Source organism: Antechinus flavipes, chromosome 1 (assembly GCF_016432865.1).
Source record: "Antechinus flavipes isolate AdamAnt ecotype Samford, QLD, Australia chromosome 1, AdamAnt_v2, whole genome shotgun sequence".
Classification (NCBI taxonomy): domain Eukaryota; kingdom Metazoa; phylum Chordata; class Mammalia; order Dasyuromorphia; family Dasyuridae; genus Antechinus; species Antechinus flavipes.
In genome coordinates, this window is record NC_067398.1 from 672,923,227 (window position 1) to 673,067,405 (window position 144,179).

Here is a 144,179-nt window from a genome sequence, read left to right on the forward strand (position 1 = left end):
AAAAACCACTTGTCTAGCCTCTCCTGTCCTTATTGAGTCCAGAGCACTTTGGATCTGGAAGTATACTGACAGAGCTCACAAATGCTGATCTGAGGATTCTGAGAATTGGGAGGACTCAGACTCTTATGTTAAGCTGTTACTAGATAATTTGTCTTATGAAATCTTAACCCCAAATGATTAGAAATCCAAAGCTAGAACAGTTGTGGCTTTCGGAGTTTCATGAATTATGTAGGATTCAAGCCCAACGCAATAGGCAAACAGGAGCTATTGGACAAATCACTTTTGACCAACTAACTGGTGAAGGTCAATATGCAGAGAGTTCAGAACAGATTTATTATCCCATACCAGTGTATGAGCAAATTTTTAAGGCTACAATAAAAGCTTGGAATTCTCTCCCTGGACAGAAAAATGGAAGTAAAGCTTTTACAAAAATAGAGCAAGGTCCCAATGAACCTTTTGCAGATTTTGTGGGACGTTTGCAAACAGCTGTAATAAGAACCATTGGAGATAATGCTGCCACAGAAATAATGACCAGACATCTGGCTAAGGAAAATGCCCAATGAGGTTTGCAAAAGAATTATATGGGGACTAGACAAAGATGCTCCTTTAGAGGAAATCATAAGGTGCTGTGCCACAGTGGGCACAAATGCTTATTATACCCAAACTATGATGAACATGGAAAGACAGGGTCCCTCTTGGCAAGGAACTTCTAGAGCTAGAACTCGTAGATGCTTTCAGTGTGGAAAAGTTGGACATTTGAGAGCCCAATGTAGATACGGAGATAGAGTGAGAAGACAGGGTGAGAGAATAAAAACCCAAACCCCATGTCCAAAATGTAACCGAGGCTTTCACTGGGCCTCAGAATGCAGATTGACCCAGAGAAATGAGAGGCAGGGCCCAGCTCCAAGATAGCAATCAAAAGACAGATGGGGCACGATAGCAGCCGAGGTTACACTCAGAGAATCTTTAGAAATTCAGGGTTTTGATGTCATCAACCACAGAAAAGCAATCAGGATTAAAGTTGGGGAGAATATAGGTTATTTAACCCAACAGGGCAGTGTCCAGTGCAAACAGCTCCAATGTAATTGCCAGATGATGAGGAAAAATCCCAAAAGTGGTAAATAGAAGGGACCAGATAGATTAATTGCTTGGGGAAGAGGGTTTTCTTGTATTTCTACAGATGGAGAAGGAATCAGATGGGTGCCAACAAGCCGTATTCTCCTTGTCCATCAGAGAGAAACAGAAAGAGAAAAACCTCAAAACAAAGGAGAAGATTTAAGAAACATCTAACACTGAAAGAGCATGGCTGACAATGAGACTGTTAAAAGAACTTTTTAAATCTTCAGGAATCACTGGATTCCCTGAGATGAAAAATTGCTGATGAGACTATTGCAGTACTTCAGAGCTTACAGGAATTATTGGATTCCTGGCACATGAACTAATGGACAATAGATTCCTTTTGGACTATTTCTAGGATTTATGGACATGTACAAATTCTCATGTTGATTCATGTTAATTGCTACATTATTACTAGCCTGTGTTATATTGCTATGTGCTTATGTAATTATGTGTAATGCCTCTCATATTGATGGATTTATGTACACCTTGTTTCATACCTGTTTCAAGTGAGCCCTTTAGAAACTCGCTAATCTGATTTGATTTTCTATTTCCTTTGGTGTTTTCACCTCCCTTGCTGAGATGTCAAGAAGGGCGTGACCACCTTATTTTTATGGTGTTTTCACTCCTTTTTTGAGCAGTCAGGGAAGGCGTGATCACCTTTTTGAGGTTCTCACCTCCTTGAGAAGTCAGGGAGGTCATGAACACCTATGGTCTAAATCAAAAGAAAAGGGGAGATGTTGGAATCTTTACAAACTGTTAAATCACTAGAGTTGATAGACAATAATTATCTAATTTAGCATGGTTCATTCAGTATGATTGATCTCATCCTACAAGGAGATGTTATGGGCCAGAAGAAACAAGGTACTAAGTAGAACTGATAGACAATAATGCTTGTGTTCATACCTTTAGAGAGCTCATATAAGCAAGAAGCTCTTAGGGCCAGAGAGCACTCTGGGAAGAAACCCATAATCCTACTCTCTCGGAGAAAGAGCATACATAGAGCTTCAGTGAGCCAGTCAAGGGAGTTCAGCTGAATTAGATTGAGAGGGGAATGTCAAGTGAGTTCAGCCAGAAGCCCTCCCTCAGAGGCAAGAAGATTCATTACAACTTTTACCTTGGTGCTGGCTGGAGGCTGAAGAAAGCAGAGGCAAAGGACAACTGCAAGAGCTCTTGGAACCAAGCAGAAAGATAGGTCTCTAAGAAAACTAACTGGGCTATATATTGGAGACAACAAAAGATCAGAACTTTTATCATCTGGCTGCATTAGGGTGATTATTACTTTTAACTGAAACTAAGGCTGCCTCCAGAAAACCTCCCCGAGAAACCTGCTCCCAGAGAGAACCATTATTTTAAAGAAAAACACCACACTTTATAATCTGGGTTCACCAATTATTCCTGTTATTTTGTAACCATAAATAGCGTTCAGGGGCCATCTGAGGAGCCTCGATGGCATTTTAATCTCTACTTGAATACTGACAGTATCTCTTCACTCTGTGAAACCCTCAGTCGTGGGCCGCTCATTACCACCAAAGCAGGTCAGACCCATTTCTACTGCCCTGAAGAAGCCAATGGAGCTGCCAGAAGGGCCTCATAGAGAACTTCCTCTGGGCCCATTTCCCCTCTCTGAACCACAGAAGTTGGATTAGATCATTTCTCAAGCCCCTTGTGGATTCCCAAGTTCTATCTCCAGGGCCAAGCAAGACAAAGCCAACTCCCCTCAGGACGAGTCTCCTGTCTCCTTCTTGGTCTTTTGTTCCTTTACCTGGTCTCTCCAGGGCCTGTCTCCAGCCTTCCTCTTTTCATTTTCCTTTGAACAAGCAAGTGTTAAATAACATGACCACAACCACAGCCGACTCCATCCAGTCTGATGCAGAAAAAAAGATTTATTTTAAGGATGATTTCACTTAACAAAAACCACCACAATGTAACATGATGCAAATAGGGGAGAGGAAACAAACCTGTTGGCTAACTCCAAAAATTATTTTCCCCTCACCCAGGGTTAATTCCATACAAGTCTAATAGAAATATATATTAAAAAAATAATTACAAAAATAAGCCACGATGGTTTACACAGTGCATCCTTCAAGCCAGGATTCTGCAAGCCAGTTCTCGGCCTGGAGATGGGTCTGGAAGGTCAGTGGGAGCTCTGGGCTTGGCTCCTGCTGCTGGCAGGTGGACTCCTCCCGGCCTACCGCAGGCCCCTTTGGAAAGAGAGGCAGCAGTGCCCTGTGACATTCGTTCAGTGCACATCACAGACAAGCCGGGGAGGGAAGAAGGGGGAACATGATTCTGCTGCGTCGGGGACCTTGGCGCCAAGCAGCAGTCTCTGTATTTACAAAGGAGCAAATGAGAAAAGCAGTCATCATCTTTTAGGAACGGAGAGGAAATCAGACATCAAGGAGATGACTACTTTTGGGGAGCTCCAGACATCTCAAGAACAAAAATCTCAGGGAGTTTTTGTCACTGTGTGGAAAAAACTTTGGTTTTTGGCCACAGATCCGAATGACTACATATCAATTTCAGTTCTGTAAATATTTACAAAATCCTTTAGGAAAATGTGAGAATGACCAAAAGGAGGGGAAAAAAACTTGTCACCTAAAATCTTAAAAAAATTTTTCCCTAGTTCTTTCTTAAGGCACATAAGACTTGTAGTAATTATTTTCCACTGAAAGCTCCCTCGAAGGTCAATGTGTGAGAGCAGGGAGGTGTCCTCAGAGGTTCTGCCCTGCTATGAGAGGCTCTAGGTGATGATGGGGCACCTAAAAACCAGAGAGCTCAGCTACTGGGGCAGTCTGGCACCTCTGGGCTATGGCCAAAGAGCTGGTTCTGAGAACTGGGGAGAAGCCCCTGGCCCTGCTGCTTCCTTCCATCGGTGGCTCTTCTGCAGGAAAACTGTTGTAGAGTGTTGTTATGATTGTGTGAGAACCCTACTGTAGAAAACCTTGCCTGTGCTTCTAGCTTGGGTGTCTGAGAACCTGTTAGTGTCCCGGGGCCTGTGATGAAAGAAGTCACAAAGCAGCCCAGTTCCTTATTCTGGCCCCAAACCTGAGCCAATAACTGGAAGGAAAAATCAAAGGGAGATAACAAGATTATATCGTGTACCTGAGAACCCTTCAGCAGCCCCACACATATTACTGGGTAAGAGAAAGGAAACCGCAATGCAAACTTGTGAGCGAAAAAGGAAGACCGCCATACTTCCTGAAAGGCCTCCAAGGGCGAGGACTCTGTTTTCTGGTTTTAAGCCAGTATTGGTCAAGATTCGGGCTGTAGATGTGCACCAATGAGCAATGTCCCTACTCTGATGTCAGTAAAAGAACTGTTTTCCCTTTATCTTTTTATTTTTGCTCAAATGTAGAGGGAAGACGATCATACTCCCTTCACAATCCTGAGAAAATGCTCCATTTTCACCACTTCATGCAATGAAGGGATTTGAATTTATCTGTCTTTGTGGAAGGTTCCTGGTCATGGCAAACTGCTCTCCTGCAATCAAATTCTCACCAGTTCAACACAAAAAACCACAAGCTTCCTATGTTATCTGTTTAGGGTGAAGTTAGAGAGCCTTATGAGAGAAGGCGGGTGGTTACAAAAAGTAGCCCAGGAGAGTGACTCAGTCTGGCCAAGGCTGACCGAAGGCCCAATCTGGGGAGGCGCCCCCACCCCGAACGGGACCCTCCTCCCAGCAAATCTAGGGCTGGACTCTTCACCTTGGAAGGGGGAAGATGGGAGATGGTGGAATTCCAAATAATCTTTATGGTTTTTAATGTGGAGTAATTGAAAATCAGGCTCTTCTGCCAACAAGGCTGCTTCTGGCTGACTCAGTCTTGCTTAGGTAATCCCAGCTCTCTCCCTTCTTTCCAAATTCAAAGTCATTCTAGGACTCCTGGGGGTGCTGCTGGGTGACAAAGGGGGAGCCCAAGGTGAGGGACCCAACCCCCACTTCCTGGAGGAGCCTTCTTTGGAGTCTGTGCCAGGAGAGGAAGGGGAAGGGACCGGTCTCAGGGAAGAAGCAGAAGCAAAGGAGAAAGTGAGCCTTCCCGGGGCAACCAGGCTGTCAGCGGGCAGAGGGCTCCCTGGCCAGTGACAGCAAAGTGACGGAGTGAGATGAACGAATACTGGCAGCCAGGCACAAACGTCAGGTGCCGAATGCTAAGGGATGCTCCAAAGGAACCTAGTTGGTGGGGGAGCCTGGTTTCTTCCCCCCACCCTCAGATGCTGGGGGAGGGCTGGGGAAAACAACCACAAACAAACTTTCAAATCAAAATGAGTAGAAGGCAGGGGCATCCTGGCTGGGCCTGGCGGGTGGGGGCCGCGAGCCACCCTAAGGCCAGTGGCTCCCAGAGGGGTAGCTGGGCACCGTGGGGTACTCGGGCAGGCTGCTGCCCGAGAAGTTGCTGAATTGCGCCTCTCGGCTGGGCGGGTTCTTCCAAGTCCCGGCGCTCCACTCGTCCTGGGCCTTCTGAAAGCTGCCACCGGAACCGCGGTAGAACCTGTGCACCTGCAGGAAAATGGGACACAGAAAACTGCTCAGTGCTGAGAAGCTCTCAACCGCATCCTCAGGGGCACCAACCCCTGAGGCATGAGGGTGAATTTGGGTGATTTTGTACAAGAAAAAGAGTTATCCCACTACATAGAATTCCCAATCCCTCTGTTTTTGTCCGCCTGAATTTTTGATTTCCTTCATAGGCTAATTGTCACTATTTCAAAGTCCGATTCTTTTTGTACAGCAAAATAACTGTATGGATATGTATACATATATTGTATTTAACTTATACATTAACATATTTAACATGTATTGGTCAACCTGCCATCTGGGGGAAGAGGTGGAGGGAAGGAGGGGAAAAGTTGGAACAAAAGATTTTGCAACTGCCAATGCTGAAAAATTACTCATGCATATAACTTGTAAATAAAAAAGCTATAATAATAAAAATAATAATAAATAAATAAATAAGAAAAGAAGTTACCCCAAGACAGACTCAATGTGTACTTCTTGTACGCAGAGCTCCGGGCTGCTTGTGTGTGAATGTGCAAGTGTGTGTGGGGTGGGATGGGGGTGGGGGTATTACGGAGAGAGCCATGTGTGTCCAGAAAGAGAACTATGGAGACTAACTGGGGATCAAAGTATAACATTTTCATTTTTGTTGTTGTTTGCTTGCTTGTTATTCTTTCTCATTTTTCTCCCTTTTGATATGATTTTTCTTGTGCAGAATGATAAATGTAGAAATACGTTTAGAAGAATTGCATCTATATTGGATTTCTTGGAGAGAGAAAAGTTTGGAACAAAAAGTTTTGCAAGGATGTTAAAAACTATCTTTGTATTTATTTTGAAAAATAAAGAGCTATTATTTTAAAAAACTCAAGTCTTCCTACTACAAAAAAAAAGAGATATACAGAAAAATGAAAGGAAATGCAGCTAACAGAGAATAGAATATTAAATAATATAATTGCCCTGAAAGACTATCAGTGATAAAGCTCAGGATAAGCTTTTTAGAAGCTGGACTAGAAACAAAAGAACAAAAAAAAGTTAGGAGCAATGATAATAGGGGATGAAGAGGAGACAGAACTGAATAATTCCTTTTTTGCTTCTGTTTTTCCCTAACAAGGAGAATTATCTTCAGGACCAAAAGTGGTTAACAAAAAACTGAGAGTCAAGACAAGTGAGGAGAGCTGGTTATCAGGTCCAAATAAACCATATTTCAGAGCAAGGGAACACATGGGGCCTACAGATAGTCTGGTAGGAGACCCAACATCATCCCAAGAGTGCTCAGAGATAAAACTGCCAAGAGGACAAAGAACAGGTGGCAAATGGAGAAAATACATCAATGCCAGAGGAAGTATCACAGCAGGACCCTGACAGCTCAGGCCCTCACAAAAACAAAAGCCATCTTGGGGAGAAGAAAATCTCAAAAGCTAGGGAAAGAGATCTCAAATTACCTTAATGCCTACAAAGACAGGTGAGTGAACTTTAATGGATATTGTTGAACCATAACCCCTTCTCATCTTTGGCCATTCTTTAAAGAATAGTCTCCACCAAAATTGCGGGCATTCCTGGACAGAAGCATTTTGACAGACCAGACAAGCCAGCCCCTCTTCTGTCCAGATAAGGACAGTCCATGTCCAGTCGCTGCAAAGCCACATGAGGGCCCAGTATCTGTGGCTCAGAACACAAAACCCTCGCACCCTGGGCTCGGCAACTAAAGACACCACTTTAGAGTCAATGGGGCTCTTCCATGCAAGAGTCTTTCCTAAGTAGAGCCCTAGGAAGAATTTTCCTCAATAATTCCCAAGTCAGTGTCCAGGGAATCCTGTATCAGGGAAGCAGAACCGCTTGTATAGGGCCAATGGGAAATGGCGAGATCCTCCTGCTGGAGGCCAGTTCGACCCATGATGTCTTCAGACATCTTGGGACTTCCTTGATGGGAACATGATTATGTGAAAGAGACTGACTGACTCGCAATCTCCAGAAGGCAGCCTCCAACACAAATCTGGACAGCCTGTCTAGGAAAGACTGGATGATGATGTGGGTAGAGGAAAAAAGGAAGAAGACCCAGTAGAAAGGACTTGTGGTGCTTTTATGAAAGCCAGGCTGCTCCCTAGCCCAGCAACCTGCCATTTTCAGATAAATGTTGTCTGGAAAGTACTCTGTGGCTGTAAATCTTGGAACACATCTCCAAGGAATCCAAGCTGCTAGTGACCCAAAGGGCGATGCAGAGAGTGAGGTGGCTCAACTGGGGAATGGCTAAACAAACAGTGGAATATGACTGTGCTACAGTACTACTGAGCTGTGAGAAATGATGAGGGAGGTAGTTCCAGAAAAACCAGTAAGGTTTACATGAACGATGCCGAGTGAAGGGAGCAGAACCAGATCACTGCACATTCTAACAGCAACAGTGAAACAATGATCAAATGTGAAAGACTTGGCTGCTCTGATCAATACAATGATTCAAGACAATTCCAAAGGGCTCCTGATGACAAATGCTATCCACTTCCAGAGAGAAATGAGGAACCCTGAGTGGCAATAGAAATATACTTTTTTAAACTTTCTTTCTTTTCATTTATTTTTTGGCAGCACAGTTAGCAGGGAAATATGTTTTGCGTGATTTCACATGTATAATCGACATTGTAGTGCTTGCTTTCTCAATGGATAGGGCAGAAGAGAAGAAGGGAGAGAGAGAATCTGAAACTCCAAATTTTAAAAAATATTAAAAATCACTAATATGTTTTAAAAATAAAAGAGATTCACAGTAAGCACAAGGAAACTGAAGATGCTGTCCACACCAGGCTCCTTATCCTCTCCGTGTCTCAGTTTCCTCATCTGTAAAATGAGAGGCTGGACGAGATGGTCCCTGTGGTCCCTTCCAGATCTAAATCTATGAGGACACACGGCATACTCATGGTCCCCTGCTCTTCTCCACTTTGGGGAAGGCCTCTGGCAGGGAGGAACACCAAAGGACCCGAGCGAGAATCTGGCAGGGGCAGAAGCTGTGCCTCTGATGGGGCCTGAAAGCCTCAGGGACCACCGGAGACTTACCTTCACGAGGAGCACGCACATGATGGCTGCTGAGAGGGTGAACATGATGGCTGGGAAGAGCATGAACACAGCAGCCGCAGCATTGGTCTGGAAGAAGAAGATTGCTGACCACCAACCGCTGAAAGGAAGAATAGGAGATGGAGGCATGAGCAGGGAGTCGGGTCTGGGGGCTCCCACAGTGCACGGGACCCCCAGAGCTGGAACCAGGCCTTCTGCCCCTACACAAGCACAGGGAAAGCAATGGGGAGGGGGCCGGCCCGGCCTGCAGCTGCTATGCCAAACTGGGCGCCATGGGCGCAGTGCCAAAGGGGACACATGTGAGGCTCTGCCCCCAGCCCGATGCCGCACCATCACAGTGGGTACTGGGGATGGAGGCCTCTAAGGCTATGTCCAGCTGCCCACAGTCATACCTGCAGAGGCAGAGGGAGAGACTATCCACTCCTGTGGAGGTTCCGTAAAGAGACAGAACAGGCACAACAGGAAGGAAGGAAACAAGCTTTTAAGAGCTGGCTCCGTGCTATACACGTACAAATGCTGTCTTCCCTGATCCTCATAACAGCCCCCATTTTATGGCTGGGGAAACGGAGACAAACAAAGGTTAAGTACTTCTCCAGGGTTGCACAGATATTAAGTGTCTGAGGCTGGATTTGAACTCAGATCTTCTGACTCCAGGCCCAATATTCTACCCAATGTGCCACCTCGCTGTCTCCAGGATGGTATTTGCTCTAGAGCTGTACTACAGGCTTGAATGAGGCACATGAAAGCAACACAATACTATTTGGGGCTGTAAGAAATGATAAAAGGGAATGTTTCAGAGAAATGTGAGATTTATGTGAAATGATGTAGACTGAAGTGAGCGGAACCATGAAAACAATTTATACAGCATAATACTATAAAGATAAATAATTGTGAAAACTTTAAGCACTTTAATCAATGCTATAATCAGCAATGATTCTAGGATGGATGTTGAATCTGGCTGTCTTCCTGATAGGGGGAATATGGGCTTTTTGGAAGGATAGGGCCAATGGGGAATTTATTTGGCTTGAGTACACGTATTTGTTACAAGAGTTTGTTCCTTCTTTCCAAAGAGAAATGAGAAGGTGAGAAGACCAAAAAAATTAGATTTCAAATTAAAATGTTGAATTGTAGAAATGACCCAAGGTAATTCACCTCTTCTCTCTAAGGCCTGATTTTGCCATCTCTAAAACTTAGGCCAGTGGTTCTCAAAGTCTGGTCCAGAGCATCTTGGGAATCTCTGAAAGAATTTCAGAGAGTCTAAAAATTCATAATTAGTTTTTATTTTTAATGTGATCAATATCTATAACTATAAACCACACAAACAAAAACTCTTTGGACAGATCCTTAATCATTTTTAATAGGATAAAGATATTGAGAACAAAAGTTTGAGGACCACTGATGTAGGCTCTAATGGTAAGCCACCTGCCTCAGTATTATTATGAAGCAAGTGCTTTGTTCTGTTTTAGAATTTTTTTATTCTTAACTTAATACCAATCTCCATTCTCCCCCTGCACTTCATATATGTAACAGAAGAGGAGGAAGGTGCATAAAATAAGGGATCTGTCATGTACAGCTTGCTTCTCTTTTAAAATACAAAATAAATTCGATATGTGTAACTTTTCAAGCTGAAACAAGTACTTTGTAAACTGCAAAGTGCTCTGAGAATCTGAGTTATGATGATGACAGTAGAGTGACAGTGGGAGGAGAAGGAGCAGAGAGAGCTGGGGGGCTGCCATTCCTGCTCACCGAGGCCTCTATCTCTAAGCCTAGGACTGCTGGTGGCCATGCTGGCCGCACAGGCCTGGGACTGGTGGGGGGCACTAAGCCACAGAAGGGCAGCAGTGACTGGCACCTCACTAAGTCCGTACCCAAGTGGGGAGCACCTGCAGGCCACCTGAGGAGGGCCCAACAAAGTAGGTCAAAGCTTCCGTGCTTGTCAGTCGTGGGATCGGCCCCCAAGAGGTTGCTGCCCTCCTACCTGGGAAGACAGGGAGGCTCAGTCTCCAAAAAGGAGCCTCTGGCTGCTGGCCAGTGGCTAGCTGATGTTGGCTACTTGGCCCCAGTTCCATCCACAGTCCCAAACTCCACTGGCATCTACACTGCCAGCAATAACAGGAACTACTGATTCATCTTCATTTGAAAATTTTACATTTGGCAAAAGGTTTGGGTTCCCACTCAATAAAAGCTACCTATTAAGTGAATCCCATAAATGAGCAGCCGGCCTCCTGAGTCCTAATAAGACAGATTTCATTTATTACTTTAATTCAGGCTCAAAAGATGACTTCATTCAGTCTCTGAATAGGCGTGCAACAAAGGCCAACTGAATCAGCTGCAAACTGTCACTGAAATGAATGATGACGGCCCGGCTTTAATCAGGGTTGGGGCTGCAGACTCTCTTCTGGAAGCCGGCTGCTTCCACTACCCCGGGAGAACAGGCGGAGACGGAATCCGCAGCCCGCTCCTCTGATCACAGGAGATAGCCTGGGCTAGCCTGTCCGGCAGTCCGACTTCATTTGCTTGTTTTTCACCCAAGGGCGAGCCCTCACCCACTGCTTAAAGGCAAATGAGCCACAGAAACCTGCTCCCAGTGGAGGCCCGGCCACTGCCCACCAGCACACTGAAGAGCCGGCTCTCCCTTCTGAGCTCCTGAGGTCTTGATGCCCACAAAGCTTACAAGCCCAGGGGGCCGCCTGCCTTGGTCCTGTAGGGTAATGACCCCTCCTCCTTCTGCGATGCCGGCACGGGCCCTCCCTTCCCTTCCCCCCCTAGCTTTAACAGGCTCCTCCCACACACAACCCCCCACCCTCATCCTTTCTCTAGGTCCCCTTTACTTCCATGGGATTGATCCCCCCTAAGCCCGGGGCTCCCCACTCCCCGCCAGCCTGGCACAACGCAGTGGAGGCGGGGGGTGGGGGAGGTGGCCCTCAGTGACAGGGAAGTGACGGCCTGCAGGTCTGCCCTCCCAGAGCCAGGATGGAGGGTGCCCCACCCCAGCTGAGCCACCTCTCAGGACTTTCGGGATCCCGCCTGTTCTTCAGGAAGACTCTCATCACCCTGCAAACACAGCCCGCTCCCTTCTGCCTGGCTGCCTTTGTCATCCTGCTGGCTCCCAGCCAGCCCTGACCCCTCTTTGCCTGGCCAAGTTCTACCATCTTCTGTCAAAGCCCAGTGTAAGCAGGGCCTGGGAGCAGCAGGGAGACCCTGGACAATCGCTTTCCTCACTTAAAAGGGCCTGGCTCTTCCTCTCCCCCTGGGGCCCTGGGCTCTTCCTGCTACTCCCCCAGTTCTATCTCGGAGGACAGGAATTCCAGGTAAGGTCCTGGCTAGGACTCCAATCTTTATCAACCTGACTTCTCTGGCTGAGCTCCCCTATACAACACGTATGTTTAACAGAGCGGAAGCTCTTTGAGGACAGAGCTGTCTTGCTTGCTGGTGCTTATATCCTCAGTGTTTCACTGTAGCTCACCCTTGGTCACATTCACAATCTAAAAGTTGAGACTCAGGACACTATTTTTCTTCCTCATAGCTGGATCTCAATGCTACATTTGTGGAATAAAATGGAAGGACCCCTCCGTAGAAAATAGCTCTCTGGACATAGATTTTTAGAACCTTTTGTTTTGATTTTTTGCCCTTGTTTTCTTTTCTCTAAATAAAATGTGAGCCTCTTAAAAGCAGGAACTAGATTTTTTAAAAGTGCAATTTAACAGGATAAATGTAAAACCTTAAACTTGGGGTGAGAACACCCCCTACTTCAGTACACAATAGAGAAGGAATGGCTAGATGACAGATGCAGGGACTTCAGTGAATTGTAAGCCCAAGCTTGGTGCTCCAAAGCAGCAATCTGAGGCTGTAATTAGGGGGTGGGGAGAGGGATGAGTGAAGGTGCAGCCAGAGCTGGGAAGGGCGGCTGTGTCATCAGGAGGGAATGGAAGGAAGAGAAAGAAAAGGGGTGGGTACTGATGGAACAAGCACCCCAAAGACATGTGACATCCCCACTGGGGTTTGCCCTAATAAGACTGTGCCTGGAATTGTGGGTTTAATTCTAAACACATTAGGAAGAATAGCACTAAACCAAAGTATATCCAGGCAGACAAGTCAAGACCTTGCCATACAAAGTTGGGCTGGAGGAATGGAGGAGAGTTCATCTGGAGAAGACTAATGTGTGTGGCAGGGAGATGAGAATGGGAGTCAGTTGTCTCTGGGCAGTTGGGAAGGTTGTCTTGGAGAAGACTTTCTCTGTTTGGCCACAATGGGCAGAACAGGAACAAGGAAAAAATCAGACAGGACTTCCTCTCAGCGCAAGGGAAAATATCCAGAGAGCTTTCTCAAATGAAACATGGTTCCCATAAACAGGAAGACTTCAAGGAAAGGCTGGTAATGACCACCTGCCCAGAGAAACGATACATTTTAGAATAAAAGACTTTTGAGGCTTCTTCCTCTAGGTTTCTTGTTCTCATTTCCATTAAGAAATCTAAGCAGTGTCTTGTACACAGTGTGTCTACTGAATGAACAAAACAAAGTGTTGTTATATTCCAAATGGTCGAGAATAAGGTAATGAGGAACAGCAATTTGAGCTCTAAATTTGAGGTGCCTCTGGCACTGGGCTTCATTCGGACACCCACCTAACTTAGCACCCTGACTGCTCAGAAAACTCCTGAATTCACATAATCCACCCACCTCAGCCTCTTTAGGAGAAGGGTTCAATGGCTTGTGCCATCATGTCCAGTGCCCATGTACTTCTTTAAGTCTCCAAGTTATATATTTAGTTGACCAATTATAGAGATAAAAGGTGCATATTGGTGAAATTACAAATCTAGTGTTCCCCCTCCCTCCAAGAACTTTTACCTGGGAAACCAAGCTGATATGCTTTTGGAGTCACTGCTGTGTGATAAATATCACTTGTTGGCAAAGTGACAAATGCCAGAGTAATTTAACATTTTAGCCTTCAACAGTCTTAAATTAAGTGCCTACTATATGTCAGGAGCTGAGGGTACAAGGACAAAAATTAAAATCCCCTTCCCTCTTGGAGCTTACATTCTGATGGGGAGACAACATATACCCGTGTAAACACATATCAAATAAATGAAGTAATCTGGGGTGGGGGAGGTACTGGTCAGGACCTCTGTTTCTTCTTCTATTAACAGGAGGGGAGGTGGACTAGCTATGTTCTGAGGTCCCATCCATCCCTATGATCCTATGACCAAACCCAAGAGTCTTTTAAAGGTATCCAGTTATAGGCAAGAGGAATCCTGGGAGCAGTCCGGGTCACTGTGGATCACAGGTCTTCTAAGGCTATTTTCTCTAATAAGATCAGCAGAGTCCCGGCAGAAAGCATGGCTCAATGCAGGGCTCCATGGCCTCAAGGTCATTAGGATATGGCAAGTCAGCACTGTTCTGGAAAAACAGTGGAGACATTCAAAGTGTAGAATCTGTTAATGGCAGGTTAATATCACCAGCTTTATGTACCAAGAAGAGCGTGAATACTAACATTTAAGTAACTAGTCAATGAAAGGGATAATTAACAACTGTATTTTTTTTAGCCATATAGGATTGGAAATAACTCCTACCGGCAAGCTGCAGGTATAAGGTGTCAGATTCTCAGACAAAGATAAATCAATCAAGGGCCTCACAGTATTGGAGAATTTGGCAAGTACTGACATTTCAGTAAATGGTCAGAGCTATCCCGTGGGATGCCCAAGGAAAGGGGGTGCTGAAATTTTAATCTATTTTACCTTACAAGTCATAAAAAGCAACAAACCCCCAAACCCTGGAGGCGACTTGTGGGGCTGCTTGCCAGACCAAGACAACATACAGGACAACTCCCTCCTGGCTGGGTAAGTTTCCCCTCTGATTTCCCTTCCATTCTCCTTGTACATTTAACTGCACTCTCATCTGAGTTCCTCTTACTTCACAAGTCTCACTGCCCTGAGCAGAAGTAGCGAAGCTGGAAGCTGGCGCAGACCTTGAAATCATCCAGTCCCCTGGGTAACACAACCGAAAAAAGGGCCGCCCTCGCACCAGCCATGGCGACTCAAATTCAGGACAGATTCCGAGGCCGGCAGGCAAGAAGGCTCCTCCCCTCCCCCTAGTGGCCTCTTCCTCAATAGCCAGTCTTCTGAGCAAGGCCCTTCAGTGGGAATCAAGCCTTCTTCCCTGGCCAAGTGGGTTGGGGGGCAGAGGGCACTGCAGAGATGCCCACTGTGTCCCCTCATTGGACAGAGACCCAGAGGGTGCCAGCAGCTCAGCAGCCCTTGCACAGGCCCGCTGGAGCTCCCCAGGAGGAACCCCCAGACGTCCTGGGCTCTCCAGGACACCTGGCAGTCCCTCTGGGCACCCTGAACCCAGCATATATTATTTGGATATTAAATTCCTATTCAAATTTCCAAAAATTTGAGCCTTTCCCCCTTGACAAAAACAGAAGCTCCCAAGGGAGAGGGACTATCCTAAACACCCATGCATCTCCTTGTGAGGTCTGGGAGGTCTGACCCTGCAGTCCTGGCCATCTTCTCCAGCACTGACCAAGCACCGCTCCCCCTTCTCTCCAAACACAAACACTCTGATCCTGGAGAGGAGGCTGGAATATTCCCAGTTAGCCAAGAGCCAATTCCAGACTCTTTTTGCTGAGACCAACTTCTCCTTAGAAGTTAATGCCATTAAAATTTTGCACCTTATTCAGGCTCTGATGGCCATTAGATACTTCCTTTAATCTTTAACTCCTTCCTGACCCACTGGTTCCTTTGCTCTTGTCCATTTTCATGCCTATTTCTTCATCTAAACCCTCCCTAGACCTTTGTCTCTTCAGCTCTCACCTCATGTCTTTCCCTCTTTCTCAGCCAAACTCTTTCCTTCCCTCCTGGATCCTTTCTCCTCTCTGGGACTTTGTGATATTCCCCTCTGCAGACAGGGCAGGGAGGCTGCTAGGTCTAGAATCAGGAAGACCCTTCTTCCCGAGTTCAAATCACCTCACTGCTTGCCTCAGTTTCTTTTCCATAGAATGGGCTGAAGAAGGAAATGGAGAGCCCCCGCAGCATCCTTTCCAGGAGACCCCAGATGGGGTCAGGAGGAGTTGGAAAGACAGAAAGACTACGGGCTAACGAGACACTGGCTTCTGGTTCTAGTGTGGGCATTCCCCACGGCTCTCTTCCCCATGTGCCCTCTCTCATTTAGTGACCTTCAGGCTGACCTATCCCCGTAGTGTCTCCCCCTGCTTCCGTCACCGTGCCGCTCTGGCTCCCACCAAGGAGACGTCCCCCGTGACAGCGCAGCCTCCGCGGTTCTGCCAAAGGCACCGCCCCCGGGCCTCCTTGCAGCCCCCGACGCCCACCTGCTGAACCTTCCCATTTCTCTGGCCCCACATCGCTCCCCTCCCACTTCAGCACAGGTCCCACCACCTCTGCTCTAATGACCGCGTCGCTCTCCTTCCTCGCGTCCCTGTTTCCAGTCTCTCCCGACTCCTGTCAGCAAAGTCATTTTTCTTTCAGTGAAGATCTGATGTCACTCCTCGACTTAATAAACTCCAATGACTTCCCATTGTCCATAGGATTAACCATAAACTTGTTTTCCCTTTAAAACCAAAGACAACTGGGTCTTCACCAAGCTTTCCAGCTTCTCCAGCTTCCTTCCTATTACGACTCCTCCCATATTCGGGGATGCAGCCACAAGAGCCTCCGTTCCTCCCTCAGAACTTCAACTCTCTTCTTCACGCCTTGGCCACGGCCGTTCCTCACACCACAGTCACCTCTCTCACAGAATCCCTTCTTCCTTCACGGCACGGCCCAAGCACCACCTTTTATTGGAAGCTTTTCTCCCTCCAAACTAGCGACCCTATAACTAGGTATAAGACATCTAAAAGAATAACGCTAAAGCGTATGTATTTTTGGTGGGCTATCTCCCCCATTACAAAGATAGCTCTTGAGGAAGACATTGCTTCTTCCCTGGCAGATGCTTAATAAATGTAGACTGGCTGCCTGTCTGCCTCTCAGAATTAATGTGAAGCACGTACCTTGTTCTAACAGGATGTGAAGAGCACAAAGAAAAATAAATCTGTCTATCCCTAGATATATGAGGCCTGTTTCTGTCTCTGGTCTAACCATATTGTACCACCCTTACTATTACTGGAATAATAACTACAAAATTCACACTACCACAGCTACTTTCTAAAATTGTTTTGGTGAAGTTTTTTCCAAACATTATTTATAAATATAAACATTTATGGAAAATTATAAAAAAAAAAGTCCCTTCCTTAAATTCTCCTACGAGCAATAATACACCAGGCACTGGGCCAAATAATTTTTGATTATTATCTCTCTTCAACCTTACAACGACCCTGGAAAGTAGATGCTATTATACTTTCCATTTTATAGAGGGGCAAACTGAGGCAGGCAGAAGGGAAGCGATCAGTGTGGGAGGCCAGAGTGAACTCAAGATTTTCCTGACTAGGCCCAGCACCAGGTGCCTCTAGGACTCCCCGTCTATTTACTGCAGTGTCTCAAAAGCTCCTAAGCAGACAAGAAGCCCGAAGCTTGCCAAACCTGCTGTGCATGGAGGCCGGGCCCCGCCAGCATGGTGCAGACAGAGGCCCAGAGAGCAGGGACGTGTCCACAGCGACCGGGGCGGCACAAGGGGCGGTGCTGGGCTGGCCTCCTCACCAGCCTCTGCCAGGCCCCCGCACTTGGGGTGATGCTCCTCTGGCTCGGCCCTCTGCCCTCGATATCCTGCAGCACTGCACTTCTGCACAAGCATGTGGCGGGCTTGCCCTCCCAGCTCTCAGAAGCAGCCCATGAAGACGGGCACAAAGTCACGATCCAGGCCGCCAGCCTGACCTACTCGGAGCACGCTGTCTCAGGCCCTCAGCTAGAAGCAGCCCAGAGGGATGGGGCGTAAATCTCAACGCCTGGATGTTGTCTCCTTTGCCAAGGAGCCGGGGCTGCCTCCCTGTGCCAGCTGCCTCTCCTGTGGTGAGCCCAAGGCTCAGGCCTTTTCATCACTCGGGTGGTCGGACATTGGCTTCCCAACGCCCACCCAGAACTCAGCACATCAATGCCAAGGACAGCTCTGATGAGGCTGGGTGGGGAACTAACCTTTACTTCTTTGATCCTGCAAGCTTAATGCTGCCCAGGACTGACCGACTAGCTCCACTGAACTTAAAATTGTCAACGTTTATCAGTTGCTATCTCAAAAGAATTTTTTAAAATTCTAAATTTAACAAACACCAAATAAGGGGGTACTTTCTTACAGAACAGAGAAAGGACGAGACAAGAAACCACGGACACAGCTCACTCTGCCACAATGTCCACCTCAGAGGCAATTCACCCACCCTTCCCTTCAAAGCAAAACATCTTCAACGTCTCTCTTTCCTTTCTTTTAGCCCCCAACTCGCCTCTCCCTCTCCCCTCTTCAGTCTCTCAGTTTGGGGAAGGGGAAAACTCTTGTAATAGTGCGGGGCACAGGTGCGCAAATGAGAAAACATGAAAAACACAGCAGGGGAGGAGGCCAAGAGAAAGCTTTAAATGATTATATTTGTAATTGTGGGGAAAATAGAGCAGAGATGGAAGAACCTCAAAGTGGGGAGACAATTAGTAGGCTAATATGGCAAGATTGCAAATGGGAGAAGGCTGCAGATTCAAGAGATGCTAAAAGGATCCATCAGTGGAGGGATAAAGATAATGCCCGGATTAGGAGATGAATGAGGGACCGTCAGGCAAGCAGAGGAAAAGGAGAAGGCCCCACCGGAGTATCCAGGGTTTAAAACTGCTGGGGTCAAGGAAGATGAGCCCTGGGAAAGGTTTACTGGTAAGCTGATTGTTCAATGCCTTCTGCTTTGGAGGAAAAAAGACATTGATGAGGGAGTAGCTGGGGAAGATGTTGAAACATCGAGAGCAGGGGCGACATTTTCTGGCAGTCTGGCAGTAGAATGGCTAGATTCAGGATCATGGCTTGAGGAGATTGCAGGTTATAGGTTATAGCATAGGGGAGACATGGACCTGCTTGTGGGCAGGAGGACGAGTGCTACTAGAAAGCAAGACCTGAGGTCAAAGAGAAGGAAGAAATTATTGCTGGGTTAAATTCCAAGAAATCAGAAGGTTGAGAGCAGATCAAAGCTTGGATCTGACTAGCAGGCCCGTTTCTTTGTCAGAGTCAAAGAAGGAAGAAAAGGACAGGCGAAGGAAGAGAGTTTCTGAGATGGGAAGAAGTGGGGACGAGGGAGCCCTGATGGCAGCCTCGGTTTTCTCCTGGGAGGAGCTAAGGTCACCTGTGTGCAGAAAAGAGGGAAGAATAAAGAGAATGCCCTGAGGTACAGGGGACGCACCAATACCAGTGACACTGGAGACACTAGAGACCCAGCTTTACGTGGCACCCAGCAACTCAGGAGGAAGAGCAGAGGAGGCAGCTGTTAGGGACTGGGCAGGGAAGGGATTCCGAGAACTGGCGAATTACAAGGTTAGAGTCAGAGAGATCTCTGGACGGAGGGCCAGAGAGGCGGACGGATTCAGAGATCAGAGAGAAGCTGGAGGGCAGGGAAGAAGGAAATAGACCTAGGACGAATCCTGAGGCTCCAAGAGGGAGGGCAAAGGTGATCTGAATAAGACAATGGAGATGCACTTTATGAAATCAGGAAAGTGGTCTGTACTCTGGCAGATCTCAGCCCGATCATCTGCACAAGGAGACAGACTGACAAGGCAAAGCTCAAAGACGGAGGTTTCCTAGCAACCATGGTGGAGGAAGGGTCTGGGGCAAGGAGAGAGAGCCCAGCACTAGGGGAGGCGTTAGGAGGGCAGAGGATCTTCTGGGAAGACTCATGGAAGGAGAGCAGAGCAGCAGCAGGGAAGGTGGCCCGGGCGGGGGTCAGTGCTCCTACCCCACTAACAAGGACAACCAGCGGCCCTCACTGAGGGCCCGCCACCTGACGGGAGCTGTACTAAACAGTGTGCTCTCCCTTGATGCTCACCAAGCCCTGTGAAGGAGCTGCCACCACCTTCCTCATTTCTGCAGAGGAGGAAACTGAGACAGACAGAGGCTAAGGGAGCCCTGCTGAGGCTTAAAGACATCCCTGCCACTGACAATTAAAGCCCTTCCTTCAGCAGGTTGGAGGATCAGGTCTGACCAGGCAGAATGAACGGCAAACCCAAGTACCCAACACAGCCCACAACCAGGTGGTTCCCAGAACCGTAACGGGATGCTCCCGGCTTCTGGCCCGGGCTCGCTCCTGGGGGGCTGCAGCTCCTGGGGAGGGAGGGAGGGCCCTGCGTGCATTCCTGGACCTCTGGGTCCTAGAGCAGTCGGCCACAACTACCTGTTGGAGAGTAAGGCATTTAATGGATCCCTGTCTTCTCCATGTTGCCCCTGACGCCACAAGAGAGGAAAGGATCTGGAGCCACAGAACAAGGCTCCCCCTTCTCCCAGGCAACCTTTCCATTTCTGGGAGGCAGTTCTCTTTTCTGGGCCTGGTATCCCCACTCCTTTTAATCACTCTAATTTCAAGACTCCTCAGTCTCTCGGAAGGAACACCATAATTCCATTCAAAAAGAACACTTTGGAAGAGTCTGGCTTACCACGCTCCCCACTTGGGGAAACCAATTGCTTGAAAGATGGTCAGGATAAACTGTGCGCCAAAGATGAAGAAGAACGCCATAAAATTAAAAGAGCTGTCAGCCCTGCAAGAGAACACAAAACAAACAATAGCTTTACTATCAAGTCGGTCATTTAAAACTTCAGTTTTTTTATCTACAAAATGGGAAGGATCCAGATGACCAGGGTAGGGGGCCTCAGAGGTCAATGGTGAAAGAGCAGCAAGGGGTAGGGAATGGAGCTCTAGCCTCCAAGCCAGATCTGCTGCTGATTGAACTGAAGGACCCCGAGGCTGCACAGGAGAGGATTCTGGGCCTGGAGTTCAAATCTGACCTCAGACACTCACTAGTCATGGGACCCTGGATAACTCACTTAACAATTTGTTTGCTTCAACTATAAAATGGGGATGACATTACCTACCTTCTAGGGCTGTTGTGAAGATCAAATGCAGTAATATTTGGAAAGCGCTTAGCATAGTCTCTGGTGTATGTGTGTGTGTATATATATATATATATATATATAAGCTCAAGTCCATGAACTTAATTTTTAAAAAATATTTTACTTACTCTATCTCAATATAACTGGCTTCCTTTGTAATTATATGTTATTTTAAATCATTACTCTGAGAAGTGGTCTATACACTTCACTATAGTGCCAAAGGGCCTCGATGGCACAAAAAAGGTTAAAAAACCCAATTTCCTTATCTATAAAACAGAAATACCATTTCATTGTTAATATGAGAAAAATGCCATGAACCACAGCTGCAGTATCCAACCCTGAATTCCAATTTTTGGAAGTAACAGGTAATTGATGATTGTTAAGTGAATAACAGTCTTTGTGTAGACCTATCCTAAATGTCAATTCAGTTTAGAAAGATGAAGTAATTTTTAAAAAAATGTTCTTTTTAACTAAATATATACAGGCTTTCTTTACAGAAACCCAGGTGTAGCTCTCTCCAGAGTCCCTCCCATGGAGACACACCCAGGTCAGTAATAAAAGCTTAAGAGAATAAACAATTGTCTAAATCCAAATAGTTCCCTCCCTTCTGGATGCAGCTTACACAATTTCCCAGATTTCTATGACTAACAGATAGGCAGGCCTTTTAAATCAGTAAGGTCTTGCAGCTTCATCAGTTCTTTATGGTCCAAGGCTTTGACAGAACATATATTGCCCAAGACATTCATCAAATAGGGACAGGAATGATTTTAGAGGCCACATTCTGTACAAGGACTAGAGAGTACATATAAAATACACACATAAAAACATACTAGCAAAGTTTTAGTAGTTTTAGAGAAAGCAATTTCAGTTGAGTGATTTGTCCTGAAGCGAGAATATCAAGGGTCAAGAAGAATCAGAGGAAAGGAAGTTGCTGTCATTTTCTCAAGGAGTTTAATCACAAAAGAGCTCAATAACTACCATGGATTGAAGGAGGGTTTTATGAGAAAGGGAGATGTGGCTGTCTTTGTAGGCATTAAAACAGTAGCCAGGGAGGAGAAATGGGAGAGTATTGAGAAAGGGGATTGACACCGGAGTAATCTGCTGGAGAAGGTGCATTTGCACAGGGAGGAGAGAAGCCAGATGAATGGGATCTTTGTGAAGCAAGGATGCTTTTCATTTTTGTTTTCACATCTCCAGCTACTAGCACAGTATCTCACACCCAATAAGTACTTAATAAATATTTGCTCAATTGCATCAAGGATAACATTAGTGATAAAGATGAAAAACTACTGTTACAGTTACAGATTTTGAGTCAGTAGCAATTGAAGTCTCCTTCTCTAAAGAATACTTTCCAGTGCATGCATATATCTATTCAACACTTATTAAGCATCTATTCATGTCCAAATTCTGGTCCATGGCATTGAGGATTATATGATAGTTTTCCTTTCTAAAATAGACTTTTATTGATATTTTTATGTTTTTTTCATGGTCTAAATTTTTCCCCGTATTCCTCCTTTGCCCAGAAAGCCCTCCCTTTCTAAGAAGAATAAAAAAAAACCCAGCAAAATGGGCCCAAACATCAAAGAAAACCCCTAACATTATATTCAACATTATATACTCATGCCTCCCTACAAACGAATGGGGGGGTGAGGGAGTGAGGCATATGCACAAAATGGTGCTAATGGAAGCTTTGCCTTCAAGAACCTTAACTACATTTAGAGGTATTTAAACTTGTTATTTTTTAAATAAATATTTTGAAAACTATTTTAACAGAAGTGGCTTCCTTTGTTACCCTCAGCATTTTATGTTATGATTTCACACCACGACTCTGAGAAGGACTGAAGACGGCTGAAGGGTCATAAATGCCTGTGGCAGTGGAAGGAAGGCCCCAGGTACCTGCAGCCAAGGGCCAGGGGAGCAAGAGCACCCTTCGGCTCTGGAAACCAATCCACCCGTAAGCCACTTCCGACCTTCCCGCCCAGTGTCTTTCTCTGCACAAGGCTGACGCCGGAATAAATGCCCCCCCTGCCATATTCGTGTCTGCCTTTGGCTCAGTGGGGAAGCTGGGATCTCCTCCTCTCCGAGCAGCGCAATCCTGCTAAGCTACACCAGGACAGCCACAAATGACCGGACCAGGAAAGGGTCCTCGATTCTGTCTGAGAATCCTCCCCGATTCCCCACTGCCCTGGGCCTCCCTGCACATCACTTGGTGCCCCCTCAGCCATTTCCGTCCTGCTTGGACCCAAGCGCTCGGTGCTCCCCGGGAGGGAGGCCCCCCCGGCCCCTGTACCCACACACTCCTCAGGCTGAGATCCCGGTGGTCCTCTCCTCCCCGAAGCCTTCCCTGACCCCCCAGACTAATAATAACCCTTCCCCGAAAGATCTTTCAGCACTGCTTGCATTCCTAGTGTCCTGCTCTGTCTCGCCGCTCTCTGGGGCGTTTCCCCCACAGGATGGGGAGCTCCAGGAGGGCAGGAAGCAGCACCACCACGGCCCACTGCTCTTTATGAAGAGACCTCCAGACAGAGGTGCCGTGGACCTGTCCAGAGCCGAGCTCTTCATCTTTCCTCCAAAGCCCCCCACCCCCCTCCTGCCCCCTGGGATGCAGGCAAACTCTAAGGGTCCCCTCCCCTCCCCTCCTCTCCCTCCCCCACCCCGCCTCCGCCTCCGCGCCCCTGCAGGCCCGTGCCATCCCCTCCGGCAGAGGGAGTGCTCTCCACCCTCCTGGCTCCCATCCTGTAACTCCAGGGGACATTACCTGAAGGCCTTGTAGGCCGGCCGGAACCAGCACACGTAGCTGCAAGGGCTGAAGAGCAGCAGCCAGAGCATGGCCAAGCCAAAGTTCACTCCGTCGCCGCCAGCAATCCACCAAGCGAGGCAGGCCACGAGATTCACCACCAGGGTCACACAGTAGACTGGAGGAAGACAGAGAGCACAGGGATGAGACTCTTGGGGAGCCTGGCTGCTGGCTGGGCCCCCCTGCCCCCACACAACCTGCTGACCCCTAACTGCTTCCCCCCTCCCCCCTCCAGGCAAGGCCTCCCTCCCCACCCGTCTTCTGAGTGGGACTTCCCAGCTGAGAGGCTTCAGGGGCCCCCAAAGGCAGCTGCAAGAACCCCTCAGCTTCAGGGTTTGGCATCTCAGAGCCTGGACAGGTGGCCCGGGCAGCCTTTGGGACCTCCCTTCCCGCGTCTGCCGACTCCCCGCTCCATGCTTCTGCCCTGGCTCCCTCCTCCCCTCCAGCTCTACTTTCTACATGGAGCCTTTTCTGTCCCCTCTCCCCAGGTCCTGCTGAGCCCCCCTCCCCCCCAAGCTACCTCATGGTGGTTTCCTATATATGCATTATAGACCCAATCCGCCTCAGACCCTTCTTAGCTAGGTGACCCCACGTCAGTCACGTAACCTCTCAGCCTCAGCTTCCTCGTCTGTAAAATGAGTCTAATGGCATCTGGGGGCGTCGCGAGGAGTCCGTGAGATTCCCATTACAGCGCCCTGTTGTTGGCCACTGTCCCCCTCAATGGAAGGTAAGCCCCCTGGAGGCAGGGTCTCCTTTGGCTTTGCACTCACAGTGCCCGGCACAGGGCAGGTATGACATGAATGCTTTCTGGTTATTTAAAAATAAGCTCTCTTCAATATGGAAAATTAACCAGGGTCAAATTTCGTGAGCTGTCTCTTTTCAGATATGTCTCAATGGAGGACCCTCACCTGGGCGGAGTGAAAGCTCAGTAAGTGGTCATGAGATAGTAAGCAAAAAGAGAATTAACAAGATTTCTTAAATGAACAGAAGGAAAAAAAGCAGAGGGCTGAGGGCCGAGCTGCAGGAGGGCTGCTGCCCACCCGGTGAGCCCCCAGGGAGCCTGGCCCAGGTCACAGAAACAGGCGGTTTGAGCTTCGGCGCTCATCAGTGCTGGGAGCGGGCCTGGCTGAGACAGGAAAACCCAGTCTCAACAACACTGCAGGGGGAAAACTGTCCCCCTAGAGATCTCCGTGTGGGCGGAATGTTCCCCCAACAGGAGACTATAATAAGAAATGCCCTGCTTTTAAAATTATCCCCAAATGCAGCCGTCCCAGATTGTGAATAGCTACCAAAGCTGCTGCCACAGCCTGGGCTGGAGGTGCCATCTCTCCTCCCACCACCACCAGCCCCCAGCCCTTTCCGCTCACTCCCAGACTGCTCTTGGCAACTCTGTGCAGCTTCCCCGACTGACCCACGGCAGCCTGGCAGGGACGGCTGCACTCCCCCCCACCCCCAACCTTTCCACAGACTCGGCTTCTTGCTGGCTCTGTCGGGAGACGGATGTGCCCCTGCTGTCCCCTCCCCTGGCCGTGACTGGGCAGCTCGGGGATCTCGATGCCCTGAGTAGTCGGGCACCCAGGAAGAAGTCACACTGGGACCCTACGACTGCCTGGAGGTCCGGCTCCCTTGCCCCACACTCTCATTAAAGCACTGGACCAACTGCAGAGACCAAAGCGATGAGAAGCTGCAGCGTGGGACAAGGGGGGTGGGGGTGGGAAGGGGCAGCAGAGCCCAGGGGAGAGAAGCCTGGCTCTGGGCTCAAACCACACGCTTGTGACCTCTGACTGGGCCCAGCCCTCTGGGGCCCAGCTGGCCAAGACGGCCTCTCCGGTGCTTGGGCTTTAAGAGGGAGGCCGACCCGGCTCTGGCCCAGGCCTTCCCATCCGGGCCTGTCTGCTCCTTGCCCAGACCCCCACGGCCCCCAATTTCCAGTGGCCACACAGCACACCAGCACAACTTCGGGCAGCCCGCCGCCCTGCCCGCCGCAGAGAGAGCCGGCCTCCCACCGCGTCTCGCCCCCCGCCGTGGCTGGCTGAGCCTCCTCTCCGGGCCCTAGGCCACCTCCGGGAGGCTCATCTGTGGAAGCTGTCGCCTCTGTACCATGAATTTCTCTATCAGTGAAGCCGCAGCTCCTTCTTTCTCTCACATTCTAGGAAAAGGGAATTATTTTCTCAAAAGCTGTCTCCTGGTGAGATCTTTGGGGCTAATTTGGTTAGAGATGCAAATTATTAAAGGAACGTACACAAAAACCTGCCATGTGGAACAAAGGTTCTGCCACCTGGATGTCAGGGGGCGTCAGTTTGTAAACTGTTAACTCCTGCCCTCTGAGACCTGCACTGACATCCGAACGTCCCTCAGGGTATTCAAAGATGAACCAGCCAGGCCGTGACAAAGGCCAATGGCCCAACCCCTGCCGCAAACCCCTGGGAGAGCCCGTGTGTGTGTCCCCACTGGGGTGAGGGGGGAGCTTTAGAGAGGAAAGGGCTCTTGAACAAGGCGGAACAGCAGAGAATAGGAGAACTCCAGAGGACGCAGAAAGTGGCAGGAGAACTTGAGGGTGCTGGGACTGTGCAGGGGCTCGGTGTGGCCGAGGACAGCCTTTTGTGAGCTCCAAAGCACAATTGGGGAGAAAATCCAATGCCAAGCAAAAGGCAAAGCTGCAGTAGGATTAGGAAGGGCCAGACATTTTTCCTGACCTGAGAGAAGTGTTATTTAGTAATATTCCCTCAGTGATGACAGGAATAACAGGGATCTCAGAATCAGAATCACGGTGATTTAGGGGACGGGGGTCTCAGGGGAGCCACAGAGAATCCGGCCTCAAAGAGACTGTCTACCAGTCTACCTCACTCTTTCCCTTGAGTTCTTTTATGAAACTGCTCTAGCTTCCAGCTTCTTAAACTGTGAGAGCAAGCCCACGTGGGGTCACGTAACTGAATGTGGGGGATTGCAATTTATTATCAGTAAAAATTTGATTTGCATATTTGTTTTATTCTTATATGCCCAAGGTCACATAAAAATTTCTTGGGCAAAAAGGGGTCATGAGTGGAAGAAGCTGAAGCAGCCCTGGACTAGGGACCCCTCCGTTCTCGCCTCCTCACATCCACCTTCAGACAAACACGTAGGACTCCCCCTTTTCTTTGCCAAGGCTGAGCTGCTCTACTTGTGGCCTGGCTCGTACCTGCCTCCCGTCTCCTTGTCTCTCTCACTCACTCCTATTCTCAGGCTCCATCCCTGCTGTTCTTGCTCCATTCTGCAACCTTCCATTCTGCTCTGGAAAATGAACTGACTTCTTTTGTTCCTCCCCTCCCCCCCCCCCCGCCCCATTTTGATAAAACCTGCAATGTTCTCTAGCCACAGCCCTTTACTTCTGTGACCAAGGAGGGGAGGTGCCTTCTGGGCCACTGGACCCTACGACACACTGTGCTTCTTTCTGCGATGGGCTTGCTTCTGCGCAGCTTCCTTTTACACAAGTACAGACACTTGGGAACACTTTTTCTGGAACTTCACTTTGCATTGGTTCATATAAATCTTTTCCCATTAAAAACATCTTCATTGGCCCACAAGTGATCATCCTCATTTGGGCTCCTCCCATAGCCTCCATTCCTGATCTCCCCTTCTCATCCTATCAGCCTTCTTTGTTTTGCTTGTATCCCCAGGACCGAGGCATAATCTATCTAAAGCTCCTGAATGTGTACTTTGGGTCCACTGCTCTGTAATGAATATCCTTTCTCTTTCTTTCCCCCGTCCCTCCCTCCAGTAGGATCTGGTTTTTGGATTTTTTTGCTGAGGCAGTCGGGGTTAAGTGACTTGCCCAGGATCACATAGCCAGATTTGAACTCGGGTCCTCCTGACTTGAGGGCTGGTGCTCTATCCACTAGACCACCTGGCTGCCTCTGGAACAATAATTCTTAAAACACACTGAACAAATGGTCCTCTGGCTTCTGCTTGAGGGGATGGGAACTCACTACCTCCCATGGCAGCACATTGCTCATTTGGACTTCAGATAACCTAGAACTGTCTTCTGCTGCTACTTCTGCCCTCCAGGCCCTAAATAAGGGAATGAATGAGTAATCTTTTTCTAGGAGACAGTCCTATTCACTCCTGTATCAAGTTCTCTCTCAGGGCCCTCCTGGCGGAGGCAACCCTGAAACTGTCCTTTGACTTTGGGGGGAGAAACTCTCCTCTGGGAGAGGCCCGCCTCAGGGAATCAAGGTCAAGTGGCTTGTTCTGTTATCTTGGTGGGACTGGCCGCACCTTCTAATGAGCTGAAAATTAGTCCAGGACCACTCCTCCTTATTGGCTCAAACTTAAGTGGTCTCATTCTATTGGAAATCTAGGCCTGGGGCAGGAATCTCATTCAATTGATCTCTTATTTAAAAAAGGCAGTTTTAAACTCATAATTTGCAGAGGTCCAAAAGCAGGACCACACCTTGTCAAGGAACCTCTCTCCTTGGCTTTGCTGCCTGCCAGGACCCCTGCCCGTTCTTCTCAGTGTTAACATCTCTGTTTATCTCTCTGCCAGGACGTTGTCACTCGGAAGTCAGTCTTCCTAGCAAAAGCTGACTTCTCAGTGCCAACAATAAACTTCCTTTTGCCAGTCTGATATTTTGGGTTCGCGAATTCTTTTTCGTTGGACTTGCGCTGACCAAAGAGGGGCTCCCACAACTCTCTGCACTGCCACTACCTGCATCACTCCCAGTTTAAATAGTCAATGCTCTGTTCTTGAGCTCTAAGATTGCCCCTCCCCCCCTTTTTCCTTCACCCCCTATCTGATATTCTATATTCTGAGGTCTCTTCCTGCTCTGAGGTTAGGTAATATTCCTAAGCCTTAATTGTGTCATTTCACATAGTTTAAAACAGTTCTTTGGAACCAAACAGATGTAGTTCATTCATTATTCTTTCTACTTATCCCACCAGGGTTTCCTTGGAATGACTCCAGTAAGTGCTTACAGATCCATAAATGGTAAATCCTTTTCACGATAAATTGGTGGTCTATTGGAATCTCATCAGAAAAGTTCTGGTAGAAGCAGGGCTTCAGAGGGATAAACTTTGGCAGTGGAGGGAAGTTGTTAGCTTTTTCTGTGAAGACAAAAACAATTACACAGCATTAGAATTAAGATACTGAACTCTGAGTGTTTCATTGACAGCAATCTAAGTCTTGGAAGACATTTACATGGCCAGGAATGACATCTGCACAGCAAAAAACTGGAAACTGAGTGGATGCCCATCAGTGGGCATGGATGAATAAATTAGCATATGAATGTAACGGAACATTATTGTTCTATAAAAAATGATCAGTAGGAGGGTTTCAGAAATGCCTGGAGATTCATATGAACTAGTGCTAAGTAAAGTGAGTAAAACCAAGAGAACATTGTACACGGTAACAAGATTATGTGATGATCAACGTGATAGACTAAGCTCTTGGGATGGAAAATGCCACCCACATCCAGAGAGAAAAATCTATGGAGACTGAATGTAGATTGAAGCATAGTATTTTCACCTTTTTTGTTTGCTTTTTCTATTTTTTCCCCCTTTGAATGGGACTGATTGGATGAAGTATTTCTCAAGTATTGAGTCACATGATCCCTGTTCCCAGAGCTGGGACCCTGGGGGGGAGTCACATGATCTCTGGAGGGATGAACTTTGAACCCTGGGATACATGAAATTGCAGGAAGTGATGTGATCTGTGGGAGGCAGCCAACGTTGGTGACCATTGGTCAAAGATGGTTACATCCTTTTAATCTATCCAATGAGAAGACTCGGGTCTTTTACTTTTAGGTCCTGGACAAGCCAGAAGCTGGCCAGGTTCCAGGAGCACATGGCAGGACTTGGGATGGCTCCCAGGTGAGTCTGGGCCTCTCCCTCCAGGGTTTCTCTTTGTACCTGAAGATGTCTCTGGTTAGTTAACTGGGAAAGGGGGTCTTGCACCATCCCTCACACATATCTTTTGGTCTGATTTTCTTGCACAGCATGACAAATGCATAAATGTCTAAAAGGATCAGACATATTTAACCTATATCAGATTGCTTGCTATCTTGGGGAAGGGGGAGGTAAGGAGAAAAATATGGAACACAAAGTCTTACAAAAATGGATGTTGAAAACTATCTTTACCTGTATTTGGAAAAATAAAATACTATCGAGGGAAAAAAAAAAAAAAAAAAGAAACTATATATCAGGTCTAAAAAACTCCTTGGTCCTTACTATTTTTTCCCATTTCCTTTTATTCCAAGGCATCATTCTCATATTTAAGGCAAAATTTGATGGTGGTATTCACATATGACATAAGAGAATAACTTCATAGTTCTCAAGAGCTTCCCAGAGGAAATCTCGGGCTGCTGCCAATGCCAGTCATCATTAGAAGGCTATTGGATGCTTTGGTTCCAGCCTCAGTGCCTATTACTGTCCCCATTCTTCCTGGTGCCCGCCCTGGTCCTGTGCCCTGAAGCTGCTTACAGACCAGGGACCAGGGCCCCACACTCAGCAACAGCAAAGTTATACCCCAGACCTCTGGCTGGCTGCGGGGTGGGGAGGGGCGGGGGGCCCCTGCACAGCCTGGGCTGGTCGGTGTTTCACTCATCCCCCAGTGAGAGGGATCTTTCCTACAAATCTCCCGAGTTGTCCTGGGCTGGAAAATTGTTTTGCCCCAACCTTCGTGGCCCCTTCCGTGCCATAATTCAATTTGAGGCATTTTAAGAGTGGGAGACATCTGAAGTGGGGCCCAGATGTCCTGAAGAGACAGGGAGGCCCCATGCTGCAGACCCCTCAGGCTTACGCTCAGAAGTCTTCCCCACAGCCACAACACGGGGCAGGCCCTCATCCACCTCAACTCTGGCTATGGTACGGCTTGCCCGTCTCCAGCCTGGGCCTACGCTAGTTCCCTCTACGCGATTCTCAAACTGGTTTTCCTGAAGTCGACAGGCGCCCTGGCCCCAAGCCAAGCCACCCCAGATTCTGTGGGGCCCTCATTTGGCTTATAAAGCCCTCCAGGGCAGGGCCCCTGGGAGGCTCCCCCCAACTGCTGCTCCCACAAGATGCTCCCCTGGCTGACTCTAACCACATGCCTGGCACTCCCCCCCTCTGCAGCTTCACCTTCTGGCTTCCCTGGCTTTCTCCAAGCCTCAGCTAATGTCTCACTTTCTACAAGAAGCCTTTCTCAGCCCTCCCCATCCTCTGAGAATATCTCCAGCTCCCCGCTGAGGGATCTTGCTTGTTCACAGTCGTTTTAACATGGTCCCCCAAATTAGGAAGCGACTGCCTTTGAGAGCAAAGACTAATTTGTTTTTGTCCTTTCTTTGCACCCCTAGGGCTTAGCAAAGCGCCTGGCACACAGTAGGTATTTAGTGAACACCATGTTTTGGAGTAAGAACTGAAAACAACAAAAAGATAAAACACATCCTGGGAAAACCTCCAAACAGTGAGAAACATGTAGAGACAAATTTCTAACTTGTATCATATTAAAAATATGTGGGGTTTTTTAAAGCACTTTTAGCTTTCATATTTATCATGCTTGTAATTTAGCAGAGAACTACTACTAACAATAACAAAAGCTGACACTTTATATAGCACTTCAAAGCTTAGAAAGTGATTTACATACTTTACATCATTTGAGCCTCACTCAGTTATACCAAGTGCTCTTCCCACTGCACCACCTGGCTGCTCCTGAGCTTCTCACCCTCATGTTCAAAGCAGATAGCTACCATCCTGGTCCACATTCTGGCCCACTGTAAAAGGCTTTTTTCTCTTTGCCTCCAGATCCAGCTCGAAGGGACTGATTTCCCTAAGCCCTGCGTGGCACTTAGGTTAGCCCTGGCCTCTCCACTTCCTGCATTTGCCCTCCTGTTGGTTATTTGGGCCCATCTCTTTCCCAGCTCTCCCTCCTCCCACAAAAAATCCTGGAAGCAATAACATCTCCATCTTGGCATGCCCCGAGCTCCTCACAAAGTGTCAAGTCCTTAAGGAGGCTCCCTCTCACCTTATCAAGAAGTCCCATGTTTGGAATGGCCTCCCTCTCACTTGATCTCTTGGAATCCTTGGATGTTTGCCCCAAGCCAGCTCAAGGGCTCCTCTAACACGAGACTCTCCTCCAGATGACCTACTATTTATCTTGTGTGTACTTTATATCTGCTTCCATGTGGATGGGCTGCCTTCCCCTACAGAAGGGATGACCCATGATGGGTAAGAATTGTTTCTGTTTTGTCTCTGAACTCCATGCTTGCCACCCTCCTACTGGGAGTCCCTCCAATCTGGCTGAAACCTCACTTTCTGGGTTTTCTTTCTATTACTTTCCAACCCTTAGTCCTCATTTCAGTCAAGTGGAATGGATGGATGGTTTGCTGCTCTTCGTCCTGGAGACTTCCTCTCCGGGTCTTGGGCCTTGTACATGCTGCCCCTCACCCCCTTGCCCTGAATGCACTTTTCCTTCTTTTCCAAATTGTGAAAGTCCCTTGCTTTTTCCACAGCTCATTTCAAGAGCTAATTCCATAAAGGAGGCCTTTCTTGATTCCTAAACAGCTAATATTCTCTCCTCTAAAATGACTTTGTTTACATTTTCTATTTAAATGCTGTTTTCCTCATAGTGTCTAATCTCCTTAAAGATGGGGCCTCAACTTGACACATAGTAAGAGCTCAATAAATGCTTGTTGATCAAATAAATGCTAAGAAAATAATTAATATTAAGTTAATAGAATTAAAATTGAATAGAATTAAGTTAATGCCGAGAAAGGAGACAATAGTTCCCATATAAGCTGCCTTAGTCAGACTACATCTGTCGCACTGTGTGAATCTCACAAATTTCTTATATCAGGACATCTTGAAAGAAGGGTGACCAGGGTAATGGGAAAGTTTTTAAACCTCTAGGCAATCAAAAGGGAATAGGAATATTCATATGAGGGGCTGAGAGTTCTTTGGCTACTCATTAATGCCCTTTGTTAGATAAGAACACTTCTTGATGGAACAGCCCACTCAGAACCAGGTATGAGCAAGACAAGGACACTTCCCTAGACAGTCTCTTCAGACTGGATGGGGAAAGTCTACAGAAAACCAGGGCTGGTTTGTGGGATCTGCACTTTGGGCAGGGGAGAGGAGCCTGAGCAGACCTTTGGTGAGGGAGGGGAGGAGGCAAGTGCCCCTCTCAGCCCGGTCTCAACCCACTTCCCCACGTCCCTGCCACTGGGCCGGGGGACAGGGGCTGGCAGCAGAATCAGGAGCCAAGAACAAACCGGGCCCTGAGGAGCAAGCGCTTCAGAACCTTGAGAGGAAAGCCCCACGCACCCCACAGGGAGCGTCTTGAGGACTCCTTCCAGGAGCCGGAGAGACCCCTCTCCCACACGTGCTCTCGGTGGCAGAGGCGGTCACAGACCTTGGGGGAGGGAGACCGTTTATAGCCACTGTTCTTCCTGGGAAATACTCCTTTTCAAACGCTAACTGAAAGCCCTCCTGAAGGGCGTGAGGACTCAGACACAGCACGGAGAGCCAACCCCTCCCTGGCCCTCAGGAGTAATCTCGGCCGGGGGATGTGAGGGGCAGCTGGGACAGCCACCCCAGAACATGCGTGTCAGTGGAGAAAACGCGGGGCGTCTCTTCCAGAAGGAAAACGCTCCCATGTGGTAGGGAGAGAAAACTTGTTTTCTGAGGCTCCAGAGGATAACGAGGATCAGGGGGCCAATCTGTGTTTGATATAAGTGAGACTTTTCTCACAATGAGATGTCTGTCAACGCAGAAGCCCTCTCTGTGAGGCAGTGACTCCTCGTTACTGATGCAGCGGGGGTTGTTCAGAGACGCGCACCGCTAGCAGAAACGGGCCCGACACGCAGAGTCACTCCAGTTTTAAGATTCTGATTATTGCTAATTATGCACCCGATCATATAAAGTGATCATACAAGCTATGGATGCCTGTCTGTGCCATTGTGCTATCATGCAGACTGTAAAACAAAAAAAAAAAACTAAAACTCTGAGCTTATAAAAAGCAACAAGATCCCGAACTCAGACAGTCCTATTATTTTAATGAAGGAGACACAACAAGTGTTCAGTCATATTTCTGAAGTTTCTAACTATTGCTGGCCCAATTCCAACTTCTAGAAACTTTCCTTGCTTTGGTCTAGACCTGGGATTGCACTAGTGTTTCACTAGCACAGAACAGCTGGGTCAGCAGGTGGCCACCCCGCCACAGCGCTCGCCAAAGGGCAGCCAGAGGGCCCGGGGATGACACTCACACCTACTAGCTGTGGGGCCCCAGCCCCAAACACAGCTGCCCCCCACCTTCGGTAGCTGCCCACCCAGCCCCAACCGGGCTTGGTCACATGTGGGGCCTGGGGGGGAGCCCGGCCGTATGGTTCTCAATGGGCCTGACCTGGAGTGGGTGAGAAGGCCAGGGGCTCTCAGCTTTGGGTCTCTGGGGAGAGCCCAGGGCAGAGGGTCCCAGACCCACAAAAAACCTCGCCTCTAAAACAGGGATCATAGCAGCACCTCCTGCTGGAGCTGTTGGAGGATCCGATGAGAGCTGCCGCTCCTTGTGCCCCGTATCCCGGGCCTCTGTGGGGGCTGCCCTCTCCGCCTCAGGGTCTGTGGGCCGGGAGCCCTTCCCAGCTGCCAGGACCCGTGGGAGCCTGTGCTCAATGCCCCGGCCTCTGGGAACCCATTCCCTGCCCAGGGCACACAGCTCCCAGGCAGGCCCGATTTTCTGGGCCCCAGGCCCTGCTGGGGAGGGAAGCACAAGCACTTGTGCAGGGAGTCCGGCCTGCGGGTGCTTTCGTCCCAGCGGCCACCGGGGGGAGCAAAGGCTCAGAGCCCGGGCGACTGAGAGAGCAGCTGGCAATGACCGACCCGGGTCAGGCACCGGCCAGCCGGCCACCGGCCCACGCCTCTCCTCCGGGGGCTTCTGGTCCTTCCTTCACCCCCACAGAACACCTGTTCAGGGACCAGACAGTACTGCCATTTTACGGATGAGGAAACTGAGGTCAACAGCCAGAAAAGTGCTGCGAGTGAATGGGGCTATTCTTAGCTCGACAAGGATCCAAAACAATAGAGAAGAGCTTAGGGTGAAGAATGCTAGCCAGCTGCAGAGAAGGGGCTGATGGAGTCTGAATGGAGGGCCCAACATGCTCTTCAAACCTCCCTGATTATTCTTGGTCTCTAAGTTTGCATTTTCTTTGCATATTGGCCATATGGAAATATCTGCATGGCTGCGCATGTGTCAGCCACAGCAACCGGCGGCCTTCTCAAGGCTGGGGGAGGGGAAGGAGGGGAGAGAGAGTTTGAATGCAAAATTGTAAAGAAATGTTAGATTTGTTTGTTGCCATGTAATTGAGAAAACTTTTTTTAAAAAAGTAAGTAGACTAATGTTGAACCTTTAAGATACAGAGAACAATCCCGGAGAGTTGTTGGTCACCAGGAAGGAAACAGACACAGGGGAGATCAAAGTGCCCGATCAGCCCAGAAACAGTCAGAACCCAAGGAGGAAGCCCCCAAGGCAGGGAGGGACCACAGTTCCAAGCATGGCTTAACTTTGAGGAAGGAAGAGTCCAGGAAGGCAGCAGCCAGGCCCAGGAAAGCTTCCTTTGCACACTGACCATTAGAGTGGGCTGAGCCCACCTGCGATATGGTCCAGTGACTTCGAAGGCGGGGGCGGCTTGGGGCAACAATCTCTGGCCCGGCTAAGGGGACAAGACCCACTTATGCTCAGTTTACTCATCTATAAAATGAGGAGTTGGAATCTAAGGTCCCTTTTCTTTTTAAGTCTAAATTTCCCTCAAGTGAAAGTAATTTTTCTCTTGTCATTTTCCTAGATGGTTGGGTCTGATCTGCCCTTTGCCCCGCCAAATGCTCCCACAAACAGCTCCAAGTCTGTGGACCTGGAAGCTTGTTGAGGAGACTGTATATCCCCATCACTTGCACACAGTCAGGCCCGGTAAGCTTTGCTGAATTAACGCATGAATTGCCAGCTGGGCCAGCAGAACATGAGTTTCTTCCTGCTACTCAGTGTGGACCGGGAGCCCAGACAGGGAATTCCAAGCTAGGCCATCCACCTTCTCAGGGCACCGGCAGACTTAAAGTCAGTAACAAATCCTGGCACTGCTGCCCGGCTTCTTAAACGGCAGGCGGAGAGCACATATGGGGCTGTGTGAGTGAAGGAGTCCTGGAACACTGATCTATTACTTATTTTATATTTCTCTATATCGAGGGTCACACAAAAATTTCTCAGGTGAAAAACGGTTGCGAGTGGAAACAGCGGAAGAAGCCCTGCTGTGCGTGATCATGTTCTTTACCTGACATAGCTGTTCCGGGTGCTCCCACGAGTCAGCGGGCAGGTGAGGAGGGCGACCCTAGGAGACAAAAACCAAACAGGTCACGCCTGGCCACGAGCTGCGCAGGGGTCCTGCTCACACAAGCACGCACTCAGCCACCTCCCCATGCACATGGAGAATCTCAGACTCTTTCTGCTGAAGGCTTTTGTTTCCAACCCCCCAGAGAGCTAACCCTGGCCTCCCAGCACCTCCGGTCCTCTCATACATGTCACGGACCAAAGCCGGGCCCCCAAGCCCTGCCCCTCCCCTGCCACCATACACATCAGGACACTCAGAGAAGCTGTGGTCTGTCACCCAAACCCCACAGGGCAGCTGTGACGGGCGCAGGATTTGAAGCAAACGTCACTGACTCTAAAGCAGGCTTCCCTCTCATTGTTCCACACTGTCTCTGGGCCGGCCGGCGATTCCACCCAGGGCACTCAGAAAATGCTTGGCCCCTGCTTTCCCAACGAGACCCCAAGCAAGGGACTTGGCCTAGCTGCCCGATAGGCCTTAAACCTTTTAGTCTCTGCACCGTTCCCTCACCCACAAAGGCTGCCCTGACCAAACCCCAAAGCCGGCCTCATCTCCTCCCAGGACAGCTGGAGAAAGACCGTTTGTGACCCCATCTGATACTCAGAATTTGCTGCTGCCTCATACTGCCAACCATTTCGCCCTCACACCTCTTCTCAGCAAGGGACGCGCTGCACAGATCGGGTGCACCAAGTGGTGTTTGGTTGGAAAACCTAGCTAGCTACAAAGCTCAATCAATAACCATTTATTAAGCACCTACTACATACATGGCACTGTGCTAAACACTGGAGACACAAAGAGACAAAAGATAGTCCTTGCCCTCAAGGAGCTTACAATCTGTTGAGGAAACAACATGCAAACAAATCAAGCCATAAACCCCCATTTACAGATAGGAAAATGTAACTTTCAGTGATGCTACTAACAGAAACAGGGGCGGGGGTTAGAATTTAAGGCAAATTTTTTTTGGAGAAGACAAGTGCTTCAAGTTTTTTATCTAAAGTTAGACAAGAATCAAGTATTTTATAATTCAAAGATAATCTTAATTTACTTTTTCTAGTATAGCTTAAAACTATAATTTACTATTTAAAAATAGAGTTAGAAACCTCAATTTTCCATGGGTAGAACTATTGATAAAGATTTAAATAAAAATTAAAAAAAAATTTTAGTCATCAACAGTAAGTTGAGAAATACTGAACATTTCCTATGTACCAGGATTGGATAAGGTTAAATGGAAGATTCCCCTCATCCCCCAAAAAAGACAAGAAATTTAACTAGAACATGCAACTACAACTTGTGCCGCCAAAGTTTAGAGGGTGCTGATAGCACATGAACTTTAACGGGCAGAAAAAAAATGAATATAGTGCCTAGTTAGTAAGAATATTAGCTAACAACAACACCTGACATTTATGTAGAGTTTTAAGGTTTGTAAAATACTTTAGAATTATCTTTATGACTTCAACAACTATGGGAGGTTAAGAGCTATCATTATCCCCAGTTTACAGATGCTTAAATTCAGAACTTAAGTGATTTGCCCAGGGTCATACAGCTAATACATGTCTAAGGCCAGATTTGAATTCACTTGAATGTCTCACTCCCTAGGACAACTATCAGCACTGAAAGGATCCTGGACTTGGTGTGTTAAATTGGATGTGAACACAATTCTACCACTTAGTACTGGCCTATCAGCTGTTCCTCCAATGCAATCCTCTCTCTCACACCTCTCATGCTACCCCATGCCTGAAATGCACTCATTCACAAATTACACCTCTTAGAATCCTTTGTGTCCTTTAAGGTTCAGCTTACGGGCCATCACTTACAAAAAATCCTTCCAAAATGTTTTGGTAGTTATTTAGCAGCTACTGATCAGTAGACGTGATATATCACTCTAATAAAATGCTCCTTATTAGGAGCAAAGATTATTTTATTTTTGTCTTTCATTTTCCACGTCTAGCACAGAGTCTTATATGTAGTCATTGAATAAATGACTGGTGATGGAATTGTCAATGCTGAAAGCAAGCTGTGGGAAATGGATGCACTAATACATTACTGATAGAGCTGTAAACTGGTTAAATCATTTTGAAAAGCATTTTGCAATTATTCAGAAAATTCATGCCCTTTGACCCAGAGAGACTCCACTGCTAGGTACAAGGCCTAAGGATTGTTAATGAACAACACCAAAAAAAAAAAAAAAAAAAAAAAAAAAAAGAAAGAAAAAAAAGAAAAGAAAGAAAGAAGCTTCATGTACACCAAAATATTTATATATTTTTTTTTTATGGGAGCAAAGAATTAGAAACAAAGTAGATGTCCACTTATTGGTGAATGGTTAAACAAATTGTGATTTATGAATATTATGGACTTTTATAGTGCTGTGCCAAACAACAAATAATGAACACAGAAAAACATAGAACATATGAATTGATTCAAAGGAAAATAAGCAGAACGATGGAAAAAAATGTATACAACAGTAATAACCAAATAACTGGAAATGAATGTTTCAAAATTACTTGGAGCCAAGTTTGGCTCCAAACAAAAAAGATAAAAAAGGTATTTTTATATAAAGAGGTATGTCAAAAATAGTATTGTTAAACACTTACTCTGTGTCAAGCTCTAGAGGGATACAAAGACAAGCAAAAGAGTCCCTACTCTCAAAGAGCCTCCATTCTAATGTGGGACAGATAGTTCCTTCCCACTTCATTACAAAAGTGATGGACCATGGGTGTGGAACACTGAATAGGTGAGATACATTTTTTTTTGCCATGGTAGTTGGTTCAAGAATTTTTTCTCCTTTATTTCTCTCTTTTTCTTCTTTACTATCACAAATAGCTCTTTGGGGGATGGCTTTGGGAGGGATAAGTGGAAAACAGAAGTGATAAAAACATTGTCAAAGAAAATTTCTTTTTAATTAAAAAAAAACACAAACATTTATTGAACTGAATTCAACTTTGATCTAATAAGCTCCTGGGTTCTACAGCAATCTCCTTTCCACACATGTGGAATGTGCTTCACAAATGATCCCCAGTTTGACACACTGCTCAGCCTCACCCACTGCTTCATGGAGATGGTACATCACAGATACTTAGGAAATATAATTAATACAGGTATGGTTGCATGGTACCCAGGCCTCCTACATCTGCATGGCACTTGAAGATCTGCAAAAGGGTTTTTCCACATCAATCCTGCGAGGTAGATAGTGCAAGTACTGTCACACTAAATATCTCAGAAATAAAACGTTTTTATCCATGTTTCCGATGACTGTTACGTTCTGGCAATGATCCAAATTTATTTCTTATTTTTATTTTGCTATTTCAAGGTTTGTTTTTCATAATTTAACAAAAGACAATCATAGTTATTATAAAAAGTCACCCCCAGGATTTTCTAGATTTAAAAACACAATAATGGTTCTCCCACTTCACCATGCTGCTAGAGGTCCTACACTCCAACAAGGACCCTCAGTTTGGAGCGCTACGCAGTACAAGCTCCATCCGGACAGCCGCGGACTGAATTTGCATGATCACAAGGAGGGCATGCAAATTATTTTCCAGGTGAAATTGGCCAGTAAGAAATCTAACCACAGCCATAAATATAAGAAGGGATGTTCTGACTCCTCACTGAATTTTTGTCTTGAGTGACAAACAGCCAGATCATAAAAAGAGGGGCAGGAGAAGGGCCCCGTGGCTTCCCCTCAGGGGAACTAACACCGGGAAGAGAAAGGAAGAGTCCCCAGGCCCCCGGGAGAGACCAACGGGCCTCACTCTGCCGGGATGGAAAGGGGGGAGTGGGCGAGAAAAAGCAGAAGCCGCTTGGCAGCCCGGCTGTCTGCTTAGCTCTCTCTGAGTAGGGAACAGCACTGGTCCTCCAAGATGCCTCTGAACACCTCGAAGCGGTGATTGAGGTCTGGCCTGGTGTGAATCTTGAACTTGGTGCCCAGCGCGCCGTCGGGCGACGCTGCCCCGTAGAAGACCCTCTGGATGCGGGAGTGCACCAGGGCCATGGCGCACATGACGCACGGCTCCCTGGTGACATAAAGGTCGTAGCCGGTGCAGATGTAGGGCAGCCCGTCGTCTCTGGCTTCCAGTTTCCGCACTCGGCCGGCGCGGGCAGCCTTGGAGGCCGGGGCCTCTCTGCTCCCCGGCGGTGAGAAGGTGCAAGCCGGGTGAGCCTGAAAACTGTAGGTGCCCCTGCCCTGCCCGTGGGCGACCAGGTCGATGCACACCATGGTGGCGTGCAGCAGGGGGCGCGAGGCAGTGCTGCAGTCGTGGCCCACCGCGAGCACGGCCTCCGTGGCCGGATCCACCACCACGGCCCCGACGGCCCTCATGCCCTGCTCCGCCCCCTGCCGGGCCGCCCCGATGGCTCGCCTCATGTACGCCTGCATCTTCACCTTCTCCTCCCGGGAGAAGAGGCGCCCGGCGAGGGCGCTGGTGACGTACTTGTCCTCATGGAAAGCCGTGGGCCAGTGGAACTTGGCCTCCTCAAACTGCGTCCTCGTCAAAGGGGGGCGGGCAGGCACGTGCACCAGGAAGGGCTCCCCGAGGCCGCGGCGGTCCACCTGCTGGTCGGGCAGGAGCTCGGAGAGCGAGCGCGGGCCTTCGGCCTGCTCCTTCCCAGGCCTGGCCAAACAGACCAGCATCTCCAGCGGGTGGGGGCTGGCCTCCTCTGGGCAGGCGCGCACCCTCTTGAGATGCTGCTGGCCCTCGAGGGGGTAGAGGGCGGACACCTCCTTCACCAAGCGCGAGGTCTTCTTCTTGTCCAGGATGGGCACCGCGTACGCCAAGGCCAGCTCAACGCCCTGAGACTGCTGATCTGAGAGCACGGGGAAGATCTGCCAGGGAAGCGCTCTGTGCTCCGTTACCGAACCCTTCTCCTCGCCACGCTCCCCCGGGCACAGGACACGGTCCATCTTCCTCGCTGAGAGAGTGGGCCGCAAAGACTCTGACTGTGGGAGACAGAGATCGGAGGAGAGCAACATCTGTCAGTCGGAGGAGGACAGCAGGTGGGCCTAAGCAAAGCCACGCTCACACGGAGACAGTGCCACAAAGTGGGCCCAGTACCGGACACTGGGTCAGGAAGAACTGGGTTCAATCTCACCTCTGACACTAATCATGCATTAGGGGTCAAGGGCAAATCATTTCACCTCTGAGTCTCAGTTTTCTCATCTGTAAAATGGGGACGGCAATACCTATGGTTCCCCAGGTTGCTGGGAAGCTCAACTGAGAAAATGTACCCAAAATGCTCGGCGATCATTAAAGGAGATGGGACCCCCAGTTCTTCATAGGGTCTGCTCGCTGGTGGCTGAGTCCTCCCAGGGCCTGTCCCCTTGTGGCGATGAGCCACAGCTCCCATCACCCTTGTTCACAGCTGCATCCTAGTTCTAGCTAGGCAGGTACTGGAGACGATCCATTTCCACACTTGAGCCTCAGTTTCTCCACCTGAAAAACGAGGGAGCTAGTCTAGACGAGCTCTGGGACCCCCTGCAGCTCTGCAAGTGAGAGCCCAGCGAGGAGGACCAAATCTGAGCAGTCACAGCCAGCGGCCTCCTTTACAGACGAAGACACAGATGCCACAAGAGCTTAAGAGGCTTGCCCAGGCGTGGAGCTAACATAATTAATTATACATACATCCCCTATAACAAACTGCTCACCATTTTAGGAGGCGGGAGGTAAAGAACGGAGAAAATTTGGAACTCAAAATTTCAAAAAACAAATGTTTAAAATTATCTTTATATGTAATTGGAAAAAATTAAAATACTATCTAAAAGATATTTGGTGAGATATAATTAAGATAATAGCTAGAGAAAAATAGAGAAATAAATGTATTCTAATTCTCAATTTAAAAAAAATTATTCTTTTGGCCCCAGAGGGCAGAACCAGGCTTATCTTCAAGTAAGTTAGAGTTCTTGTTGTCAAGAGGATTCTCACTTGGATTTGGGTTGAAGGACAAGATGGTTTTTGAGGTTCCTTTCTACTGATGAGATTCTGTTAATGATAATAGAATGAAAAGAACTGAAGAGTCTAGGAATCTGTCTGAATATAAGTTTTAGGTCTGAAAGGCTCGAGTTCAAATCTCATTCCCATCCTTCTTATTAGTTATGTGACTTTAGTCAAATCCCCTTAATTATGAGTCTCAATTTGCTCAGTTGTAAATGAAGATAATAATATCTGCACAGTGTAGTTGTGAGCAAGATGCCCTGTAAAACTTAAAAGTGCTACAGAAGGGGTAAAGGGATCATTATTATTTTACTTATTAAGTATCTACAATGTGCCAGGCTCTATGATTGCTGTGGGGATATAAAGACAATTGTGAAAATTTCTACCCTTAGGAAGCTTACTTTCTACAAGGAGATACAATGTGTAAGCAAGTAAATAAAAAATACATACAAAGTCATTTCAAAAGAGTGCTAATAATTGTAGGATTTTTCTATTAAGATGACTGATGAAAGAATGCTCCACATCATTAATAAGAGAAATGCCTAAGTCCAGACATTTCAATTCTTACCCCACAAACTGGAAAAGATATTAAATGATAGAAGCACTAAGAAAATGACAGATACAATGACCATTATAATGGAAATGGAAAGAACCAAATAAAATAAAATAAAATAAAATAAATAGCGCTGGCTAAAATAAGTCTTGTACAACTTTGCATGTATAATCTATCAAATTGCTTGCCTTCTCAAGGAGGGAGAAAATTTGAAATTCAAGATTTTTTAAAATGACAATTTTTTTTACATGTAATTGGGAAATATTTCATGAAATAAGTAAGATTTTTTTTTAAAAAGCAAATTCCAAAGAAGCTATATGAGAAAACACCTTCCCTTCCCCCTCACCACTCTGCAGAAATGGGTGTCTACAAAGTTGGGATTTGGTAGGGATAGTCTGCCAGATTTTTTTGATGTATCAGTTTTACTGATTTTTTTCTCTTCTCTTTTTTTCCTTCCTTAAAAAATATCTACTTTATGGGATGACTCAGTGGAGAGAAGCACTGGGAAAATTTTTGGTGATATAAAGAAAAATTTTTTAAAAAGGTAGCAAAAAAAATTTTTTTAAGCTGATTTGGTGGTGTTGTCAAAGCTTGAACTACCAAAAAGCCTAAATCATAAAATGTAGACCCAGAATAGACCCTAGAGGTGATTCAGTCTGATTTCCTCATTTCACGGAGAAGAAAATGAGTTCCAGAAGAGGCAAATGACTTGGCCACGATATCATAGCTTCTGGTTACCAGCCTCCATCACCGCATGCTGGATTATTAGCCTGGGTTTCTAAAAACTCCGCACATGACTCTAGCAACAGCCAAAGCCCCTTGAAAGATCTGGCCCAGCCCTTAGCCAGCAACATCCTCAGCACACAATAGGTACCATTGCAGCTGAACACAACTGAGTCAGCATGACACAAGCATATGCATCACTCGTTGAAAGGGTCCCTTTGAAATCTGGGAACTGCAAAAAATAACCAACCTTCTCCTTTCTTTTCAGTTATTTTTAGTTCATTAGAACTCATTTCTCTCCAAAGCAACAATAGACACAAGGCCTGCCCTCGTTTCTTCCTTAAATTTCTACTTTCAACCTTTGTGAAATGCCAGGGTAGGCTAATTATTGAGCGCTGCATTTTCCCCAGCCCTCCAAGGGTTTGAGAGAGCTGGCCAGGTCTGGTTCCTTTATTTCATGGCACCCCAAGCCTGGAATACACTTCTTCCCTCCTGACCCTCTCCAGTCCTAGAGGCAGAGCTGCTTCTGCTGCCCACCCTGGGCTTCTGGAGGGCAGGTATCCAGGGCACCTGCACCATCCTGAGCACACAACACAGAGAAGGGCTTAGGCAGAAGATGCTCTGCTCAAGTTAAACTTACACATACAAAAGGAAGACAACATTCCATCGGGAGACAAGGGAAAAGCCTTTTCTCCCACAAGAGAATGCACTTAATTGCCCCAAGGCTGGCCAATGGGGATTGCCCACCAGACAGCAGTTCCCGGGGACAATCTCACAAGCCCCTCTCAGAGGATGAGGTAGTTGGCCCCCCCTTCCGCCTGCCGGGTCTGGGCTGGGGAGTTCTGGTTCTGAGGCAGTCTCCTCAGGCCTCCTCCTGGGGCTTCTCAGTCTGCTTTGGGGGGCTTGTTCCAAGGGGGCCCTCAGCACAGCACAGCTGAGGGGGGACCTTTGGTCTGTACTGCACCATCAGGCCTGCTTGTCCCCAGCAGTGGAGAGCTCAGTTCAGAAGGGCTTGTTTTTAGGGTTAGTCTGGCCAGTCCACTTCAGGACCACATTATCACTATCCAGTCAACACCCAAGATACTTGTGCCAATGGGCCTACAGGGGCTTTGCATACATTTGGTAAACTGCCTATTTTATATCTGACAAAGGTTTGCATCATGCCGTCAGCCTGCCCTGATCAATCTCTGGTTATCACAATTTTCACAAACAAGTTGCTTATATACTCCAAGTGCTGGAGCACCTCTATTGAAAATTCAAGATGGAGTCCCTCTTGCCAACCTTCCTTGATCACCTCTCGGTAAAAATGACCTTTCCCTTCTCCTTACATCCCATTCTGCTTGTAAACATACTAATTTGTCTATTTAAGTGATTCTCCCCATTAGAGTGTGATTTCAATGAAAGCAGAAACTATAATTTTTTTCATCCCTAGGGCCTGGAATCTAGGATCCTGCATACAACCCAGACCAATGGCACTTAATGATCCTGAAAAGAATTAACAACAATGACAAGTTAAACCAATTTCTGTAGAAAACTCAGAATACAATTTAAAATCATTTTTAATGTTACCAATTAATCAACACGCATTTATCAAGTGCTTAGTATGTCTTGACATTACGTTAAGTAGTGAGGTACAAAACCCCATCCTGTACCCTAGGAGTTACCGTCAGTTAAGGAGACATATTGGACACACAAAACATCAGGGCAAAATATCATGAAGAAACTCTGTATCTAAAAGTCATAGGAGGGAAAGTTACAAGGGAGGGCGGTGGGAGCATCTTAGAATTATACACCACTTGAAGATCTACAACATTATGGTAAAACCACACGAAGAGGCAAAATAATGGTCTTCCTCTTCCCTAGTCACTTAACTAAGAAGTATCAAGGTCCAAATATAAACCCAACTCTCAGTTATTTTATAAGACAGTGATGGTCTCTGGTCTGGACAGAATGAAAGGTGCCCATTAGGAAGTTGCGAGGAACAAGGTGAGGGGAAAATGTTACCTCCCTTCTTTCTTTGTGGGTGTACTACATACACCTGGTCAGTCAGCTGAAGTACTGAACTGCTTTCTTTCCCTTCTTTTTTATTGTAATAAAGGATGGTGTCACTCTAAAGAGATGCAGAAAGTCCTTGAAGCATCCCCCAAATGAGCCGAAAGACCATTTTATCTGCTCCCAGAGAGAGAGGACTGTGGGTACTGAGCGGGGATCACAACATAGTATTCTCACTCATTGTTGTTGTTTGCTTGCATTTTGTTTTCTTTCTCATTTTTTCATCTGATTTTTCTAGTGTAGTGTGATGATTATGGAAATAAATATAGAAGAATTGTATATTGGATTACTTGCTGTCTAGGGGAGGGGGTGAGAAGAAGAGGAAAAAAATTAGAACACAAGGTTTTGCAAGGGTGAATGTTGAAAATGATTTATGTATATGTTTTGGGAAAAAGAACTTTAATTTAAAAAAAAAAAAAGACCATCTCAAAGGACAAAGAGAAAAACAGATTCACTGTTGTTACTTTCGTGTTCCCACCAAACTCCTTGAAGTCTGATTTTGTTAGCATTTTAAGTTTGAATGTGACTCAGATGAGTTGTTGATAAGAGAGGGAGCAAGGCAAGGGAAGGAAAGTGTTATTTTCACACAAAATGAAACGTATCATCATGAGAATGATTCTGGAGTTGGTTTTAATATAGGTGCAAAGCTTTAACTAACCACTCAGATATCTCAAGCCTGGCTCACCACCACTCCCTAATTGATAATCATAAACTATCATTCTCAATTTTTAATAAAACAAAAATAAGAAACATATTAAAGAAGGAAGGGACTTCAGAGACCACATAGTAGGGGGTGGGGAGAGAATTTTTAAGCTGACTTTGTTTTAAAAAATATTTTAATAATTATTTCAATATATAAAAAAGCATCCATTAATTATACAAAGCATTTTACAAGTATTATTTCATTTGCTCCTCACAATAACCCCTAGTGATTGGTTCTATTATTATAATTTTTCCCATTTTTTATGGAGCTATATAAAGGTCGAGTTGCCCAAATAATGGTTGAATTGCCCAGTGTCATACAGCTAATTAAGTGTCTGAGGCCAGGCCCAAAGCTTTACCCACTGCATCACCTGGAAACTAATAATTTCTTATGTGTTTAAAGCCACCCTCCTGAGAAGAGGTCCAAGGCTTCACTAGCCTTGCCAAAAGGGTCCAGGATGCCCCAAAGTCAGGAATCTCTGATGCAGACGCAGAGAAACAAAACGAGCTACCTGGGGTCACAGGGATTGGACTGGGCCCTGGTCTTTCTCACCAGAGCAGTCAGCCTGGAGGGACAAGCAATCAGACAAGGAGTAAGAGCTCAACTAAAGGGTTGTTCTAGGGACCAAATATGAAAGTGGAGGCTAAGCCATCTTTTTGCCCCATGCAAAGCAGGGCAGCCGCCCGTGGCAGGCCCAGGACAAAAATAACCCGAGGACAGAACTTGCCTTTGTCTGGGCACAACCAAGCCCTGCAAAACCCCAGAGTTTGGGGAGCCTTGGCCAGCTGGGGTCTTCCATCCCCACCATGACGGCCACCTGCAGGTTCTCCTTTTTCTCTCTCTTCAGCAATATTCTTCAGACGGGCACTTCTTTAGTTCTATAACAGTGCCCATCGGCTACTGACCCTAAGACTGGGTTTGCTCCAGCAGATGCTGCTTTGAAGCTCTTCTACAAGAAAGTGTCTCCTGGGCATATTGTTTTATTTTATTTGATTTTCAGCCTTTTTTTTTTTTTTTGGATTTTATTAGAATATAGGCACTCTCAACATTTTCCATATGGATCCATATGGATCTTCATATAGAATCTGTCTATTCCAATTGACATTGGAATATGTCAATAATTCTTTTGGGGTTTAGTTTCTTTCTTTTTTTAATAATAGCTTTTTTATTTTCAAAATATATGCAAAGATAGTTTTCAACATTCACCTTTGCAAAACCCTATGTTCCAAATTTTTTCTCCTCCCTTCCCACATCCCCACCCTTATCAACCTGCTTATCATTTCTTAGAGAATAATTTTCCATAACATTCATATACCATAACTTATTCAGTCATTTTTCATCTGATGGCTCCACTCAGTTTTCCTGGGCATATTTTAAAATCAACATGAGGTTTTTTTTGAAGCTGTAACGGGGTAACTTTGTGGGACCCTACTCTGACCAGTAACATCAAAGGAAGCACAAAGTAGAAAGAGTCCCGCAAGGTATCCTCACTGCTACAGAGGATGACTAGTGCAATTTCCACACTGGTAAAGATTCCTTAAAGAGCAGTGGTTCTTATGCCCAAATGGATATCAAAATGTGCATACTCAAGGAGGGAAAACGATCCACATGTGCAAAAACATTTGTGGCAGCCCTTTTTGTAGCGGCTAGAAACTGGAAACTATGTGGATGTCCATAAGTTGGAGAATGGCTGAATAAATTATGGTATATGAATGTTATGGAATATTATTGTTCTGTAAGAAATGACCAGCAGAATGGATATCTCTACAGAGAGATTTGGAGCAACTTACATGAACTGATGTGAGTGATATGAGCAGAACCAGGAGATCATCATACATAGCAACAAGAAGATTATGTGCTAATCAACTGTGATGGGTGTGGCTCTCTTCAACAATGAGATTATTCAGGCCTGTTCCAATGATCTCGTGATGAGGAAAGCCATCTACACCCAGAGAGAGGACTGTGGGAACTGAATATGGATCACAACATAGTATTTTCACTTTTTTTGTTGTTGTTTGCGTTTTGTTTTTTTCTCCTTTTTGAATTGATTTTTCTTTTTTCTTTTTTTTTATAGAAGCTTTTTATTTTCAAAACATATGCAAGAAAAGAAAAAAAACATATGCAAGGATAATTTTTCACCACTGACCCTTGCAAAATCTTGTGTTCCAATTTCCCCTCTTCTCCCCGCTCCCTCTCCTAGATGGCAAGTAATCCAATATATGCTAAATATGGTTCAAAATATGTTAAATCTAATATATGTCTACATATTTATACAATTATCCTGCTGCAGGAAAAATCAGATCAAAAAGGAAAAAAATTGAAAAAGAAAAAAAAGAAAAAGAAATAAAAGTGAAGTGACTTATCCAGGGTCACAGAGCTAGTATTTTATTGTTATAATTCATCTGTGTTTGGGTCTCACCTAGCAGACTCTACTAGGAGTCTATTTCTTCTCCCAATTCTCTGCAACCAGATAATCTGATACATGTTTGATGGATAATTAATAATTAATTAATGAATGAGGACGGGAAGCAGTAGAAATGAAAGACTTTCCTCAGGCGTCCGTCCTGTGGGAGCTGCCCACTCCCTGGCACAACAGCAGTAACTCACACCTCCAGAGTTCTCTGAAGACTTACAAAAAGCTTTCCTCATCAAGAACCCTATGGGGTAGACATTGCTAATCATTACCTCCATTTTACAGATGATGCAACTGATTTTAGGTTAATCAGCTGCTTTAGGGTCACACAGCCCCTGCCGAAAGTCCCAAGTTATCTGACTCAAAGGAAGGACACTGTCCATGACAGCAAATCTCCACACTAACACAAGCAAGATGACATTTTAAACTACATTCTAAAGTTTCCTGTAGAGTAGAGGGTTTTTTAGCATGAAAAATACGCATATGTATTAAAATTTTATTAAAAAGCATTTTTTAAAGCAGCTACCTGCCCTTAGTTCCCATTCTGACCTTCCACTAACACAATGATTCAGAATTTCAAGTTTATAAAACTCAAAAATCTGAGAGTTGAGAAAGTATTAATACTCTCAATTCAAAGGTGAAGAAACAGGTTCAGAGAAGAAATGCTTTGTCTATGGTTATACACAGCCACTAAGTGGCAGTCAGATTAAACCCAGGTTCTCCAACTCTAAATTCAATGCTCAACAAAGGGCTATCAAACTGTGCACACCCTTTGATCCAGCAGTGTCTACTGGGCCTGTATCCCAGAGATCATAAAAAGGGAAAGGGCCCCATATGTGCAAGAATGTCTGTGGCAGCCCTCTTTATAGTGGCCAGAAATTGGAAAGTGAGGGGATGCCCATCAATTAGACAATGGCTGAATAAACTGTGGCATATGAATGTGATGGAATATTCTGTAAAAAATGACCAACAAGAGCAGGTAGGTGGCTCAGTGGATAGCGCATCAGCCCTGAAGTCGGGAGGACCTGAGTTCAAATCTGGTCTCAGACACTTAATACTTCCTAGCTGTGTGACCCTGGCCAAGTCACTTAACCCAAATTGCCTCAGCAAAAAAGAAAGAAAGAAAGGAACAATCAGCAGGATGATTTCAGAAAGGTCTGGACAGACATACATGAACTGATGCTAAATGAAGTGTGTAGAAACAAGAAAACACTGTATACAGTGCGATGATCAACTATGACAGACTTGGCTCTTTTTAGCAATACAGTGATCCAAGACAATTCCAATAGAGTTGAGATGAAAAATGTCATCTGCATCCAGAGAGAGAACTATGGGTACTTAATGTATTTTCATCTTTTTTTTTTTTTTTTTTTTGTCTGCTTGCTTTTTCTCCTGTTTTTTTTTTCTTTTTTCTTTTTTGGACTGCCTTTTCTTATACGGTATGAGAAATATGGAAATAGATTTAAAAGGAAAGTAAATGTTTAACTTATATCAGAATGCTTGCTGTCTTGGGAAGAAGGGAAGTAAGGGAGGGAGAAAAATATGGAACACAAAGTTTTACAAAAATGAATGTTGAAAGCTATCTTTACATATCTTTGGAAAAATATTACTGAAAAAAATGGATGTTGAAAACTATCTTTACATGTTTTTAGAAAAAAAATACTGAGGGGAAAAAAAAGAAATAAATTCAATGCTCTATCTCTCAAATTGCTCTACTTCTCCTTTACTACATCTATATGCGAATATACTTACAAACTTCCAAACAGGAATTAATATTGAGATGTAGGAAAGCCCCATGAAGAGGAAACAGGCCATTGGTGAAGTACAGAAGACTCACAAGTACAGATGTAACTCAGGAAATAGATGCCCTACAGCTTTATACCAGAGCACAAATGGGCATATTTTCTAAAGGGAGGAAGACAGATGCTCTGCCTCTGGTACTGTGAGCACAGGCTTGAAGTATTACTGGGTTAGAGAGCCCATTTTCTTTATGTAAAGCTCTAATTATTAGCTGGAATTTCTCCTATTGAGCTGACATCTGATCTGTGCTCTAATGAACATAGTTATCCTAGGTCCAAAAGAACAATTCCTCAAAAATCTGAGGGCAGCAATCAAGTGCCCCAGCCTTCCCTTATCCAAGTTATGTAGTCCCAGTTCCATCAACCAAACCTCTTTTTGTCCCAAAAACTGGTTAGTAGTACTTTTTTCATAAACTGATTGACTTCCTAGTTGCCAAGGTTGCTGGGCATAGTGACAAATGACTAGAATGGATGATTCATGGAAACATCTTTTTCAGCTGTAGGTTTCTCATATTCCAATTAGTCTGTGAAGATCTGGAAATATTCCAAACCATACTCATTTACTGGAATGACAATAATCAACCCTGTAGAATGGATCAACTGTTTTTAGGCTAAGGCACTAACACTAGATAAAAGGAAATATTATAGTTACTGAAATTTACAGCTCACCAAATACACATGTTGAAAACAGTACATTCAGAGTTTCTACATTTAAATCATTATTTCTGTTCTTACTCCTGGGTGTGAACATCACTTCTCAAAATGGCTCTCCACCTCCCTTCTTTACTCCAACTGATATTGGAAGAGCAAAGGAGATACAAAAACCTAAATGTTACTTGGAAAAGCAAGGTCTTATAAATGTAAGAAATCATTGTTGCTATTAATTACAAGTCAACGGTGTTCTCACCAATGGGGGTATTCCCTCCATCACTACCAACAAACCACAACCCATCTCATCCTGGGCCATACTTTAAAAAGTCCATGTTCTCCCAGGCATCCTCCGCAAAGGCTCAGCTCCACATCAGCAGCAAGTCTTCTTCCACTACTTACATTCTATTTAATTCCATGGGTACTAGCAACTGGTTCTAGATTATCCCTGACTTTGGCTACAAAACAGCTGCTATTACTCTTAGAAAAGTAAATGTATTTATGGACAGGTAGTAATGGCATCTCTGAATGTGTGAGGGTTCAAATAAAAGGATAAAACCCACAAATACTTGCTTAAGGAGTGAGGAGAGGGAAACAACTAGAATGCCCTCAGAATACAGAAGATTGGGAAAATCTAGAAAGAAAAAGCTTATTTTTCAGTGGAAAAACAGCTACACATGTAAAATGCTTTTCTTGTATGCATAATTTCATATTTAACATTTCAGGGGTGGAAAAATATCATAGGTATTGAAACAAGTGCATAAAATCCCTTAGGACCTCCTGGCATAGCTTAGGCAATATCGATTTCCAGAGTCCTTTTCTGGGGTAACATCCTATATCTAAGCAGTTTTGGTTCATCAAATAAAGTTCACAAAGCATGAATGCCTGACAAGTATTTTCTGAAGAGTATACGGTTTTATTTGAAACGTGAAGGAATTGGATAGTTACATGACTGTTGGCTCTATAAGAAATATGTTGATACTAATGTCCAAAAGACCACCATGAGGAAGCCTGACCCAGGCTCGAGTGTGAGCAAATCCTGGCTCGATTGGTCACTTCGGCCTCGATGAGCTCAGGCAAGCCTGTTTCTTTACTACAGAAGGGCTAGCTCAGTGATTCCCACTGTCCCCTGGGTCCTGGTTCTTGACGAGATCTGGGCTCCTCTCCACTTCCACCTCCTGCTGACTAATAAAAACTAGGCCTTACGTGTCTGCACGTCAGTCCTTGGGGTCCCATAACTCAGAGCAACACCTCCTGCAAACATGGCCTCCACAGCACAGCTTCCCCGTCAGCCCCCAGAGCCAACCAAGGGTGAGAGACCTTGGGAGATTCTGGGAGAGGCTTTCAGAGTTGGACTCACTCACAAGGTAAACCACTTAGAGGTGTTTCTCTTATGTTCTGTGAATGTCTACGACCCGCAGAAGTCAAAGTCCTCTCTAGTGTTATGTCCCATATCAGGTTGGGGCCTGGGACATCTAGGTAGTGGAGAAAGTCCTGGGCTCAACTCCGGCTTCCCATAATTACCAGCTGTTCAGTTCTGAGCCTGTTTCTTGACCTGTAAAGTGAAGGGGTGAGCCATAAGGTCCCTCCTGGCTATTAAGCCTAGATAACATGCAGATGACACCATGTTGCCCATAAACCCTTGGAGAAATGGCCTGGCATATTGGAAAGCAAAGGAGATTGGCTGAACATTAAGATTCACAACTAAAAACCTGCTAGAACCGTTCACAACTTTAGCAAAGTCACAGGATAAAATAAATCCACATAAATCATCACCATTTTTATGTTACCAACAAAGTCCAGCAGCAAGTGATATAAAGAGAAATTCCATTTAAAAGAACTGTAGATAATACAAAATATTTGGGAATCTACCTTCTAAGACAAAGTCAAGAATTATATGAACACAATTACAAAACACTTTCCATACAAATTAAGTCAGATCTAGTTAACTGGAAAAATATCAAGTGCTCATGGGTAGGCCAAGCTAATATAATAAAAATGACAATACTATCTAAATTAATCTACTTCCAAGAAATTATTTTACAGAGCTAGGAAAAATAACAACAAAATTTATCTGGAAGAACAAAAGGTCAAGAATTTCAAGGGAATTAGTGAAAAAAAAAATGCAAATGCAGATGGACTAGTTGTACCAGACTAAAATCATATTATAAAACAACAGTCATTAAAACCATCTGGTACTGGCTAAGAAATAGAGTAATTGATCAGTGGAATAGGTTAGATTAGGTTCACAAGACAACAGTCAATGACTACAGTAATCTAGTATTTGACAAACCCCAAGGCCCCAGCTTTTGGGATAAGGACTGACAAAAATTGTTGGGAAAACTGGAAATTAGTATGGCAGAAACTAGGCACTGACCCATACCTAACATCATATACCAAGATAAGGTCAAAATAGGTTCATGATTTAGACATAAAAGTGTGATACTATAAGCAAATTAGAAGAACAAAGTTTAGTTTACCTCTCAGATCTGTGGAGAAGGAAGCAATTTGTAGCCAAAGAAGAACTAGAGCATATTATGGAATGCAAAATGGATAATTTTGATTATATTAAGTTAAAAAGTTTTTGTACAAACAAAACCAATGCGGACAAAATTAGAAGGGAAGCAACAAACTGGGAAAAAAATTTTACATGCAGGGGTTCTGATAAAGGCCTCATTTCTAAAATATGTAGAGAACTGACTCAAATGTATAATAATTCAAACTATTTTCCAATTGATAAATGATCAAAGGATAAGAACAGACAATTTTCAGATGAAGACAAAACCATCATAGTCATGAAAAAATGCTCTACATCATTATTGATTAGAGAAATGCACATTAAAACAACTCTGAGGTACCGCTACACAATTCTCAGATTGGCTAAGATGACAGGAAAAAATAATGATGAATGTTGGAGGGGATGTGGGAAAACTGGGACACTGATACATTGTTGGTGGAATTGTGAACACATCCAGCCATTCTGGAGAGCAATTTGGAATTATGCTCAAAAAATTATCAAACTGTGCATACCCTTTGATCCAGCAGTGTTTCTACTGGGCTTATATCCCAAGGAGATCTTAAAAGAGGGAAAGGGACCCCCATGTGCATGTTTTGGCAGCCCTTTCTGTAGTGGCTAGAAACTGGAAACTGAATGGACGCCCATCAGTTAGAGAATGGCTGAATAAGTTATGTTAACTTGTTATAGATGTTATGAAATAGTATTGTTCAGTAAGCTTCCAGGCTCACCAGCCAGATGTTCCTCACTCTCCTGCCTCACACAGCCAGCCAGGGATCATCTCTATGTCCAAAACACCTCTTGGGTCTGTGCCTCTCCTTCATGGCCACAGCCACCACCCTCTGTCAGGCCCTCCCCCTCCATTTCAGCATCTCTTTTCTATATATCTAAACAGAAGCATTGTATACTTGTCTCCCAGGCTAGACTGAAAGCTCCTAGCACAATACCTGACACCCAGAAGGCATCTAACAAAGGCCTGTTAGATCAATGGCTTGTTTGCTACATATGTTCACTAAGGACTAGATAAGGGGACGAGATTCCGGACAAAGGAGTTCACTCATTGTTACAGGAAGTCCTACAGGGGCAGCTGGATAGCACAGTAGATAGGGCAAAGGCCCTGAGTTCAAATCCAGCCTCAGACACTTGATACGGAGCAAATCACTTAACCTGAATTGCCTAGCCAAAAAACCAGCCCAAAACCTTCAAGGCCAACTCTGGGTTCCCGAATGGGCAATCCTGCACAGGTCTGCTGCTTCCTTTACTCTCTACTCACCAAGATCCATGTTTGCAAAAAGATAAAAGGGGGCCTTTTAGGCCTTTCAAGACCCACTATCTTGCCCCATGGTCCCTAAGGCCCTTCTGGGGCCTCCCTGTACTCCTCTTCCTAAATAAGGATCTTGACCTGACATGATCTGATCACCAAATCACCACTGACCCTCAGCCAACTACTCCGGGCATTGATGGGAATCTGGTTGTTATCCATGCCCCCTTTAGCCTCTGTGAGAATTCCAGAGGAGGCCTGAAGGCCAGAGGAAGGTCAGGGCTTTGCTGGGGGCTGAGAGGAGTTGCTTGATAGGATTCCAGTATCTGTCCCAGAGAAATGGATTAGGAGGAAAATAATGATTAGAATAAAAAAGGATGAATATTCTGTCAATAATTCAGATCCCTTAAGGAGGAGTCTATGAGCAATACTCTTTTGGCAATAATGCCAAGAGCCAGCGGCCCTGCTTTTGTTCACGGTCTTCCCCCCAACAGGACAAGAGGAACTAATCACGCCAGCTGTGCTGAGGGGCAAACCTAAAGCCTGTGATGACGCGTAGCAGCTGTTGACAACGGCTGTAGCAGCCAGAATAAGAAAAAAGGCCTCAGAAACCACATGAATGGCATTGCAGTCCCCCAAACCTGCCGTCAAAGCACAAGCGAAGATATTAACAAGTCTCCAGTGTAAAGGGGGGAGGGGGCTCAGAACTCCACGGTGTGGAGTATATTTTTTACTTTATTAATTGAACAACTTTCAAATCTTCTCTTCCATGTGCTTTAACTATTCTTGAATCAATGCAAACTTGAGTGAGTGTCCTGAGATCCCCAATACCAGAAGGCCCTGTCCCCCTTTATCCTCAGGGACTCGGAAATTTTTAGCCCCTCTTGTGTCTACAGAGAAAAATGGTCCAAACAATGAAGATTTAGTAAACAGCTTCTTAGTGCTTAAATCACGAGATGGATTTCAGGGGGACTAAAAACAGGAGTGGAGAAAAATACATCAGCCAAACCAAACACTTCCTTCAGTTACTCAGATCTTGAGAAGGGACTCACTGGCTTCACCAACCTGGCTGTCAAAAATGGTCCAGGGCTTAAAAAGGGAGAAGAAGCCTTGTTCCAAAGGATCTTCCTTAGCATACCAGGAGGAACCCCCTCTCAATGCCTTTGACTCCCCAACCACCTCCTTACTGACACGGGAAAGCGAGAGACATCACAAGGTGCCCAGCTACCAAGGGCCTGATTCTGAGCAGCCTGCCTTTAGAATCTGCTGCACCCCAATACTGGCTGGCTAAGCAGAGACCTAATTCTCCAAAGGAGGGGCATTATTTACTCTACTCCAGGTGGAGTCTTAGTGTTGCAGCAGAAAACCAAAGGTCAGGGCTAACGATTCTTTTCCGCAGAGGCCGGCCACACTCTGTCTCTTTGGATCTGCAGGACAATCTCAACCAAGTTCCACCTTGCTTCTGGTTCCCAACATGTATTGAGGACCTACATTTTAACAGCTGAGCCAGTAACGATTACCCTAAACCCGGTAAAGCCACCACAGCAGGCCCCACAGTACTATCTTGTAGTCTGTGATTATTTCTCTTTTAAAACAAGATATTTCTTCTTGGAGTTTGAATTGTTTCAAGTAATTTGGAATCACTCTAAGAAAGTAACTAAAAAACTAAAAAAAAAAACCAAAACCCAAACCTCTTACCCAGGGATCCTGCTGCTAGTGGGGAAAAAAAAAGATTCCATATATACCAGAATATGTAGAATGCCCTGTTGCCGCAGCCAAATCCTGGCAACAAAATAAATACCCGCCAACTGGGGAATAGATAAGTATATTTTTTACTTTATTAAATTGTTATATTATTGCATCAAATAATTGAAGAATATGAAAAAACAGAGAAAACTGAAGAGATTTCTACATACAAAGATTACAATGTAAATGGAAAGAACCAACAATTCTAGACTGAACCCTGCCCAATGATAATAGCCAAGGCCCCAAAAGAGGTGAGAAAGTGTACCTCAATCCCTTCACTAGAGAGATAGGAAACTATGGGAGTAGAATACTGCATATATCGGCAATCAGTTAAGTGTTTATTTTGAGGAACTTTTTTTCTCTCTCATTCTATTACAAGAAATTGCTTGTTCTCTGGACAATAAAGGGAAGAGAAATTTTTGTAAGGTCATGCAAACCCAAAAGATATTAATTTTAAAACTTTAAAGATAAGATAAGACAGATTGTTACAACCACTTCAATGCCATCAATTAGTTTAACTACTTTTTTCCCCAGACTTTTTGATTTCTCTTTTTAAAAAAGTTCTATGTGTAAGGGCCTTGGATTCAGGAGAACCTGTGAATTCAAATGCAGCCTAAGACAACTGACATCAGCTGTATGATCCTGAGCAACTCAATGCCAATTACCTTTAAAAACTCAAATCAAACTAAAAACTTCTTTGTTATAAGGGGGTGGCTCTGTGGGATGGATGTAGAGGGAGAGATACAGAGGGAAATGGAGGCAATGCAAAAAGATAACAATAAAAATCTAGTTTAAAAAAAAAAAGTCTGGGAAAACTATATTGCCATTTGTCCAAACTCCTCCATTTAGCTTTTAAAGCCCTTCCACAACATGGCCCCAACCTATCCTCCCATGACTCTGGGACCAGCCAAACCAGCCTTTTCTAAGTTCCTCACACATACCACTCAATCTTCCTCCTCCACATTTTTGCACCAGCTCTTGGCCTGGAATTCACTCCCTCCTCACCTCTGCATTTGAGGTGACACCTTCCAAAGGAAGCCTTTGCTGCTCCCTCAGCTACCAGTGCCTTCCATCCCAAAGTCTCTGTATTCAGGGACTTCATAGGAATCCTCTTTATATCTAATCTATATAGATTTGTAACACAGCTGTTGTCTCTCATTAAAATATAAACTCCATGTAAACAGGAATTATTTCACTGTATGTCTTCAATATATAGCAGAATGCCTGGTACCTGGCAACTGAATGTATTCCCAGTATTCCCTAATCCTGCCATTATTTTAACACACAGCCTTTCAAATGCACAATTAGGGATAAATTCTGCATAAGCAGCGAGGTACCATAGTGAATAATCCTGCCCAGATGGCTCCTACCTGTATGATCCTGGGAAACTCAATTAATTATATTCTGCCTCAGTTTCCTCATCTATAAGTGGGGATAAAATAGTCTCCAAAGGATGCTGTGAAGATCAAATGAAATAACAAATGTAGAGTATTTTATAAACCTTCACATATTTTATAAATGCTATATTATTATTATTACTACTTCTACCTACTTCTCCTTCTCAATAGTGTTGACTGTCATTATATCTAAAAGTGTTTCCTTACATCAAGCCTAAATTCTCTTGTTATAAGACAACACTAATATATGTAAATTACTTTGCAAACTTCTTTTGTTGTTCAATTATCAGCCAAAACTCCTCATGATCCCACTGGCTATGAACTGGGGTTTTCTTAGCAGGGATCCTGCAGGCGTTTGCCATTTCCAGCTCATTTTACAGATAAGGAAACTGAGGCAAACAGGGTGAAATGACTGGTTCAGGGTCACACAGCCAGTGAATGTCTGGGACCACATTTGAATTCGAGTCTTCCTGACTTGGGCTCTCATCCCTGGGTCACCTAGCTGCCGAGCAGCAAACCTTAAAGCATTCTATAAATGCCATTATTATTTGCTCTCTTTATGGAACCCCAAAGACAGCCTCTTTGCCACAGCATTTTGGGCCACAACTTACCAGCCTGGGTGGCCCCAAGGATATGCTGGCTCTCTGCTCCTCCTTCCTCCCCCCACCTCAGTAAACATACTGGGCCCTAAAACCTCTAGAGAAAAGCCCCAGCTGTTCTGCCCTCAAGCCAGTCCCTTAAGCCAGAGCCACTCCCCAGGACAGGGCCTTTGCTCCTCCCTGGGGGCTCCAGATGCCCGCTGCTCTGATGGGCTTGGCGGGCTGATGAGTCCGGGCCAGGCTGTGGCTGTTAAAGCCCCTGAGACTTTACTCCATGTTTGACCCTTCAACCACTGAGAACCAGCACCAGCCAAGCTCTTCCACATCCTCCAGCCTGGCGGTGCCTGTGGGCCCTCAGCTAGGCTCATGGGAAAAATAGCCCGACAGCCTGTGAGGGGGCGTGGCCTTCTTGTGACGGCCCTGCTCTCCAGCCGCTGGGCTCCTCTGTAAAATAGGGTGAATGCCGCTGTCCACAGAAAGGAGCTTCGCCAACCCCCACAAGGCCTTCCCCACCTTGTCCTGGACCCCTTGGGCAGTCAGTCTGATGAGGCTTATGGAGCCCTTCTCATGCTTTTAAATGCATAAAGTAAAACATATAGGATTATAAAGGAAATCAATTGTACCAAAATAGAACAAAAACATTAAAAAGCAAGTTCAGGTTAAACACCTGTGAGTTAAAGAAATGAGACTAGTTGTTATAAAAATTAAAGGCTGTTTGGTGCCCTGGGAAAGGCCATTGGTCAAGAGTCGAAAGATCTGGACGTTTTGTCTTGCTGATTATGAGCGAATAATTCATCGACTCCCTGGGCCTCTGTTATTCCATCTGTTCAGTGGGAAAGAGATAGCAATACTTGACCTAGAGCTGACAGGGCTGCCTGCTAAGGGTGAACAACCACTTACTTTAATTCGGTATCAGCACTACTGAACAATACTACTGAATGTTGGCGGCTAACTGTTTAAGCCAAGGAGGCAGAGGGGGAGACTGGCTTCAGTTCTCAGCTGCCTGGCCCAGCCCAGGAGGCGGCTCCACGGTTCTACAAGTGCTGACTCCGGACTTGTCCCGAGGGCGGGCCCCCGCCTGGTCCTGGTGGCTAGGATTCCCAGAATGAGCACGGGCAGCTGTCCTGGAGCAGGAAGGAGGGCCTCCGCCAGCTGTCAGCTCCCAGGCAAGTGGCCGGCAGATGCGAGCCCCGCCCTGCCCAGAATGCACAGAAACAAGACAGCCTGGGTCCTCGCTGAGTCCTTTGGTCCTCCTAGGAGGCAGCATGGAATCATGGACAGGGCACCGGATTCAAGTCCACCCCAGTTATTTTTTAGCTATTTGGCCCTGGGCTCAGCTTCTTCATCTGTAAAGGGAGAGATGGGACTCAAAGGGCTATAAGGTCCCTTCCAGCTCTAAACGTGATCCCAGAGTAGTCAGAACCAGTTTTTTAATCACAGTCACATCCGAGTCCCTCCGCCTGTCCTAATGCAACCAGGGCAGACACCTTTCGGAATAATGCTGGAGATGACAAAGCTCAAAAGGTGCCAGCAAGGACAATGAGGGCAACAGAAAGTGGCTTTTCCTGCTCCGGAAGGAAAAGAGAAGGTCCAAGGCAGGGAGAGGCCGGCTGCTCAGGACAGATGGAACAACAGTAAGGATAACTAACGAGCAAGGGAGAGAAGGCAAGGAGGCTCAATTCCTATTTTAGATCTGGTTTCTCTGCGGATAAGAATAAACCCTGGACTGGAGAGGACAGAATCTAAGTGACTAGTAGGGAGTTGATATTCAAATAAGTGAGGAGGTCCTGTGACAGCCCCTTGTTACTTGCTGTTTGTGTTGAGTTTGAATCAGCCAGCCCCAGGTAAACTGCATCCCTGGACCCTGAAAGAATTGGCGGCTTTGACAACTGAACCAGTGCCAGTGACCTCTGCAACTGGGAAGAAAATAGGGAGGTATCCCTGGGATGAAAAAGGGCATAATTTTCCAAAAAATAGAAGAGAATTGAATTGTAAACCAGCAATCTTAAGCTTGATTTCCTGGCAAAATTCTACTGTCTTATTAGAGAGAGAGTTGGCAAACATCCCATCTAAAAATAAAAAAAGGAAGCAAGGATCAAAAAAAGCCAGCACAGCTCTACTAAGAACAGGTCATGCTAGGCTTATTGTATTTCCTTTTTTGATAGGGTTACTAAATTGGTAGCTCAGAGTAATGCTAGGTTATATGGTTGAGACTTTTAAAAAATAATAATAGGGTTTTTTTTTTATTTTTTCAAAATACATGTAAAGACAGTTTTCAGCAAAACCTTGTGTTCCAAATTTAAACATGTGCAGTCCTTCTAAACATAGTTCCACATTTACCATACTGCATAGGAAAAATCAGATCAAAAGGGAAAAAGATGAGAAAGAAAAAAACAAACAAGCAAACAACAAGAAAGGTGACAATAATATGCTGTGATCCATATTCAGTCTCCATGACTCTTTCTGGATACAGCTGGCTCTTTCCATCACAAATCTATTGGAATTGTCCTGAATCACCTCACTGTTGAAAAGAGCCCAGTATATATGGTTAAGACTTTAAGCAAAACAGATGCTAAAATTCTTCTGTGCTATCCTTATGGACTAGATGAAGAAGTGTGAGTTCAATGATTACAGTCTGACGTTAGAAGAATTCTGAACTGGCTATATCCAAAGAATAATCATTTAATGGATTCCCATCAACTTCAAAGCATGCTGGGGGAGACTGAGCATTGAGGATCTGTGTTTGGTTCAAGGCTGTTCAATATTTTTATTAGTTGATTTTCAGGGTTCTTCACCTAGGGTCGGTGCTTTTTTCCCCCCCAAAAAAAACTGTATTTTGATTACTGTTTCAGTAGAGCTGGTTTCCTTTGCAAATTTTTTTCTATTTAATAAGCTTTGTTTTTCAAAGGGTCCTTAGGCTCACCAGACTGACTGTCAGGCCTAGGACAGGCCAAAGGTGAAGAACTCCTGTTCCAGTGACAAGCACATCAAATCTATTAAGACGGACCTAGCAGGTAGGGAACCTGGCTGGGGACCACAATGGTCTGGGCAGGCTGGAATAAGAAGTTTGAATCAGATACAATTTCACAAGGACAAATATAAAGCTTCAGACAGAAAACTGACTGCACAGACATAAAATATAGGAGGGTCAGAGAGCAGTTTGCCGGACAGAGATCTGGAAGGCAGGCAGCCATGGAGGCCTAAGCCATGTTGGGCTGCCCTAAGGTGCCGCTTCCCCCGTCCTATGCATGGGTCAGACCACAAGTGGTCAGCTCTGGGCATGGGGAGGTTGGGGGCGGGGGAGGCAGAGAAGAGTAGCTAAGATGGAGAAGGGGACTGAACCCACACCATGGAAGCAATGCTTGAAACTTAGAATGGACTAGAGAACACTCAGGGAGACTCCGACAGCTGCCGTCAAGCATCTCCAACAGGGTCCCGTGGATGTGGGATTACTCAGACTTGTCCTGCGTGAACCCAACGGGCAAAACAAGGAGTTAGGGATGAAAGTTGTAAAGAGGCAAAATTCAGCTGGATGTTGAAAAAATTTTTCCAATTATAGAACAGAGCAGTGGAGGGCAGTGAGAGGCAGCATGTGGCCTCTCACTGGGAGAGGCCCAACATGGGCTGAATAACTCCTACATTATACAGGGAGAGGAGAAGGGATTTTTTTTTTTTTTCCAGGAAGGGGCTGGATGAGGCCTTTCCATCTCTGAAATGCTGTACTTCCTTATGAGAAAGCTGGCCTCAAGTCAGCAAAGACTGGAAATCTGACCCCCTGAGTGAAGCTCTATGACGATTATAAGATATTTCACAGTATGTGTCTGTGAGCCCTCATCATACTTAATCACTTTGGGGGAAAAAATGTCCAAAGTACAAATACATTTCATAAAAAAAGAACCAATACTGGTTTCCAAAATTCATCTATTAATCTGTAGATGTTAAATCACCATATTTGAGTCTTACTCCATTCTCTTCTATATTTAAATGGGGGAGACATTGAGATTAGATAAGGCAGGCTAAGTGCTCTAATGAATCAGAGTCTAACACAGAAAGAAGACACAAACTTAGTTTTGGTCTAAACAAATATTAATTGGTATCATGGACTTCACCATCTCCCTCCCCAGAAGCAACATTCTAAGATTAAAAAATTTAAAAAAATTTTTTACATTGTTTTCTTTTTTTTCCCTAGTTATACATGTACATTAATTTTTAATACACATTTCTTTATGAGTCATGTTGGGAGAGAAAAGTCAGAACAAAAGGGAAAAACCACAAGAAAGGAAAAAAAGGGAAATATTTTAACTTTTTTTTTATTGTCTAAGACTATAAATTGCAGGACAGCTACCAGTCTGCAATGGGGGGATGGGTTTCCTTAAAGGTGCAGTGACTTGCCCAGAATCACACACAGTCAACATGTGCCCGAGGCAGAACTTAAGCTGACTCAGACCCCAACTCCTTCCCTTACACTGTGTGGCCTCTCCATAAGGAGCTTTACACTGCAGCGTTACACTTGTGAATTCTATAAGAGTCCAATTCAATTCAAGAAACACTAAGCACCTACTATGTGCCTTTCCCTGTGCTGAGTGCTGGGGAACTGAAGAGGAAAACAAAGTTCCTACTCTCGAGATGCTCTAGGTGGCAATAAAGCAGAAAATATTAATGAGAGGAAAACTATCACTGCCTAGGGGAGTCAGGCAGGGTGGGGGCTTCTGAGTTGGGCTTTATAGACTAGGAAGGAAAGTGACAGAGGTAAGGAGGCAGCGGCTTGGGGACCAACAGGACTAAAGCCCAGAGAGGGCATTTGGGGAAGAGCCTGGCTAGTGGGTCTCGAGTGTAGGAGACAAGGAAGGAACACTATGAAATCAGGTCAGAAAGGGAGCAAGGACCCTATTTTGGAAGGCCTCACAAGGAAAGAAAGGAGCTTGAACTGAATGTCAGTAAGCATGCGGGGCCTCCATCTCTGATGCAACATGACTGCGGAGTACAACACATTGTCCCAATGAATAAACTTCTAACTTTTCACAAAATCTCAGAGCTAAAAGGGTCCTCAGAGCTGGCATCTAGTGCTCTCTACAGTCCCTTTCCGATCTAAAATACTATTTTAAAACAAGTTTGACCTATTGCTAAAAAGAGACCCCTGCATACCACTGGTAGTCACTGAGCCCTTCTTTGAAAACCTTTGAGTTACAACTTCCTGTTCCAAGGAGCAAGAGAGTGCTGGGAGCAGCTGAGACAATCCCTCCCTCTCAGCAGAGGTGAAGGATGCTGAGCATAGACTACTGCAGGTGCTGTTAGACACAGAAGATGAACTCACTGGTTTTGTTGAATTGATTTTTCTCCTTTTTTATTTTCAATCTTTATTACTAAAGATAGCTCAATGAGTAGAGGGGCAGATTCAGAAATGAATGTAAAAAGAAAAGGAGAGAGAAAAGAATAAGTATTTATTGAGTGCCTACTATATACCAACCACCACGCTAAGTACTTTACAAATAGCTCATTTTTTCCTCACAACAACTTTCTAAAATAGGTGGTGTTATGATCCCTATTTTACAGGTTAAGAAACTGAGGCAAACAGGGTCACACATCTAATAAGTAACTGAGGATGTAAACAAATAGGGTTTGAGGCTCAACACTTTTTTTTTAATTAAAGCTTTTTATTTACAAAACATATGAATAGGTAATTTTTCAAAACTGACCCTTGCAAAACTTTCTGTTCCAAATTTTTCTCTCCTTCCCTCCACCCCCTGCCACAGATGGCAGATAGTCCAATACATGTTAAATAGGTTAAAATATGTTAAATCCAATATATGTATACATATTTATACCACTATCTTGCTACATAATAAAAATCAGATCTAGAAAGAAAAAAAACCTAAAAAGGAAAACAAAATGCAAGCAAACATCAACAGAAAGCATGAAAATGCTATATTGTGGTCCATACTCTGTTCCCACAAATTTATTACTGAGCAACTAACTGGAACTGTCAACTTTCTCTCTATGGAGCTACCTCCAATCTCAAAACCAAACAAAGCCCCCCTCCCCCCTCCCAAAAAAAAGGTATGAATAAAAATAATAAGATTTTTCAAAAAGAAAAAAAAATCTTCAATAAAAGAACTTGGGAGGAACACAGAATTGCAGGATTGGTAGCTGGAAAGGAGCCTCCAACCTTTCCATTTAAGAGAAAAGGAAATGCAGACCTAGAAATGTTACCGGAGCAGATCACCATTCAGCTTCAGCATCACATCCAACAAAGCAGCTCATTTTGTTACAGAGGGACTCTTAATTATTAGGCAATTTTTCATATAGAGTCAAAATGGACCTTTGAGTGTTTCTACTGCCTCTACTTAGAAAGATGTTAAAAATTAAAATGAGCTAATTAAGTGCTTCTGATTCTCCCCTCACCGTTGGGTCTGGAAAAGCCTACCTGTGGACTGAAAACTCCCAAGTTGGGTATATCATCTCCAAACTTTGTAAACTAATGAAAACACAAGAAAGGCTTAATTGCTGTAATTCATCCAGGTTGCTAGGAGGCACAGCAAACAGGATGCTGGACTTGAGTCCCAAAGACCCAAGTCTGAATCCTATCTCAGTCCTTCACCAGCCTCAGTTTTTGCATCTTGTAAAACAAGCATCATAACAGCATCCACCTCAAAGGGTGTTCACTGGGCTGGAATGTGATGAAATTTGCAAAACACTCTACAAGTATTAAAGTATCATATAAATGTTAGCTATTGTTATATTTTCATAGTGATCTCTATAATCTATACCACCTACAATATTTTTTCCTGATTTTTTTTTCCCACTGCAGAAACTCTTTCACCAGGACAATGAATCTTTAACTTATAGGCCTCTTAAGGTACTCAAGGCTCAGGTCTTCCTAACCCCAGCCCTCCACCCACCCTTCTACCCTGCCTCAGAAATGGTAAAATTGGCTATTGCTACTTGTGCCAGGAACAGGGCTTGGTCTGAAATCCAAGTTTCTCTCTAGCTGATGGGAAGAGATGGAATACCATCTACTCCCTACCACATGATTCTCCTGGTACACAAAAGCAGCCCTAGCCTCCATGAAAGCAGCCACTGTATCCAACTCAAAACACAAAAACACCCTTATTTGTCTTCAGCAGAATGTTAATTTCTCCCCTCAACTTAAAATAAAAATAAACAAGCATTATAAGAGACATACGAGATATCCTGATTCAGTTTCCTGCAGGTAAGTAGAAAAATAATGGGGGATTTAAAAGTGCAGTGCTCCCCTTCTTCCCCCTTTCCTTTCAGGCTCCCAGGGGAATATAACCAGCATCTTTATTCTGACAAATATAGTTTGCACTAGCTTTGCTCCCTCCCAAGAAATAATAAAGAACTCCCATGTGACTCCCAGTTCAGGGCACTTTGCATTAGGCCACACTGCCTGAGAAAACTCACCTTCAGGGGGTGGAAGCAGCTGCCTCCTTCTCCACCTCCCATCCTCCCCTCCATGCCCTGTGTCAAGGGGATACTAGCCAAAATATTAGTTAGGAACACAACTGCAGACCTGGAGAGAGACAAGTCAGAAGAATATAGCCTAACGATGCTCTGCATGTGTGTTTTAATTAGTCAGAAAACCACCTGGTGAGCCAGCTCCTTGTGCCTGTTCCCATCTGCCTTCCCTACCTATTGCACCAATTCACCCGTTTACCAGCATAGCTGTCTCTGCACCCCCATGTTGGTATGCTTCCGTGTTCCTGTATTTTCAGCTAATTCTGAAACCAGAAGACCTTGTACCATGCAGGCTACTTAGTTTTGCTTAATTTCATCAGCCTGCAAGCTGAATCACTGGTTCGCAGTTGAGATACAGAAGAGGGAGGCTATGGGTGAGTCATTTAGCCTGAGGTAGCTCCAGAGTGGAAAGAGGGCTGGCTGGAGTCCCAGCTGGGTGCCTCCCTGGGCCTTCTTTAAATAAAGGGTTGATCTAGGTGACTTCAAGTCTGTTCCAGCTTAAATGGTTCAGGGATTAGACCACCTCTCTAAGGCTTACTACCTGAGCAGTCCCCTAACCTCCGAGGGCCTGTTTTACTTGTGTAAACGACGGGCTTGGCCTGGATATCCCTTAAATCACAAATGATTCTGCCTCCCACCCTGCAAAAGAAACATCTTCTAAAGGAGGAAAGACAATCCTTCAACCTCCACTGGAAGCTCACCAGTGACAGTGAACTCACTGCCTAGTAATGCAAATGAAATGTTCCATTTCACTGCTCTTACATCCACCTTACCCACACCAATTAAGCAAATACAATATGGTGAATCTATGCAGAAGAGACAAAGTTAAATCCCAGCTCCCATCCTCATAAAGCCCACAGTTAACATGGTGAGAGGGAGGTGAGAATAACATACATACTTACATATCAACTAATCTGTAATCTCATCAGTGAGGTTCTCTTTCCCACTCACACACCTGGCTATCCTGGGATTCTTGCCCATAAACTCCAGCCCAATGTCTTGGGATCTTTCCTCTAGATTGGGGATTCATAACCTTTTATGTGTCAGCCTGTTTAAGTCTATGGGCTTTTTGGAATTGTGTTTTTAAAGGCATAAAATAAACAGAATTAAAAAGAAAACAAATTATATTCAAAGTTATCAAAATATTTAAAAAAACCAAATTCCCAGACCACAGGCTCTGAGTCTTTTTTAAATTTGTGGGTACTGGTGCTCCAGAAGCTTGGGCCATCCACCCAATCTTATGCCATTCTAGTATTTTCATGATGGGAGCATCTCCTTTGTTCCAACATAAATGTGACAATTAGGAAGGCTACACAGATAAAACCCTTCACAACAATTCTCTTACTTTTTATAGTTTACAATGGCCTACAAACATCTCAATAGCATCAAGAAACAGTGCAGCCAGAGGATTCTGATGAGAGTTCTCTCCTCTACTTTACTTTGGGAGCTGCAGCCCCCACCTTTTTACCTGCTTTCCACCAAGTCTCATCCCATTGGAAAATAAGCTACTGGAAGTCAGGGAATGTCTGGTTTTTATTGCTCTCCCCAGGATTTCGGCTTTATCTAAATATCCATCTACAAAAAGTTTTTACTAGCCTAGGGTTCAAGTCTGGTCCAAGGCACAAAGACCCAGTGACCTGGAACTAAGCATCCAAGGTTAAAAAGGCCTAGACACTCAAAGCTGAAGAACCAAGGCCATCTGGATGGGCAAGTCTGCCCATAGAAATCAGAAACCCAAACAAGAAAAAGTTTTCACTTTGCAGATGAAGAAACATACTTTGCACCATTTATTCCCTATAAGCTGGAATACATTCCCTCGTCTTCAGCTTCCTTGCCTTCCTGCAAGCATCAGTTCAAACCCCATCTTCTCCAGAGACCCTGTTGCCCCTACCCCAGCTGCTGCTGGAGTCTTCCCTTCTACAATGGTTTTCCTGCATTCTGCACAGTTCCCATTTTACATAATTTTGCATTACACAAATTTGGCTTTAAATAAAAAATTCTACATTCAAATCCAACCCATCTATATAAACTTTACTGTACAGTACTGTCTCCCCTCCACCCCAAAACACTGGTGTTCTACATCCTTGTACTGCCAACAACAAAAAAGAAAAAACAACAAAACCCTTCCACTGAACGTAGAACCTACAAGAGCCCACAGCTGTGGGGGGGCGTGACTGGGGGGATTCAAAAAGGTGATCTTTGCATCTGCCCACCCACTGGGCGTCTGGCCCGTCTCCATCCTAGGTCAGTCCATGGTACCACCTATCTGTCCCCTACTGTCCGTCCACGTCCTGCCTCTAAGTGTATCCCCAGCGTGTTCTTCCTCTAGCTTCAAGCCAGGCCTCCATGTTCCTCCTCCTGCGCACCAGACTCTGTTCCAGGCCCTCAGCAAGAGTGTTCGAATCATGCACTGACTCCCTCCCCCTGAAGGGGCTACACCCCCTCCTCCCTCTTTCTCTCCATTTCCAACATTTTGCTGGCAAATCCATACCTTAAAAATCATTTTACACAGAGAATCTGCCAAAGTCTCCTGAGATAACAGGCTGTCTGCACCTAATTATATACAAGCTGGCAGCTAGGAGTGGATAGAGCACTGGGCTTGGAATCAGGAAGACTGATTTTTTTTTCCCCTGAATTCAAATCCAGCCTCAGACATTTACTACTAGCTGTGTGACTCTGGGCAAGTCACTTTTGCTGTTTGCCTCAGTTTCCTCATCTGTCAAATGAACCAGAGAAGGGAATGACAAACCACATCAGTACCTCTACCAAGAAAATCCCAAATGGGGTTTCAAAGAGACTTAAGACAACTGAACAATCTCTCCCATAAGAATGTAAGCTTCTACTTAAGAAAAATGCTATCTGCACCCAGAAAATCAACTCATGTTGTCTAAATACAGACTAAGTATACATTTTTACTTTATTGTTCTTGAAGGTTTTTTTTTTTTTGGTCTTATGTTTTCTTTTACAATATGATTATTATGGAAATGTTTTGCATAACTTTACAATTATAACCTATATTGAATTGCTTGACTTCTCAACGAGGGGGTAAGGGAGTTTTGGAACTCAAAGTTTTTAAAAAATGTTAAAATAACTAAATAAAATTTGAATAAACCAAGGAAAGAGTGAATGTATGCTTCTTTAGGGCAAAACACTGGTTGTGTTTTTTCTTTGCTTTTCTAGTGCTTGGCAAAATAGCTCAGCATGCACAGGTTTGACTGTCTAATATATTAAAATATCATGTTACATATCATATTATAAAATATTTAATGATACAATAATTGAAAACACTTTGTAAATGCTTTTTCTTTCATTCATTCATGGTTCTAACGAGATAAGAGCATCTCAAGTTAGTCCAAACACTACCTGAACAGGACTTCTTCCTCCAGGGAGGCGGAAGTAGCTCACCTGCAGCTGTCATTGGGGAAGATGGTGGGAAATAAGCAAAGAGGGGCTCACAGCCAGTGGGGAGGAGAAATCTTCAGAGACACCAAGAGGGAAGAATGCTATACCTCCTTCCCATGTGGTTCCCTTGGGAAAATGCCTACTCTCAATCTCAAAAATCCCACCGGCAGCCCAGCCCCACTGGAGCCCAGCCCAGCCCCCCGACCACGTGTACTCCCAGCCGGCCACCCGGCTCCGGAAGGAGTTTCACCTTTTCTTTCTGCCCCTCCTCCCTCCCCACCCTTCCCCACCCCTTTCTCTTCCTTTTTTCCTCCCCTCCCCCTCTCCATCCCTGATTCATCCCCTGCTTCCTCCCTTCTTCCTCTTTCCTTCTTCCCTCCCTTTTCTCTCCTCCCGTTTCCGTTTGCCTCTCTTTCCCTCCCCTTCCTCTCCAACCTCTTGTCGTTCCCCTCCTTCGTCTCTCCCACTCTCCCTTTCCCCCTCTCCCCTCCACCCCCTCCCTTCTATCCCAAGACCCTCCAGGCCAGGACCCAGGCCCAGGCCCAGGAGGGGCCAAGCCGTAAGGCAGAGGGGGCGTGGCCCGTTCTCGCAGCCCAACCTCGCGGCTGCATTGAACCTACGCCCCACCACAGCCCGCCGGACAGAGGTTTTCCTCGACCTTACCTGAGTGCAGCCGGAGCACAGAGCTTCCTTCGAGGCTTAGCAACAGGCAGTAAGCTCGCCGGCTGCCTGCTCTCCTTCTCCTCCCCCCCCACCTCGAGCGCTCTTCTCCGAGGCCGCAGGGCACGACGGGAGTCGTAGTTCCGCGGGATCAGATGTAGACCTACGGAGACCGTGCCGGACTACAACTTCCAAGTGCCCTAGCTGAGTTCCCGCCCCCTCAGGCGGTTCTTTGCTCTCGTGACGGGGGCGTGGCGTTTCTGGAAGGCGGTTAAGGGGCAGTCGAGGGAGGGGAGGATGGTGGGGTGGGGTTCCTCTAGTGCTTGGCGGTCTGCCTCCTCGTGGTGTCTCGGTCGGGGACTGGTCCATTACTTTCCCTGCAGCCGAAAGTCATCTATCCTGCCTTTGAATACCTCCAGTGGATGGGGAGCTTATTACCTATCAAAAAATGCTGTTCCATTCCTTTCAACACTTGTTCATGAAGGGACTACTTTTTCTAAACTCTAGGTGCTACGCTTGGTATTAGTATTAGTATTAATCAGCAAGCATTTATTGAGGACTACTATGTGTCAGGTGCTGTGCTAAGCCCTGGAGATACAAAAATCAACGCACGCACACCCATGCCTTCAAGGAGCTTACAGTCTAATGGCAGGGAGGGACGACATAAAAAAATAGCGATGTATAAGATACACAAAGCAGACCTTTTAACCTTAGAGGTAGCTTTAGTAACAGGACCAACTCGGTAAGGCAAGAAGTATTAAGCCCCTACTATGTGCCGTGATTTAGTCTAAGCACTTAGTATGCAAAAGAGGCAAAAAAATAGTCCCTGATGCCAAAGAACTCAGTCCAATGAAGGAAACAAACAGACCGACCATATACAGAATAAATGAGTAATAAGAGGGAACACACCTGAAGTATGTCGGTTTAGGAAAAGGCTTCCAGGAGAAAGTGTAATTTTAGGTAGAGCCTGAGGATGGAGAGCTTTCCTCGCATGGAGGAGAACCAGAGAGAATGCAAGAAGTCAAGACATGGTGGTATATCCAGGAGAACAGTGTCACTGCATACAAGAGTACATCCATGGTCGGGGGAAGACTGGAAAGCTAAAGCTGGGTTATGGAAACTTTGTATTTGATCAATGAAGTGATAATACATGATAGTATCTTTGCTTTAGGGAAATGACTTTGGGCTGACCAGAGAGACTCAGCCACGCAGCCCCAAAGCACAGGTTATTGCAGGAATCCAGGGGTTTGGTGATAGCGGATACACCAGAGCAGGGGCGGAGTCAGGGAGAAGTACATTGTATTCCAGAGATGATGCAGATGTGAAATTGACAGGCCCTAGCAACCGCTTGCAGCGAGGTGGTCCACTAGAGAGAATACTGAGCCGGAGTCAGAAAAGCTCATCTTCTCAGACACTTATTAGCAGCGTTACTTTGGGCAAGTCACTTAACCTCTGTGCCTCAGTTTCCCACCCGTCAAATGAGCTGGAGAAAAAAATTAGTAAACCACTTTACTAAGGAGACTACAAATGGGGTAACCAAGTGTCAGACACCACTGAACAACAACGAACACCAGCTTGGCTTTAGGGGGTGGGAGAAACCAAGAATCGGAACTAGACTGGCATCCTGAGAGATTGTGAGAAAGAATACAGAGAGGAATGAAGTTAAAATCTGAGTCAGTGGATACTGATGACAGCCAAAATTGTATTGGACAAATGAACGAAAAAATTCTAATCACAGAAGAGACTATAAAGAAAGATGATTATGGAGGAAGATTTATTTAGGTGTCCAACTCTTGGTGGCCCCATTTGGTGTTTACTTGCTGGAGTGGTTTGCCATTTACTTCTCCAGCTCATTTTGCAGATAGAAAACTGAGGCAAACAGTGTAAAGTGACTTGCCCTGGGTCACACAGCTAGTGTCTGAGGTCACATTTGAACTCTTGACCAGACCTCCTGACTCCAGGCCCAGTGCTCTATGCACTAGGGCACCACCTAGCTGCCTATAGAGAAAGATGCTGCTTGCCACATCTCCACTGATGAAATGAATAAGTCTTAAGGTCATTCACTTTGGGGAGGAGAGGATCACATAGCTAAAAACTGTAAGACCGTTTGTTTTGCTTGATTCTTTTTAAATTTGTAAAGAAATGTAAATTAGCCTGATCTTGACAGTGTGCATTTTAGAAAAACGGAGAAAATTTTACTTTTTTACACAAATTCTTAACTACAGGTGAATAAAATAGGTCGTGTTGTCAAAAAATGAAGTACAGAGGGCACTTTTCTGATAGTACATCTAGGCCAGGTTGCAAATGGTTCTCAACTGCTAGTTTCATCTTTATTTTAGTGCCTTGCACATAGTAGGTACTTAATAAATGCTTATTGAACTTTCTTGGTCACATGCAAATGAAGTTTTGTTAGGAACTGAAGAAAACGTCCAATAGTAGAGTACATTTTATGATTAACATTTAAATAATTTATAAGTAAATCATAATTTGAGTAAAGTATTTTCAAGTTATTTGTAGTTTGTTTTATCATTAATATTTATTTATAATTTATAATATATTATAATTAATATTTAAATAATTTACAAGTAACTTAATCATTTTCCCCTGAGGCAATTGGGATTAAGTGACTTGCCCAGGGTCACACAGCTAGAAGTATTGAGTGTCTGAGGTCAGATTTGAACTCAGATCCTCTTGATATCAGGGCTGGTGCTCTATCCACTGCACCACCTAGTTGCCCCAACTTAATCATATTTTGAGTATTTTCAAGTTATTAGTATTCATAAAAATCTAACATTATATTCAGTAAAGCTTTCATGAAGAAAATATTCACTTATTTAAAATTACATTATTTGGAGCAACTTTCTGGAGAATAAAAAATTTGAGTGGGAAAAAAAAAAATGAAGGGATTGGAGTAGGAGATTTCTAAGGTTCCTTTCAACTCTGTGAGATCCCAAGTCCAAAGCACAGGAAAACCACAGGACCCTGTGATTTCTTAGTATGGGAAATTCCTTCTACATAAACTTAGCTCAGCACCTTCATTGAAACTTAGTCTTCCCAAGAGATAAAGAGACTCTCCCAGAACCACACAATTAGTGTGTGTAAGGAGTCTGAACCCAAATTCTCCTGACTTTAAGGCCAATGATTTCTCTCTGCCTTTAAGTAAAACATATGGATGAAGAGATTTCAAGAAGAAACATCTCTGATCCCTAGGAAGACATTCCTTGAATTGAACCAAAATCGACTTTCCTATAACTTCACAGAACCTTGTAGCTAGAAATACTCTCAGAGGGCATATCATCCTACCTGGGCCTCTATAACATCCCCAGCCTCTCTTTGAAGATCACCTGTAATGGGAAAGTCACTGGCTCCTAAGGAAACCCATTTTACTGCTACATAGCTGTAATGTTCTCTTGTTCGGTTTTCTTGGGGTCTCTGGGAACAGTCTTCTTTCCAGGTGAGTAATCACCATGAAAACAGCCAGGTGTTAAAGTCCAAATCTTTTATTATCTCTTTGCCTGAAGCTAGGCAGTTTTCTGGAGAACTATTCAATCTGGCCTTGGTCTTAGTGGGGGAAGTGCAGGAAGCAATGTCAGCCACCAGAAGCTTGACTAAAGGTGAAATGAATTTCTGCCTCCTTGGCTCCTAGAGCTTCTAGTGCACTTGTCTTCTCTGGCTCTGTGAATCTCTCCAAATGAATCCAGGCTGAGGCTCCTTATATGCTCTACATTGAGTATAAACCAACATGGGAGGTATTACACATAATTACATAAATTACATAAGCACATAGTAACACAAGCTAGTAGTAATTTAACAAATAACTTGAATCAACATGAGGAACTATACATGGTCCATAAGTCCAAAACCAATATATTGTCCATTACTTCATGTGTCAGGGAATTCAATGATTCCTGCAAATTTTCAAGTCCTGCAATAGTTTCATTATGTATCAGGGAAATCCAATGATTCCTGCTGGTTGGAAAATTCTGTAACAGTCTTAACAATTTTTTTCCTCAGGAAATCCAATGATTCCTGTGGGTTTTGAAGTTCTGTAACAGTCTCATTATCAGCCATGCTCTTTCAGTGTCAGATGTTTCTTAGGTCTTTTCCTTTGTTTTGAGGTTTTTTTTCTCTTTTTCTGTCTCTCTCTGATGGACAAGGCAAATATGGCTCATTGGCACCCATCTTATTCCTTCTCCATCTGAAGAAATACAAGCAAACCCTTTCTCCCACGCAGTTAACCTATTTAGTCCCTTCTATTTACCCCTTTCTAAATCTCTCCTCATCACTTGATAATTACATTGGAGCTGCTTGCACTGGATACTGCCCTTCTGTTGGGTTAAAAAGCCTATATTCTCTCCAATTGTAATCCCTTTCTCCATTTGATTGCTTTTTGGCTGATTGATCATGTAATCCCTTTCTTCTATCAGATTGCTTCTCTGCTGATTGATCATATCAGAGTCCTGAACTTCTAAAGACTCTCTGGGTGTAAACTCGGCTGCCATCATGCCCCACCTGTTTTTTGTTTGAGTTCTGTTATGATTCTTACAAGGTGCTAAGTCACTGGAATTGATAGGCACTAGAGGAGATTCACAAATCAGGAATCCACCATCCCACTCTCTCGGAGGAGGAGTCAACCTTTGAGTTCACACTTCTAAAAGAGCATATAAAAGGACAAGCTCACTAGAAGCTCTTGGAGCCTCAGCCAGGAGTAAGTTGGGGAGATTGAGAAGCCAGGATTTGGAAAGAAAGCAAGAGGCTAAAGCTGGCAGAGGCAAAAGACTCTAGTGGCAAGAGTTCTTGGAACCAAGGAGAGAGATAGGCCTCTAAGAAAGCTAACCAGACTATTTTGGAGGAGACAATAAAGGATTTGGATTTTAACTCCTGGCTCCATTTGAGGTGATTATTGATCTGAACTGAAATGAAGGCTGCCTCCAGAAGTCCCCCAAGAAATCTGTTCCTAGAGAATATTATACTTTAGAGAAGAGAACATTACATTTTGGTGCCCCACGTTGGGTGCCTTTATTTTCTCCTTCCAAGTCTTGTCTCTTTCTTTGGGCCTGGTTAGCTTTCTTAGAAGCCTATCTCTCTCCTTGGTTCCAAAAACTCCTTCTGAGTGTCTCCGAATCCAAAGGTTTATCCTTCAGCCTCTAGCTCTCTCTGAATCCAAAGCCTCCAGGCAACAGAAAGGTAGAAGTTGGAATGAATCTGTCTCCTCCTCTGAGAGCTTCTAGTGGGCTTCTGTGTCTGGCCCTGAGAGCTTCTTGCTTATATGCTGTACACTGAGTATACATCAATCATTATATCACTAGGAAACCATTATTTGTTGTAGGATTAAATCAATGCTAAATTAGATTTAACCATTGTCTCCTCAATTCCATTTAGTATCTTGTTTCAAGTTCTGGCCTATAACATCTCCTTGTAGGATCAGATCAATTCTACTGTCTTAGTACCTTGTAAGAATCATAACAGAGGTCTTGGAGCTGGACCCTGACTCTCATTTCCCTGGATCAATCTACATTCTGAGGCCCAGTGGAAACCTTGGTTGCACTTTGGGCATAAGGTTTTAGGTCTTCTTTCACTCTGTCTTCTCTATCTCTATATCTACACTGGGCTCTCAGATGTCCTATTTTTCCACATTGAAAGCATTGACGATTTTCTCTAGAAGGCCCTTGCCAAGAGGGACCCTGTCTTCCCATGTTCATCATAGTCTGGGTATGATATGTACTTATGCCCATTGTGGCACAGCATCTTATGATCTCCTCTAAAGGAGCATCTTTGTGTAATTCCCATATAATTCTTCTGCAAACCTCATTAGCATTTTCCTTAGACAGTTGTCTGATCATTATTCTTGTAGCTGCATTTTCTCCAATGGTTCTAGTGATAGCTGTCTGCAAGCATCCCACAAAATCCGCAAAGGGTTCATTGGGACGTTTATCTATTTTTGTGAAGGATTCCCCTCCATCTTTTCCTGGGAGGGAACCCCAACCTTTTATAGCAGCAGCAGCAATTTGCTCATATGCTGCTATGGGGTAATTAATCTGTGATAAAGCGTCTGCATACTGACTTTTACTGTCTAATTGGTCAAAGGTGAGTTGTATATTAACTCTGGTTTGATTAGTTCATTGGGCTTGAATCCTACATAATTCACTATATTCAGAAAGCCACAACAAGTTTTGTCCAGGTTCTAAATATGTCCTTGCTATAGATTTCCAAGCAGTAGGGGTTAAGATTTCATAAGACAAATTCTCTAGTACATCTTAACATAAAACGATGTAGCCCCATAGTGTAACCCTTCCCCCCCCCATATACTTATTTATTTATTTTTTATTATAGCCGTTTATTTACAAGATATATGCATGGGTAATTTTTCAGCATTGACAATTGCAAAACCTTTTGTTCCAATTTTCCCCCTTCTTCCCCCCACCCCTTCCTCCAGATGTCAGGCTAGACCAATACATGTTAAATATGTTAAAGTATATGTTAAATACAATATATGTATACATATCCATACAGTTATTTTGCTGCACAAGAAGAATTGGATTTTGAAATAATGTACAACTAACCTGTGAAAGAAATCAAAAAGTGCAACCCTTTTTTAAATCCTTAATTTTTTCCAGATCAAAAGGAATGTATCTTCTCCTTTGTTGACCCGAAGGGTCAAGCTCTTCAATAACAGGGTATGCATTTCTTTTTAAATCAGATATATCCGTCATTTTTTTTTTTGCTTTAATCAGTGCCTTTTGTAATCTTGTCATAGGCTGCTTCATAGGTGGTGCTGATTGTGTCACTGTCCCTTCCCTTCCTCTTTCTCCCTCCACCCATGAAGTGTTACTTGAGGGAGGTAGGACAGGGAATGGGGAATGCCCTAATGGCTCCTGCTGTGAAGTAACACACTCAGAATTGTACTTAACTCCTTTCTTGTCTAATTCTTTATCCTTTTCACCTAGTTTGTCAGTATCCTCCCCATCCTGTACTTTCTTCTTTTTCCTTGTTCTAATACTTATATAATTTCCTACAGCCAATTGTATTAAGTTATATGTATAAAGTATTTCTTTGGAAATTGAGTCAGATCTATTATCATTGTAGTATTCACATAGTTGCTCTCCTACTAATTTCCACTTGTCTAGAGCTAATTCTTTTTCCTTAGAAAACCAAGGAGATGTGTACTGTACAGTTTCTAAAAGTTCAATGATCTGCTTCCAAGTTACAATTGGACCTTGGTTTTTCATAAGTCTGACAATGCTCTCTACGAATTTTCCTTGAATTAGAAAAGAAGGCTGTTTTCTAAACATCTGTCCCATTTCAACTGGAATACATTTTAGCCCTTTACAAAGTTTCCTTCTTGTAGTTACCCTAATTTCACAGATGTAGGTTCTTGGTCCCACATTCAGGTGCCAAAATGTAAGGTTCTCTGGTTCGGTTTCCTTGGGGTCTCTGGGAGCAGTCTTTGTTTCAGTCAGTAATCACCACAAGAGTACCCAGGGGTTAAAGATCAAATCCTTTATTGTCTCTTTCAAAGTATTGTCTCCTTTCCTGGGGCCGGGTTAGCTTTCTTAGAGATTGCTCTCTCTCCTTGGTTCCAAGTACTTGAGCTCCCGCTTGTCTTCTCTGCCCTCTGAATCTCTCCGAATCTCCCTGGCTGAGGCTTCTAGCTTATATGCCCTATACTGAGTATAAACCAATCATTATATTACTAGGAAACCATTATTTGTTGTAAGATTAAATTAATCATACTGAATCATGCTAAACTAGATAAGCATTATCTCTATCAATTCCATTGACTTAGCACCTTGTAAGAATCCTTTGTTTCAAGTTCAGAGTTCTCCCCCATAACACATGGCTATTATTGTTTTTGTTTTGTTTTATTTTTAAAGTAAATTTTCTTGATATTAATGAATTTTGTTTTTACATTACTGTCATTTCTGAATATATCCCCATCTATTTGCAATACATTTTACCCCTGGAATTGAACCTTCTTTTATAATAAAGAAAAATAATTAAACAAAACCAACTGTGCATAACTACAATGCTATATATAGATATAGATATCTTTATATCCATATATCTATATATCTATATCTATATCTATATCTATCTATATCTATATACAGAGAGAGAGAGAGAGGAGGGGGTTTGAGGGGAGGAAAAGAGGGAAGGAGGGAGGGAGAGAGGAAGAGAAAGAGTGCTATATACATTTTTCCTTGGACGGAGCTAATATTTGCCTCTGTCATTCCTACAATTTGCTCCCATTGTAGTTCTATCCTCTGGGGCCAGGTAACTAATGATGAGGGGAACCCCAAAACTCTAAAGCTCCTTGAAGGAGAGATTCTCCTTGAACCCTGCTTCTGTGAGACCCACCCTAGAGAACCAAGATAAAGTGATTTATCTTGGTAGGACTAATTGAACATTTCTATTGACCCCTATTATTGGCTCAAAACCATTCCCAGTAAGTGGTCTCATCTAGGCTTGGAGGCAGTGATAGCATTGAGGGAATCTCATTCAGTTGAAACGTCTGTCTCAGATTTCCTTATAAAAATGACAATTTTAAGCTCAGTCCTTGCAGAGGACCTGATATGCCCTCTCTGGCATAGCAGCAACCCTCTGCCTGCTGGAATGATACTCTCTTTCAGCGTTACCCTCTCTTTATCATTCTCACCTATTTCCCTAACCTCTCTGCCAGGATTTCTCCACTAGAAACGTTACTTCTCTGTCAGGACCTTGCCACTAAGGAATTCAGTCTTTCTATTCATGCATAACAAAGGCTGACTTCCCAATGCCAATAATAAACTTCTTTTACCAGTCTAGCTTTTCGGATTTGTGAATTCCTTTACGAAGGACCTCTGTGCCACCAGAAAGGGATCCCCACAACTCCCTGCTATGCGCCAAATCCTAAGGGGATCTAGGGGAGCCAAACCTCTTCATTTGGGTCCCTGATCCCCAAACCTGCCACTAACCTCATCATTTAACTCTGTGACCACCAGGAACCCTAATCTCATCATTTGGTTCTCTGACTAGGAACCCTGAAATCTAGACCTCATCACTACCATCTTAATTTACCACCTGTAGTCTAGGCTAGGGCAGTTAGATGGCGCCATATTTCAGAGCACCAGAGGCCTGCAATCAGGAAGTCTCATCTTCCTAAGTTCAAATCTGGCCTCAGATATTTACTAACTGTGTGAACCTGGGCAAGTCACTTTACCCAGTTTGCCTCAATTTCCTCATCTATAAATATGAACTGAAAACAGGAATGGCAAACCACTCCAGTATCTTTCTCAAGAAAACCCGCTATGAAGTGTTGGGCAGGATTGAAAACAACTAAACAAAAAACTTGGATGATCAAAACAGCCTCTTTATTGGTTTCCGTACCTCAAGTCTCTTCCCATTTTAATCTATTCTTCTTTGTCATTTTCCTTAGATCTTACTTATATCATCCCCTTATCCAGTAAACTCCAATGACTCCCTATTGCCTTAAAATCAAGCCTCAACTTGTTTGTCTCTTCATTTTATTTTCAGTTTTGAACTCTCTCCCTCTTTTCTCTCCCCTTTGATCCCTTGAGAAGGCCAAAAACCACCCCCCAACTGCCCCCAAAATGAAACATTACCTATTATACAAGAAGAAGTGGTCTTATTTTCTACCAATGCACACCATTGTACCTTCATCACCTAACCCACTCCATCTCATTTCCTCCAGCAGTAGCCTCTGACATTCCTATTCTGTCAGTTATCTTCTTTTTTAACATTCATTTTTTAAAATGTTGAGTTCCAAATTCTCTCCCTCTTTCCTTCCCCTCCCCTCTCACTGAGAGGGTAAGCAATTTGATATAGGTTATACATGTGTGGTCATGTAATACATATTTCCATATTAGTTATGTTGTGAGGAAAAATACAGACAAAAAAAGGAAGATACAGAAAATTTTTGAAAGTGCTTTGAGTCACATTCAGATTCTACCAGTTCTTTCTCTGGAAGTAGATAGCATTTTTCATCATGAATACATCAGAATTGTCATTGTATTGCTGAGAATAACTAAGTCACTCGCAGCTGATCATTATACAGTATTGCTGTTATTGTATACATTGTTCTCCTGGTTCTGCTCACTTCACTTTGCATCAGTTCATTTGCAACCAGTCTTTCGAGGTTTTTCTAACTACATCCAGCCTGTCATTTCTATAGCACAATCCTATATCAGAACCTGTTTGGTGTAAATGGGTGTGTAAGGAGAGAGAGTGAGAACAAGAGAGAAAAAGAAAGAGAGAATTACACCTTAAATTGTGATTTCTTTGCTATGAGTTCTTCTATTTGAACTAATTTGTGGGGGGGGGGAATAGAAAATGTCATATTTTTTTTTTGTCTTCCAAAATTAGTGATGCTAGCAAATTGGGAATTGGGCATTTTTATTTCACTAATAGATTATGTGCCTTCTATTAAACAATAATATATTCTCCATAACTTTTTAGTTTTCTCCTACAATCATTTGAATAATTCAATGACATGACTTTAAAAATTACAATTAGAATCTCTGCTCATTGTTTCCTGAAAAAGATCTCAGATGATCTTGACTGATTGCAACTTTTTTCTTTATACTGGATATTTTACTTAATAGAAAGAAAAGGGCATTTATTAATCACCTACTATGTGCCTATTACTATGCTTAGCACTTTGCAAATATTACCTCATTTTATCCACACAACTACCTTGGGAGGTGAATGTTATGATTAACCCTATTTTTACAGTTGAGGAAACTGAGGCAAATGGTAATTTAGTGACTTAGCCAAGGTCACACAGCTAGTACATATCAGTGGCTTGATTTGAATTCAGATCTTCCTGACTTCAGACCCAGCATTCTCTCATTGCACCACCTACTTGCTTTGACTTTTTCAATGAATATCATTTCTTTATTTAATTGTTAGCTTATTTTTCATTTTCTGCAAGTGAGAAACAAAATATTGCAGGTGAATATTGTTCCAAAAGAGGCTTTTCTTCCAGATTTGGAAACATTCTTAACCTTTTGAAAATTTGAATATCTTTTTATATTTAGTTCTTTATAGCAATCAAATGTTTTTTAGACAATATTTTAAATATAAATAGAAGCACTACTAAAATCAAGAATGTGAAATGTAAGCAGTTGAGCCAGATTGTAACTCAGTATGTAAGATTAACAAAAGCAGCATTAAAATTTGTAGTTAATGAATTTTGTCAGAAAGCAGCAGGAAAAAAGTGTTTTGTAGTCATTTCACTGGAATTTTCCTTTAATTTCTGCTATCATAATAAAATATTCTTAGGGGAAATAATGTTTCTCTTTGGATGGTAGTAAATTAATATGATTTGCAAACATAATTATTTGGACAGTTAATGTTTAGGTTCTGTCTGAAAGAGGTCATGACCAAAACAATCCTGGGCCAAAGGTAGTCTTGACTTTTGTCGTACCACTTTACTACAATTACTCTGGAGGAAGCTCTGACTCACTTAAATCCATTTTATTCATAAGTCAGGATATCACCCTCATGATGTCATTGGTCCTCTTGTCGAAGGAAGAACAACCAAAAATAATACCACAACTTGTTCACCCATTCTCCATTTAATGGACATTTGTAATTCTTTGCTATCACAAAAGGAGCTGCTATAAATATTTTTGTGTCTTGAAATCCTTTTCCTTTTCCTTCCCTTTTATTTTATTTTTATCTCTTTGAGATACAGACCTACTAGTGGTATTTCTGGGTCAAAGGGTATGCACAGTTTTATAATCTTTTGGGATAGTTCCAAATTGCTTACTAGAATGGTTGAATCAGTTCACAACTTTACCAACAGTATATTAGTGTTCCAATTTTCCCATATCTCCTCCAACATTTGTCATTTCCTTTTTTTGTTGTATTAGCCAATCTGTTAGATATGAGGTGATACTTCAGAGTTATTTTATTTTTTCTTTAATCAGTAGTTATTTGGAGCATTTTTCATAACTATAGGTAGCCTTGATTTCTTTTTCTGTAAACGTTTTATTCATAGACTTATCATTTGAAACTTGCTATAAAAACTTTTTACCCCAAAGCAGATTAGATTAGAATGAAAGCAAGAAACTGAGGGGAAAAAATTTGCAGCAAGTAAATTTCTCTATTTCTCAAATTTATATTTCTCAACTACATAGAGAATTGAGTGAAATTTATAAGAATACAAGTTATTCTTCAAATGATAAATGGTCAAAGAATATATCAATTATCTTTAATCTTTGCATCTACAGTAGCTTTGTGGTTTCCTATAAATGTCACCTTCCCTTGATTCTTCCATCCCATCTTCCATCCATGATCATCCTTTACCTCTTCTGCCCTTTGTGATTAAACACTTTGAGATTTATCTGTTCTCATCATCTCTCCAAAGTGATCTCTTGGTTGCCAAACCTTATTTTCTTCAAGCTCTCTGCAGCTTTTGATACTGAGGATTATTTACTCTGTTCTTGATTCTTCCCTCTCTCTTTTTCCCGGGCACGACTCTCTTTTCATTCTCTTTCTATATCAGAATACTCCTTTGCTTTTTCATCCAGGTCATGCCTTCTTCTCTTTTCCCTCTACGCTGTTTCACTTGGTGATTTCATGAGCTCTCATGGATTTACTTACCATCTCTGTGCTGATGATTCTCAAATCTACTTATTCCTTCCTACTCTCTTAACTGACCTCCAGTCTGGCATCTCCAATTGTCTTTGAGACATAAAGAATCAGATGTCTAACAGATATCTTAAACTCAGTATGTCCAAAACTGGAATTCATTTTTTCCCCTGTAAATCTTTCTTCCCTCCTACTTTTCCTATTAAAATAGAAGGCAATACCATTCTCCTCACGCTCATAACCTAGGAATCATCCTGGATCAGTCACTGTCTCTCCCTCCATCTCCTCCCCAACCTGTGACCAAAGCCTGCCGATTTCCTTGTTGCAGCATCTCTTGAATAAGTCCCCTTCCTTCATCGGCTCACACCTGGACTATTTATTGCAATAGCCTGACCATGTCAGCTCTTCCACTCAACAAACTAAAGTGGCTCTTGTGCCCACAACCAAATACAAAGTGCTCTTAAAATCAGCCTTAAAATGCATTTAAGGTCCTTCGTAACGTAGCCTCCTCTTACTTTTCCAATCTTCTGACTTCCTTCAAGTCCCAACAGGAAGTCTTTGCCAACCCCTCTTAAATCGAGCTCATTCCCTAGTTATTTCCCATTTACCCAGTCTATACCTTTGTTTGCTTGTTGTCTCTTCCACTAGATTGTGAGCTCTCTAGCAGCAAAACACTGCACTGCCGTGGGTCTCTGTAACACTAGTTCTTAGCGCAGTACCTGGCACATGGACTAACAGTGATCAGTTTGATTCCTACAGGGGGATGTATTGGGGAAGGAAGGCTGGAAGCAAGGAGAATAATTAGGAATCGATTGCAGTTGTCGTGGCTGGGATGGATGTGATAGATAAAACTTGGCAGTTCATTGGATGTGGGTAGTGAAGCTAGGAGTCAAAACTGACTGAGACAATGCCAATCCTGGTAAGGCAAAAGATAGTGGAGAAAAATAAAGGCACTATCTAGCAATCTGAGAATATTTATGAAGCACCTCCCAGGCACTGGGCTCAACCCCAGGGATCCAAAGTCCACTCCATGTCTGTAACTCCACATCTATCCGTCAGACCTTTCTTATGCTTGGAGATAAAGCTCAGTTTCCTTTTCTTCCTCCATGAAGCCTTCCCTTATCCTTCAGCTGAAAGCATCGATCTTGTCTAGATTTCCAGTTTGCTCCTATCATATTCTGCCATTCTCCATGGTATATGTGATGAGTCTTCTATACTAGATTTAATGTAAGTGTCCTGAGGGAAGGCTCTGTGATTTTGAATCCTCAGCATTATTCCAAGGCTTTACATATAATTTACACTTAATATTTACCAGATTGGTGATGTGTTGCATCTGTTCTAATGCCATGTGCCTCCCCTCCCCACAGCGAGTTTCACCAGCATTAGTCACTTTGTGGGTACGGCTCAGTGTCTACACACTACTACACTGGAGTTCACAATTCCCGGTGATGTTTTCCCTTAATAAACCAAACATGCGATTTAAAGCAAAAAACATTTAATCAAATTAGAAAACACAAACATATTTTCCTTAGACCATAGGGTCTGCCTCAGGTGGTCAGCCACCATGGGGGAGACTGGAATGTACCATGACAACACATACATGACCAGGGAACATTCACAGGGGATACCAGTGATCAGGAATAAAGTTGGAGGAAAGCTGCGCAGGGAACACGTGGTACGGAACACATGTGGAAGATGCACACGTAGGGCACAGACACGGCTAAGGCAGCATCAGTTGTACGATGCCCTCTTGAGACGCAGCTGTTCTCTCGACTGATGCTGCGGGCTGGCAGCTGCCTCTCTGTCCCTTTTCTCTGCTGCCCAGTGCATCTCTGCCAGGTGACAGACCATCTCTGCTGGCAGTTTTTACTGGTTTCTAGTAGTACTCTTCAAGAGCATCAGCTACTCTTCAGTTCTTTTTTATGTTACTGATTGCTGGGGGAAAGTTTCGCCCTGGGAAGGGAAGGCTGACATCTTGACAGCCACACCCAGTCAGCACCCTCAGGCTGGGATGAATTCTGCTGTTCTGACTCATTCCCAAGTCCTTGGTCCCAGCCAACTGCCTGACTTGGGGTTAGAAAACTTACATGTCCATCCCCGTCCTTTCGCTCTTCTCGAGGATCTTACACAAACAAAATGATCAAGGAGCTGCATGAAACAGGATCCAAGGCTTCTTCTAGCTTCCCATCATTCCTTAGGTGGCAGGCAAATCAACATGACGCAAGGAACAAAAATGCTAGATGAAGTCACATGGCCATATGTCCCTGGCTTAGATTATTCGTTGGACATTCCTGTTTAACTGCCAGCTACAAAATCACTGGACTTTATTTAAGATTCCTATCATCCACCAAGCTAGAGAAACCTCTTTTGGTCTTCCTAAATCAACAAGAAAAGACTAAATTATGTTCAGTGACCTCTGCGTAAGAAGGCAAAGAATATACTTATAAAAGACAGTCACACAAAGTAGTTAATTTTTTTAATTGGGTATTTTATTAGAGATATTTATTAATTTGGAAATATTACTTAGAAAAAGCCTCAGCTAAGTCAAAAGATGTAGGTTTCTGCCACCACCTCTAGGCCCCAACACTGGGTCATTTTGTGACTTTGGACTTCCCCTCTCAAAGGATCTATTCCCTTATCTGCCAAATAAATAGGGTTTAAGTAGATGTTTCCTAAATTGTTTCCAATTCTAATATTATACGAGTCTATAAGTAAAGCCCCTCTGTGTTTGTAATGAAGACTAGAACAGAGGACAAGGATTCCAGAGGGGTGCCAACTGATGTGGAGAGGAGGGTGCCCTTCCAGCTCTAGATTTCTGAGATTATCCTAGGAGAGCAAAAATCCATTAAGGGTCAAAGCTTATGTAACTGATGTATTTTGGAAACTCAGCTGTTTCTCCGTTCCAGGCAAGCAAAAATATACACATTCAGTGAAGGTTTTTGTTTTTCTAAGTTTTGAAAGAGAAATAGGATTGATGCTCAGTAGTCTTGAAATGGGCTTGCACATACAATTCCACTAAGCCTTTATTCCTTTCTGACCATGTTTTTTTTTTTTTTTTGCTCTTGTCCTTTGGAAACTGAAGACACCAGCTGATTGGGGGAAAAAAGGCCAAGGTAGCATTTTCACTAAATTTTAATGAGGAGCTGACATGATACTTATGAGAGGCAGGAAAGAGAGAGGAAAAACAGAACCAGGCCAGGCATCAAGGGACCTAAATTCTAATTCTAGTGCTATCATTAGCTACTTGGGTGACCTTGAGAGGACCTTCCCCCTATCCCTTGCCTGTCTTCTCAATAACCTGGACTTTTTCCTAAGATGTCTCTCTTGAAAATGGAAATCTCTGTTTCTTCTTTCATAAGATGACTAATAGGGAAATTTGTTTTACATGATTGCACATATATAACCTCCATCAAATTGTTGGCTGTTTTAGGGATGGAAGGGGAAGGAAGGAGAAAAATTGAAAATCAAAATTTTGTAAAAAATGAATATAAAATTGTTCTTACATATAATTGGAAAAAATACTATTTTACAAAAAGAAACTGGGTCTGTATTTATGCTAGGGTTCTCTTCTACTTTAGGTACAATGGATGGAATACCAGACATGGAATTAGAAAGATTCATCTTTCTGAATTCAAACCTGGCCTCAGATACTTACTGGCTGTGTGATCCTGGGCAAGTCACTGTTTGCCTCAGTTTCCTCATATGTAAAATGAGCTAGAGAAGGAAATGGCAAATCACTTTGCCAAAAAGAAAAACATAGGTAGGGTCACAAAGAATTGCACATGATTGAAACTACTGAACAACAAAAAACAAAACCTCTTCCACTTCAGGTTCTGATCTTTCTTGGTAGAAATGATGTCTCTATTTCTCTCTGTTCTCTGCTCAGAGAAAAAGAGCGCATGACCCTGCCCAGAGCAGGTACTGACTGTTTGCTAAAATGTAAGGATCAAATGAGATATTTGTAAAGCACCCATCTGTCTTGCACAGAGTAGATGCTCTGTTGAAGATTTTCCCCTTCCTTTCCCTTTCCTAAATGAATGAGGGTAACTGAAATCCAGAAACCAAAACCGTGCACATCCCCTCCACCCAAAATTAGAGCCATAACTAGGATGGGCCACTAGGGTTTTGCCTCAGAATCTAGAATTTAGAGTTTTTTAGCAACGCCCAAAGAACAAAGTTTAGCACCTCATAAGCAAGAATAATTAGTAAAAATAGGAAGGTAACAATTTATATGCTGGCTTGAACCTCTCCCCAATCCACCCAGCTTTTCCTATCTCAACTGAGGGCATTCTTAAAACCACTTAGCCAATGGCTGGGCACAAGCAAAAGAACTCCTAGTTATGGCTGTGCCCATAATCCATTCCTTGAATCAGGGGGTTCTCAACTTGGGGTCTGTGAACTTATTTTAATAAATATTTTGGTGAGTATATCTCAACATAATTAAGCTTTCTTTGTAATTCTAAATATTTTTGTTTTATGCACTTAAAAACATTGGTCTTAGAGTCACTAAGCTTCCCCAGAGGATAATTAAGTAGGGTAGTGAATAGAGCACTGGCCCTGTAGTCAGAAGGACAGCTGCAGACACATATTAGCTATGTGAGCTTGGGCAAGTCACTTAACCCTGACTGCAAAAACAAAACAAAACAAGACCTTCACCAGAGGCCCAATGTTGTCCGTGACACAAAGCAAAAAAAGGGGCAAGAAAAAATACCTTTCCTTAGATGGTGGAGATTTCTGTCACTCTTACACGGAGGAGACTATTTTTGGCTTGGATGGAAGACCAGGATACTGGCCAGACACTTGGCAAGGTGTTGCCTTTCCCCTATCTGCAGATAAGCCTAGCTCAATCAATAATTCCAGGGGAAAGGAGTCACTAATTGCCTCTTTGTCTTTACTAAGATATTTTTTCTTCCAATTTGCAAAATATTTTATTTTTCTTCTGGTACATTTTGTGCAAGAGACATCTCTCTTCATGAGCTACACCCAAGGAAAAGGTTTCCTTAATTCAAAAAGAATTCAGACAATTTTTTTTCTTTTTTCTTAAAAAAATAAGCATTTTCCTTTTCTGGTCAATCCATTGACAAGAGTCATCACCATCAATTCACCAAATACTTTTCTTTAAAAAAGATAGATGTTACAATCTGACAAGATACATACAACATTTAGTGAGAACAAAGGCAACTCCCTCCCCCCCATACATAGAAAATATCATCAGCAATTCCGTCCTCTGACATTCCCTGAGCAAGGGTACAGAGTGGGGAAAGCAGTTTCAGGAATCCTCCCTTCCCTCCAGTTTGAGAGAAAAAAAAAAGTAGCCAAAACTCAGTAGTTTCTTACTGTCCTTATGCTTTGCAACTGACATATAGGCAATATTCATTCATATAAATACACAAGTGACAATTTGTACTTACATGGAAATCTTTTAACTTTTCTATACAATATAAAATATGCAGAGAATATATTCACATAGAATGGGAGAAAAATCCCTTTAAGTTTTGGTAATACAGTTCCTTTTGTTTAAGGTTCAGAAATACAATCAAAAGAGAGGTCAATTTTCCAAACATCCCTTCCACCCCAAAGGAGTGCAGTAAGCCGTGATTTCGTCAACTCTCTGTGGAATGATCAGTGGGCCCCAGACCTTCCCGGGATGGCTCCTCTCGGATGCCTGATTTGGTTGGCTAATTGCCTTCACCTTGATCACATGTGGAAAGAGCCTTGGCTCTAAAGTCAGGGCACCTGTGTTCCCACACAGCTTCTGATTCTTACTGTCTGTGTGACAGGATGGACTTCCTTCCCACCCAGCCTGAGATCTCTGATCCACGAATATCTGTCTCCTGCAGGAGTCATCGGTCACTCCCTACTGGGCAGCAGCCTCCCATCCACAGCACTCTGGGAGGGCTCACAACATAGGCACAGAATTCCCAAAGATTGCAAATCCTGGATTTCCGAGTCTTTTTAATGGGATGCTACATAGCCAGCCTCCTCCCATAGTCCTTGATGCTTCATTGTGTGCAGTGTGGAAGTGATCCCCGGCTCTCAAAGACCCGAGCTTTTGGAGGAGAAGCTACTGCAGATCCAGCCAAGCTGGAGATATTTATAGCCAGGCCCAGGGAGAGAGTATGTATCTGTCACTCAAGGACCAACTCCATGAAGTTAGGAGATGCACATTGCCAGGTTGGCTGCTGGCTGATGATTTTTTTTCAACCACAGCAATCCCTGAAGACCATGTACAAAGGCAAAAAAGCATCACTGTTCACACTGACAGATGAAATAATTAGAAGGAGGAGAGGGTTGTATATGTGTGTAATGCATATCCCAAGCAGCAAGGAAAGAGTCATAACAATAACCATAATAACAGCTATAACAACAACTGATATTCATACGGCGCTTTAAGGTTTGCAAAGTACTTTACAAATATTATCTCATTTGATCCTCACAACAACCCTGTGAGGTAGGTGCTATTATTATTAATATCACCATTTTATAGCTGAGGAAACTGAGGCAGACAGGGTAAGGGAAGATTACATAGTTAAGTGTCTGAGGATAAATTTGTATTCAGGTCTTCCTGACTTTATGTCCAGCATTCTGGCCATCAAGCTGCCTCCTTCCTATCCCTGTGGCAGCAATGGAGGAGGGGTATGGCTACAAGTCCCAGAGCTTTTCTTGCATGGGGCTGCTCTCATATAATCCACAGAGAAACATATGACTTAGGGTATATATTCAATAGATGTGTCTAATAATTTCATCTTCTGTGTTCTAAGATTGTTATCAGTTCTGACAACTACATATTTGAAGGTCCCTTTTAGTTCTGACATTTTGTGTTTTAAATGCCTTCCCAGCTCTAACATTTTATGTTCTAAGAACTCTCTTAAGTCTTATTCTGTTTGCTGACCTCCTGGGTTCTAAGGGCCCTCCCAGCCCTGACCTCCTGAGTTCTAAGGGCCCTCCCAGCTCCAACATCCTGGGTTCTAAGGGCCCTCCCAGCCTGACATCCTGGGTTCTAAAGGCCCTCCCCGCTCTAATTTTCACTGATTCCAACACTATATGTCCCTTAAGACAAGAAGCCCACAACTTGCTTAGTGAACACTAAGGCAGAAAAGGATGTCTGTCTTTGCGTATATGACTGCAAACTCTGACGTATTTGCTATTTTAACAGATGGAGAACATACATACTCTAAGCACTCATTCTTCCTTCAGTTAAAGTAGTTTCTGTTACCTGGAGGGTGAGTTGGGATCTGTCTCTCTGTGTAAATGGCAAACAAACAAGAAAGACTTAGAAAGAAAGCAACATTTGGAACCCTTGCAGAAGCCTGTTACGGTCACTAATAAGACAGGTACCTTCTTCCCTAATGGGGCAATTCAATCCAACCCAACCAGTCCCTGTAAGGGATGATGTCATGTCCAGTGCTATGCCAGGATACAAAGGGCATATTTGGTATGAGAGTCAGCCTGGCATAATGGAAAGTAACTGGAGCCAGTCTGAAGCTCTGCTGCTGACATCTTACAGGATAAAATTTATTTTACGGATGAGAAAAGTGAGACCCGCAGAGACCAGTCCAAGATCCCATAGCTAATCAGTGGCAGAACTGGGACACCAACATAAAATGTAAATTCTTTGAGGGTAGGGACATCTCGCTTTTGTGTTAGCAGTCTTCAGTGTCTAGTCAAAACTTGGCATGAGCTGGGTGCTTAAAAAATGACTGGAAGGATGCTGATCACCTAACCTGTGCTCTTTCCATTATGTCTCACCCCAAACCTTTTAATAAACCTCCTGATCTTTCCTAGGAGGCCTTTCTGAGGCTAACAATTCCATCCATCAGAGGTACCCTGAAAAGCTAAGAGAAGTTAATTCTTAGCAACCTTTGAGTTCCATGCGTGGGGCTGGCCAGGAGTAGACTTCATCCTTCATAGCAGCATTTGACTGCAGTGTATCTGGGGAAAGATTGGATAAATCTAAAGAAAAAGTAAGCAAATGCATTTTGTTTTCTTTCATATTTTTCCCCTTTTTGATCTCATTTTTCTTGGGCAGCATGATAATTATGAAACATGTATAGAATTATACATGTTTAACATATTTTGGATTACTTGCCATCTAGGGTAGGGATCCAGGGGAGGGAGAAAAAATGTGGCACACAAAGTTTTGCAAAGGTGAATGTTGAAAACTGTCTATGCATGTGTTTTGAAAATAAAATGCTTTATGCAAAAAAAAAAAAAAAAGGAAGAAGAAGAAAAGAAAAAGCAAGCAAAGAATTCTGGGGCTCTTTTGGAAGGCCTGTTAAATCACAAGCTGCAGGGGTGAGGGAAAGTCTTCCTTTTCTCTTCCTCCCAAGCACATTTACTTTTCCTCTAGAAGTGAATCACATTCTTCAGACAAAATACATGCTCTACCATGTCTGGTCTCTGCCAATATTAGGTGATAAAATTGTAGTCACAGAGCTGGGGGGGGTCACTTGTCTATCCATACTAATTTAGTCCAAAACATATAAGGAAGCATAAAAAAGGTGGACATCTGGGGATGAACAATATCGTGGTACAGCTTCAATAGACACTCCTTCACTCACTGCCCAGTTACTCATAATTTGCATATAGTATGAATAAGTTTGGTTCTCTAACTTATATTAGAAACGGGAAAGCTCAGGAGTTTGAATTAAGCCTATAGTCACTGAGGAGAGATGATAATGGATACCAGACCAGTCAGGGAAGAGAGAAAACTATAAAGAACAGATAGAAGGTCTCAAAGAGCCAGCAGACCAGGGAAGGGGTAAACAGCTCCACATATTTCCCCAGCTCCTGAAGGAATCCCTATGTTCTTGGGAAGTATATTTTTAGTGATCCTCAAAATGATCAGAGATTCGGAATTGAAAGGAATCTCTGAGGATTCTTGTCTCTCCCCTATCTGTAGCACGAATTGTCTTTTACCTCCATCCCCTTAAAATATCCACCTGCTAACGAGGACAAACTCACTATCTTTTAAAGCAGCCCATTCCATTTTTAGACAGATCCTGCCTAGCTCATCCAAAAGGAAAGACAAAAAAAGGTTATGTTCTGTTTGGTCTCCTCTATTTTAAAAAAAGAGAGACACATAACCTATTTTTAGAAAGATTTCCCATCCACACTAATGAAAGTTCAAAAAAAATTTTTGGTGCTTACAAGAATTGGGTCCAATTTTTTCTGGCAGTCTCCCTGAAATGTGGGGTACAGCACCAAGGAGTGGACCTCAATCTAGTCTCATTTAGGAGCAGGTAGATGGCACAGTGGATAGAGCAAAAGCCCTAGAGTCAGGAGGAACTGAGTTCAAATGCAGCCTCAGACATTTGATACATCCTAGCTGGGTGACCTTGGATAACTCACTTAGCCCTGACTGCTTCAACCCCAAGCCAAAAAAACCAAAATATTCTCATCTCATTTTCTAGCCCCTGAACTGTCATATGCAAGGCTCAGCCTGTGGATAATGACACTGAATGACAGAAAAATTAGAACCCTGGGGCAAGAATTGGAAGGCTGGGGTTCAAGTCTTTGTTGAATTAATTTATTATATGATCCTGAGCAAATCCCTTCCACTCTCTGGGTCTTGGCCAAAATGAGCCAGCTGGACTAGGTGGTCTCTTCAGGTTCTTTTCAGCTCTGGACCTTTTGCTTAGAAAGCTCTAAGTTCTAAGGCTGCCTTTAGAGACTGGGAAATTGTAAGAACAATTAGGGTGTTTTATATGTGGGTGTGTATGTGCATATATATCCATGTACACATATATGTATGAGTACATATATACATAGGGACATGTGCATATGAAGAAAAGAAGGAGGAAGAGGAGAAGGAGGAGAGAAAAAGAGAAAGAAAAAAAGAGAAGCAGAAGAATAAAAGAGAAGAGAAAAAAGAAGAAAAGAGAAGAAGAGGAAAAAATTCAGCCCGTGTAGGTTCATGTCTGACACTTAGCTGAATTCAAGGAGGGAAGCTGTTCTTGGATTGGGATCTCCCAAGGTTTGGGGCTCTTGGGATGACCCAGTTCCCAGAGAACTATAACAGAGTAAAGAAAACACTGGAATACTGCTTTGCCATTACACAATTTCTTAGTTTCCTTCTCTATAAAATGGGGTGATTGAACAAGAACCTAAGATCCTCTGAGGATCCTAATAAAAAATACTTTGTTTTTAGAATACTTTAAGCTTTACCAAGCAAAAAATACCCAACTTTACGAAGCAGGTAATGAAAATTAGTAGCAATATGTTATAATGGATAGTGAACTGACCTTAGAGTAAGAAATGTGTTCACTTACTCTCGTCAGAATTGGCTCAAATAGGAAATAATATACATATTCAACATGGGTGTGGATAGATTTCTATATTTTACCCTGCAGGAAAATAGGAGGGGAATGGGATATGGTAAGGAGAGTGTGTGATAAAAAAGAGGACATATTGGGGAAGGGATTGATCAGTAGCAAAACACTTCTGAGGAGGGACAGGGTGAAAGGAGAGAGAGAATAAATACAATTAACAAAAGTAATTGTAAAAAAGTTTTCAAAACAAGCTTCTCTGATGGAATCTTATTTGTTCTCTGGGAAATGATGCACAGGATGCTCTCGGGGAAAAAAAGAAACCTGAAAAGTCCTCCATGAACAAAGTAAAAATATACTGTATACAAAGTAATTGCAATGTCCTGAGTTGACCAGCTGTAAATGACTTTGTTGTTCTCAGGAGTATGATCATCCACAACTACTCTGAAGGACTTACGATGAAAAATCCTATCCATACCCTGAGAAAGAAGTGATCGAGTTTGAATACACATAGTATTCTCTCTCTCTTTCTGTCTTTCTGTCTCTCTTTCACTCTATTTTCAACTTAATTTTTCTTGAAGGTTTTTATTTTCCTTCACAACTTGACTTTTATGGAAATGTTTTGTATAACTCCACATATAGTTTCTTAGTTGTGTGTGAGGATAAGGGAGAGAACCTTGAACTCAGAAATCTTAAAAACAAATATAAAAAGAATTGTTTTGAAAGTAACTGGGGAAGAATATTAAATTAAGTAATTAAAAAAAAAAAGAAATGGGCTCATGTCTCAATTCTGGCACATATTGTGTGATCCTGGGTAAATCAACTCATCCTAGTGCCCCCAAACAGTTCCTTTAAAAACATAAAATGGAAAGATACTCCTTTGTATTGAAAAAAATGGTTTTCTTATCAAGTCTTTCCTAGAGCAACATTCTCAAAGTGTAGGCCCATGGCCAAAGTACCTTTCAGGAGATCCTTAAAATCAAATCTGTTTTTATAATAAAATACTAAGATGTTATTTGCCTATTAAGATACTCCTTGCTTTTCCAACTTCATAGCTAGATGAAGCCAAATTTTCTTCATATACTTCAACCAAAACAAACATTGCAACAGATCAAATGCAGAAGCAGATAGGAGAATCCAATTGTCATCTACAAAGTCGGACATTAAAGAGATTTACAAAAATATGTAAAATATTCCTATGCCTCTCACTAAATTTTGTTTTGGAAAATAGAATTATTTTTCATTTAAAAATGTTATGTTAACATATAATGGGCTTTCCTTTGGAACAGTCTGCCACTGGCATTTTGCTTCCTGGTGTCTTTCCCCATAACCTTCCCCCATAGCATGTGGTATCTCCTCTAACTCCTCTATGCTTCTCAACCCTACTTCCCCTCCTTACAGCTAATTAATTCTTTTAGGGTACTAAGTCCCTTTCACGATTTAGCTCCCTTTCTACTGGGTAATTATGAGTTCCACTGAGGAACTTGTCTTTCATATGCTCTCCCACTCTATTTCAATTGTATCTCATCATTTTTTCTGTAATCTCTTTCCTAAATAAACCTGCCTTTTGCCAAAATAAAATAAAATAAAAAAACAATGAACACTATATAATAGGATTATTAATATTATTTTAATTGAATTAATAAATTTTAAAATGTATATTTTAATTTCCAATACTTAAATTTTTGTAAGTAACCTACAAAAACAAAGCTCTTTAGAGGTTTCGATCATTTTTAAGAGAGTAAAGGGGTCTTAGGATCAAAGAGTCTGAGAGTCTGTCCCACAGTAATGGAATTGTAACTACAGACTTAAAAACATAACTGAGACTCAGAGGGTTGAAGTCACTTGCTCAGTACCACACTACTGGGATGATGGAAGCAGATTCTGAACCCAGGTGCCTGAATGAGAATCCAGGACTCCAGTTACTAAACAGACTATGTGACTGCCCTCTCCTTAAGTATTTTTTGGGGAGAGAAGGGGATCTGGGGATGCTTGTTCATATAGGATATAATTTCTGTTCTAAAAACACTCCCAGCTTCAACATCTTGGGTTTTAAGGGACCTCCTAGCTCTGACTTCCTGTGATCTAAGGACCCCCCCAGCCCTGACATCCTGGGTTCTAAGGGCCCTCCCAGCTCTGACACCCTGGGTTCTAAGGGCCCTCCCAGCCTTGACCTCCTGTGTTCTAAGGGCCCCCCCAGCCCTGACATCCTGGGTTCTAAGGGCCCTCCCAGCCTTGACTTCCTGGGTTCTAAGGGCCCTCCCAGCTCTGACATCCTGGGTTCTAAGGACTCTCCCAGCTCTGACATTCCATGTTCTAAGGACCCTCCCAGTTCTGATATTCTGGATTCTAAAGGTTCTCCAGCCTGGATATTCTATTACACATACAAAGAGAAAAACTTACACATGCTCCAAAGTTGTGATGAATTGAGGGGCCAGACATAACCCAATGATGGTGTCACAGCTGAGACCTGACCTTCAGAACCTGTGGCACATTCATGCTTTGGATCAAAGCCTTGTCCTTTGTGGGTGGATCTGGATTTTGAGAACTGCTTCTGGCGAATAAAACGGAGAATCCAACTGGGGAATTCCAACTGGAGCCACAAACAAACGGGGTCGGTAATATGAATAATAGACACTTGCACAGCACTTTGCTGTATGGGTTAATGGGATATTTCCACAACCATCATCTCCTTTGATCTCCCACCTCCATGCATTTGCATTTCTCATGCTTAGAATGTTCACCTTCCTCATAGCTGTCTCTAATAAACCCCTAATTCTTTTAAAGTCCCAGCTCAAATGCCATCTCCTACAAGGGGCCTTTGTTATTAGGTATTAGTGCTCTGAGTATTTCTCTCTATAAATTTACTACTTCTCAGGTCTTTTCCATCTCTTCCTCTGTGATCTTACAAATTGATATAGGCAGGGCAGATTATTACTAACTTGATTTTGTCTTAGCAACCAGAAACTGAACTTAAAAAGGGCAAAGGCTTTAAGGCCATGCAGTGAGTCAATGCTGAACCACAATTCCAATCTCATCAAAGTCTATGTAAGGAAATGGCTTCTATTATGTGGTTTGTGCACTGGTTCCAGAAACTAGTCCCAAAATTTCATGGGAATAAGAGGAAGGCTTGGGAAGAGGACATTGCTCTTATTTTTATGGCCAAGTTCTGGTCTACTTGTAAAAGAACCGGTCTTGTTGACTGACCCATGGGCCACAGGGTTCCACTAAAATCAGTGCCATGCTGTCCCTTCCAGGGCTTCTTTGCACTAGGAAGAAGCTTCTTTTACTCTAGGCTTGCTTTGATCTAGAACTGATCTAGAACCTGAGAACTTGGCTATGAGACCAAACCGGCCCCTCAGCCCAACTCTGCAGGGGTATGATTCTGGGACTCACTCCCCTCCCTTTTCCTCCTCAAAATCTCCATTAAGTCATCCATCCATGGAGCTTGAGTCCCCTTTAGAGGCAGAAAACAGCAGTGGACCCAAGAAGGGCCTCTGGATGCGGAATCCTCCCCCTAAGCACAAGAACTCCCTACAGGAGTAAGACCCTCTTCCCTTCCCTGCTTCCTTGGCCACGTGGAGCTACAGCAAATCACAGAAAGCCAGAGCCGATGGGAGCCTAGAGACCCCTGAGTGGAGGAGAAACTGAGTCTTGGAGAAACATTCATTTTTTCACACACACACACAGGGCACATACAAGAGAAATCAGGAGAAACTAGGCTCTTGGAGCTGGCAGGGAATTTAGGAGTCAATTAGTCAGGGTAGTTAGATGGTGAAATGGATAGAGCACGGGCTCTGAACTCGGACAAAGCACTTACCGCCTCACCACCAGGTAAGGCACCCAGTCCGCCCGTCCCGGCCATTTTACTGAGGGAGAAAGTAAGGTTCAGAAAGGGTGCCGCACAACAGAAAGAGTGCTGGGCTTGGAAAAGGGTCTGGGGTGCAAATGCGCACCCCCAGATTTGTGACATACACGGAATCTCTGGGGCCTCAGTTTACTCCTCCATAAAATGAGGAGATTGAAATCGCTGATCTCTAAAAGTCTCTTCCACTCTAAAGCTGCAGTCCTAGGAATGGGTCATGATGTCCGGCTCGTGCTGCCCAGCGCAGAGCCCCCTGCCCGGCCCCTCCGGCCGCCAGCCGCGGCGCCATCTTGTCTCCCTTGTGGGCCGCTGCCCACTTCGCCATTCCAGACAGCCTGGCGGGGAGGACGGTGAGGCTCCCTCCTCAGCTCCCAGCGCGTGAATCTAGGTCAGCCTCTTCTCACTCAGAGAACGCCCAACAAAGCACGGCTCGCACAGAGAAGTTCCCGGGCTGGTGGGCGCTCCCGGCAAGACACCTCTGTGCGCCTCGCTTTGTCCATCTGTTAAATGGGGAGGAAGGCCTGGGCTAGGGAGTCAGGGGTCCCTGTCCCGCACTCTCCAGAGAACTTAGGCAGGTGACGGCTTTGTCCATCATTTACAAGGTTCTCCTCCTCGGGCCATTCCCCGCGAGGGCGGCCTCCTCACCCCCACATCCAGCAAGGGGTGCTTCCCTCCCCGGCTACTCGGAACCGTCGGGAGGGGAAATGGAGGCAGCCGGAGCGAGCGGTCTCCCCCTCCCCCCTCCCCCATCTCTCCCTCCTCCAGCTGAGGCACCACCTCTGGCCCCGCCCCCGCAGACGGGAACCTCCATCCACCTGCCCTCCTCCCTCCAGGAGACGGCCACGCGGCCCTAGCTTTCCCGGAGGGCGCTGTACTGGAGCTCCGTGTTGAAGACCTCCTTGTAGAGGGGGGGGAAGAGGCGGGCCGTTTCGGGGTGCAGGAGGCGGAAACACTCCAGCTTATCCAGGTGGAGGCGGCAGATAGCCTTCAACAGGGGCAGCTTGGAGATCAGCTACAGAGGAAGAAAGATGGAGGCCATCAGGGCGGAGAGCAAGAGGAAGGAGGGACGGCGAACCTCGGTCAGCCAGTCAGAGGCCAGCTCTGGGCCTTTGCGGGGCCTGAGCTCAAATGCGCATTAGCCAGTTATTAGCGAGGGACCTTGGGCAAGGGCGGGACTTCCCTTAACCTCTGTGCCTCAATTTCCTCAGCTGTAAATATAAAACCATAAAAATAATAAAATTGGGTTAATAACAGCATCTACCTCCCAGTGAGGATATTTGTAAAGTTACGAGCACATAGTAGGTATTTAATAAATGCTTATTCTCTCCCTCCACTCCTAACCTTTGTAGAGATCCCATTTGCTTTCTGACATGTCCACAGTTTCTCTTCCCTCAATTAGTGTTGAAAAGTGTTGAAAGTCCCCTTCAGTCAGGCAAACAAAAGGATTCACAGTAGCATGGGATGTTTCAGCATGCATCTATTTCCCATCTACTGTATACTATTTACTACTTATTGGACCAATATGAAAATGTATTGATTGAAAAATTTGCTGATTAGAGAGGAAGGGAGAAAAATTTGGAACACAGTCTTACAGAAATGAATGTTGAAAACTATTTTATGTGGATTTAGAAAAATTAAATGCTACTGGAAAAAAAATTGTTGATTAAAAATAATTCGTATTTTAGAATTCTGAAAGCTGGGTTTGAATCCAAAGGTTCACTTTACTCCCTGAGACCTGAGAAAGTAGCTTTATGTATCTGGTACTTAGCCCAGTGCTTAGCATTTAGTAGGTGTTTAATAAATAAATATTAATAAATAATAACTAACTAAATAAAAATATTGATTTGACTCTTTGGCTTTAGGTTCTTTATCTGTAAAATGGGGAGCCCTTGTTATGGAAATAATTTCATAAATCATAATATATTATCTAAGTTGGGCCATTCATTCTTGTAAACAATTATCTCAAAGCATTGCTAAGTGAATAATAATTAAGAAGACAAGATTTCTGCCCTTAGGTGCTTCCAGTTTAGCAATGGGGTAGGAAGCATGTAATAGAAAATGGTCCCCCTAAAGTACACAGCAGGAGGCAGTGGGTGAGACTGGAGCAGGAGATAAAGCTTGTTCCCGACCAAGGCCTTTAGGGAAAGTATCCTGGAGGAGGTGAGATCTGAGCTGAGTCGTGATGGGTGGACAGGATTCAGCAGGAAATATCGGGATTGGGGGTGAGAGGAGCAGAAGGGGGTGACATTCCACACATGAAGAACTCATTTGGGATCTGGTTGGTGAATTGGGCCCTAGAAGAGAATACCGGTGCTGAATCTGGGTTTAGAACAACCTTAACATAGATCTGCAAATGGCCCACTGGCACCCTGGGGTGGCAGGAAGGGGCCTGTGGTCACCCTCGTTCAGCCCCCCAACTCTCCATACCCCCTCCCCCCTTGGAGGGGGAGCTCTACCTTGGACAGCCTGTCCTCCGGAGAAGGCTGCTTCTGGATCTCGTGCTGCAAAGCGAGGAAAACTTGGTCCTGGAGATTCTGGACCTTCTTCGCTTCAAGAAGCCAGGGTCGGTCTGCCAGGTGCAGGGTGGATAACCACAGGGCAAGCAGAAGAAAACACATTAAGAGCTTTGTAGGGTTGGAGGACTAGTTAGTACCTGCTCTGCTACTGACTTAATAAAGGATGTTAGACATAGCTCTAGTCCTCTGTGGGTCTCAGGTTCCCCATTTGTAAAATGGGAAGGTTGGATGCGACCAATCTTCTTTGAGTTCTGGACTCCTTTGGCAGTTTGGTGAAGCTTCTGGACCCCTTGGCAGAATAAATCTTTTTAAATGCCTTAAATAAAGAGGATTGTAAAGGAAATCAAATGTATTGAAATAGTTATCAAAATGTTTTTAATTTTAAAAACAAGTTCATGGCAAATATGGAAATATGTTTAAAATGATTGTACCTATATAACCTATATCAAATTGTTTGCTGTCCTGGTGAGGAGGGAGGGAGGGAGAAAAAAAATCTGGAACTCAAAATCTTATAAAAATGTATATTGATATTGGATTGCTTGCCATCTCCAGGAGGAGTTGGGGGGAAGGGGGAAATTGGAACACAATGTTTTCCAAGGGGTCAATGTTGAAACATTATCCTTCTATATGTTTTGAAAATAAAAAGCTTCAATTTAAAACTATCTTTATATGTAATTAGAAAAATAAAATATTATCGAGAAATTTAAAAAATAAAAAGCAAGCTCATGAATTTGTTAAAAATCCTTGAATGAGATGGTCTGAAGTCCCTTCCAGCACTAAGATTTTAGATACTGAACAGTTGAAAGAAGTTAATTTGGGGTCTTGGGACCTGAGTTTGAATCCATGTTCTACACTGACTATCTTCAGCCTTATCTGTAAAATGAGGAATTTGGACTAGATGCTTAAGAGGTCTTTTCTGGCTCTAGAAAAAAAAAAAAAAGCTGAAATCTTAGGATCTTTATAGAGTAATAATGCCAAAGATGGGGAGGTGGGGGGAGGATTCTGGGGAAGGGGGAAGAATCAGAATTGTTGACCCCATATAAGGTGTCCCAAGTAGGAAGGACTGAAGAACTGGGATGTATCCAAAGGAGAAAGAATAAATAAAAACAAAAGCTAGTAAGCTTGTAATCAAGTGATCACAGAGAGGAAGAGGAGTTTTAGAGTGGTCTTCAGGTGTCTGAAAGGCTGGCTTTTTATGATCCCATTGGGAAGAATAGGGAGCAATGAGTGGAACATACAGAGGGGCAGATTTTAATTCTTTACATGGAAAAATGTCTAACATTAGAGCTGGGTAAAATGGAAGAAGCTGCTTCAGAACCTAAAGTGCAGGATCCTCACTGCAGGCTGGATGTTGATTTATTGGGAATATTGTGGAAGGGAATTCTGTGCAGATACAGGTTGGATTAGATAGTATCTAAGGTCTCTGCAAGTCCAGAAATTCTATGATTCTGATGTGTTCCCTCCCAACTCTGACATTCCATGTCCTAAAGGTCCTTTTAGTTCTGATATTCTCTATTCTAAGAGCCTTTCCTTTATTCTCAGAACTCTCCCATCTCTGACTTCCTGGGTTCTAAGGGCCCTCCCAGCTCTGACTTCCTGGGTTCTAAGGGCCCTCCCAGCTCTGACCTCCTGGGTTCTAAGGGCCCTCCCAGCTCTGACCTCCTGGGTTCTAAGGGCCCTCCCAGCTCTGACTTCCTGGGTTCTAAGGGTCCTCGCAGCTCTGACTTCCTGGGTTCTAAGGACTCTCCCAGCTCTGACCTCCTGGGTTCTAAGGGCCCTCCCAGCTCTGACCTGGGTTCTAAGGGCCCTCCCAGCTCTGACTTCCTGGGTTCTAAGGCCCCTCCCAGCTCTGACTTCCTGGGTTCAAAGGGCCTTCCCAGCTCTGACATTCTGGGTTCTAAAGGTCCTCTCAGCTCTGATTTTCCATCTTCCAAGGGCCCTCCCAGCTGACACCTTATATTTTGTGAATAACTGTAGCTCTCTAAGGACACCTCATTACCTGGGGACAACAGGACAGCTGCTGTGAACAGAGCAATTTCCTCGTCTGACAGCTGCAGTCGACACAGGCCCCTCTCCAGCTCAAAGATGGCTCCAATTAAGTCATCACAGGCTGGAAGAGGCACAGATCAGGGACAGGGAGCATGGGTAGAAGAGAAGAACATGAGCTCTGGGCCTGGTCTCCCCATCCTGTGCTGATTTCCAGCCCCTTTGAGGGTCAGATTTCCCCCTGGTCCCATCTCCAGGAAGGAGAGGAAGCAGGAAATATCTGCCCCCAACCTCCCAAGGCCAGAGGTCCCCAGGGTCAGTGGGATAAAGTGAAAGGAGCACGGCACTAGAGCCAGGGCAGGAGCTGGATCCTAGTCTCCGCTCTGTGTGATCCGAGCATGTGCAGTGTGCCCTTTCAGCTGGGGCTTGCTTTTTGGCTTTCCGGATCTCTGCTGATATAAGTGGATGCTTATGGGGGCAAATGCCCCTTCCAGGTGACACAGGTCTACCCTCTCCTTGGCTAGAAAAAGGCAGGAAGCACAGCAGCCTTTTAGCTATAGCTAGGAGCAGCCCACGTTCACCAACCCCATTTTGAAGGCTGGTTGGGAAGGTCTCCCTCCACCCACGAGGCTTCCTTACCCAAAGCCTTAAACATCTGCATCCCTCCAAATTTGCCGTCAAAGAGCACAGTATTATTCAAAGGGTTGAAGACCCGAACCATCCGGATCAGCAGCACTTCCAGGCAACCTGAGACAAGCAAAGGGAGAGAAAAGAGGGAAGAAAGGGAGGGAGCTGACCCCCACAACCCAGCATCCCCCTCCTCCCACCCTCCCTTCCAGAGGCAAAATCTTTTTTAAAAACTATGCTTTGATCTGGAATCTAAATGTATTTGAAAGAAGGAAACCCCTCTCCCTGAAGCCTGATAAGAAGCATTTGTTAAACACCTGGAATGGGCTGGGGGTGAGGGATGGGGAGGAGCTCTTCTAAACTGTGGATGGGAAGAAAGAAGGGAAATCCATGAGCCTACCTTTGAGGAAAATTAAGTGGGGGGGGGGGGGAACAGAGAGAAGACTGACTCATACATAGAAAAAACTAATTATTTAACAACACAAGACACTGCAGAGTTAGGGCTGGGGGACCCAAAAGGCACTCAGTAAATACATCGCCAGAACTGGGCAGTATGTATGTAGGCAGGGATAGTTAGTAATGAGATCTCCATCACTGGAGGTATTAAAGCAAGAAGCCGTCAGAAGGCGGTGGAGAAGCTTTCTTGCAAGTGGAGCCTATAAGGCCCCTTCCAGTCCGGAGGCACCCTGAAGGAAAGGGAGAAAAGATCTGGATTTTAGAGCCAGAAGACCTGCTTTTGAACCGTGCTTCTGAAACTGCCTGTGTGACCATGGATAGTCATTTCCCTCATCTATAAAATGAAGGAGTTGCACTGGATGATCTCTAAGGTTTCCTTCCAGTTCAAAGCCTGAAGATCCTGGGACTCTGGGAGCGACAATCCCAGGCTTCCCAGCCAGGAGAGAAGGAGGATTGGGGCCCAGGCCTGCAGTGATTCACCTGCTTTGAGGAGGATGATCTGGTCATTCTGATCAAGATCCATGAAGCCGCAGATATGCTTGGCGAACTCCACCACGAACTGGATGGCGTGGGAGATCTGGAGGGAGCACTGCTGCCACAGGACCTCGCAGGGCTGGGGAGAACCCAGGATGGGGATCAGGCCGCAGGCTCCGCTCCCCTTCCCTGACCCATCCTGATGCCCCCAGGCCCTTGGAACACAGGCCAGATTCTAGATTTCTGGAGGCTCTGTACAATCATTTTTATGGGCACACGGATCTTGGATTTTATTGGTCTGACATGACTTTGGATTTATTTAGGAAATTTTTGGTGAGAAAACTCCCTGTAATTTACAGTGCTAAGAGATTGCCCTGGCTCACAGAATGTATGTCAGAGGAGGATCTGAAACTCAGGTCTTCCTAGAATGCAGGTGAGGGACGCAGGGTCCAGAATAAGATATTTTTCTAGAAATAGTCAATGTGGGAATTCACTTTGCTTAACTATGAATATTTCTTACAAGACTTTTGTGTTGTTTTGTTTTCCAATAAAGTAAGAAAGAAAATAATTTTTTATTAATTAAAAAATTTAAAAATTTAAAAAGGGACAGAATCATGATAGCAGAAAAGACAGCAATTGCCCAAAGCCCTGCTCCCAAATTCCTCTGAACATATTTAAATAATGCCATTAAACAATTCCTGGAGCAGCAGAACCTTTGAAAAGTTGGGGGTAAAATAATTTCCCAAAGACAACTAAAAAGGCCAGCAGGAAAGGTCTGTTGCACAGTCCAGTTCAGGCCCGACCATCACAGCCCCAGCCTCAGCAAGTCAGAAGTGGGCACTGGGAGCCACTGAATCGGCAGCAGCTGCTTCCAGAGCTCTCAACCCACAGACAGCAAGTGGGTCGCACAAGTGGTCAGAAGGAGAGTCCAGGAGCCTCTGTGTTAGCACTGAGGCAGGGCTCTGTTGCCTTGTCCATACTCAGACCCAGGATGCGATCCTGGCAGTCCCAGGGCAGGGAGGAGCACTAATGTGCCAGAGTTTGTGGCCGCAGTAGAGTGGGGACCCTTGTCAGACTTCCAGAGCAGAATAGAGTGCCTGTGGTCCCTCATATACCAGACACACCTCCCCCTAGATCATACTACCTTGGAAGAACCAAAAACATTACAGCTTTTCAAAATTACCTCTGAAAACAGGGGCACACAAAAAACACAAAAACCCTGAAACTTGGAACAATGTCCCTTCCACTCTGGAAGCCAAGCCCTATTTTAACAAAGAGTTAAATAAATGTCAAGAAAGATGCTGGGAAAATGGGCAAACAAAAAAAATTCTGACCATACAAAGTTACTATGGTGACAAGGAAGATCAAGAAACATACTCAGAAGAAGATGATAAAGTCAAAGCTCCTATCTCTGAAACCTCTCAGGGTATAGAAGAACTCCAAAAGGACTCTGAAAATCTCAAATATGAGAGGTAGAGGAAAAGCTGGGAAGAGAAGTGAGAGTGATATAAGAAAATCATTAAAAACAAGTTAACAGCCTCCTAAAAGAAACACACAAAAAATACTTGAGAAAATAATACCTTAAAAAAACAGACCAGAAATCAGAAGGACTTGAGTTCAAATCTGGCCTCAGACACTTAATACTTCCTGGCTGTGTGACCCTGGGCAAGTCACTTAACCCTAATTGCTTCAGAGGAAAAAAAAAAAAGAAAAAGGTACAAAAAGCCATTGAAAAGAGGAGTGCCTTTTAAAAGAACTGGACAAGTGGAAAAAGGTACAAAATCTCACTGCAGAAAATAATTTCTTAAAAACGAGAATTGAGCAAATGGAAACTAATGACTTTATGAAAAATCAAGAAACAATAAAATAAAACCAAAAGAATGAAAAAAGAAGACAATGTGAAATATATCACTGGAAAAACAGCTTACCTGAAAAAATAGATCCAGGAGAGATAATTTAAAAATCATTGGACTATCTGAAAGTCATGATGGAAAAAAAAAAAAGACCCTAGACATCATTTTTCAAAAATGATCAAGGAAAATTGTCCTGATATTCTAGAATTATATTAGTTCAATAGAAATTGAAAGAATCCACCAATCATCTCCTGAAAAAGACCCCCCCAAAAAACTCCTAGGAATATTATAGTCAAATTCCAAAGCTCCCAGGCCAAGGAGAAAATATTGTAAGCACTCAGAAAGAAGCATCTTGTAGCTATAGTTAGGATAACACAAAATTTCACAACTTCTACTTGAAAGGATCAGAGGGCTTGGAATATGATATTTCAAGGATATTCCTAGCAAAGGCACTAGGATTACCACCAAGAATCATCTACTCAGACAAGAATAGAAAATTTGATGTTCAGAAAATACAACTCAAGAGAAGCATAAAAAGGTAAACAGTTAAGGAAAATCACAAGGGACTGAATAAGGTTGACTTAAAAAAATTCCTCATTATTAAGGCAGTTAGAAGGATTATACAGAGACAGAGGAAACAGTTGTGAGTTGAATATGAAGGGATGATATCTAAAAAAAATTTAAGGGACAATAGAGGAATACAGTGGGAGAAAGAGAAAAAGAGAAGTAAAATTATCTCACAAAAAAGAGGCAAGAAAAAGCTTTTATAGTGGCAGGGAAGAGGAGGAAGGTAAGGAAGAATGAGTGAATCTTACTCTCATTAGAACTGGCTCAAAGAGGAAATAACATACACACTTAATGGGGTGTAGAAATCTATCTTATCCTACAGGAAAGTAAGAGGAAAAGGGGATAAGGAAAGGGGGGAATGATAAAAGGAAGGGCAGATTGGGAGAGGAACATTATTGAGGAGGAATGGGGTAAAAGGGGAGAGATAATAGAACAAACAGGGGGGAATAGGATGTAGGAAAATACACTTAGAAATAGTAACTGAAAAAAATTGAAGCAAGTTTCTCTAATAAAGGCTTCATTTTTCAAACATATAGAGAACTGACTCAAATTTATAAAAATAAGAGCCATTCCCCAATTGAAGAAAAGATATGAACAGTTTTCAGATGAAGTTATCAAAGCTATCTATAGCCATATAGAAAAAAATGCTCTAATTCATATTGATTGGAGAAATGTAAACAAAACCAATTCTGGGATACCACCTCATATCTATTTAATGGGATAATAGAAAAGAAAAAGAAATTGATAAATATTGGAAGGGATGTGGGGAAAATGAGACATTAATGCTTTGTTAGTGAAGTTGTGAATTGACTCAACCATTTTACAGAGCAATTTGGAATTATGCCCCAAAGCCTATAAAACCATGCATATGCTTTGATCCAGTATCACAAAAGAAATAAAAACAAAAAGGAAAAGGATCTATATGTTCAAAATATTTATAGCAGCTCTTTTCTTTTGGCAAATAATTGAAAACTGAGGTGATGCCCATCAATTGGGGAGTGACTAAACAAATTGTGATACGTGATTATGATGAATACTATGGTGCTATAAGAAATGTGAGCAGGATGCTCTCAGAAAAACCTGGAAAGACTTACATGAACTGATGCAAAGTGAAATGTATTGTGAACAGAGTAGCAGCAGTATTATAAGATGATCGTTATGAATGACTTAGTTACTCATAGCAATACAATGATCCTAGAAAACTGGAGGACATATGAAAAAGGCTATCCATCCTCAGAGAAAGAACTGATAGTCTGAATACAGATTGATGCATACTTTTTAAACTTTATTTTTCTTAAAGGTTTTTTTTTTTTGGTCACAACATGACTAATATGGAAAAGTTTTATATGACTACACATGTGTAACCTATATCAGATTGCTTGTCAATGAGGAAGGGTAGGGAGGAAGGAAGGAAAAGAATTTGGAACTCAAATGTTAAAAATTGTTTTTATCTAACAACTGGGGAAAAATAAAATACTAAATAAAGTTATTAAAAATTAAAAGTAAAAAAAAATGATGGATCTCCTTCCCAATTTTTGAAAAGTTGAGAGTATAGGGACATAGTTCAGACTTGACTAATAAGTCAAGAGGACTGGCTCTGGAGTCAAGAGGACCTGAGTTCAAATTTGGCTTCAGACGCGTAAGACTTATTAGCTGGGTGACCCTCAGCAAGTCACTTAACCCCAGTTGCCTCAAGAAAGAAAAATGTGTTATGGGAAATGACTGGTAGTGTAACATACATTGGAAAATGGGAAGAAAAAAATAATTAAAAAAGAAAAGGAAATCAGATCTGGTTTTGAATACCAGCTTTGTCTCTTCCTACTTCTGTTATCCAGAAAATTCCTTTCATGTCTCTGAGGCTTAGTTTCATCCTCTGTCAAATGGGTATGATAATTTTTGTACTCTCAGAGGAATACCCATCAGTTACTTAGCCCTCAAATTGATAACTAGAGGCTGTCCAATCTTTCATCAGGAGGACTGAGATTGGAATCCCTACTTATTTACTGGCTGTGATTTTGGGTCACTCTCTTGGTCTTTATTTCCTTTTAAATAAAATGAAGGGATTAGGATTTTTAGGTTCCTTCTGGTCCGGGATCTATGATTCTATGATCTGGTTGGTATCAGACTTGGAATCAGGAGGATATGAATTAGAATCTAGCCTCATACACTTACTAACTGAGCAAATCAGTTAACCTTTTTGTGTCAATTCCCCACCTGGAAGTAGGGATAATACCTACTTCCCAGGGTTGTTGTAAGGCTCAAATGAGATAATAATCATAAATACTTAATTGTGGTACCTGGCACATAGCAGGTATTTTAAAATGTTAGCTATTATTATTAAATGTTACATATAATATGTTATAATGTCATTGTTTGGGAGCACCTAAATTGCATGGTGGAGAGGGCAATGAACTTGGAATCTGGAGAACCTAAATTCAAAATTAGTCTCAGGCATTAACTGTGTGATCCTAGGCAAGTTACTTAACCTTAATTGCCGAGAGAGAGAGAAAGAGAGAGAGAGAACTTATTTTTGCATTTCAAATTAAATGAAATAATGAATGGTTCGTTTTGCTGACCTGGTTTTCCCCATCTCTTTTCTACTTTTTCTTCCAGGAAAAAAAAGGAACATACAGTTTTTGGAAATGAACATAATATTAAAAAGGTTAAAAAAACATTAAAAGAGATTCAATTATGTTTTAAGATAAACAGATATTAAAACTGTATAAGGTCATAAATGATTTCATTGAAAAATATATCTTTTGATCTTAGTATGTCATAGGATTGCATTATCTTGGATGTTCAACATTTCTAGAAAAATTCCTTGCTTGGTCCCATCTGGGTGCTCTATCCCCTCCTCCCAAAGCTGAGGAAGGGAGGATGAGTTTCACTATCAGAAAGAAGAGGAAACATGAGCTTGGTGGCCAGCTCAGGAGGGTCTAGGACCAGGTTCAATGAGTGCATGTGTACAGGGAGGCAGCTTTGAACTGGATATAAAAGGAAGGATTCTTTAGGAAGGACATATAGAGGACACTAAAGGAATACTCCCCCTGACTGCTCCCTAGGACTTCTAACGATCCTTTCAGTTCTAAGGGTTTTTTTTGGAGGGAGATGAGGGGGAAACCCTCAGTGGGTAAGGAAGCTCCTAGTGAGAAACTCCCTCTACCAAGCTAGCAGGACCTTAGACGTCATCAAGTCCAACAGCCTCATTTTAGGTGAAAACTGGGTCCCAGTTTTAGGTTTTAGTTTAACTTCTTTTAGTTAAGAGTCACTGGGATCACACAGGCAGTATATGTTAGTGGGGGGCCTTGGACCCGAGGCTGCCTACTACCAGTACTCTGCCCACTAAACCACACTGCCTGCCCCAGCTCTCAACTCTGACAAGTGGCTAAAGTGACCCAAGCTAGCGTGTAATGGGGAGGAAGTGGGGGCCGGTAGGGAGAGGGCAGGAGGACAGGTAGGGGCTCTCTGTACCTTTGCCTGCAGGCTGCACAGCTCCTCCTGGGTGTACTGGGCCCAGGCTAGCCTCTTCAGCTCTTCTGTTGTGTACTGGCAGGTCTCCCAGTGGGACCTGATGACATTCTGGGCCACTCGTTCTGTGGGGGGAAGGAGACCCTTATATGAACATCCTTCCGTGCTCTGTCAACCCCTCTCATCTCTTCTCACCCTGTGTGACTCTGCCAATGAAATTCCCTAAATTCTTTATGGAGATCTGTCCCCCAAAATGACATGTCTTCCTCTGGTCCTCTTATTTTTTTTTGGATTTATTAATATCAAGAACAATCGGTCTCCAAGATAGCCTACAAGATCTTGCATAAACCATGTCATTGATTTCTTCCCTAGGCCACTCTCTTATGATTGATGATTGCAGAGAAAGTGCTATTGTTAGAGGGGGTTTATCAGTAGGGGCCCTTTACACAGATGAAATCATAAGTCTGATTTTAAATATATATATAATTATATCAACCATAATAATAGCCATTAAATCAAATTGCTTGCTTTCTCAAGGAAGGGGGAGGAGAGAGAAGGAAAGAATTTGGAACTCAAAATTTATAAAAATGAATTTTTAAAAATGTTATTTACATGTAATTGAGAAAAAAATAAACTATAATAATAGCCATTTTTTTAATAGCACCTTTGACTTTCACAAAGAACACTAACTATCCTAGGCAACTAAGACTAGCAGCGGATAGAATGCTGGAGCTAAGAATCAAATTTCAATTCTGCCTCAGACTCTTACTAGTCATGTGATCCTGGGCAAGTCACTCAAATGATTTCCATCTCAGTTTGCTCATTTGTAAAGTGGGAATAAAAGTAGCATCTGCCTCTCATGGTTGTTGTGAGAATCAAAGAGGATAATATTTGCAAAGTGCTTGGTAAACCTTAAAGTGCTTTACAAATGGTAGCTGTTACTATAATGGTTTTGAGAAGATAGTTCAATTTTCATCCCATTTTATTGAAACCTTAGTCTTAGAGAGAGGAGATATTCCCAGCAAAGTCACATAGCAAGTCAGGGGCAGAACCAGGATTCAAAGTCTAGACTTCTGGCTGTGAGACCCTGACTCTTTCAACTACATCATGGGACACCAAAGACCCTTTTGGATGCCCTTGGACAGGGTGGAAGCAAATTGGACTATAGGAGGCTCGGAACTGTCCAAGGTAGCAACAATTTCCTAGGAATAAGATATAGAAGAGAGCTGGATTGCAATCAGCAAATCTTTTAAGTCCCATCTCATATATACAGATATAGACAAAAGATATACCTATAGCTACAGATGTAACTATGGATGGATATGGAAAGATTGACACTGTTTGTGAAAGAAGGTAGAGAAAAAACACATCTTGTCTTTCTAAATATCTCTAACTGAAATTTGGCATTTGCTTTAATTATTTAAAAATATTATTTTGAGAAGGGGCCCGTAGGCTTCATTAGATTGCCAAAGGGGTCCAGGACACAAAAAGGGTTAAGAATTCTTGTTCTAAGGCCTTAAGTTAAAAAAAAAAAAAAAGGTTTTTATCTACCTTGGTAGGAGAATTTTTCTTAACAAGGAATATTTTTACTCCAAGGAAATCACAGGTTCAACCCTCTCCCTCCTCAAAAAGGGGAATGTATAAAATATTACATGAGGTGCTGGGAAGATACAGATAAAAAAAATTTAACAGTCTGCTTACAAAATGTAAACTTACTATCTAATTATCTAATAATCTAATAAAAATAAATATAATTTATGATGAGAAGAAAAGGGACAGGAGTGGATTGCCTTGGATAACCTCCCCCCCACACACATACACACACAAAATACTGTTCAAAGAGTCATTCTTTCCACTTCTGGTATATACCCCCAGATTTGTCCTTTGCCCTGCTCTCCAAGAACCTTGCTCTAAGTGATCAAGTAACTGTTATCTTGCCCAGAGTCACACTCTACCCTACTTCACTCCACTCTTTTTAGCATTCCCCTATTAGGTTGTAATCTCCTTGAGGCAAGAATAATTTTGCCTAATTGTATTTGCATTTTTAGCACTTAGTTTAATGCTTAGCACATAATTAGCAATTAATGAATGTTGTTTATTTATCTATGTATTTATCTAACTATCTCTATTTCTCTATTTCTGTCTTATCATACATACATACACCCACCCATCCATCTATCTACCTACTTATCTATCCTCTATTTATCATCTATCTATATCCATCCATCCATCCATCTATCCATCTGTCCATCCGTCCATCTATCAGTCGGTCTGTCTGTCTGTCTACCCAATCTTAGAGGTGTCATTAGCAGATCACAGTGGTACTGTGGAAAAGTGCCTAGATTGTAAAGTGAGTTCTTGGCTCCAGATGCAGCTCTATTATTATATCCCTTCTACTGATTTACATCCCTTCTGCTCTCAATATCTCAATTTTCCCATCTGTAAAATGAGAGAGTTAGATAATAAATGGTTTTCCTCTCAGCTCTGATGCTATGATCCATTGGCCTCTCAGTCCCTGGCACTAATAGATGCCCAGGCAGCTTCCCTTCATGGTCCCCTCCAAAGAGGATCCCAGACCCCAGTTCCAGCCCTCCTAAAAGTCCCATATGTCAACAGGGGATTTCTTTTAGCCTTGTTTCGATCTATTTATAATCTCAGCCTGTCCTATCTCAAGTTTATTCCCTGCTGGGTAAGTAGGACAGTCAGAAATATGTCCTAAATTTTCTTCTTTCAGGCTTGAAGAGGGGGGTGGTGGCGTTCATCCTAGAACTATGGGATTTAAGAAGCAAGGTCATGTCACCCTTGTTATCATCTTTGCAACTTTTACAAGTTCCGTGGCCTTGAAGATAAGACATGCCATCTCTCTCTGGATCTCAGTTTTTGCTCAAGTCTAAAAAAAGGTAATTAGACATCTTTCAAAACCTCTTCTAGCTCTAAACCTTGATCCAATAAATGTTAGACTTTAGTCCTAATGGCCTCTGAGACTTTGGCTTCTAGGTGAAAGAAAACTCTGAGTTAGTCTGTCTCCGTGTGGCAGCCCTGGGATCACAAGAGCTCCTGTGCTCTGACCTATACACAGAGTAACAAGGGGACAACCAGTCCAAACCTTGCTATGTGAGCACAAGTTCCTCCAGGAGCTGGGGGAAGAGGAAGGCGATGTCTGCCAAAAGGACTTTGGACCAGGGTCTGGGAGACCTTGAGAGTCTTAGATAATATCTACTGTCCCAATTCTAAGCTTGTATAACCTGATTGTCACTTTATGATACAGGGAGTAAGAAATAACTTCATTCTGGAACTCATTTCATCTGGAAAATAATGGGGTTGGACTTATCGCTCTCTTACAGCTCTGACATCCCGGGGTCTAAGGATTCTCCTAGATCTGACATTCTGTGTTCTAGGGTCCCTTCTACTGCTGACATTCTACTGCTTCATGGAGGATGAAAAGGAAACTGAGCTTTATCTCCAAGCACAAGGGACCAGGGGCCCTGCAAGCCCCGACATCTTGTGTCCTAAGGGCCCGTCCAGCCTTGAAATTATCCATTCTACAGCTCCGGTAGTCTATATTCTAATGTTCCTGTCCAGTATCGTAGTTGTAAGATTCTCTGGGCACTGGGGGATGATAGAGACAAATCTTTATTATTATTATTATTATTATTATTATTATTGTAAATGCATTTTGAAGACACCGATTTTCTATGGCCTGCCATAAATAGCCTGAGCTGGACATGGTAGGAGATATCGGAAAACCAGTGCTTTTTCCTAGAACCTCACATTTGTCTGTTAGACAATGTCTCAAAGGCAAGTAGTTGGAAGGCCAGGAGGTAGCTCCACCCTAAGACCTGGTGCTAAACAGCCCTGCTGTGTCCTTTCATATAATTAGCTTATCCCCATCACTGAGGTACAATGGGGAGGGGCTTGTTTCTCCCCTTTCTACATCTGTTCCCTAAAGCCACCCCTGCTTCTTTTGCCTTCTACCTTTGGATTGACTGTTCCTCATACCAAGAAAGTCTTCCTTCTTTACCCTTTTCTCTTACAGTCCCTAATCTCCGGCAAGACTCCATTGAAATATGACCTTTTTCATGAGAATTTATCAGCTATTGATAACACCCCCCAACTCACCCTGTATTGATTTTGTATATACTCACATGAGCACATGTTCTCTCTTTAAAATTCCCTAATGGTTAAGACTGTTGTTACTTTTAATTTGTGTCTCCAGCGCCTCAAAAATCCCTGGATCACAGCTGAGACCATTGGGGTTAAGCGACCGGCCCAGGGTCACAGAGCTCGGAAGTGATAAGTGTCCGAGGTCATATTCGAACTCGGGTCCTCCTGACTAAAGGGCTGGTGCTCTATCCACTGCGCCGCCTGGCTGCCGCTTGGCTGCCCCCTGGAAAGATGCTTCTAAAACTTATCTTTGTTCCAGTGTGTCACAAGAGAGTCCAGGGTTCTTGGGCTGATAGAGGGCAAGAAGGGCGCCTTTCGGTGGGCACACCTGACTTGCCGCGGCCATACTCCCGCCATGGCGGGGAGTTCAAGAACCTCATACTCCTAGTGGCCCCCAAACCCTGTCCCACCTCAAGGGATAGACCGGGGATGCCACTGGAGACAGGTAGCGGAAATAGCCTTATTCCGGAAGATTCCTAGAGAGGACCCAGAATGGAGGAAGGGAGATGGGACCCGAAGAGCTTTCCCCAGATACCCCGTGATCACTGACCAATCTCACGCTCCGACGGCATCCCGGGAGTGCCGCTGTGCGCCAGGACCCCGGGGTCCAGGCCCATCTCATACAGCGTCTCCAGGCACGTGGGCTCCGGGGAGGGCTGGGCGGAGCCCAGCAGATCCAGGGTGTAGTAGGTGGGGGCCGCCGCGCCCGCTTCCGTCTCTTCCGGGCTGAGCGGCATGTCAAAGAGCAGCCCCTCTGGCAGGCCCGAGAGGTGGTCCAGGTCCGAAAGGCTGCCGGCCACGTGCGCGCCGTCTCTGGGCAGCAGGCCGCCGCCGTCCATGGACTGGCCCGCCTCCTGGCTCTGCTGATGGCGCTGCACTTCCGCGTAGAGGCTGTCCCGCTGCTTCTTGGACATCCGGCCGAACTTGACCGCTGCAAGGACGAGGACCCGAGATCAGCCGAGAGCCCCCGCCGCCAGGGCGGGCCACACTGGCCCCGGGGGTCCTAACGGGCAGAGCTCCGTAGAGAAGACCCAGCTTCCCCGGGGGCTCCTCCAGAGGTCTGCCAGATGACTCGGGACTGTTTCTGCCCTGCTCGCCAGGTTCCCTCATTTATAAAACGGGACAGTTCCAATGGAGCAGTAATGAACTGAACCCGCTACACCCACCAAAAGAACTCTGGGACATGACTTAAGAGCCCCTACACAGAATCCCCCCAATCCCTACATTTTTGCCTGTCTGCATTTTTGGTTTCCTTCCCAGGCTAATTATACACTATTTCAGAGTCCGATTCTTTTTGTGCAGCAAAATAACTGTTAGGACATGTATATTTATTTTGTATTTAATTTATACTTTAACATATTTAACATGTATTGGTCAACCTGCCATCTGGGGGAGGGGGGGGAAGGAGGGGAAAAGTTGGAACAAAAGGCTGGCGATTGTCAATGCTGTAAAATTACCCATGCATGTAACTTGTAAATAAAAAGCTATAATAAAAAATAAAAAAAAAAAAACAAGAAAATAAATAAATAAAATGGGATTGAAAGGGATGCTAAGATCCCTTCCAGGTGGAACATTTTTGATTCCAAAGTAAGTTTAATGAAGCACAGAAAAAAAATATTGAATTCATACAACCATTCTTGATATATTGGTTAGTTTTGCTGAATTATTCCACCCTCATCTTTAAAAACAAAAAACTATGGGATTTGGAATTTAGAATTAGAAAAACTCTAAGGAAATTTTAGGAATAGGGGAAGTGTAGCAATATATTTGAAAATGAAGGCTATGTAAGAAAAAAGGGAATCAATAAAAACTTTAAAGAACAACAGTCAGATGAAAGAATGCTACAATCTTACTATTAAGAGAAATGCAACTCGGAGGTTTCACCTCACACCTTACGTCTTGCAGAAAAGACAGAGAAAAACATAAATAGTATATGGTGGACAGGCTATGGGAAGACAGGCATATGGATGTACTATTGGTGGAGATAGGTATTGCTCTCGTTTTAGAAAACAACTTGGAATCATAATTAGAAAATCGGTTAGAGTGTGAATTCCACTACTTGGGATATAGATCTTAAAAATCTCAATCACAGAGAGAAAGGTCTTAAAAATACAAAAATATTTATAACAACACCTTTCTTTTGGTCATAGTCAAGAGCTAGAAGGAAAGAGAGTGTTCATTGATTGGGGAAGCTTTCAAACAAATCATGTTACATTAAACAACAGAATATTATTATATTGTAAGAAATGATAAATAGGAAGAATTCAAAGAAATTTGGGGAGATATGGATATAAACACATACATATGTGAGTATACATATGTATATAAAGGATATGTATATAAATATGTAAATATACATATGTAAATATAAAAATGCTCCCAGAGTAAAGTAAAACCAGGGAAAAACAGCACAAAAAGACTTTAGAACTCCGATCAATTGAAGAGAGCCATCTACACCCAGAGAGAAGACTGTGGGAACTGAGTGTGGATCACAACAGAGCATTTTCACTCTTTTTGTTGTTTGCTTGCATTTTGTTTTTTTTCTCATTTGTTTTCCTTTTTGATCTGATTTTTCTTGTGCAGTAAGATTATTGTATAAATATATATACTTTATACTTGTATAAATTGTATAAATATACTTGTATATTGTATAAATATATATACTTTAACATGTTTAACATATTTTGGATTACTTGCCATCTAAGGGAAGGGGTGGAGGAAAGGAGGGGAAGATTTGGAACACAAGGTTTTGTAAGAGTCAGTGTTGAAAAACTATCCTTGCATATGTTTTGAAAATAAAAAGCTTTAGAAAAAAAAATAAAACAAAACTATGACCAAAAGTGATCATTCCAAGGACCTGAAGCATCTCTCAGTAGAAAGGTGGTGAACTATATAGGTGTCAAATGAAGCATAAAATTTCAGACTTAGTCACCATACTGATTTGTTTTGCTTGGCTACATTGATTTGTCACAAGAAAGGGTCCTATTTGAGGGATGGGAGAGAAGCACTGAGTAGTCATTCTTGTAAGTCATTCCCCAACTAAATTTTTACTGGTAAGGGCTATTTTAATATTGTCTGTATCCTAGTAATCATCAACACAGTGACTGTATGTGATAGATCCTTATTAAATGCTTGTTGATTCATTCATTTACAATGGTGTTTTAAAAAAGAGCAGCAAAAAATATTTTTTTAAATTAAGAACTACTAACTCATGCACAACATGACAAATATGGAAATATATTTTAAAAGATAGCATATATTTAATCTCTATCAGATTTCTTGCTTTCTTGGAGAGGAGGAAGATAAGGGGGGGAGAGAGAAAAATTTGGAACACAAAGTTTTACAAAAAGGAATGCCGAAAATTATCTTTAAGTGCACTTGGTAAAATAAAATATTATTGAGAGAAAAAAAAGTCAGAGGGATTAAAATTTGCAGTGATGGGAGAAATATCCTTACCAAGAAAAATAACAAATCCCTGAAATACAAGAAGAATTGCTCTTAGTATCATTATTATGATTCTGTTTCTGGAATTCTGTTTTATTTTTTTTATCTCCTTAAGGCCCATGTCAGCTTTGACCTTCTGAGTTCCAAGAATCCCCCTCACCCTGAAGTTCTCTGATCTTAGGGCCCTCCCCACCCCGATATCCGGGGGCTAAGGGTGCCCTAGTCCTGATGGACTCCACGACTCACTCACCATCTCGCGACATGCCCAGGGCGAGGCACTTCTGCAGGCGGCAGTGCTGGCAGCGATTCCGGCTGGTGCGGTCGATGGGGCAGTTTCGTTGGCGGGAACAGGAGTAGCTGGCGTTGTTCTGTTGGCTCCGCCGGAAGAAGCCCTGCGGCCCAGAGGAAGGGGTGAGGAAATTGGGGAGGGGTCGGGACCAGGCCTCTAGGCCTCCCACCTTAGCCAGGAACGGTCCCTTGGTGTCATGCCCCTGGTTCTTTCTCCCTTAAGCTGGATATTGAAGGGGGAGACAGGAAACTATGAAGTGGCCACAGACCTGTCACAGCAGAATGGAAGTCAGAATTTTCACAATGATGGCCCAGAATCCTCATGAGGCAAAGGGAACATCATGGTAAGAAAAATAGAGAAATAAATCGTTTTAGTGTGTTTTTGTCCCAAGGAGTTGAAAATAAATTACTTGGTACAAAAAAGGGTTCTACTTTACTCTGAATGTGTGTTTTTATAGTTTTACCTATCTATCTATACAATACACATGAGAATATCATAATATCATACATGTGTGTGTACATATAAAACATATATGCCGTGTGTGTGTCTATCTTCCCACATTTCTTTGAATTCTTCCTGGGACTTGGACTTTGGGGTCCTGTCTTCTTCATCATGTCCCTCCCTCTCTCCAGCCCCCACCCCTCTTACCTTACAGCCTTCACAGGTGATGACACCATAATGGATCCCCGAAGACTTGTCCCCGCAGATCTTACAGGGGATCACTTCAATCTGAGCTGCAGGGGGACATGGCCATACATGTAGCAGAAAGTGTGGCGCAGGAAGAAGGGGGGCTCCCCCAGCCCTCACCCCTGTGGGCAGGCGGTTTTCCACACTTTCAGGGGGCTAGGTCCTACATGGGTTGCCAGAGAGAGCTGGGTGGGTAGGTTCTGTGTGGGACAAACAGGTTCTGCTTCACCTTCTTCCAATGACTGGCTACAGAGCAGGGGGGGAGCACCGGCTTCTCTTGCCCTCAGCTTTTTTGTCTGAAAATGAGGCTGACATAACTCCCTGTGCACCTGCCTCTCAAGGTGCTCCCCAAAGGTGGGCTTTGGGCCCTTAGTCTCAAGCTGTAACTAAGTCTGGGAGAGAGCGTGCTCCGAGAGGAGGCAGGGTCCCCTTTGTAGACGGTTTCCCGGAAATTCCTCTTATGTCTTGGGGCCTATATTGCTCCCCTGGGCCCAGAATCCCCAGATGTGGCTGTAATTCTCTCAGTGACCAGGAGATGCCGCCCCGACACCATTCTGACCTGTCCCTGTACCCCATGGACCCCAAGTTCTGAAAGAAGGGAGGAAATCTCAGCTTTCTTTCTCTCAGAGTTCTAAGCAACATCTAGAAATAGCCTATGTCAATTGGGTACCAAGACAGCAGTATGTAGTTAGTAGGGAAATATCAGGAGGTTCCTCCCAACTGGACATTCTGTGTCCTAGGACCCCGTCATTCTATGTTCTAAGATCCCTCCCAGCCCTGACTTCCTGGGTTCTAAGACCCCTCCCAGCCCTGACTTCCTGGGTTCTAAGACCCCTCCCAGCTCTGACATCCTGGGTTCTAAGGGCTCTCCCAGCTCTGACTTCCTGGGTTCTAAGGGCTCTCCCAGCTCTGATCTCCTGGGTTCTAAGGGCCCTCCCAGCTCTGATAATCCATGTTCTAAGGGCCCTCCCAGCTCTGACTTCCTGGGTTCTAAGGGCCTTCCCAGCTCTGACTTCCTGGGTTCTAAGGGCCTTCCCAGTTTTGACATCCTGGGTTCTAAGGGCCCTCCCAGCTCTGACTTCCTGGGTTCTAAGGGCCTTCCCAGTTTTGACATCCTGGGTTCTAAGGGCCCTCCCAGCTCTGACCTCCTGGGTTCTAAGGGCCCTCCCAGCCCTGACTTCCTGGGTTCTAAGACCCCTCCCAGCCCTGACTTCCTGGGTTCTAAGGGCTCTCCCAGCCCTGACATCCCGGGTTCTAAGGGCCCTCCCAGCTCTGATATCCTGGGTTCTAAAGGACCCCCAGTTCTGACATTTTGGGGTCTAGGGCCCTCCCAGCTCTAATGTTCTGTTTCTATGACTCTCTTCTCTCCTCCCTCCTCCTTTTCTTCCTTCCCCCTTCATTGACTGACAGACAGAACCTTATAACTCCAGCTTGCCTGCGATTATATAACTACAGTTACATAAAGGGCAGCTGTTAAACCTATCTGTGACATCATTCTGAGAAGGAGGGGAGGGGGAGGGGGCGGGCCATATCCTGATTGGGCCTCCAAGCTGGGGGAGGGCGTCCTTTGGCCCAGCTGTCCTACCCAGTCACTTACCCACTCACTGTCCCACTGACACACTTCTGCCAGGGACACTGCTTGTGTAACAGGCACTGTGGGAGATTAACCCCGTCTTTCCCAAGACTCAGGCAGCCACATCTGGGGTTGGAGGAGACCAGTAGCCCCCCTTTTTTAACCACCCCTAAAACAGCAGAGGTAGATACCCGGGGATTGAGCTCAGTATTTCCTACGCTATCCCCAACCTGGGGGAAGTGTAACTGCTTCTAGGGCAAGAACTAATTTTTCCTCACTACACAGTGTGGCTGATAAATATTTGTTGATTGAAATTGTCCTGGAGAGATCTCGAGGGCCCTGGGATGCCGGGCTGAGCTGGCCAGCTCACTTAATTTCTCTGGGCGCTGATTTCCTATGATCACTCCCGAGGCTTTTTCCACAGGGCCATCTCTGCATCTGGGGTCACAGAGTCCGCCCCTTATCCCCTTAGTTTACAGAGCAGGCTTGTGCCTAAGGAGTGGGCGTGTGGAAGGTCAGATCCAGCCCCGGACACACCTGCTGGGTGACCCTGGCCAAGCCAAGCCTACGAGCTGTTGCCCGGACTCTCATACAAAGTAACCTTAGCTGTCATTCTACCCTCTGTCATGCTCATGAATGGCTCTGTCAGCCATTCTGACTCAAGAGATTTTATGACTTATTGTCGCTTTGCTCAGACTCAGGTTCCCCATCTGTAAAATGGGAATGAAAGCTGGATAGCAATTACTCCACCCCACAAACACAAAACTAGAAAGATGTCGGTTTCCAGTCTCAGGGTCTGAAAGGAAGGATCCTCACAACAAAGTTTTTTCCAGGTTTAAAGGTGACATCCCAAAGCTGGCTCATCCTAAGAATTGCACACATTTAACCTATATTGTATTACTTGCTGTCTAAGGGAGAGGATGGGGGAAGGGAGGAAAAATTTGGAACACAAGGTTTTACAAGAATGATTGTTGAAAACTTTCTTCGCACGCATTTTTTCCCCTGAGGCAGTTGGGGTTAAGTGACTTGCCCAGGGTCCACAGCCAGGAAGTGTTAAGTGTCTGAAGTCAGATTTGAACTCGGGTCCTCCTGATTTCAGCGCTGGTACTCTAACCACTTTACCAACTAGCTGTGTCACTTTCTATGTATTTTAAAAAATAAAAAGCTATTATAATATATAAATATAGATATAGCTTATACAATTGCAAAGTATCTTTGGGAGTATCTTTTGGGAGAAATCTTGGGAGTTTGGAGAGCCAGGTGAGAGGGAAAGGAGAAACATCATTGAAATCCCAAAATTGGACTGGACAGATGATCGATATGGTTCAATCTAATTCAAATCAACAGTCACTTAGTAAATACCTAGTGCGTGCCAGACCCTCTATTGGCAGTGACACTCACACACACACAAAGCACAAAACCAAGAAGCAGCAGAATCATAGAATCAGAGACTCATCCATGGGCAGTGACCTCACGGGGCACATAGTACTCCATGTGCTTTTGGGTGAATGAACAGGTGCTGTTAACCAGCTTTCAGTTGAGAAGACTGAGGCTTAGAGAGATTGAATGATTTGCTCAAGATATCAGTTAGCAAGTATCTAAGGTGGGATTTGAACTTCCTGATTCTAGACCAGGGCTCCCTGGCTTTATCCATTACATTTCCCAGCTTCTTAAACTTTGGTTCGAACCCTATATGGAGTCTCCTAACTGAATGTAGGGGTCAAGACACATAAAAACTTCTCAGATGAAAAGAGGTGTCGAGTGGAAAAATACTTTAAGAAGTCCTGCCCTACAAAGGTAAAAGTTCTCTCAGAGTCTCCTAGAGCTATGTAAGGAGTTGGGGGAGGAGGAAAACGCTGGGATCACAGCAAATTGTGATCTAGGCTTGGAAGGGCCTTAATTCCTCCTTCAGGAAGCCTTCCTTAGGCTGCTAGTAATCTGTGACATCTCACATGAATTCAGTGGCTTTGGTATGATTTCATTTGGTCCTCATCCCGGAGCGAGGTTCTCACTGTTATTATCACCTTCCCACCTTTTCTCATCCAACCTCACCTTTATTTCTTTGATGCACTCACCATGCAATAATGTATTATAATGAAATAGATTTGTGTCTCATCCCCCTCCCAGCCTCTAAACTCCCAAAGAACAAGGACCTTTGTTTCAGCTAAATTCTATCTCCTCCAGTGCTTCATAATCAAGGGCTTTCCAGTGTTCATTGAATAAATTTTACAGTAAACGTTAGACCTGAGGAAAGGGACCTTAAACAGACTCAGATAATCAGAAGTGGCCACGCCCACAGAGGTCATCCAGCCCATTCATTTATTTTATACATGAGGAAACTAGTCCATAGAGGAGGAGGCTGGCCTGTAGAGTAGTCCAAGAAAACACAGCAAGTGAGGGGTCGTGCTGGGAGCCAGATCAGCACTCCTGCTTCCCAGGTCAGAGTGACTTCCGTCTCCCCATGTGGTCTGGAAGCCGTTCCTCCCTCTCCTGGGTGGGGTCCCCAGTTCCCTGTGGGCCCTGACAGAGTGAGGGCCTGGGAGGGGTGTACCTGGCCCTGCACCAGAGGCTGACTCCTGCTGACGTCAGGAGGGCAGAGTCCTTGGGTGAGAGGGAGGGGGAACCCCCAGGCTGAAGAAGAATGGATAGAGAGACTCAGAGAGTCTGGGCGAGGAATCTTGGAATACTCTACCTTCTCATGTTTCCAAGGAACAGAAAGAGTCCTAGAATTATAATCAGAAGATCTGGATTCAAATCCTTCCTTTTCTGTGTAAAACCTGTGAGATTCCCTTTTTAGGGTCTCAGTTTTCTTATTTTAAAAATAAAGGGACTAAACTTTAAATTTTCTTTTTCCTTCTAGCTCTACACCCCAAGATCCTCTCTGAGCTTCTGTGGGGACTTCAAAAAACTTATATTCCAGTAGTGTAAAAAACATGTGCACATATGAGCACACAAAGGCTCTAAAAGTTAATTTTGGGGATGGGAGCCTGATAGGGAATCTGAAAAGGGCCATAGTTAGTGAATGTCTGAGGCTGGATTTGGATTCAGAAAGATAGCTCCCTGACTCTAGGCCCAGCACTTTATCCACAGTGCCACCTGAACAGATGGCAGAGTTTTATAAACTGTATATGTGACCCACAAACCTGAGCATTAACTATCCAGGTGAGCGCACTTCTATGACACCTGTGTAGGTGAGCTCTGTGCCCAATGGCTGAACAGGCAGCCACATGCATATAGGCAGCCATGTATCTATGTGCTTTTAGGTGAATGAACAGGTGCTGTTAATCAAAAGGTCTTCAAAACCCTGATCAGCTCTTGGACAGACATTGATGGCCATAGATTTCCTTCTTGGGGAACACCTTTTCTTCTCACTTTCACCTCTTAGATTCTCTAGCTTTCCTCAAGACTGGGCTTAAGGACTACCTCCTTCCTACCTGAGGCTTTTGCTCATCTTCATCAGTAATTACACACCCTCTTCTGTATCCCTAAAACAATAGAGGGTTTCCTCGGATAAATCCTCAACAGACCTCCTCACAGACAGGGACCGTATCTTTTTTTGTCTTTTTAATACAACAAACATGGACATCTTGTAGTGTCTAATAAATGCACATTGCATGACTCTGTGGGAAATTAAGCAGGGTGGAGTGGGGAGATCAATTAGGAAATGGCTGAACACATTATGGCATATGGATATGGTGGAATATCATTGTTCTGGAAGAAATGAGGGAAAAGATGGTTTCAAAAATATCCCAAATACTTTGTCTGAACGGATGAAAAGGGAAAGAAGCAGAATGGGAAAAAAAATTCAACTATAAGATGGATTTTAAACCTAAAATGAATGAAGAAGCCATATAACGTTATAAAAAGAAACAGTGAAGTAAGTAGAATCAGGAGAATTTATGCAATCATAATAATATCATGAAGACAATTTTGAAAGCTCTAACAACTATGATCAATGCAAACTCTATCTATGATTCCAAAAACTGATGATGAAACAAGCATGTCACCCATCTCTGAGAGAGAAATGATGGATCCAGAGTAGAAGATGACGTATAGATATTTTTGAACATGGTCAATGAGGGAATTTGTTTTGCTTGATTATGAAAATTTATTACAAGAAACTTGTTTATCTTTTTTTTTCTTTTCCAATGGGGTGAGAGGGGTTGGAGGGAAAGAAAATGGATTTTTATTAATTAAAAAAACCTTTTTATTAAAAATTTTTTTAAAGCTTGAGAAGGAAGAAAAATGAAAGAATATTGGTGGAGATGGACAGCTCAGGACCCCTCAAGGTAAGAAGCAGTAGGGGCCTGGGGAAATCCAGAACTGATGGAGAAAGGTGAGAGAGACAATGTTACATCATAAGAGTGGGGGATAGGGAAGCAAAAGATTGAAGCTAGGTTATTTTCCTCCTCGATAGCTCAATTTCTTTATCTGTAAAATGGAGATATTAATATTGACACAAAGTATCTTAAGGAAAGCATTTTCCTTAAAGTACTACAAACAAGTCAGTTACTGCATATGATTATTGTCCTTTAGGTGGAGGGAGGGAAGAAGCAGGATTAAGCAGTGATTGTCATGCAGTAAGTGCTTAATAAATGTTTGTGAACCAAATGAATGTCTGAAAGGGGCCTTAGAACACAGATGTCAGAACTAAAAAGGTCCTTAGAGCCCAGGAGGTCAGAACTGGGAGGGCCCTTAGAACCCAGGATGTCAGAGCTGAGAGGGCCCTTAGAACCCAGGAGGTCAAAGCTGGGAGGGCCCTTAGAACCCAGGATGTCAGGGCTGGGAGGGCCCTTAGAACCCAGGATGTCAAAGCTGGGAGGGCCCTTAGAACCCAGGATGTCAGAGCTGGGAGGGCCCTTAGAACCCAGGAGGTCAAAGCTGGGAGGGCCCTTAGAACCCAGGAGGTCAGAACTGGGAGGGCCCTTAGAACCCAGGAGGTCAGAGCTGAGAGGGCCCTTAGAACCCAGGAGGTCAGAGCTGGGAGGGCCCTTAGAACCCAGGAGGTCAGGGCTGGGAGGGCCCTTAGAACCCAGGAGGTCAGGGCTGGGAAAGCCCTTAGAAACCCAGGATGTCAGAGCTGGGAGGGCCCTTAGAAACCCAGGATGTCAGAGCTGGGAGGGCCCTTAGAACCCAGGAGGTCAGGGCTGGGAGAGCCCCTAGAACCCAGGATGTCAGAGCTGGGAGGGCCCTTAGAAACCCAGGAGGTCAGAGCTGGGAGGGCCCTTAGAACCCAGGATGTCAAAGCTGGGAGGGCCCTTAGAACCCAGGATGTCAGAGCTGGGAGGGCCCTTAGAAACCCAGGAGGTCAGGGCTGGAAGGGCCCTTAGAACCCAGGAGGTCAGAGCTGGGAGGGCCCTTAGAACCCAGGATGTCAGAGCTGGGAGGGCCCTTAGAACCCAGGATGTCAGAGCTGAGAGGGCCCTTAGAACCCAGGATGTCAGAGCTGAGAGGGCCCTTAGAACCCAGGAGGTCAGAGCTGGGAGAGCCCCTAGAACCCAGGATGTCAGAGCTGGGAGGGCCCTTAGAACCCAGGAGGTCAAAGCTGGGAGGGCCCTTAGAACCCGGGAGGTCAGAGCTGGGAGGGCCCTTAGAACCCAGGAGGTCAGAGCTGGGAGGGCCCTTAGAACCCAGGAGGTCAAAGCTGGGAGGGCCCTTAGAACCCAGGAGGTCAGAGCTGGGAGAGCCCCTAGAACCCAGGATGTCAGAGCTGGGAGGGCCCTCAGAACCCAGGAGGTCAGGGCTGGGAGGGCCCTTAGAACCCGTTTTGTCAGGGCTGGGAGAGCCCTTAGAACATACTATGTCAAGGCAGGGAATGTTCTTAAAACATGGAATGTCAGAGCTTGAAAAATCCTTAGAACACACCATGTAAGCGCTAGGAGGATTATTGAGATCATCTAGACTAACTTCCACAAAAATTGATTTTCTCCATGTTAAACATAGCTGCCCTTATTCATTTTAATTAAAGTCCACCTAAATTAGGGCTCCTTACTTGGGGTCCATTCACTTTAAATATATATATATATATACACACATTTTTTCTGACAAGCATTTCAATAGAATTATTTTCCTTGGCAATCCATTTTGTTTTAATCATTTAAAAACATTATTTTGAAACACACACACACGCACACACCAAAAAATGTTATTCTGAGAAGGAATCCCTAGGTTTCATCAAATCACAAATGACACACAAGAAAAATTAATGCTCCTTGACCGAAAGAAAGAAGAGAGAAACTGAGGAGGTGGGAAATGTTCTCTTCTTTCTCGTACCCCAACATAGTGATATTGGGAGTCCCAGGTTCTCAGGAAGAGGAGGGAGAGGAGATCCTGTCAATGCTGACTTTTCTTAAATGAATGAATAAGATCATGGCACTCAGTCATCCATTCAAAACCCAGGCTCGATGTAGGCCCTGAGAACACAACCCTTGTCCTCAAGGAGCTTACAAGTTCTCGGAGCCTTTGAGAAGCACTTCTGGGAGGCGGGAGCCGGCCCTGGAGCCCCCCAGGAAGGCGAAAGTAATCTCCCAATTATCAGAAAAAGCCGTGCTGCCAGATGTGTCTTCATACACCTAAGCTCCCATTTCCCAGACAGCCGGCAGCTCGGTCTGCCTGGCCAGGCGCCAGGCTCTGGGGAAAGGTATCGCCGCCCCATCCCAGCCGGCCCCCTCCCCTGCCCCGAGCCCTGCTCTGCCCTCTCCCTCAGCCCCAGAACTAGGTCACTAGGCCAGGCTTCGGCTTAGCCCCTCGCTGCCAGGCTCTTCCGGAGGCCCGCAGGAGGTCAGTAAAGCCAGCGGGATTAGAGCTGGAGGGAAGTGGGGAGAGGGCCGGGGGGAGGCAGGTGGGACCTAGAAGGGCTGATGAGGAGGGGGGCCGGGGGAAAGAGGAGGGAGACAAACAGCAGCCAAGGGACGGAGCCAGCGCCCAAGAGGCTTTGGATGCAGCACAGGCCGGGCCTGGCTGCTCTTGGCGCTTACCCTGATCCCTGGGCCAGATGTCGGGGCTCCCAGTGCTTTCTGGGAGAGGAGAGTCTGAGCCGGATGGCAGCGAGTATGTGTGTGTGTGTGTGTGTGTGTGTGTGTGTGTGTGTGTGTAAGTGTGTGAGTATGTGTGAGTGTGTGTGTCTGTATGTGTGTGAGTGTAAGTGTGTGTGTTTAAGTGTGTGAGTGTGTGTCTGTGTGTGTGTGTCTGTATGTGTGTGAGTGTGAGTGTAAGTGTGTGTGTGTAAGTGTGTGAGTGTAAGTGTGTGTGAGTGTGTGTATGTATCTGTGTGTGTGTCTGTGTGAATGTGAGTGTGTGTCTGGGTGTGTGTGTGAGTGTAAGTGTGTGTGTGAGTGTGTGTAAGTGTGTGAGTGTGTGTGTCTGTGTGTGAGTGTAAGTGTGAGTGTGTGTAAGTGTGTGAGTGTGTGTCTATGAGTGTAAGTGTGTGAGTGTAAGTGTGTGTGAGTGTGTGTGTATCTGTGTGTGTCTGTGTGAGTGTGTGTCTGGGTGTGTGTGTAAGTGTGTGTGTGTGAGTGTGTAAGTGTGTGTGTCTGTGTGTGAGTGTGTGTAAGTGTGTGTGTGTCTGTGTGTGTGTGAGTGTAAGTGTGTGTGTGAGTGTGTGTGAGTGTGTGTGTATTGTGTGTGTCTGTGTGAGTGTGTGTCTGGGTGTGTGTGTAAGTGTGTGTGAGTGTAAGTGTGTGTGTGTGAGTGTGTGTGTGTCTGTGAGTGTGAGTATAAGTGTAAGTGTGTGAGTGTGTGTATCTGTGTGTGTGTCTGTGTGAGTGTGAGTGTGTGTCTGGGGGTGTGAGTGTGAGTGTGTGTGAGTATGTGTGTCTGGGTATGTGAGTGTGGGTGTGGGTGTATTGTGTGTGTGTGTAACCAAATGTGTGTTTTTGCACTCGTGTGTTTGCCCAGGTATGTAATGTGTGCGTTCCTGCCTGCAGTGTGCATGTATACAGTGTGCATGTGTGTCCATGTGCATTTACATGTGTGTGTGAGGCGTGTGCCCTGCGGGGGCATGCTCTGCAGAGGGAACACACTTGCAGGAGGCGTGACTGCGTGGGAGGGGCAGTGTGGGCAGCCTGTGCCCGAGACACCACCTTCCCCCAGCTGCCTCCCTTTCCTGGGGCAGCAGCATTTTCTCACTCTGCAGGGGCTCAGGGGGACAAGCTGGAAGCCCCCTGGAGAGCCCAGGAGCCCGGCTGCAGGCACCAACATCCCGGGTGCAGTCTGAGTGACCCCGGGGGAGGGGACTAGGGCCCAGCCCTGCAGACCTTGGAAGGGGGGAAGGAGGCGATGAGGGGGACATGTCAGGTCCCAGGATCCCAGGATCTGGGGACAGAAGAGCGTGGGAGTTGTTAGCCTGAACTAGATTTTGAGGTGGACGTGAACTTGGGGGGAAAAATGTTATTTGTAAGGCTCAAAGGTCATTGGCAAAAGACTTCTCCTAAGTGGAGACTGACAATTCAAAGTCCCTCTGGGAGCTGGGGAGAGCGGAGAGAGGAGAGAGCCTGGTCTGGTTCCACAGCTATTGTCACTCATCTTTGATCTCCCTTATAATTCTATCATTATAATATAAAAACATTATTCTGAGGAAGATTCCTAAGACTTCACCACGCTATCAAAGGCCAAGAAGCCTGCACTGGAGATTGTCTGGTCCAGCTCGCCCCTGTGTCTCACAGAAAAGGAAACTGAGTCTTACAGAAGTGACTGGTGGGAGGCCACAAAGCCAGTCGGGGACAAAGCGCTGTCCAGGGGGTTCCGGGCAAGTCAGGCTTCCCACTGCCTAGAAGTTTACCTCTAATAAATAGCCAATTCAAAGCATCCTTATCCATCCTTTGTGCTGGAGATACATGGGGAGCTATGACAAAGGTTCTGCTCTCAAAGGGCTTACATTCTAACGGGTAGAAAGACAGACACCGATGGTACAAGGGAGAGTGAAATCAGTGAAAGGGGAGACTCGGGCCTAGTGCTAGGAGATGTTGGGGGAGAAAAAAGACATGTTGTCAAAGGGAGAAGAAGAGGAGTAAGAGAGGGGGAGAGAGAAAAAGAGAAAGTGAGAAAGGAAGTGGGGATAGAAAATAAAATGAGGAGGAAGAATGGACTGATAGAGAGGGGGTGGAAAAGAGAGAGAAAGGAGAGAGACAGAGACAGAGAGAGACAGTGAGAGAGAGAGAAAAACAGAGAGACAGTAAGAGAGAGAGAGAATCAGAGACAGAGACAGAGAGAGACAGTGAGACAGAGAGAGAAAGACAGAGAGACAGAGAAAGACAGTGAGAGAGACAGAGAGACAGAGAGAGGAAAAAAGTGATGAGGGAGAAATGGGGAGAGGATGAAAGGGAAGGGGGAAAGAAAGGTTGAGAAAGAAAAGGTGGGCAGGGAAGAGAAAAGGAAGGAATAGAGAAGAAAGGAAAGAAGGGGAAGGAATAGGAGAAAAGAAGAGGAAGAGAGAAGACTGGCTAGGGAGAATGATGGAGGGGATGAAGAGAAGTGACAAATAGTAAAGAAAGGAGGCTAGAAAGGAAAAGCTGGGGATAGAGGAGGCTGTATGAAATGTCAGATTGCCTGAACATAAGGACTCAGGTAGTTAATGAATTGATAAAGGGTAATAGAGGAAAGAAGAGCTGGGGAAATTGGGGAGAGCACTAGAGGGGTAGGGAGCAGAGGGCAAGGGAGGGGGAAGACAGCTTGAATGGGAGGGACCCAGGTCCCACGTCCGCACTTCCCGCCTGGGCACGCAGAGGGTGAGGAAACTGGAAACCCCTCCTAGCAACAAACAACTTGAGCAGTGGAAAATATTTTTTTTCTGAGAGCTGGCTCTTCTTATGGCTGGCCCAGCACATATAGAGGGTCCCAGGCCAAGGTGAGGGTAGGGGAGAGAGACAGAAGCAAAGAGAGAGAGAGAGAGGAAGAGACAGAGAAAGAGATAGAGACTGAGACAGAGACAGAGACACACACAGAGACAGAGACATACAAAAAGAGACAGACACACAGAGAGCAGACACAGAGACAGAGGCAGATATATATATATATATATATATATATATATATATATATATATATATATATATATATATATATATATATATATATATATATATATATATATATATATATATATAAAGAGAGAGAGAGAGAGAGAGAGAGAGAGAGAGAGAGAGAAACTGTCAAAGGCTGGGTGCTTGTCCCTGGCTGTGGGCTACTCTGCTTCTCTACTCTTCCTCTCTGCTTCAATCTTTCTTCCACCCTCTCCTCATCTCCTGTCCCTTTCCCTTCTCTTCCTGCCTCCTTTTTCCCTCCCATTCTTTCCCTCCTCTCCCTCTGGATTTCCTATTTCTTATCTTTTTTTCCTTTCTCCCCATCTCCTTAGCTTCTTTTCTCTCTCTCTCTCTCCCTTTCCTTTCTTTCTTTCCCCTTTCCTTTTTTCCTCCTCTTCCTTTTCTTTTCCTACTTCCTCTCCCTTTCTCTATTTCTTTTCCTCCTCCCCTGATTTTCCTTTCTCTACTTTTCATCTTCTTCCCTTCCTTCCCCTCTCCCTCCTCTCACCTATTTCTTCCACCTATCCCTTCCTCACCTTTCCCTCCCTTCCCTGGATTTTCTTTTACCTTTCTTCCCCTCTCTTCTCCCTCTTTCCTCTACCCCAATTCTCACTTTTCTTTCTTTCCCTCTTTCCCCCTTATTTCTCCTACCTCCTTTCCCCCTTCTGCCTCTTTTTCCTTCTTCTTTCTCTATCTTCTCTCTTTCCTTTCCTTTCTTTCTTCTCCTTTCTCTCTCTTCTTCCCCTTCCTGCCCTCCTTTCTCTCCCTCCTCAGAGTACAGGACAGGGCCATCGGGGCTGGGGCCTCCTCTCCTGCTCGGCTGCCCCCTCCCGCCCCCCACGTTGCAGACCCTCCCGCCGGCCGGCCTCCCTACCTCTCATGCTGCCGGCTGCCCGCTTACCGCCCCTTCTGGAGAATGGACTCTTAGGGACGCGCTGCTGGGCAGAGAGCTGGGCCGGGGCGCACGGCTGGCTCTCGGGCTCGCTTCGGTCTCCGGGACTGTCTCTCCGGCGTCCCCCACCTCTTCCCTCCCAGAGCTCGGCCCGACCCGGCCCGGCTCGGCTCCAGGACTCTGCTAACCTACTTTCCCGGAGCAGAGGTGGCCAATGTAACATGTGGAAATTCACATGATGGGCCCGGCTCCTCCGCTCCGCCCCAGCTGTCAGCCCCGGCCCCGCCCCGCAGGCCCCGCCCCATCGCCTGCCCCGCCCACCTGGTCAGTTGCCGGCCCCGCCCACTTGCTAGGGACAGTTTAACTTTTTGTCTGCTTTCCCTTTCCGAAGGTACCCAGTCAGTCATCCCTAGGGACGGTACGATTTAAAGAGAAAGTCCTTAACTCATCCTACGGATGGGGAAACTGAGGCTCAGGCAATCCGATGTCGGAGTGAGATACTAGGTGTGGCTCCACTGAAGTCCAGTGTTCTGTCCCCCTCAGGAAAGTACCCCCAGAACCCAGCGGCCAGGTGGGTCTCTCTCCCCCAGTGGTCCCCGCCCCTTTTCCACCCTTCCTCAGTTCAATCCAGACAATTTGAATTACGGGTGAGGTGCCAGGCAAAGGTCCCTGTACTGAGGGGCGGGAGGCCACAGATTCCCTCTGTGACTGCACAAGAAACTTCCTTTCTCTGGATCTCAGTTTCCTCGGGTGAATAAGAACAATAATTTGGACTCTTCTGACTTCCTGGGTTGATTGAGAAATGCCTTTTGATAAATTGCAAAGGGTATCTGCAAAAATTTATTTTTATAATGTTCTAAGCTTATTGCCTTGCCTGTTTGGGTGTATTATTAACACTGTACATGGGATTTTTTTGTTGTTGTTGTTGCATTCTCTCACGTATTTCAAAGATTTTTTTTCCTGGTTGCTTATTAAATCCTATTGCAAGACTGCAAACACACACACACATGCACACACGCACACACAACTGCAAAGGGAGGGGCAGCTAGGTAGCACAATGGACAGAGCACTGGCCCTGAAAGCAGGAGGATCTGAGTGCAAATTTGGCATCAGATGCTTATTAACTGTATGACCCTGAACAAGTCACTTAATCCCAAATACTTTCCCCAAACAAAAATAAATATATTGCAGAGCCAGAAACAGCTGGATATTGAGAGAAAGCACTGGAATCAGGAAACACTAGTTCAAATCTCAGTTTTCAAGTCAGTCTTTAGATGTAAAGGCTGGAAATTATCTTTCACCTCCTTGCCTTCAAAAACCTATCCCTAACGAATGTGAACTATCTGCATTTTAGTTTTTCTTCCCGGGTTATTTATACCTTCTGAATCCAATTCTCCCTATGCAACAAGAGAACTGTTCGGTTCTGCAAACATATATTGTATCTAGGATATACTGCAACATATAAAGGACTGCTTGCCATCTAGGGGAGGGGGTGGAGGGAGGGAGGGAAAAAAAAATCGGAACAGAAACGAGTGTCAATATAAAGTAATTATTAAATAAAAATTTTAAAAAAACCTATCCCCTTTTCTCCCTGAACATTACGCCTCCTCCCAAAATATATTAGCTTTTCCTTGTTAAATGCTTCTCTTGATTTCTGGGAGATGGTGTGGATATGTGTGACCGTGAGCAAATCAGTTAACCTCTCCGTACATCAGTTTCCTCCTGAGCAAAATAAATGGGTTGGATTTAGACACAGTCCCTCCCAGTCCCCCACACGGCAAGATCTAGCTCCCTCTGAGTAGTCATTCTGTGTCCTCTGGGCTCTTACATTATACCAGCCTCTAGTACTCTGATTAGGTGTGAGCTAATATTTAGGAGTCTTGCAGAGAAAAGGACTTAACAGATATTTTGAGGAGGGAGAAAGAGGAAGGGATTTAGGGGATACTGGGGTTGGTGTGAAGCTGGAAAGACAATTGGATTTCTTCCTCCTCTTTCATAAGAAATCAGGGCACAGGAAATTGTTACTTCCAGAGACTTCCTTTTGCCTGCCAGTCTCCTCTCCTTACCACTCCACCCCACCCCCACCCCACCCCACCCCAAGCCTGAGCAGGTGCAATGCTCCTTCTTTTGACCACTTGATCCTCCTTGGAGAACAGAGGGTTCACTTAATCCTCCGATCTGTGGGATTCGCTACTGTGGCCAACCCCCAGAGTAGGACTGGGGGGTCGGATCTCAGCTCTCCTTCTTCCCAAAGCCCTTGCCAGGCTGGCCCTCTGGCCTTTCCCCATTCATAGGCTAGGGGCTTTCTCTCAGCCCAGCAGGGCCCGGCATTTCATCCTGGCCAATTCTTCTCAATCCAAATGCAGCTGGATGTTTGCCGCCCCCGAAGAAGCCTTACCTGATCTTTATGCCCTTCTTGGTGGGCCTTTTAACCCCTGACTCTCCTTTGTACAGATGGCCCAGATTGGTACTACACTTATCTTCAGTTCTCAAAAAATTCAATTAAATTCAACAATAAGTTTTATATTGGTCTTTGTACAAAGTACTGTGCTAGGAGGGGGGATGGGAGAGGGAGGGAGAGACAGAGACAGAGAAAAACAGAGAGAAGGAAGAAGAGGAGGAGGAAAAGAAGGAAAAAGAGGAGAAGGAGAAAGAAGAGGAGGAGGAAAAGGAGGAGAAGAAGGAGGAGGAGGAAGAGGATAAGGAAGAAGAAGAGGAGGAGGAAGAAGGAGAAAAAGAGAAAGGAAAATAGGAAGGAAGGAAGGAAAGAAAGAAAGGAAGGAAGGAGAGAGGGGGAAGGCAAGGAGGAAGAAGGAAGGAAAGGAGGGAAGAATGGGAAAGAAAGGAAACTCCCTGCCCTTAAGGCAGTGGTTCTCAAACTTTTGTTTTCAGTATCTTTATCCTGTTAAAAATGATTGAGGATCTCTCCAAAGTGTTTTTGTTTATCTGGGTTATATTTATAGACATTTACCATATTGGAAATAAAAACTATTTTTGAATTTGTAGACCCTCTAAAAGGGTTTCAGAGATCCCCAGGATTCTCTAGACCATACTTTGAGAACCACTGCCATAAGGCATTTACATTCTACTTGAAGGAGAATAAGGGCTAAATAAATGTATAGAACTTTGAGAAAGGATTGAGATTAGATCTGTAATTTTTGGTACTACATTAGATAGATCCTGAGGCCTAAAATCATGAAGACTTGAGTTCAAATCCAATCTCAGATAGTTAAAGTGTCTGGGACAGTTGCTTACCCTCTGTATGCCTCAATTTTCATATCTGCAAAATGGGAATTATAATAGCATCTATCTCTCAGGTTTTTGTGAGATTCAAATGAAATATTTGCAAAGTACCTGGCACATAGTAGGTGCTATCGAAATGCTAGCTCTTACTACTTCATTACTCCTTTATCCCATTAATATTATTGGAAATTAGTATTATATTATTGGAAATTCCTGAATTAGACCGACACCATCTCTCAGGCACCTATACTCTTAACGCTGTGTGGAGCTGTAATGGCAAACTAAGCAGAAATGGATCCCTGCAGGCTGCACACTGCCTTAGAAAACCACAAATTAACATTATCTAGGCTGTAGCACACTTGCTTACTTTGTTGAACGTTTCCCAGCTCTATCTAATCGGGGCGGTGCTGGAGGGTTCTGCCGCTGCTTGCTTCAGCGGGTTAGGAGTTGGACGTCTCTGGTGTGGAGCTTTGGGAGGGCAGGTGATTTTACTGCTTATGTAACCAGGATGTGTCAGACCCTGAACGAAAGCCAGCTCCAAACCCCTGCGGCCTCCGCTGCCGAGGCCGGAGAGAGCACTGATAAGTAACAGAGGACATCAGGGAGGGCTTCCTGCAGGAGGTGACAGCGCAACTGAGCCTTAAAAGGAGTGGGGTTCTAATAGAGAGATGGAGGGGGGAGCAGATCTCAGGCACAGAGAAAGTCTGGGCAAAGAGAAACAGGGAGAACCCAAGAGGTGCACAGAAAAAGGAATAGAACAGTGTACCTGTGTGAGTAGGAGTTTTAAATGCTTTATAAATCTTTTTTTTCTGCTGATTTGATAAACTCAATTTTGGACATGTTGAGTTCATAATATCTGTGGGGGCTTCCAGTTTTTTTTTATTATAGCTTTTTATATGGGTGGTTAATTTTTCAACATTGACCCTTGCAAAAACTTCTGTTCCAACTTTTCTCCTCCTTCCCTCCATCCCCTCCCCTAGATAATGCTTTATAAATCTTAAAGCACCAGTTACTGTTATTAACAAAAATAAAATTGGGAGGCACTAGGAACTGGGAGAGTCAAAATAGGCGTCCTGCCAAAATGATGCTCTAAGGATTTTTTCTTTTTTTTCCCCCCAGGTCAAGTCAATTTTATTTTTTGTATTTTTTCCAATTACATGCAAAGAACATTTTTAACATTCATTTTTAAGATAAAAACTTGAGTTCCACCTTTTCTTTTTCCCTCCTAAGACAATAAACAATTTTATATAGGTTATATAAGTATAATCATGTAAAATCTATTTCCATATTAGAATACTTTAAAACTTTAAGAAAAGGAGGGGAAGGTATAGAAGGCATGCATTCTAGTCGTGGAGGACATCCCATGCAAAGGCAAGTAACAGCTAGCATTTATATAGTGCTTTAAGGTTTGCCAGGCACTTTGAAACTATTATTTCACATGATCCAAACAATAACCTTAGGAGGAAGTTATTATTATCCCCATTTTATAGATGTGGAAACTGAGGCACAGACACTGTGTTTTCTTAATTTTTTTTTTATTTAAGGCTTTTTATTTTCAACAAAACATATGCATAGATAATTTGCAACATTCGCCCCCAAAACCTTGTGTTTCAAAAAGAGCTGCTACAATTTGGCACTATGCTCAAAAAGTTGTCAGACTGTGCACACCCTTTGACCCAGTAGTGTTTCTATTGAGCTTATATTCCAAAGAGATCTTAAAGGAGGAAAAGGGACCCGTATGTGACAAAATGTCTGTGACAGCCCTTTTTGTGGTGGCCAGAAAGTGGAAACTGAGAGGATTGATGAGAGGTTGGGTAAATTGTGGTATAGGAATGTTATGGAATATTATTGTTCTATAAGAAATGACCAGCAGGATGATTTCAGAGAGGTCTAGAGAAACTTATATGAACTGATCCTGAGTGAAATGAGCAGGACCAGGAGATCATTGTACATGGCAACAAGACTGTACGATGGTCAATGTTAAAAAATTATCCATGCATATATTTTGAAAATAGAAAGCTTTAATGAAAAAATAGAGCTGCTACAAACATTTTTGAACACATAGGTCCTTTTTTCCTTTTTTATGATGTTTTTGGGATACAGGCCCAGTGGTAACACTGCTGGATCAAAGGGTATGTACCGTTTGATAGCCTTTGGGCATAGTTCCAAATTGCTCTCCAGAATAGTTGAAGCAGTTCACAACTCCACCAACAATGTATCAGTGTCCCAGTTTTCCCACATCCCTTCCAACATTCAGCATTATCTTTTCCTGCCATTTTAGCCAATCTGACAGGTGTGTAGTGATATTTCATTTGCATTTTTGCCTGAAACTCTAACTCTGTATGCCTCAATTTTCCTCTCTGCAAAATGGGGATTGTAATAGCATCTACCCCTCAGGGTTTTTGTGAGGTTAAAATGAGATAATATTTGCAAAGTGCCTAACACAAAATAGGTGCTATAGAAATGCTAGTTCTTATTACTACATTAGCACAGACCAGGCAGCTTATTCCATTAAGATTATTAGAAATTCCTGAATTAAAGGACACTACCTCTCCAGTAGCCTATAATCTTAAAACTGTGTGGAGCTGCAATATCAAACTAAACAGAAATGGATCCTTGCAAGCTGCATATTGACTTAGAAAATCACTAATTAACATTAGCTATATCACATTATGTTATATAGTGGATGTTGGATCCATTACTTCACCTAGCTACCACTCTGTGAAGTGGAGAGAGATAATTTCATAGTTTGTAAGCTAGTTGGAGAGGACTTTCACACGTGTGAAAGGCAAGAATGCCCAACAAATCTGGAAGAGCAATCTGGAACTTGACTGCAAAGTCATGTTAAGTCAGTAAGTATTTATTGAGGCTTTCTACAGGTCAGATATTGTGCAAAGGGCTTTCAACATTAAAAAAAACAAACAAACCAGGAATTGGCACAGTTAAGTGGCTCATTGCATTGAGCATGAATCTTGGAGCCATGAGGACCTAAATTCAAATACTTATTAACTGTGTGACTCTTGGTAACTCACCTAACCCCATTGCCTTCCCCCATCCCAATTAAAAAACAAACAAACAACAACAACAACAACAAACAAGAATTGGTATCTAATAAAAGAGTAGATAAGGAATCTTTGGGTCTTCTTGGCCTGTGCTTTAGGAATATGAATTTGGCATTTGTGAGGAAGATGGATTGAAGAGGGGAAGGGACTGGAGGCAGAGAGACCAAAGAAGAGGCTATTGAAATGGTCCAGTGCAGAGATGAGGTCCTGATCTGGGGATTGGCTGCCTCAGTGAGAGAAGAGGAAGATATAAGAGATAGAATCAATGAGTGGCAACTAATCGAGTATGAGAGGTGAAGAAGTAATCAAAAGTCCCAGAATCCTTCTTTTCCCTTGGCTTCCATGACATCAGGACCTCTTGGTTCTCTTTCAATCTTTCTGATTGCTCCTTTTTAGTCTCCTAAATTCTGGGAGGGGGAAATAACCAAAACTGCATTGAAGTCAAATAAAGTGAGAGCTGAAAAAAAAATCATGAGATCTAGCTGCTAAAATACTTTGAGGAAGATATTTTAAAAGAGGGAAAGGGAAAGGGACCCACATGTGCAAAAATGTTTGTGGCAGCCCTGTTTGTAGTAGCAAGAAACTGGAAACTGAGTGGATGCCCATCAAGTGGACAATGGCTGAGTAAGTTATGGTACATGAATGTTATGGAATATTATTGTTCTGTAAGAAATGATCTCAAGGATGATTTCTGAGAGGCCTGGAGAGACTTACATGAATTGATGCTGAGTGAAATAAGCAGGACCAGGAGATCATCATATATGGCAACATCAATATTATACCATGATCAACACTGATGGACGTGGCTCTCGTCAACAAAGAGATGATTCAAACCAGTTCCACTTGTTCAGTGATGAAGAGTCAGCTACACCCAGAGAGAGGACTGTGGGAAATGAATGTGGACCACAACATAGTATTTTCATTCTCTGTTGTTGTTTGTTTGCATTTTATTTTGCTTCTCTCTCTCTGTCTCTGTCTCTGTCTCTCTCTCTGTGTGTGTCTCTGTCTCTCTCTCTGTCTGTCTCTGTCTCTCTGTCTCTCTCTGTCTCTCTGTCTGTCTCTCTCTCTCTCTCTCTCTCTCTCTCCCTCTCCCTCTCCTCTTGCTGGCTTGATTTGATTTCTCTTGTGCAGCATGAAAATTGTATAAATCTGTATGCATATGTTGAATTTTACATATATTTCTACCACATTTAACATAAAAAACATATGTAATATAAAGTGCTTTGCAAACTTTAAAACTTTTCTTAATGCTTAAAAAAGAAAGTAGAATATTTTGAGGACCAGAATTTCAGTGGTGTGGGGTAAGAAACTATATTTCAAGAGGGAAGTAATCAGAAGGAAGTAGCAGTTGTGTAGAAGGAAATAAAGAGTAAAGATGACCTTTTCTAGGAGTTTGACTTTGAAAAGGAAAAGTAATATTAGACAATAGATTGAGAAGATGGAAGGTCCAATGAAGGTTTCTTAGGATATGGGAGACCTGTGTATTGTTCATAGGAATAGCCAGGAAATAAGGAGAGACTAAAGATGAGTGAAAGAAAGGGAATGATTAAGAGAATGGGACAAGTCACCTCTTCCTCGGAGACTGAAGTAAAGGAAAAAATGGGACATAATGTTTGAAAGTGTGGAATAGAAAAAGAGTGGTGATGGATGGATAGCTTCTATTGTCTCAGTAAAGAAGGGCCCATCACCTGCTGAGAAGATGGAAAGAAAGAGTGGAATAGGAGACTTGAGATGAGAAGATGAGGAAGAACAAATATGATAGAGAAAGTACCCAGGAGGATAGTGTTGACATCTAGAAGGTAAAAGTATAGTTCTGGTGGAAATGAAGGTTGGCTGGCCTGGGACCCTTTCCAAAATGGAGACACCAGAAGGAACTCACCAATGGGAGAGGAGTGCAGAATTGGCTAGAAGGATGTCTCTACATCCCAAAGAGATAATCAAAAAGGGAAAAGGACCCACATGTGCAAAAATGTTTGTAGCAACCAGGAACTGGGAACTGAGTGGATGCCCATCAGTTGTGGAATGGTTGAATAAGTTACAAATGGAATGGAATATTACTGTTCTATAAGAAATGATGAGCAGGCTGATTTCAATTTCAAAAAAGTCTAGAAAGACTGTCATGAACTGATGCTGAATGAATTGAGCAGAACCAAAAGTACATGGCAACAACAAGGTCATGGAATGATCAATTCTGATGGACTCAGCTCTTCTCAACAATGAGGTGATTCAAGGCAATACCGAAGACTTGGAATGGAAAATGCCATCATGATCCAGAGAGAAAACTATGGAGACTTAATATGAATAGAAGCATAGTGTTTTCACTCTTTTGTTATTCATTTGTATTCTTTCTCGTATTTTTTTTTCTTTTGGACTGATTTTTCTTCCACAACATGAAAAATATGGAAATATGTTTAAAATAATTGTGCATATTTAGCCTATATCAGATTGCTTGCTGTTTTGGGGAGGGAGAAAGAAAGGGAAGAATGGAGAAAAATTTGGAGCACAAAGCCTTCTGCAAAGGAATCTTGAAAACTAAGTTTGAATGTGTTTAGAAAAATAGAATGCTATTGAAATTTTGAAAAAACGAAAAAGAAAAGGCTTCCATCTCCAGAAATCCTAATCTGTGTTTTGCCCCTGGACCCCAATGGTTCTAGAGGAGAAAAAGAGACTGGTAAGTTTGCACAGTCCTTCCTCACATTAAGTCTGATTCACTTATACATCATGGCATCATGGTTCTTCTTCAAGAACAAACGACAAACAACAAGCATCAAATGCTTTCTGTCAAGAAAGGAAGTAGGGGAACCTCATACAGGTAGTCAGAGTCACTGAATATTAGTTCTATTCTCTTTATGATTAAGTGGCCTTGAATAAATCCCATAATCAGCCTGGGATTTTATTTCTCTGCTTTGTGAAAAGGGAAAAATAATTTCCATCCAATGAAACTTTCCTGGCACAGATTTATGACTTGGGTCCACTGAGACCTCACGGTCATAGATAGTGAGAAAAGCCCTTTATTGCTCATCCTATTCCCTCTCCTCATTTTACATATAGGGAAACTAAGGCATGGGAAATTTAATGATTTGCTCTAGGTCACACAGGTAGCAAATACTAAAGCTAAGATTTGAACTTAAATCCTCTCATTCCAAATCCAAAGCTCTTTTCAATAGAACACATGTCTTATCATCTTGTCCTTAATGAGTTTGTCCCTAATAACTCTGAAACATAATGAGTTTCAAGTGTTTTGAAAGGTATAAAGCAATACCCTTATTCTTTTGTGCTATCTGCATCACATCTTGCCAAAATCATTGATAATTCTCAACATCTGCCTCCTCCACTCTTAATGGCCAAGTTGTTAAACAGAATTGAAGGAAGTCGGGGCTGAAAGAATCATGCTGACTAAATTCACCTCAAATTTAGGCTGCCTAATTTCACCTGGGCTCTTATTGCAGAAGGAAATCCTTTTACCCCCTGCTAAGTGATGTTCTGCCCCATTCACAACCTTTTATTCTCTTTTCACAACTCCCACAGCACCACCTTCTCCAACTTTCTCAGCTGAGGACTTCACCTCATATTTTATGGAGAAAAATCAAAATCATTGGCTTCAACTTCCCTCTTCTCCCTTCTTTCTCATCTCCCACCTCCTCAAGTCATTCCCCACTTCTGTTGTTCAGTTGTAACCCCATTTGGGGTTTTCTTGGCAGAGATATTGGAGTGGTTTGCCACTCATTCCTTCTCCAGCTCATTTTATGGGTGAGAAAACTGAAGCAAATAGAGTTAAGTGAAATGCCCAGGGTCACACAGCTAAAAAGAGTCTTGAGACCAAATTTAAACTCAGGTATTCATAAATCCTGGCCTGGCTCTCTATCTACTTTGCCACCTAGCTATTCCCAATTTCCCTCTAGATCCAACTTTTCCAATCTTTGATAAAGAAATGGTCCTTTTCCTTGCCCTTTGGCAAATGATCCCATCCCCCTTGGGATTTCCCTCACTATTATCCCTGCTCTCTCACTAATCTTCAATCTCTCTATATATTCTTTTTTTTTTGGCTAATGAAATTGGGATTAAGTGACTTGCTAGGAAGTTTTAAGTGTCTGAGACCAGATTTGAACTCGGGTCTTCCTGACTTCAGGGATGGTGCTCTACCCACTGCACCACTTAGCTGTCCCAACCTATATTCTTTTTTTTCTCCTATTGCCTACAAACATTCCCAAATAATCCTTAGCCTTAAAAAACCCTCACTAGATCCCACCATGTTTAATAACTATTATCCTACATCTATCCTTTCTCTTTTAGATGAACGAGCATTATGCCTTATGCCTTCTCATTTCCCATCATTCCAGAAGGTTTCTGCCATCAACTCCTTCACTCTTGTTTCACCCAATAAAGGAACCATTTCTTTGACAAGTCTTCAAACTCTCCTTATATACTAGCCGTTCCCCTACTGTCTACAATAACTGTCAGTCATTGAACATTTATTTAGCTCCTACTGCATGCCAGTCACCATGCTGAGCACTGAGGATGGAGAGAAAGGCAAAAGCAGTTCCTTCTCTTAATGAGTTCATAGAACAATGGGAGAGAGAACTGAAAACCTGCAAACAAATACATGAATTGGCAGGTAGGTGGCACTGCAGCGGAGAGTGGACCAAGCCTGAAGTCAAGAAGATTCATCTTCAAAGACTTACTATGTGACTCTTGGCAAGGGACTAAATTCGTCTCAGTTTCCTCATCTGAAAATGAGCTGGAGAAGGAAATGGCAAATCAGTACCTTTGTAAAAAAAAAAAAACAAAAAAACAAATAGACTCCGAAAGAGGTCATGAAGAGTTGAACACAACTGAAAAACAACAGAACAACAATTACATATAAACAAGCTAAATACCAGATTAATTAGAGATAATCAGCAGTAGAGAAGTAATCAAATTTAAGCTTCTTATGTAATGTGGGATTACAGCTGGGACTTGAAGAAAGCCAGGGAAGTCAAGAAGTAAAGATGGAGGGAGACAATTCTAGGGATGGCGGACAGAGAAAATGCCCAGAGACAATAGATGGTGTCTTGTTCAAGGAACAGCAAGGAGATCCGTGTCATTCGATCCCAGAATATATGGTGAGCTGTTTGTTTATTTGCTTGATTTTTCTTTTTCATGGGTTATTTTCCTCTTTTGGTCTGATTTTCTTTTTACAACATGACAAATATGGAAATATGTTTAAAAGGATTGTATATATTTACATTGTACATGTTTAACCTATATGGGATTGCTTGCTGTCTTGGGGAGGAAGAAGGTGAGGAAGAGAGAGAGAAAATTTGGAACATAGTCTTACAAAAATGTTGAAAATTATCTTTAGGTGTATTTGTAAAAAATAAAATACTATTGAGGAGAAAAGGGAGTATATGGTGGACTATAAGGTGTAAGAAGACTAGAAAGGAAGGAAGAAAGCAGGTGATAAAGGGCTTTGAATACCAAACAGAAGATTTTCTATTTGATGCTCATGTTTTTCTCATCCTCAAAAAAACCCTCACTTGTACTATCTATTCCCACTAGTTATCCCCACTCTCTCTCTCCTTGTGGGGACTCAAGTCCTTGAGAATGCCTTCAGTTAGTGCCTCTATTGTCTTTCCTCTCACTGTTTTCTTCATTTTCTTCAATCTGGTATCTAATTTCATCATTCAACTGAAACTGCCTTCTCCACAATTACCAGCAATCTCTTATTTGCCAAATTGAAAATCCTTTTCTCACTCCTCATCCTTCTTGATTTTTTGATACTTTTTTTGATACCCTTCTTCTTGATATTCTCTTCTCCAAGGTTTTTATGACACTGCTCTCTTCCGGTTCCCCTGAAACCTAGCTCACCTTTCCCTTTTAGTGTCCTTTGCTACATCTTCATCCAGGTCAGATCCAATAACCATAGGCATCCACCAAGACACTATCCTGGGAGCTCTTTTCTTTTCTGTCTATACTATTTTGCTTAGCAATCTCATCAGCTTCCATTATTCAGTTATCATCTCTTTGTCATTGATTCTCATATCTATTTATCCAGCCCTTACTCATATCCTAACCCTCAGACTTTCATCTCCTGCTGAATTTCATCCCAAACTGGATCTCCTACAGACATCTTAAGCCCAGCATGTTCAAAACTGAACTCATTATCTTCTGTCCCAAATCCTACCTTTTCCACTAATTTTCCTGTTATTGTCAAGAGCACTACGATTTTTCCCAGTCCCTAAGTCTCACAACCTGAACATCATCTTCCTAAAACCCACATCTAACCATTTCACTGCCCTACTCCAGCGATTTCCTATCACCCACAGGATCAAATATAAACTCTTCCATTTGTCATTTAAAATCCTTCATAATTTGCCCACCTTCCTACCTTTTCAGTTTTCTTACATTTTAGACGCCCCCATTTACTCTGTGATCCAATAATAACAGCTTCCTTGCTGTTCCATCTTTGGACTCCCCTACATTTTTATTGACTGTCCCCCATTCCCCAGTAACTCTCTCCCAAGCTCCATAAATTCTAAATACTTTAAAGTTCTCTAAAGCCCACCCCAATTCAGACTTTCATCATGTCACATCCAGGCTATTACAATAGCCTGCTGGGTGGTCTCCCCAACACAAAAATCCCTGGATTTCAGTTCATCCTCCACTGGCTTGCCGAAGTGAACTTCCTAAAATCCAGATCTGAACAGGTTACCTCCTCCCCCAATTTTTTATACTCCCATGGTTCCCCAAATTTGGCTTTTAAACCCTTCATGATGTAGTCTCTTATCTGTCCAGTCTTCTTACACTTGAATCCCTTCTTTAAGATGTTCCTCAAGCAAACATTAAGGTGTATTTTCACTGATTGCCCCCCATACTGAAAATGTTCTCCCTTCACTTCACCACTTTCTGGCTTCTATTAAATCTCATTCAAAATTCCATCTTCCTAAGCCTTTCCTCTTTAATTCTAATGCCTTCCCTCTTCGGATTAGTTCCATTTTTTCTTGTATGTAGCTTGTTTATGCATAGTTGTTTGCCTTTGTCTCCCCCATTAGACTGGGAGCTCCATGAGGACGGGGATTATTCTTTGTCTTTCTTTGATTCTCCAGCTCTTAGCCCATTGCCTGGTACATAATTGTTAATATTCAATGCTTTCAGCTGTTATTTATTCATTTTCAGTCTCTTTGTGACCTCATTTGGGGTTTTCTTGACAGAGACACTAAAGCAGTTTGCCATTTTCTTCTCCAGCTCATTTTACAGAAGAGGAAACTGAGGCACACGGTCTTGGCTAGTACATTTCGGAGAAGAAATTTGAATTTACATCTTCCTGACTCTAAGCCCAGTGCTCTCTCCACCGGGCACCCTAGCTGCCCACGAGGGGATTAATAGTGCCGCTACCATAATTGTGAAGGCCTTAAAGCCTAGAGAAATGCTTGCTCTTATAGAATCAGTGTTGCTAATCCAATCCCCCGACTAGATGGAATGAGCTGACAAGTCCAGGCGATGGGTCGTAACTAACTTTGTATCTTCCCCAATGCCTCAGGTGGGGTTTTGCATACAGCTGACACCTCATGTCTGTAGCCCCTGTTTTGGTTGCTTTTGTCACTACTACACTCCCTTTTACTTTCCAGTAGGAGCTTCTTGAGAAAATACCTTGTAGAAAAAAGAGGGAATGGAAAAGGGAAATTCCGCTTTCTTGGCAGAGGGACATCTGGGCCTAAGGGAAACTTTCTCCTACCCTTCTCTTACCAGAAAATATCAGAACTGAAAGGGGAGAAAGTAGGGAGAAAGGTCAGGATCCTCCCAACACCTTCTTTTTCCCCAGGAAAAGCAATAAAATAACAGTGGTTTTAATGTTCAAAGAGGGCCCTCACACACACAATTGATCATTAACCCCAGGCCTCAGAGAGCTGTAAACCCAGGAGGAGGGCAATTTGGAAAAGGATCCTTTGGGGCAATTATAAGACAATTGGTTGGGGATGATTGAACAAAGGACTGAGCACAATCCCCGGAAAGCTATTTCTGAGAAGGCAACACCTAAAAATAAAGATTTCCCTGACTGCCTTCTCAAGGTTTTTTTTTTGTTTTGGTTTTTTGTTTTTGTTTTTTTGGGTTTTTTTTTTTTTTTTTTTGGATGAAAGGGCAATGAGGGTGTTAGGAGATAGGAGGGAAGGAAAAAAGATGTTGATAGCTTCAAACAGGGACCTTGGACAACATGGACTGCCTAGTTCTTCCACTGACTAGTTATGGGATTTGGGGCAACTTATTTTCCTCTCTCTGAGTTTCATTTTCCCTATCTTTAAAAACTACCCAAAACACTTGGATTCCATGATTTCTGTGGTCCTTTTCAACGGTGACATTCTGCTCTAAGAGCTTTTCTAGTTCTGATATCTTCTTTTAATGGATTTGTTGTTATTCAGTTTTTTTCAGTCGTGTCTGACTCTTTGTGACCTCATTTGAGGTTTTCTTGGCAAAGTTACTCGGAGTGGTTTGCCATTTC

The 144,179-nt window shown here is 43.9% G+C and overlaps 3 protein-coding genes across 4 annotated transcripts; all 3 read right to left on the reverse strand.

Moving 5' to 3' along the window:
* Positions 1–2,982: 2,982 nt before the first annotated feature.
* SCAMP4 (secretory carrier membrane protein 4) lies at positions 2,983–69,757 on the reverse strand. The gene is made up of 7 exons (XM_051972256.1): positions 69,660–69,757; positions 35,732–35,788; positions 28,419–28,547; positions 23,430–23,586; positions 20,218–20,319; positions 8,648–8,765; positions 2,983–5,614 (listed from the first exon to the last, which is right to left on the reverse strand). The coding sequence occupies exons 2-7, from the start codon at positions 35,736–35,738 to the stop codon at positions 5,438–5,440; spliced, it is 690 nt and encodes a 229-aa protein (XP_051828216.1). The 5' UTR covers positions 35,739–35,788; positions 69,660–69,757; the 3' UTR covers positions 2,983–5,437.
* On the reverse strand, positions 38,042–69,742 carry ADAT3 (adenosine deaminase tRNA specific 3). The gene is made up of 2 exons (XM_051972255.1): positions 69,660–69,742; positions 38,042–40,718 (listed from the first exon to the last, which is right to left on the reverse strand). The coding sequence occupies exon 2, from the start codon at positions 40,680–40,682 to the stop codon at positions 39,603–39,605; it is 1,080 nt and encodes a 359-aa protein (XP_051828215.1). The 5' UTR covers positions 40,683–40,718; positions 69,660–69,742; the 3' UTR covers positions 38,042–39,602.
* A 24,372-nt stretch (positions 69,758–94,129) lies between the features above and the next one.
* On the reverse strand, positions 94,130–129,632 carry LOC127545161 (nuclear receptor ROR-beta-like). Of its 2 annotated transcripts, none has more exons than XM_051972257.1 (10): positions 129,381–129,632; positions 116,876–116,961; positions 116,189–116,330; positions 113,045–113,425; positions 108,334–108,455; positions 102,449–102,581; positions 101,525–101,632; positions 100,899–101,009; positions 98,840–98,952; positions 94,130–97,395 (listed from the first exon to the last, which is right to left on the reverse strand). In XM_051972257.1, the coding sequence occupies exons 1-10, from the start codon at positions 129,619–129,621 to the stop codon at positions 97,234–97,236; spliced, it is 1,599 nt and encodes a 532-aa protein (XP_051828217.1). In that variant the 5' UTR covers positions 129,622–129,632; the 3' UTR covers positions 94,130–97,233. The 2 variants fall into 2 exon arrangements, with proteins under 2 accessions (XP_051828217.1, XP_051828218.1); XM_051972258.1 differs by lacking the exon at positions 94,130–97,395 and adding an exon at positions 97,981–98,677.
* Between the last annotated feature and the right edge of the window lie 14,547 nt (positions 129,633–144,179).

Excerpts from the sequence above, each read along its gene's own strand:
- SCAMP4 (XM_051972256.1), bottom strand. Across the intron at positions 23,587-28,418 it reads GATTTACCATTTATGGATCT|TCTACTGTGTGACCCTGGTG; the intron begins GTAAGCACTTAC and ends GTCTTCCTCCAG. Across the intron at positions 20,320-23,429 it reads CCGGCCTACAAGGCCTTCAG|GGCTGACAGCTCTTTTAATT; the intron begins GTAATGTCCCCT and ends GTTCTCTTGCAG.
- ADAT3 (XM_051972255.1), bottom strand. The coding sequence starts at position 40,682 with ATGGACCGTGTCCTGTGCCCGGGGGAGCGTGGCGAGGAGAAGGGTTCG.
- LOC127545161 (XM_051972257.1), bottom strand. The coding sequence starts at position 129,621 with ATGTTACATTGGCCACCTCTGCTCCGGGAAAGTAGGTTAGCAGAGTCC. Across the intron at positions 108,456-113,044 it reads GCCGTCGGAGCGTGAGATTG|AACGAGTGGCCCAGAATGTC; the intron begins GTCAGTGATCAC and ends TTCCCCCCACAG. Across the intron at positions 101,633-102,448 it reads GATCATCCTCCTCAAAGCAG|GTTGCCTGGAAGTGCTGCTG; the intron begins GTGAATCACTGC and ends TGCTTGTCTCAG.